The 121896-nt window shown below is 56.1% G+C and overlaps 2 protein-coding genes and 1 pseudogene across 8 annotated transcripts; 2 read left to right on the forward strand and 1 right to left on the reverse strand.

The window, feature by feature from the left end:
* Positions 1-8068: 8068 nt before the first annotated feature.
* Positions 8069-13064, forward strand: LOC118724905 (annotated as a pseudogene).
* A 2753-nt stretch (positions 13065-15817) lies between these two features.
* On the forward strand, positions 15818-92804 carry COL18A1 (collagen type XVIII alpha 1 chain). Of its 3 annotated transcripts, XM_036444084.2 has the most exons (42): positions 15818-15932; positions 16035-16129; positions 56071-56615; positions 63872-63961; positions 64813-64872; positions 66145-66274; positions 69675-69736; positions 70106-70225; positions 70573-70599; positions 71909-71971; positions 72061-72147; positions 72542-72595; positions 72731-72889; positions 73726-73788; positions 74732-74758; positions 75949-76080; positions 76615-76677; positions 77817-77843; positions 78953-78988; positions 79493-79564; positions 79918-79953; positions 80184-80276; positions 80770-80799; positions 80883-80909; positions 81176-81238; positions 81591-81665; positions 82583-82609; positions 82807-82860; positions 83234-83308; positions 84473-84550; positions 85113-85155; positions 85398-85460; positions 86500-86543; positions 86786-86908; positions 87565-87718; positions 87801-87874; positions 88432-88560; positions 89024-89056; positions 90265-90513; positions 90992-91189; positions 91521-91636; positions 92377-92804. In XM_036444084.2, exons 1-42 carry the CDS (start codon positions 15922-15924, stop codon positions 92585-92587), a joined length of 3918 nt encoding a protein of 1305 aa, XP_036299977.1. In that variant the 5' UTR covers positions 15818-15921; the 3' UTR covers positions 92588-92804. The 3 variants fall into 3 exon arrangements, with proteins under 3 accessions (XP_036299977.1, XP_036299974.1, XP_045441257.1); XM_036444081.2 differs by lacking the exons at positions 15818-15932; positions 16035-16129 and adding an exon at positions 47188-47878; XM_045585301.1 differs by lacking the exons at positions 15818-15932; positions 16035-16129; positions 71909-71971; ... (9 more) ...; positions 79493-79564; positions 79918-79953 and adding an exon at positions 47188-47878.
* A 3042-nt stretch (positions 92805-95846) lies between these two features.
* SLC19A1 (solute carrier family 19 member 1) lies at positions 95847-121532 on the reverse strand. 5 transcript variants are annotated; one of them, XM_045585303.1, is made up of 7 exons: positions 121458-121532; positions 105535-105781; positions 102928-103699; positions 102658-102850; positions 99556-99669; positions 99512-99515; positions 95847-96971 (listed from the first exon to the last, which is right to left on the reverse strand). In XM_045585303.1, exons 2-7 carry the CDS (start codon positions 105730-105732, stop codon positions 96696-96698), a joined length of 1557 nt encoding a protein of 518 aa, XP_045441259.1. In that variant the 5' UTR covers positions 105733-105781; positions 121458-121532; the 3' UTR covers positions 95847-96695. The 5 variants fall into 5 exon arrangements, with proteins under 5 accessions (XP_045441259.1, XP_045441258.1, XP_036299978.1 ...); XM_045585302.1 differs by having other exon boundaries at positions 99556-99697; XM_036444085.2 differs by lacking the exon at positions 99512-99515 and having other exon boundaries at positions 99556-99697.
* Positions 121533-121896: the final 364 nt, after the last annotated feature.

Genomic DNA, 121896 nt, shown 5'->3' on the forward strand with positions numbered 1-121896 from the left:
GAACCAGCCTTGCCTACACCTCATCTTGCACGTCCAGCCTCCAGACTGGGGGACTATAGATTGTTGTTTAAGCCACAGGACACTCACACCTGGGATGGCTGTCTCTCACCTGAGCTGATTTGTCTTCATTACCATGCGGGGTAGACCTTCTGTGGTCATGTGCTCCAGAGACAGCAGTAGGTGTGTGTCTACCTTTGTAAGAAACAATAAAGTGTTTTTCAAAGTGGCTGTGGCATTTTATATTGCATAATCAGTGGTGACAGTTCTGCTTCCTCTATTCCCTCACTAACACTTGGTATAGTTGGTCTTTGATTTTGGCCATTCTCATAGGTATGTGCGGCATCTCACTGGGGTCTTTGCTGTGTCTCCCTAAGGACTAGTGATGTGGAGCATCTTCTCAGGCTCAGACAGCAGTCACCAACTCTGTGTTGGCATGTGCCACCACTTGTCCCCTGGTGTCATTGGTCTTCTCCAGAGCCTGGCATGAAGAAACTCAGATACAAGCCCTAGCTGGTTTGGCTCAGTGGATAGCATGTCAGCTTGTGGACTGAAGAATCCCAGATTCGATTCCAGTCAAGGACACATGCCGAGGTTGTGGACTCAATCCCAGGTAGGGGGAATGCAGGAGGCAGCCAATCAATGATTCTCTCTCATCATTGATGTTTCTTTCTCTTCCTTTCCCTTTCTCTCTGAAATCAATATATATATATATATATATATATATATATATATATATATATATATACATATATATATATATATATATATATATATATATATATATATATATATATATATTTAATAAAAAGAAACTCAGGCACAGAGAGGTTAAGAGTGCCAGTGCCCCTGCAGCCTGACAGAACTCTCTGCAACAGAGGGGGTGCCGAGGTGGGGAGGGATGGGGCTCAGTTGCCCTGGACATCCTGCTGCTCACATTCACATCAGGGCTTTGCTCAGTTCTGCCAACAGGGAAGAGGAGTTGTGCTCGTTTTCGGTTAAATTCTTGAGGAGAAAAGCCCATGTGGTCCAGTGCACGTGGTGTTCAGACGCAAGAGCAAGTTGGACGAACGTGAGCCCCTCTTCTTGCTCATGTTGACTCCTTCCTCGCACACACTCCTCAGTTATTATTTGTTGCACAAAGCAATTAGCCAGAGGGCCAGGCCCTCAGTCCAGGGTGAGTCAGCGCCATTTCTCATGAATGCAGGCGGTGTCTTCCTCCCCACGCACGGTGACCCTGAGCCCAGACGGTGATCTAGCATGCATGGGTGTGGATGCCTCTGAACCAGATGCTGCCAAGCGGAGGATGCTCCCGGGAGAGGATGAAGTGAGAATCAGGCTGTGAACCGTTTGTCTGCACCATCTAAGAAGAAAGGATCATGGTGATGCCCATCTTTGCAATGAAACCCAACAAGGGGCCGTGCTTCCGGAACTCTCCAGGAGCCTCTGAACATTGGCACGTTGCAACACATTCACTGACGAGCAGACACACCAGCAAAGCAGATTGTAAACACACTGCACTCAACACACACCCAACACTATGCAGGTTGTCACTCAGACATAAGGCAACTGGCATATGTTGTCAAGTGTGAAAGAACTTTGGGGGGGGGGGGCGGGGGACATCCAGGAGGTTTTGTAGAACCTACGACTCAGGAATAAAATCCAGGTAACGAAAAGGTGCCCGAAGAGGCTGTAGAGAGAAGACAAGAATGACCTCCCAGACAGAAGGCAGACAAGAAAGGTCAGCACATGGGGGTGCTGGGGACAGAGAAGTCCATGCTCTAGTCAAGATGGGACTATGGTGTTATGAGGCAGACAGAGGGGGCTCCTGGGATGAGGCCTGAGGAGCCAGCATGGTAACCTCATGAAGAGAGACAGATGCACATCCTGGCTCAGGAAACAGCATGAGCAAAGTCTCAGAGAAGGAGGCAGCATGGCCAGAATTAGGGGTGGGAAGCAGGTGGGAGATGGATGGAAAGAGGTTCAAAATGAAGAGAGAGCAGGACCAGTAGCCATGGTCTGCAGCCCACGACACCAAGCTGTAAAAGTGACAGCCACCATCAGCCATTCAGCATCATTGAAGCTATCTTTCACTGGGGTGGGTTGGGGGGGGAGACAGATTGGATCAGGAGAGAGAGCATGGAGTGGCCTTGTGAGTCCCCTAGTTTAGACTAGAGTGATAATGGTGGATATGAAGCCATGGAGACAAAATCAAGAGAGCTGGGAGGGATGCAGTGGAGAGAGGAAGGTGGCACAGACTCCATATCTTCTCTGAAACTTGCTACTTAGCCAATTCTAGTGGGTGAGTAAAAGATTAATGTAACCCTTTACCACTCCATGGATGGGTTTGATATTGTTTAGTTTTTTAACTTTCTAACCACCAGAGGCTTTCCCTGAAGATAGTGATTGGCACCCCACCTTGGTCTGGCATCCCCATTCACCTGTTCCACCATCCCACTATGGCCGATGTCCACCATGTTACACAAGGGTCCCTAGTGGTCAGCACTAACATAGCAACTGGTTATTGGGTTGTTTGGTTGTTCCACCATTCGGTCTATTTGCATATTAGGGTTTTACATATATAAATTATAATTTGTTTTTGAATGTTAAGCCAATCTTGCATTCCTAGAATAAATCCTACGCATTTGTGATGTACTCTCCTTTTTATATATAACTAGAGGGAGTCTATCAGCCCAGCCTGACCTCTCTCACAGTTCAGGAGCCCTCAGGAGGTGACCCAACAATCAAGGGAAGATGATGCCCCATCACACCTCTGCTGCTGCCACTGCTGGCAGCATGAGCTTGAGCTAGCCCTGGTTACCTGAGCCTTAGGCGGCCCTGCGGGGCTGGGCAGCAGCCATCCAAGACTTGCCTGCACCTTGGGCCAGCCCTGGGCAGCTGGGGAAGTGAGGAGACTGGGGGACTCCGGAGGCAGGGCTGAGGCGACTGGGTGCTGCCCTCTTTGAGGGTGGAGCAATCAATTAGCATATTCCCTCCTTATTGGCTGTGGGCACTGCTATCTTTGCGATGGTGTGAGAGTCCATTAGCATATTCCCTCTTTATTAAATAGGACTGGATTTTATCTATAATAATATAAGCAGAGCCAAAACTGGTTTGGCTCAGTGGATAGAGCGTTGGTCTGCAGACTGAAAGGTCCCAGGTTCGATTCCTGTTAAGGGAATGTACCTTGGTTGTGGGCACATTCCTGGTGAGGGGTGTGCAGGAGGCAGCTGGCCAATGTTTCTCTCTCACTGATGTTTTAAACTCTCTATCCCTCTCTCTTCCTCTCTGTAAAAAATCAATAATATATATATATATATATATATATATATATATATATATATTTTTTTTTTTTTTAAGTATAATATGTTAATTAGACCATCTGGACAACCTTCTGGACAACCTTCATGATGAAGCCAGAGCTGCGAGGGAAGCCTGGATCCCGAGCACCTGCTGGCGGCCAGAGGGAAACCTGGATCCTGGGTGCCAGAGGGACTCTGGTGCCAGCAGTCGGGGGAAGAAGGCTTACTCTTTCACAAATTTTGTGCATCAGGCCTCTAGTTTGTTAATAATTTTGTTAAGGATTTTTGCACATACTAGAATATTCATGGAAAATATTGATTTATAGTTTTCTTGTAGTGTCTTTGTTGGATACCAGGGTAATACAGGCCTCATGAAGTGAATGGGGGAAGTGTTCCCTCTTCTATTTTCTGAAAGAGCCTATATGAGTTTGCAATTATTTCTTCAATAAGCACTTTATAGTATTCAGGATAAAGCTATTTGCTGGAGTTTTCTTTGTAAGAAGATTTTTAGTTATATATATATATATATATACATATATATATATATATATATTTCTCTGAGAGTCTGTTCTGACTTATGGCTTATTTAGAAATGTTTAAAATTTCTAAATAGTTTGGAACTTCAAAGATATCTAAATTTTAAAAAATATATTTTTGATGATTTCAGAGAGGAAGGAAGAGGGAGAGAGAAACATCAATGATGAGTTTGATCGGCTGCCTCTTGCACACCCCTCACTAGGGATGGAGCCCACAACCATGCCCTTGACCAGAATTGAACCCGAGACCCCTCAGTCCACAGGTCAACGTTCCATCCACTGAGCCAAGCTGGCTAGGGCGAAGATATCTAATTTTTAATTCTTGTTCTGTTATGTTCTAGAAGCATACTTCGTATGATTTTTGAAATTTGTTAAGGTGTATTTTATGGCTTGGAATATGGTCTATCTTAGCGAATGTCAATGTGACCTTGAGAAGAATATGTTCTTCTCAAGAAGTAACCTTGGGTGGAGTATCCTATAAATATCAATGAGGTCTAGATAATTGATAGCATTGTTCAAGTCTTCTATACCCTTATTGGTTTTTTTGTCTACTTGTCTTAGCAATTGCTTAGTATTGACATCTTCAATTATAAATTGGGATCTGTTTATTTCTCCTTCAATCTAATCAGTGTTTGCTTTATGTGTTTTGGGGAACTAACTCCTTCATCAGTAGTTATCTTGATATCAGGCAGATTTCATAAAAAGGAATATCATTTTTATGAAATATTCCTTTTTATGAAATCTGGTATCAAGATAACTACTTTGATTTTCTTTTGGCTAGTGATTGAATGGCATATCTTTTTTAACCCTTAAAATCTATATATGTCTTTATATTTAACATGAATTTCTTGTAGACATAATTTAGTTGTGTTATTGATATTTTTTAATCCAATCTGATCATCTCTACCTTTTAACTGGTGTATTTAGACCATTCACACTTAATGTGATTATTCATAATATTGGATTAAAATTATAATTTTGCTAGGTCTTTTTTATTTGATCCATCTGTTTCTTGTTTTTCTTTTACTCTTTTCTGCTTTCTCTTAACTGAGCAATTTTTATATTACTGTTGTATGTCGTCTTGAGTTATTACTATACCTCTTTAAAAAACTTTTTAGTGGTTGTCCTAGGGTTTAAAATAGAAATCTTAATGAGAATTTACATTTAGATAGTATCAGACCACTTCACATGTAGTGTAAGAACCTTACAATGATAAAATTCCAGCCTCCCATCCTTCCTATTAGCATACATTTTGTTTTTATGTGTTCTCTCAACGCACCACAATGCTACTATTTTTCTTTAGAAAAAAACTATCATATATAGCAATTAAAAATGAGGGGGGAAAGAATTTTATCTTATCTTCATTTCTCCCATTTCTAAGATTCTTCATTTCTTTGTGAAGATCCAGTTGGCAGCCTTGGTTCATTTTCTTCCTGATTGCTGGTAGTCGTTTATCACCCCTGGGGAGTAGGTATGCCAGCAATATATTCCCATAGTTCTTGTTTCTCCGAGACAGTCATTTTTTTAAAAAAATCCTTAATTTTAAAAGACATGTTCACTGGTATAGGATTCTGAATCGACACTTTTTCTTTCTTTCACGGTTATAGACACCCCTTCGCTGCCATCCAGTGCGCATGGCTTCTGAAGGGCATTCTGCTTTGATTCTTCCCTTTGCTTCTCTGCAGGGAATGTTATCTGTGTTTGTGCTCCGCTCGCCTTTGAGATTTAGAGATTATTCCCTCTTCCCCCCTTCAGTTTAAATGTGTTTCACAGATGGGCTTTGTGTTTGGTTTTGTTTGTTTGTTTTACCTTGTCCATGTAAGAAACATTCAACCCTGCAGAGGATGTTTTATGAGTTTATTTGAGCCAAACTGATAACAATTGCCAGGAAGCCAAATCTCAATGGATTGAGAAGGCTCCAGAGAATGGCAGTTTTGCACCTTGTTTTATATTCCAGAACAAAGGGGAAGGAGATATTGGTGAGGTCCTGAGCTGTAGAACTCCCCCCTCCACACACACACACACACACACACACACACACACACACACACACGTGCTTAGGAGCTCAGGAGCCCCCCTTAAATCTGGCTCCTCCCTGCCCTTTGGCCCTAGTACCAAGCGGCTCCTGAGAGGCAGATGGAGGTCTGGTACCTGGGCATTTGCATCCAGACCAAATGTAGCCTCTTTGCTTCTCTGTCTATGGTGTGGACCTGGCCTAGGCAGTGCCTAGAGCTTGTTATAACTCAGGCTCTGCTGCAGGTAAGGAGGGTACCTGGAATTCATTGGTGACAAATTAGGGAGGCAGAAGGAAGCAAATGGGGTGAGGGTGGGGGTGGGGGTATGTCTGAGCTTGGATAAAAGTAAAAGGAATAGACACTTCCTTTACATAGGTGGGTAAAGGATTTTAACAGTTAACAATTAACTTGATCATAACAATGAGGGGATTTGTGGTTTCCGCTCTGGTGGGTGGTTGTCCTTTGAGGGATGGGGTGGGGAAGGAAATTATGTTGATATTCCAAAGGTATGTTATCAATTTTGTTATCGTAGATTGGGGGGTGGGGGGGAGTGAGAGGGGAGAGCCGGGGCGGGAAGACAGCAGGCTCAGTTAAGGCAAAGGCAAAGGTTGACCTTTGTTAGAGAAAAACAGAAGCCTAGGACAGGACTACGCTCAGTTTTTAGTTACAAAGTTTTTGTTTTAGAACATAGTATGTGGTTGGTCTTTGAATTTGCCGCCACACAGGCCTCCCCTTAGCTTGTCAGGTTAGTTATGTGGCCCCTTTTTTGTCCACAACCTTTTGGGGCCGCGCATCTTGCTGTTCTTTGTGCTTCTTTGATCCATAGTTTGATGTCTGTCATTAATCTTGGGATTTTCAGCCTTTTTTCAAATATATCCTCTACCCCCACCCTCTCCTTCTCCTTCTGTGATTCCAGTGGTACGTGTCTTAGGCTATGAGATACTTAGGCTCTCTTGCGATGCACACCTCTGTTTTATTTCCATCCTTTTTTCTCTTTGTCTCCATTTGGATAATTTCTGTAGCACTGCTTTCAAATTCACTGAGTCTTTCCTTGGCTAAGGTGAGTTGCTAATGAGCCTATCCAAATCATTCTCTATCTCCTTTCCTCGGCTGCTCACCTTTAGCATTCCCATTTTGTACGCTCTCATGGTTTCCATCTCTTTTTTAAGGCAATCCATTATCCTAAGCAAAATACATTAAAAACAACCCAAGTCTTGCCCTAGTCAGTGTTGTTCAGTGGTTAGAGCATTCCCCCCTCGCCCCCCCAGACCAAAGGGTTTCGGGTTTGATCCCTGGTATAGGGCATGTACCTGGGTTGCATGCAGATTGATTCCAGATCCTGGTTGTAGCATGTGTGGGAGGCAACCAATCTATGTATCTCTCTCACATCTATATTTCTCTCTCTCTCTCTCTCTCTCTCTCTCTCTCTCTCTCTCTCTCTCTCTCTCTCTCTCTCTCTCCTTCTCCCTCTCCTTCTCCCTCTCCCTCTCCGTCTCTACAAATCAATGGGAAAAATATCCTTGGGTGAAGATTAACCAAAAAAATAAAAAGAAAAGTAAACAAGCCAAGTCTCATTATGGTGGGATCACTAGGCATGCTATTTCCCTGGCATGGAATATATGCGCAGCCATTTGGGTAAATGTATCTATAGAGACATGGAAAGAGCAACAACAGGTATTGTGTTAATAAAGCAAGTTTTGCCCTAGCCAGTTTGGCTCAGTGGATAGAGGGGCAGCCTGTGGCCTGAAGGGTCCCAGGGTTCGATTCTGGTCAAGGGCACGTCCCTCCTTGGTTCTAGGTTCGATCCCCAGCCCTGGTCAGGCCTTATGTGGGAGGCAACTAATGGATGTGTCTCTCTCACAAGGATGTTTCTCTCTGTGTGTTTCTTCCCCTCTCTTCCACTCTTTCTAAAAATCAATGGAAAAGTATCCTCGGTGAGAATTAACAACAAAAAGCAAGTTTTGAGGGGATACCTGTTATACTTTCAACAATAAATTTTTTTTAAAAAAGAGCAAGTTTTAGAACCATGAGCATGACCTCATGTGTCAATGTAAGAAGCATTCAACCATGTGAAGAATTTTTGTTGAGTTTATTGGGGCCAAACTGTTGACAATTGTCGGGAAGCCAGATTTTGCTCTAGAGAAAGGCAGTTGGTGATAAATTAGGGAAGTGGGAGAAAGCAAAGTGGGGAAACCTCTGAGATTGGATGAAAAGGTAAATGATAGACACCTACGCCTTTTACATAGACGGGGACAGGTAGCGAACAGTCAACAATTAACATGATAAAACAATGAGGGATTGATGGTCTCCGCCCTGGTGCACAGGTTGGGCCCAAGGGGTCTGGAAAAGGGGGAGTTGCCTGACCATTTTAAAGGAACGTAGATGCAAATGCCAATAGACTACTGGCTCAGTTAAGGTAAAGATTGACCTTTGTCTGGAAGATACCGGCCTAGGACAGGACTACCCACCCCGAACTGCTTTTAGTTAAAAGAGTTTTAATTTCAGACCCTCCTTTGTGGTTGCTCCGAGGTCTCTGAATTCGCAAGGCAGCCACGCTAGTCAGGTTTGGCACGTGACTCCTTTTCGTCCACACGTGTACACTTTTAACCTTTTTACAAACCAACTTTCTATGTTTCTGGAGTAACAGATACCTATAAAACGCATTTTATGAAAACCAGCGGAAGGATAATAACGGGACTCTGCTTGGCAGGAGCCTGGGATGCGGGGGCAGGACGAGTGGGAATTCAGCTTTATTGCTAACATTTGGACTTTTTTTTACACCGAGTTGTAATCATGTCAGTTGTAGATGTTTAAATGGCTCAGGCTTTGATTGGGGGTGAGGAAGAGTGGGGGAGGGGTGCACAAACTGCTGGAATATAAGGTGCCAGGCAGAGGGGGCTGGCGGTCATTACCCACAAATCTTCTGCCCTCAAGGGCTCATGCTGGGGAAGGGGCACTTTGATATACAGCCTGGCTCGGCTGTAGTATGCTTATCTCCTCCCTTCCTCCCTCCCTCCCTCCCTCCCTCCCTCCCTCCCTTCCTTCCTTCCTTCCTTCCTTCCTCCCTCCCTCCCTCCCTCCCTCCCTCCCTCCCTCCCTCCCTCCCTCCCTCCCTTCCTTTTGTTCACTGGTGAACAAAGCACAGAAGCAGCATGGAGGGGCCTGTGTAGGGGGAAGTGGGAAGCCCATAAGCAAATAAATGAGCAAATGAACAAATAAGGGAACAAGAATATTAAACAGCAGTGAGTGCTCTGCAGCAAAGTAAACTAGCTGGGTGGTAGCAAGTGCCGCGCTCCTGGTGAGACCGGGCCGTCGGAGCAAGCTCTGAGGACCACGGGCACTGCACACAGTGAGGGTGGGGGAACCGAGACCCAGGCCCACACTCCTCGTTGAGTGGGATCGGCACTGATGGGGTTGGAAATGTTTTAACACTGATCTGGAGTGTGAGCAGAGCCAGGCTGTGTGTGTGTTGGGTGTGTGTGTGAAGGGGGGGGGGTATTGGGGGTGTACATAGATGGGTGAGCAGGAATGGAGGGAGGCCCACTGATGAACTTGCCCACGGAAGGCTGTGACGTGGCCCCGATCAGGAAGGAAAGGGTCCCGGCCGTGCTGTTTGTGGAAAGCTGCCAGGCAGGCCGGAGGGGGTCCCCTGGACTTCCTGCCCCGGCCCACGGACGGCATAAACAGCCCGGTGTTTCCGTGGGTATTGACGCCGCTCGGTGTGGTCTCTGTGGGGACGAGGCCTTCCTGAGCAGTGGGGTGGCCCAGTCATTGGATGCCGCCTGGAGAATTCAGGGACGCCCCTCCTTCCTCCCCTCTGCCGCCGGTTGACTCACTGTGAGCATTTCCCTCAGCAGTGAAGGGAGGAAATGGCTCTGACATGAGCACAATGTTTGTTAGGAACCTTTGAAAATGTGGGAAGTGATGGGGGACAGACCAGAGCTCACCTGTGGTTCCGGCGCTCAGAGCAAACCACCTCTCCAGCCGGGCTCCGCCTTCCTCACAGGCATATCTCATCCCCTCACGTGCCTGCTGCTGGGCAAAGCTTTTCCACACAGATGTTTCTTATGCAATTAGATTTCTTCGTGGGCATCCAATATTCCATTCCGTGGACATCAAATCAGCCGCGTGCTGCTTCCGAACCCTGCTAGGACAAGTGCCTCCCTGCCCGGTGCGATTGCCTCGGCTGCTCAGAGGCTGGCATCCAGCTGAGCCACCAGCCAAGGGCAAGGCTGGGCAGGAAGGAGGGGTGGAGAGCCACAGACTCGTGCGGTCTCTCCCTCGGGATGTATTTTTGAGCGTCTACCAGAGGCAGGCATCACCCCAGGGGCTGCAGGTGCAAACACAGAACAGGTACAACACAGCTGGGTGGTGCTTGAGCACTTGGGAGGGAACCAGTGGTGCAGGCAGCGGGCAGGAAGGCCATCACGTTCATGAAGACCAGTACACACAAACTGTCCCTCCCATGTGGTAAATGTGCTGGGAAGAATAAACCAAGGCCCTGGAGTCAATGATGGGAGTGTGGGAGCCGTGTGTGTGTGGGGGGGGGGGGGGGGGGACAGGGAAGGGGGTGTCGACAGAGTCCAGCAGAGGCCAGAGTGTAGGCCATTGGATGGGACTCTGTCTCTTCATCCATGTGGCCAGGATATGATGAGGCCCAGTTGCACAGATTGGGGTGGACCAGGGGTCTTCAAACTATGGCCCGCGGGCCACATGCGGCCCGCAGAGGAGTCTGATCTGGCCCACCAGGTTTTTTGGGCAGTGAGCGCAGCCGAGGTGTTACAGTAGGAATTAGTAGTTCATATAGTCCGGCCCTCCAGCTCTCTGAGGGACCGTGATCTGGCCCCCACTTTAAAAAGTTTGAGGACGCCTGGGGTGGACCGTGTGACCAGTGGCTGAAGTATGGAATCAGATACACTTTTAAAAAATATATTTATATTTTACTGATTTTTTTACAGAGAGGAAGGGAGAGGGATAGAGAGTTAGAAACATTGATGAGAGGGAAACATTGACCAGCTGCCCCCTGCGCACCCCCCCTTCCCTTCCGGGGATGTGCCTGCAACCAAGGTACATGCCCTTGACTAGAATCAAACCGGGGACCTTTCAGTCTATAGATTGACTCTCTATCCACTGAGCCAAACCGGTTTCAGCCAGATACACTTTTGAATACACTGTGCTCCTCACAGCCAGCTCCATCCGCCATCGTGTCTTCCTCTCCTGGTGAGAAGTTACTTTTGTGGCCAGTGGCGAGTGCCCTGGTGCCGCAGGGAGAAGGGACAATCTGGGCAGAGGTCGCACGTCCTGTCCTTCCCATGCCCACGCTCATCTGGCCCTGAGACACCTTCCCGCCTGCCCCACCTCTCTCCCTTCACAAGTGCACAGCCCCCACCCAGGACCCACCGCCCATGGAGCAGGACTGCAGGGAATCCACTGTGGTTTGGGAAAACCCTACCGATTTAAAACAAAAGCAATTTTAAAACAAGCCCAGCATCGGGGGTGAGTGGACCGGGAGCCTCTGTTTCCAGCCACGGGGGCACCATCAGCCAAAGCTTTGGGCAGCACAAGTTGGTCACTGCTGAACCATGGTCTGTTTCACAGGCCAAGCTGGGGACAAGCCCCGCACCCTGTCATTTCTCCTGGGTAAAAGCATGTGAGACACGTAGTGTCAGAGGAAGCAGGAACTCAACAGAAGGAACGGATAAGACATGGGCTGGAGCCAGAATTCTGGCCCTTCTACCCCAGGACACCCCCCCCCCCCTCCCCGGGGCCTTTGCTCCTGACCCTCCCACCCTTGGCATCTGCACCTGCCTCCTCAGCCCAGTGGAGGCGCCCCCTGCTGCCCAGACTCGCTGTGGTCCCTTGGCACCCCTGGGACTTCTGAGCCCTTGGGATGAGTTGACAGTGTCCACCCTGCCCAAGGCAAAAGGGGGGCGGGGGGGTCTCTGTGGATGAGGGTGGCTCAGTGGATAGAGTGTCGGCCTGCGAACTGAAAGATCCCCGGTTCGACACACAGCAGGGTCAGCTGAAGGAGATGTGGGGTCTTCTGGTTCTACGTGCACACCTACATTTTCCACGTGATCCCTGTCCCTGTGGGCCACGGGGAGGAAGCAGCTGTCCTCTCCCATCCCGGGTTCCTCAGGCCCTCTAATAATCACACCCACATGAGACAGGCTATCGAGAGAAAACAACCAGCAGGCATATGTATGAGCCTATGGGGACCCCACATACAGGAGAGGTGCAGGGGCAGACAGGGGAAGTGAGGGGCATAGGACAGCCTGAGCTAAGGCACCTGGGGCTTCAGAGGGGAGGAGGGTCATTGTAGGATGATGATAAGAAGATCGGATATCCAGTCCTTCCTATGGATAAGATAGGCCCTCCCCTATAGATAGGCCCCAAAAGTTATTTCTGGTGATAACTCTTCTTATGGGTGAGGTCATCGACTTAAATTCTTCTAGATTGCTGGGATGGGGTTGTGGGGGTGCAGACATTTCTCTAGAGCCCAAAGGATCTGGGTTGTCTTTCACTCGTAATAATCCGCACACCACCACCCAGGCTCTTCTTGGGGGGACTCGTCCTGAACCCCTACAGTAAATCAAGGGAAAGATAGACTTCTCATAAGAACGAGATATGGGACAACGGCACGCACCCTCTTCCTCCTCCACCATTGCCTCCTCCTGCTGCTCCTGGGGCTGCTAGGTGGGCGCGGACCTCACTTCTCTTGTGAAGCACCAGCCGAGGAGACTCAAAGCCCAAGGAAGGAGTCAAGACCGAGAATAACGATCATATGAATTTGGAGATGGTGGGGCAGGGTGGTTCTAGGGTGCAATTTAAGATTCAGAGGCAGCCTGGCCGGTATGGCTCAGTGGTTGAGCATTGACCTATGATTCCGGTCAGGTACATGCTGGGTTGGGGGCTCGATCCCCAGTAGGGGGCGTGCAGGAGGCAGCCGATCAATGGTTCTCTTTCATCGTGGTCCTTTCTATCTCTCTCACTCTCTGAAGTCAATGCAAATCAATAAGAATATATTTTAAAAAATGAAGAGACATACTTCCTAGCAAACTAATGAAAGCCTATTGTGAACGACAGGGTTTGTCCACGAGGCAGATCAAATTCCGACTTTACGGGCAGCCAATCAACGAAACACTGTACAGTTGGACGTGGAGGGTGAAGGCACCAGTCACGTGTTCCAGCAGCAGGCAGGAGGGGTCAGCTAAGAAGGTAACCTGCTACCTGACCCCAGAACTCGGTTCCTACAGACCAAGAGGACATTCTCCGTGAGAACACCGCAATTTGGTTAAAACGCCATCTGACGGCTACAGTATAGCTTTCTCTATTCTCCTGTTTTCCCCTTCCCATTTCTTTATTGGAAATAGAGTAACTGATACGTGTGCACATGTGTTGATCGACATCAAACGGAGATGAGTGGGGAAAATCCTGGTTCTGTGGAAACCCCTTCTCTCTCCCTGCGTGGAAGCTCATTCATTCAGCTCTCATCTTTATACTCCAGTGCTTTAGTTTGCTCTCACTGTCTAACACAAGAACAACAACGTAAAAACCCTTGGACACCTTGTTTGCAGAATTTTAATGCTTTTCATTTATCATTGTAAAACCAAGAACAACTTTATAGCTTTTTGTACGTAGCTGTTACATGTAGGGCAATCTGTTTTGAAGAGAGAAATTACTCTAAAAAGAAATGAATCCTACACAGTTCTCCCTTCGAGTCAAGCGTCTTGTTTAAATAAACGTCTTCATGAGCGTTTCACAGTAAAAAGCCTTATTTTAGTACTTTTGTCGTGGATTGCACTTTTCATCACACGAGGGTCTTTGAAGCTAGCCTTCCCTGCAGTGCCCCTAAAGGTGGACTCACCTGCCCTGGGGCCTCCACCCCAGAGCCTGGAGTGGTGGTGATGAAGGGGGCGAGCTGGAGAGAGGTGATGACTCCGGGTCGAGGCGGGGAGGACAGGAGGGACACTGGGGAGGTACTGGATCCCAGGCCCCACGTGCCCTGCCCTCCCCCTGCCAGCCAGTCCCTCCCAGAGCTGCAGATCAGCCAGTCTCGCCTGCAGAGGCAAGTTTAAGGATGGGTGGGGTGGGGTGGCAGCAGGATGGGCCTGAGGCAGGCGAGAGGGAAGAGACCGAAGAGCTCCCGCCCATCAGATTTCTCCCCCGCAGCAGGGCTCAGGCCATGGACAGATGGACTGATGGTCAGGCAGGTGGGCAGGAACCACTCCAAGGAGTGCCAACCACACGCGTGAACACACCCCACACACGTGCATGTTACAAGAAACGTACCAAACACAGGCACAGACAAGCACCCACAGATTCACCCACCCCATCAGAAACAGATGCTCCCCCCCACACAGGGGCCCCCACGCTTCCCCTCCATCCATACAAAAAACAAAAGTTTTGCAAAAAAGTGTGCTCATCCTTGGCTCTATGAAATTCTCTTCAGTTTTTAAAAAACGAGGGTGACCTCCGAGTTAATTTCTCTGCCCACCCCATACCCTTGTCATGCAACCTAGAGAAAGAGCCCAGGTCCAGGACGGTGGTGGGGGTGTGGGGCAGGTGGGCAGGCTGGGCCTGGGTGGTGAAGGGGGACGATGGGCTGCAGGGAAGCCAGGCAGGCGTCTCGGTGGCAGTGTGGAGAGCAGGGGCGGGAGGAGGTGCTGAGGGCATATGTCAAGTGGTGGTGGAGGGGCAATGGGAAAGTCTGCCTCTCGAGGGCACATGGCTGGGGCCTTGCCAGGGACAAGGTCTCTAGGCTGGTTGAGAAATGAAGTCCGGGATTGTCCAGCAGGATGTGCTGGGGGTGGGGGCACAAGAGAGGTGCAGAGAGCCTCAGTGGGTGGGGGAGGCTGTTGGGGGGTCAGGGACAGAGGCTTTTGGGGGGTCCAGGCAGGAGATGACTGGGCCAGGAAGGGCAGTGGGGGCGGAGCAGAGCTTTTAGGAGTGACCTAGTGGGTTTCACAGAAAGTTATTAGCCAAGATGATGGTGCTGGGGCCTCTGTTTCCTGCAAGGCGTGGGACGAGGTCCAGGACAAGGCGAGGTGGTGTAAGAGGTCGGGTATGAGGGGCTCTCTGAGGAGAGGCCTTCTGGGTGGGTGTGAGGACAGGATCCCACGCACAGCTGCCCGGAAGACGGAGCAATGAAAACCAAGTGGACGTCACTGGGGGTGGGAGGCTGTGGTGAGGGGCAGCTGGACCATCGGGAGCGGGAGGGGCCCAGGCCCTGGGGGCAGGAGCGCATGGGTGGAGTGGGCTGGCCTTCTCAGCCACCCTCCGGGGTCCTGCCCTCTGTAACGCGGGGTGGGACCCAGCGGGAGTCGGGGCCGGTGCTGTGGGGACCGCCACCTGAAGCCTCGTGGAGCACAGGGGCATCGTGGGCGGCCGCAGCAGGTGGCGGGGGGCGCAGCGTGGGGGGCCTGCCCAGGCGGAGAGGCCGGAGCCACTACCTCGCGGCTAATGCGCTCAGAGGCTGGGCAGGGGCCCAGCTTCTTCCCCTCCATCCATTGTCCCCCCGCGATAAACGCTTTTGTTCCAATGCCCCGTCTTCCCGCTGCCCCGCCGGACCCAGGGCCCGAGGAAGACTCCTCTGGGGGCCGCGACAGACACCTTCCCGGAGAAAAACGGGGCCGGTGGCGTCCGTCCAGACCTCGCCCCGGGCCGGGAGCCCGGATCCCACGTGCGCCCCGCGCTGGGGCGGGACCGGCTCTCTCCGGGGGCGGGGGCGCGGGGGACCGCGCTCGCTGGGTGGGGCAGGGCGGTGGGGAGAAAGCACCCCAGGCTGCTGCGCCGGGTGCCAGGACCCGAGGGGGCGGCCGGTCACCTCTCCAAGCCAGGGGTCTGGCCAACCGCCCCTTCCCAGCCCCGGCTCAACCCAGCCCACCACCTCCGGGCTCAGCCCGAAGTCCCGGCCCAGCTTCCCCGCCTCCCCGCCCCGCCCCGCCCCGCCCCCGGCCGGGCCCGGCCCCGCCCCGCCCTGTCCGCCCCGGTGCGGCCGGAGCGAGGGCCTAGCGGGCGCACCGCCGCGGAGGGTGCAGGAGCCGCGGAGCAGACGGCCGGCCGCAGAGCATGGCGCCGAGGTGCGGGGCGCGGGGCCGCGCGGCGGGCGGGGGCGGGATTGCACGGCGGCCAGCGGGCGGGGGCCGCGGGCGGAGGACTAACCTGTGGCATGCCGCCCGCAGGTGGCCCGGGCTGGGGCCGCTCCGGCGATGCCTCCTGGACGCGCTCCCGCTTCTGGCCCTGCTGCTCCGGGCGCGCGCGGCCTCGGCGGAGCCAGGTAAGCCGGGCGGGGGGCGGAGCGGGGAAACCCCAGGCCTCCCGCGGCCCCGCGCTGGGTGCGGGTCTGCGGCGGGGCCGGCCTCCTCCCCGCCGGCCCGTCTCGGGTTTGGTCCCGGGAGGCGGCCCCGGCTCTGCCCACGCGCGCTGGTGGCCCGTGGGCGGCAGGCGGGGGAACGCGGGGTGGGGCCGCGGCGCTGGGTTCCGAGTGCCCCGCGCTGGCCATTCATTCTTTGGCTACAGGGGTTCGCGCCACCCCCGCCCCCAGGACCCAGGGAGTGTGGGCTGGGGTGGTGCGGGCCCCCTCCACGCCGTGAGTCCTGCGGCACCAAACTTGGTGACCGAACTTGGGCCACTCCGCCGGGAAGTTGGTGCCCTGGGCGGTCCGTTCTGCCGGCCGAGGCCACCGGGGGGCCGGGGCCGCGGGGACAGTTGTTCCACTCGCGGTGGCTCCGGAGGCGTCCGCGCATCCACCGCCCGGGGATGGGGGGGCCCGTGTCACCGTCCCGGGCTCCGGCCCCTTCCAGCTCCGGAGCGGCCTCCGTGGGTTGCGCCTCCGGGCTCCGGGGGTGACCGACCGCGCGCGCCCCGGGGCTGGCAGGTCTCCTGGGAAGACCGTGCGGTTTGGAGCGAAACCACTTCGTTTCCAACCTGTGGAGGCAACAACTGCCCGGGGTCCCCGGGTCGGCCTTTGTGCGTCGCAGGGGCCGCCCGGCTTGGGTCCCGCGGTGGCCGTGGTGTCGGGTTGCGAGCGGCCCCCTTTGATGCGGCGGAGCCTCCGGAGAACAATGCGCGGAGGCCCGTTGTTCGGCGGCGCTGCCGCCTTTCCCGCGTGCGCCGCGCGCCGTGCCCAGGGCGCTGCTCCGCTCCTGGCGCGGACGCTCCCGCGGCCACCAGCTCCTGGGACCCGGGTCCCGGCCACGTGGCTGCCGGGCCCTCTTCCCGACACGCCCAGCCACGGCCCGGGAGGCTGCGGTGCTGCGGGAGTGGAGGGATGCCGGACCCCAGGGGAGCCCCCGCCCCGGGGACTCCTGTGTGGCCACCGGTGGACTAGGATGCTGTGCGGAGACGGTCAGCCCTCTCCTCCTGGCTCCATGGAAAACTGCAGACTGTTAACTGGTCGCCGCCGAAGCAGCACACCTGCTTGCCAAAGCTTTTGAGGGAGGAGGCACCTGATTGGAGGAGGGAAGTCATTCTGGGGAGAGAAAAAAATAATATAATTTGTTAAGTTGTGTCCAACCGGTTTAGGTTCAGCAGCAGGGCAGACCTTTTTAAAGAGTATGTTGTAAACATCTTCCAAAAGCACCTGCTCGTGGGTAGCATGTAATTTATTGACTCCAGGAGGGAATTGGGGACGTTTGACCTTTCGTGATTGAGTTCCTACTGACCCTCAGGGCCACTTGGGGGAAGGGGAGGGGGTGATAGTCATGGCGTCAGGGGCCTTCCCGTCAGCTTACCAAGGACAAGGACACCCACAGGCCCAGACTCCTGCTGCTGGAGCAGGAATGTGTAAGCCTAAGCCCTCATGTAGAAGCAGGTAACAGGGAGAAAAGTGAAGACGCTGGAGGTTCGAAAATGGTGTGCGTCTGGCCTGTCCCAGCCCCAGGGCCGCAGTGGATTTACTGCAGAAAGGAGGGAGGAAGGCTGATGGATGCGGCTCTTTCTGAACCTGGAGGTTAAAGCCGGAAGCAGGCTGGGCAGGGGGCTGGGGGCTGCCCATCCCCCACCCGCCCCTTCTGGCAGGGAGGACACGGGTTCCATACCCAGCTGGGACTGAGTCCCCTGGAATTGGGATGGTAATTGCCTTCTGCGGGTGTCCTCAAAGAAGAACTAACCTGTGTGCCATCCTCACTTAGCAGGGGCTCAGTTTGTTCTAGAAACCCTTAAAAATCATCCTAGGCCCCGTTTTCAGATTTGCACTTTTTTTTTTTTTCTGACCAAAAAGGATGCACTTCTCCATGTTTCTGTCTTACACTTGACAAAAAAAAAAAAAAAAGTCTTGCTGTTTTGTGCAAGGATTGGTTCCGTGATTCTGATGCTCTGGAGGGGCATTTTGTGCATTTCCCCCACGAGGAAGCCTGGCAGAGCAGGGGCTGAGCAGCGTTGATGACTCTGGAGGTTCACTGTTGACACACACACACACACACACACACACACACACACACATATGCACACGCACACCTTTGCAGCTGGAAGTGTGTGGACTCACCGGTACTAAAATGGCCTTGGCCCCTGGGAGGTGTTCGTGAGTCAGAGTGAAGCCTGAGACAGAGGTCTCTCCCACGTGGGACCTCAGCATCAGGCTCTGCCAGCTCCCCCTCCTCTCCCCCACCCCCTATTACTTGGGGGAGCTTCGGAATTGGGCTCCTAAGACACAGCCAAGCTCTGATGGCCCCGTGTTGGTGGCATCGGTCATCGTGCACCGAGGCTGGTGGGAAAGAGGGTTAGTCCCAGGCTGGCGTGTTTCTAGGTAAAGCTGTCACCAGAGCTCACCGGCTGGGGAGTCTTCAGGGTTCAGGTGTGGGACCTCTAAGATAGTTTTGAATTTCAGCAGAACTTGTTTTTCCAGGTACTCCTGTTTTCCTTCAAAAGAAGGAGAGGGAGGAAAGTCCTGAGCAAGGAAACCTAGAAGGAGCAAAACCGACTCCATCTAGAAACTGACTCCAAACAGAGTGCACGTGGGACTCTGGGAGAGCCCTGCCCCACCTGCCTTCGCTTTGCTTTGCCTTAGAAAATACACATGTGCACGCACACAAATGTGCACGCACACGTGTGCACATGTGCACACGCAAGCGCACACACACAAGCCTTCACACAGAAATGTACACGCACACGTGTGTGCACACGCCTGGCTCTCTCTTCATGCAGACTGTTGAAAGGCGTGGCTTCTGGGCCCCTGGGAGAGCAGGAGGGGTGTCAGTCCCGCTCTGGTGTGCCCCAGAACAGCTCCAGGCTGCAGCCTATGAGCAGCACAGGGAGAGGAGTCCCTGTGATGCCCACGACTCAGCTGTCCGTCCAGAGTTGGGTGGCCCAGCTGCTTCTCAGGATGGCGCTGCCCACCCAGCACCAAAGGGCGCTCTGTCAGGCTCTCCATGCTGCTGAGGTCAGGGTGCACCGGGCCCTGCAAGTCTTGGCATTGGGGCATGTGTCAGAGACCCTCGTCCACCCTGATACTTTCTCCAGGGGGCAGTGAAGGAAATAAGGCAGTGAGCAATTCCATCCCGCATGGCATCGGGGCTAACAGGAAGCTGAGGGGTGGCATCCAGGATGGCAGCTCTGATGAAGGTATGGCTGGAGCAAGCTGGCCTCATGGCAGCCCTGACCGACGAGCAGCCCCCAGGCCAGGTCTGCCTCCGTGACCCCTCCCGCAAGGCCCACCTGCAGGAGTGACCCCCTCTCTCTGAGGAGGCTCCTGGTTAGCTGCTCGCTGTGGGGACCAGATGCTGCCCGGCGACAGCCCCTCCCACCAGCACACAGCTGGCTAAGCAGCAGCTGTCCGTGCTTCAGGCAGCAGCCTGGTTGAAAGTGGGCATCACAGGACCTGACACGTAAAACTCCTTGAAATTTGATGCTGCTTGTGGGGAGGGGGATACAATACTGAAAAAACTAAGACATGTTTGGCGTTTTTATAACATTATTAATTTTGACACGTTTGACAACGGTGGCCCAGATAGACAATGAGAACCAACAGGAGAGGTACCCGTGCTCGCCACAGAAGCTGCCTGGCCAGGTCACATGGCTCTCTGGACCCTAGGCCTGCTGTAGCAGATAGTTTAGGTCTGGGGCCAGCCTTCTGCCAGATGCCACAGGGCCCCGGCCCCTTCCTGCTCCGCTTCAGTTCAGGAAGGAGCCAGCATTTCAGCGCAGGTCTGGATCCCCCTGCGGCAGCCTGGGGCAACCTGTGCCTGACCCTGCTCCGACGCTATTTGGGGCTCCTTACCCCCACCCCACCTGCCCCCGTGAGCAGCACGCAGTCGCTTTATAAAGCCACACAGTGTGTCTAATATGGGGGCATTATATATTTTTTTCTTTTAAAAAAAATATATATATTTTATTGATTTTTTACTGAGAGGAAGAAAGAGGGATAGAGAGTTAGAAACATCGATGAGAGGGAAACATCGATTAGTTGCCTCTTGCACACCCCCTACTGGGGATGTGCCCGCAACCAAGGTACATGCCCTTGACTGGAATCGAACCTGGGACCTTTCAGTCCGCACACCAAAGCTCTATCCACTGAGCCAAACCGGTTTTGGCCATGTGCATTATATTTTACACCACACGTCGTGTCTCCATACACCAGGTGGTGTGTCTCAAAGCGCCGGGAAGCCCCCCGTGGGCAGGGTGCCTTTCTGTCCTCCCCAGCACTGCCCAGTGCTGGCAAAGGGAGGGAGAGGGATGCTGGCTGGCCGATGGCATACCTAATACTTTAGATTGGCGGTCCGAGCCGCTGCGGGACGGCTGTCAGAAGGAGCTTTTGATCACGGATGCGCTGAGTCAGATTCAATTTGGAGGCTGCAGGGCAGAGTGTCTGCTCCACCCGCTGCGCCTGCAGGAGCGTGTCCTGCCTGGCGGCTCCTCCGGCACAGGCAGGCCCGAGCACGGCCTTTCTGGCTGGCCCCAGTGAGAGCCCAGGAAGGAGAGCCTGTGAGCAGGCCCGCTCATCCTTCTGGAATTCCACGCTGGCTGCGAGGGTCACTCCTGGGCTGGTCTGTAATGAGGCTGGACAGGGCAGGGGCCCCCAGGGCTGGGCTGGAGTGACTGGTGGGGCTCTGGCCACCTTTGGTGTTGGGAAGACCAGGAGGCATGGTGGTGGGCATGAGCCATGTTAGGTCCAGTTGGCCCAGATCCTGGCTGTGGGTCACGGTGGACCTTTCTCGGGTGTTTCCTGGGGAGGGACGTCAGACCGGAGCCAAAGGCTGGGAACCAGGCTGGGGACCGGGCCTGTGTGACGAACACGCTCAGCGATGGGTCTCAGTGGCAGGGCCTGGGTCTGAGCTGCAGACACCCTGTGCTGTTGGTGGGTTGATTGACTGCTTTGGGTAGAGCCTGGACTGAAAGTCTGCCATTTATTTAAATTTTTATTCTTTCAGTGTTTCCTTTCTTTTGGTCTACAGTACTCACGTTTACATTTTGCACTGCTCCTTTGAGTAGATTCAGACACGGTTGAGACCACGCCAGGCACGGGCAGCGGAGTCTCCTGTCTGCAGAGGACCTGCTAGCATGGCCGTTCTCTGACGGTGAGAGGCGCCCCTCTGTTTTGGAGTGACGGGAGCTGGTGTGAGAGCAGTGCTGGGAGGGCACATCTCAGTCTCCGTTAACCGCGTCGGGGTGCCCGCCATCCGAAGTGAGCGCCTAGCCCATTTGGCTGAGTGGCTAGAGTAGGGGTGTCGAACTCAATCAGAGAAGGGACCAAAATCTAAAATCCAGCCTAAATCGCGGGCCGAATGGTTTACTGAACAGTCATAAACTGTCATTGTGATGGAAACGCAGCGGAGTGCAGTGATGACAGCGCGGTGCGGGCCACATTGCAAGGCCTGGCGGGACGGATTTGGCCCGCGGGCCTTGTGTTTGACACATGTGGGCTAGAGTGTTGATATGTAGACTCAAGGGTCCCGGGTTCGATCCCCAGTAGGGGACGTGCAGGAGGCAGCCAATCAGTGATTTTCTCTCAGCGTTGATGTTTCTCTCTCTCCCTCTGCCCTCCTCTCCCTTCCTTTCTGAAATCAATAAAATATATATTTAAAAAAGAAGAAGAAGATTGCTCCTGGGAGCAGCAGCTGGGAAGTGCAGCTGGTTCAGCTGCTTGGCGGCTGGAGGCAGAATGGCCTCTGCCAGGCCCGGAATCCATACGCCTCTCGGCCGCAGGGTGAAGGGAGAGCTTTCTCCACGCGAACATTTAGACACCAGGGCATTGCACGTTGGGAGAAATCAGGTGGTTCATGGGGATGCTGCTGCTTTGACCCTGTGCTGTGTGTGTATGTTCTGGGGGGGGGGGGGGGTCATGCAGGTATGAGACGATAGGGTGTGACACCCCAGGACCCTCAACAGACCAACCAGCCAGCGGAGACCCAGCCCCCCAGGGGGCCTGGTGCAAGGCGGGCTTAGGAGAGGAGGGAGACCATCTGAGGCTGTCTCCTCTGAGGTCCCTTTGCCTCTTAACCCCATGGAGGCAATGCCTGTGACCTCTTCCAAGCCAGGGCTGAAGCGGGCCGGTGTCGGGCCAGCATTACGGGAAGGCCTTCCCATCCGCTCCTGGCTGGTCCAGGGCTGGGACCTGAGGTGAGGCCTGGCTGGTTTCCCTGCTGGTCCCATAGGGTGAGTCCAGTCGTGTAACCGCTTTGTCTCTCTGGCCGTCGGCCTGTTGCCTGAGTGCATGATTGTGCAAGGTGCCCTGCCACCCCAAAGAACAGGAGGAGACCACCGAGTACCCCCGGGGGGGGGGGGGGCTCGCATGAGCGAGGGATGAGGAAGGCGGTGCAGATGGATTCCTGCCGGGCGGGCAAAGTATGTTCATGGTGGGGTCTGGGTTTCCTTGAGTGCTCTGAGTCCTCCTGTTCCTAACCTCGGGAGCCCCCGTAGCCAGCGTTGGGGCTGAGTGTGGGGGGCTGTGGATGGGGACTTCAGGGACACCCCTCTAGTTGGCCATGTTAATTTAAGCTTGGCTTTCCCTGATCTGGGCGCTATCACTCTGAACATCTTGCTGATTGGACAGGTGGAGAACACTCTTTAAAGTGTTTTATTTTGTGTTTTCACTCATTAGTGAGGGTGGTGTTCTAAGGCAGTGGTCGGCAAACTCATTAGTCCACAGAGCCAAATATCAACAGAACAATGATTGAAATTTCTTTTTCAAATTAAACTTCTAACACCACTTCTTCAAAATAGACTCGCCCAGGCCGTGGTATTTTGTGGAAGAGCCACATTCGAAGAGCCACAAAGAGCTGCATGTCGCTGTGAGCCACAGTTTGCCGACCACGGTTCCGATGTATTCACTGGTCATTGAGGTTCTCCCTGGCCCTCATGTCCACTCTGGGTCTTTCCTCGAGGATTTCCGTCTGCTCGTGGTGTCATCTCTGCAGGGGCAGGTTTTGCATATTTTTCGAGTTTGCGAGCAGCCTTCCACAGGGGATGTGGTACTTCCTAAAGCATTAGAATTGTTTTGTTTGTTTTTTTCTCTTTAACCTTTATGGCCTGCCTCTTTAGCGGGGACACACGGGTGATGAGCATGGCTCAGTGACCACGGCTGGGCTTGCTGAGTTGCAGGGATGTTGAGGGATGGTGAGGATTCTGTGAGCGAAGGTATGCAAGGCTGGTGAGCAGTGATTGGGGGGGAGAGGCACACACTATATGTCAGCTGTGATCTTTTTATTTTTTAAATGTGTTTTTATTGATTTTACTTTTTATTCTTTTTAAATATTTTTTATTGATTTTTTTAGAGAGAGGAAGGAGAGGAATAGAGAGCTAGAAACATTGATGAGAGAGTAACATCGACCAGCTGCCTCCTGCACACCCCACCAGGGATGTGCCCACAACCAAGGTACATGCCCTTGACCGGAATCAAACCTGGGACCCTTCAGTCCTCAGACAGACGCTCTATCCACTAAGCCAAACCGGTTTCGGCTGTTTTTATTGATTTTAAAAGGAGAGAAATGGAGAGGGAGAGATAGAAACATCGATGAGAGAGGAGCATCAGTGGCTGCCTCCTGCACACCCCCGCCTGGGGATTGAGCCCAAAACCCTGTCTCTGCTCTGTGGATGGGGAGGATGGTGGTTCCTCCCAGGCTTAACAGAGGGACCCCACACGGCATGTTGGCTTCCTGGGATGTGGCTTTCCGGGGTGCATCCTGCCACCCCTCACCGGGCTCTGCGGACACACGATGGGGAAGGCTCTCACCCAGCCATCAGGGCAGGGCCTGTGTGCGCTGTGAGCTGGAAATGGGTTCACGTGACCAGCACATGGCTGTGGGCTGTGCCCGCTGAGACCGTCGAATATGGGACGGAGCCCCCTGGCTCCGGTCACCGAGTCCTCCAGATGTTCTGGGCCACGCCCGCCCCACACACTGCCGGATCCAGGGAGCGCACACCTGCCCCTGCTTGTTGGGTCTGGTTACTGGGCTGCTGTGCTTTTACACATAAAATCTCCCGCTGAGATTCCACGAGGCTGTCAGGAGACACCTGAGAAGTCGGGCCTCTTGTCCTCCCTGACTGGGTAGGGAGCCGTCCGGCACACAGGTTTGTTCGTGGCCTGTGGTTTGTGAATCCGGACGGAGCCTGATGTGCCGGCAGGGACAGCTCAGAGGACAGCCTTCGGCGTCCTTCCTGTCACCTGCCCTATCGGCTTCCAACCAGAAAGAAGGGAAGGTGCCATTAATTCCTCCCTGCGGGGTCCTCGCCATCTCTCCCTGGGTGTCCACGCGGCTGCCTCTCCTCCACGGCCCCCAGGCTCCATCCCCAGGGGCCCCTGGCTCAGACACCTTTCTCCCCTCACGTGCATTCTCAGGGTTTTAAAAAGGCAGGTTTGTCTTGGCTGGTGCCGCTCAGTGGTTAGAGCACCGGATTGTGCCCTGAAGGGTTGAGTGTTTGATTCCTGGTTTCACAACCCCCCACACACCTGTGATTGGGGCATGTGTGGAGACAACCAATCAATGTGTCCCATTGATGTTTGTTTCTCTCTCTCTTCCCCCTCCCCCCTCCCCCCTCCCTTTTATTCTCTCTGAAAAGCATTGGAAAAAATATCCTCAGGTGAGGGTTAACAACAACAACAACAAACACAAAAAAGGCAGGTTCCCCAGAGCTCTCCTAGGACCGCCTGAAGGGGCTCTGGTCCAGGCAGGCAGGTGTCCAGTGGAGCCGACCCATCAGTGGAGCTGGGAGAGGCTTTTTCTAAAATGATAACTATTTCAGCTAAACAGCCTTTTGTCACCCCTAGCCGGGGCCACAGTGAGCTTGGAGGAGGGGGGAGGCTTGAACCAGGGAGGGAGGTGGTTGGACTGAGAGCGATGCGTGGACCCAGCCGGTGGAGATGACAGTGCTGACTGTCAATGAGGCCCCGGGTGTGGGGCTGTCCTGGGACTCGGGGCCTGCGGGCCTCCGTAGGGCGGCCTGAGTGTTATCCTCTGCAAGGTCAGACAGGGACCCGCCCTTCTGGTTTTGGAGAATTAGACAAATGGCACAAAAGCAGGTTCCCACAAAGTACCAAATGGCCGAGGCCCAGGAAGAGTTTATGAAGCAAAGCTGACCGGTGTGCAGGGCGTGAGGGGGTGGGTGCTGTGAGCCCTCGGCCAGTGGGTGCTGCGATGGCCTTCGGTTGTCTGCGTGGTGAGTGGGGACGGGGCGCCAGGCTGGCTTACTTAGGAAGATGGCTGTGCTCCTGAGGCTTTTTAAGTTACATCTGTCCTTTGCCTCCATAGATGGGACATTTTAACCTGCTTTGGGGGCTCGTGCCTTTAGCAGAAGCAGAGGGCATCCCGGCGAGGGGGCAGGAGCTCAGCTTGGTCCTGTGAGCAAAGATGGCAGCACAGTGCAGGGTCTGTGTGTGTGTGTGTGTGTGGGGGGGTGATGGGGAGACTGGCAGTTGCCCAGGGGCTTTCTGGGTACAGGTAGCTCTTATTCCTATCCCCCACTTCCTGGACCCGTCTTGGGTCAGCAGCACCAGGGCTGGCCCGGCAGGACAGGCCAGAGGACTGGGGCCATGGGGACCTGGGCCCTTTGTGAACTAGGCCTGAGGGGCCTGAAGGGCCTTGGGGAGGGCAGATGTGAAGCTCCCCCTCAGGGTCTTGGGGTGGGGGTGCCACAGGGTGGCACTTCTCTGCTTAGAAGCAGAAACCCAGGGCTGCAGGACAGGACAGGCCTGGCGATTCTGGGCCACGCAACGCCCTCCTACATCCCCTCCTTCGTAGTCTGGTCCCCCTGGCTGCCGAATGGCCCGGCCAGCTGGTTGACGTACCCATGACTTGGGCTGTTAGGTCTCACTGGTGAGCGGAGCAGCTGGACTGGCAGTGCTGCAGCCCACCCCGCCCTCTCAGGACAGCCACACCCTGTGCCACCAGCACCATCGTCACCAGAGCCTGAAGCCGTGCAGCACTTTAACCAGAGAGAAGGGGGGTCTGGGTGGAGGACACCCCCAAACCCCCTCACCGGGCTGGTGCTGGGCCCGTCGCACGTGGGAGAGGCTGGTCTCCAGCACAGGGCCGGCCCCTCCGAGCCTTTGCTGAGCCCCGTGCTGAGGGAGGGGATCTGCTCCACCGGGTTCTGTTGTGCTGTTTTCATGACTTTTAATTTTATTTTGTGAAATTACGCAAGTCACACAGGAAAGCTCACCGTATTTGAAACAACACAGGACGCACGGCCCCTCTGCCTCCCGAAGGTCACCCTCCAAATGCAGTTCACACCTCCAGACCTCAAACACTCCGCCAGGAGGCTGGGCCTACGGGGCTCTGAGAAGCTGTTTATTATTTTTTTGTTTTGTTTTTTGTTTATTTTATTGATTTTTTACAGAGAGGAAGAGAGAGGGATAGGGAGTTAGAAACATCGATGAGAGAATCATCGATCAGCTGCCTCTTGCACACTCCCTACTGGGGATGTGCCCGCAACCAAGGTACATGCCCTTGAATGGAATCGAACCTGGGACCTTTCAGTCCGCAGGCCGACGCTCTATCCACTGAGCCAGACCAGTTTCGGCTCTGAGAAGCTGTTTAGGTGTTTTTATGGGTGGGAAGAAAAAACGAAAGATCAGCTTCTGGAGAAAAAAAATGAAATTGGACATAAATAGCACAGCCCGGGGCTGGGCCGCATGTGGGGATAGGTTCCCATGTGTTTAGGCACCCACAGACCCTCGGGGTCCCCTGGACCCCCACACTGGCCCCTGGGCAGGAGGTGACGGAGGACACGGAGCACCTGGCCCCCCAGCCCGCAGGGAGCGTGGGCAGCACAGAGTTAACGGGCGCCTCCCCGCGGGCGGGCGTGAGGGGCACCGGGAGGCTGGGATCTGGGAGTTCTTTCATCGCCGATGGCGGATTGAAGACGGGTCGTCCCGGGGATGAAAGCCCCTTTGTGCCCGGCCCGGGCGCAGCGCGGAGCCCCGGGCCGGCTCTCACGCACCCCCAGAGCAGGTACTGGACGGCCCGCTCCGCTCGCTGCAGGAATGTCCCCGTGCGGCACCGCAGACAACCTCCTCCTTTATTTGCACTATCAGCTCGCGATGCCTGACGATTCGGGTCCCAATTATATCTCGAGAAGGAGGGGAAAGGTCGTGCTGTCTAGACACTAATCCAGCGCGATTCCGTTTCTTCCCGGGCTCGTCTCCTGGCAACGGGATTATGGCTGGCGGGGGGGGGGGGGGGGGGCTGGCATTCCCCAGGCCCTGTGAGAGTGGGGCCCCCACTCCTCCCGCTCTCCGGAACCTTCTGGGGCCAGCAGTGGGGTGTGGGCAGGGAAGGCTGCAATGGAGAAGGCCTTTGCTGCTCTTAGGCTGGTCGCCGAGGGACCCTGGGCTGGGCTGGGGTCAGAGGGGCCTTGCCATGAGGGGAGCCCCGGTGTTTGCTGGAAGCTGTGTGTGCTGAGCACCCTGCTCCCAGCCCAGTTCCACAGCCTGTCACAAGTGCCCGCCTTCTGCCCAGAAGGGCGCTTGGCTAATGCCCCGTCTGGGCTCCTTACCCTTCTCTCTCCCCCACCCCCCCAAGTTGGGAGATGCCAGCCCTTGCAGCCCCAGACAGGCTCCCACAGGGTCCCAGTTTCATCTACTCTGGTTCCTACTGTGTTAGGTCAGTTGCTGCCTGGGGTACCCGGCTTAGCACTCTGGGCTCCCGCTGGGCAGGCGGTGTCCTGGAAGCATTTGCAGCTTTTGCCAAAAATGTAATCCTGTGCAGAGAAATTACAGTTCCCTGCAGAGGGACCTGGGAGGCAGAGCGGCCCTCCAGCCGGGAGGAGCTGTAGAGGGTGATGGTCACAGGAGTTGTAGCAATTGGAGAGCTGGGGGGGGGGGGGGGGGGAGGTGTTCAGGGAGTGGAAGCTGGGGGTCAGTTAGTAACAGGGCTCCCCATCTCTCTCTGGCCTGCAGACAGCTCCAGGTGGCCGGCAGGGCCTTCTCTGCCCAGGCTGTTCTAGGGAGGCATCACTCAGGTCCCCGTATACTCCCTTGTGTTCTGGCTCTGTCACGTGCCCCATGCAGCCCTGGGGGAAGCCTGAGATTGGGGGTGCAGAATGTGGCTGGGCACATGGCCCCTCTCCCTCCTGAACGTAAGGGGGGGTGCCCCTCCCTGCTGTGGGGTTTGGGCTACCACTCTGCCTGCCTGCCAGACAGACCCTTCTGCCCTTAGAGATGGAATCAAACCAGAGGTGGGTTCTTCTCTCCTCGTATGTCCTGCTCTCCATCGGACGGGGAAACTCTGCCTTCCACAGACCTTCTCTGCCTCCCGCCTGCATGAGACATGAGGGCCAGCAGGTATACGAACTTGGGTCATTTCAAGGTCGGCCATACACTCGTGGTGCCTTCCTGATAGGGAAACCCTCACTCCTTCGAACTTCCAGGAATTGGGGTCGATGGGGGAGCTGAGAGGGGGTGGGGGCTTTTGGATTTTGACACCAAGGCCAGGGACCAGCTTTAGGGGAGACCAAGTGTACCGCATGAGTGTTTTCCGCCGGGTCCTCCTGGGGTGGCTGTGCCTTTGGGGTCTCCAAGCACTCGCACCGACTACATGTGCAGGAGCCCCTGACCTTCAACTTGGGGCCACTGCTCCCTTTATTCCCACAGTTTGGTGGTGGTCTCCTCACCCCCATTTGAATATGCTCACAGACACAGCCATGCTCACACATGCTGACATGCACATGCCCTCATAAACACACACACACACTTAACACAAGCCAACCTTGAAGCTTAACTGAGGTGGAACCTGCATTCCCTCTGTTCCCCTGCACGCTCTCCTCCCTCCTGAACTCAGCTTCCTCCCCTGCTCTTCAGCCCTCCATAACCCCCTCATTCCAGACGACCCCCCACTCCTACCCCTGCTCCTGGCCTCACCTGCCTGTCCTTGGAGGTGCTGTTGCAGCTGGAAGCCCAGGCAGGGGTTCCTTCGCTGGTCACTGGTCCCACGTAGAAGGAAAAGACTGCAGACATCCCCCCTCTGAGCTCTCCCCAAACTCCCTTTCCGCCTCTCTGCCGCCTGGGAGAGAGACTGTGGGTGGTGGTCCAAGGGGCACTGGGGGATCTATCCCTAAGGGAACCCCTACCGTTTAAAACTCTGATTTGAGATTGCACTGGCTTCAGGAACCGTTACGCTGCCTGGCAAACCCCCGGACCTGGCACCTGCACCCTCTGCTCCAGGTGCTGGCCTTTGCCTGCCTGCCTGGTGCCCTGGGCATCGTTGCCCTGGCTGAGTCTTCCCAACAGGACAGGGCCACCTTCCCAGGCAGAGCCTGCAGCCTCCTGGTACCCGGTGTGCCAGGCACACAGCAGGGGCTCAATAAATGCTTCCCAACGGATGGATGGAGGGACTTTTGAATGAGGGTTTTATGAAAAGCTCACGAATTAGGCCACAGGTGTCCCCGCTTCCCTGCTCTAAGTGAGTGTCTGAGGGGCGCAGGCCACGGCATCGGTGGCAGGTAGGTGGGATGCAGAGGGATTCCCGCACTTCCAGGTCACGAGGGTGTCCCGGTGGGTTCTGAATGTGGTTGCTATGGAGCTGAAGGAATACAAAGGGGATGTGGGAGGCCGGGCCGAGAGACCCCCTTCACCATTTGGCCTGGCCCCTCTCGACAGCTGCCTGGTGGATGCTAGTCACCAGCTGGTCTTGATGGTCATGAGGCTAGAGGCCAGGTGGGGGCAGGAAGGGCTGACACACGTCTCACCGGCCACGCGAGAGCCAGCGTTGTCCTTCCTGGGGGACGGCTGGCCTGTGGGGAGCTCCTCCGCCCTGGGGACAGCCCCTAGAAGGCCCCCGAGGTTGGATAATAGGTGTCCTTGCTTGTGACCGGCCGTCGTTGCCGCCTTCCCTTCTCTGCAGGAGCTGGAGTTGGGTAGCCCCGTCTCTAAGCTCGGGATTGAGAGTGATGTCACCCAGGTTCTGGAAACTTGGTTAGTCACGCCTCCTAGTGTGTGTGCTTGGGGAGTTTGTCACCTCCCTTTTTCCTCCCAGGATGAGGTCAGGTGACTTGGCGGGAGGAAGATGTGGGAGCCGCCGCCCGCTGGGAGCTTCCCAGGTGGGCACAGGACCACGGGAGGTCAAGTCCGAGTGCACAGCCCAGCCTGGGTGACGAGGGTGCGTGTGCTCACTTGACTCCATTCAGGACCGTGGGTCAGCCTCATGCTCCGAGATCTTGTCTCCGCCGGGTCAGCCCAGGCCAGACTTTCTCCCGGTTCCCGCTGCGGGCCTGGCCCGTGAGTCACCAGGTTGATGCTGAGGTAGTTCGCTCAGACTTGATCAAACATTAAGTGGCCAGATCTCTCTCTCTCTCTCTCTCTCTCACACACACACACACACACACACACACCCCAGTTTCTTGGAAGAATGACTTCGTTTTCACCCCAATAATTGTCAGCAGCCACCTGTGTCTGTCCTCCTGCGGTGTTAGGGGGTCCCAGGGCGGCTGGGGCCGTGGGAAGACCCCAGGCCTCAGGAGTTGCTGAGATTCACTCGGGGTCCCCGTGGTGGAAGGGGCTTCAGTGGCAGGGCCTCCCTCCACTCGCTGGCAGCCCCAAGAGGCACCCCATCCCCTCCTCCCACCCGCAGGCGCTGGCCGCCATGCTGCCTGGTGAGGGTGTGGGTCGGACGCCACCGCCTCCTCCCGGGCAGGCCCCCTCCTGCCCCTGGCCCACCAGTCTGACCTCACTGCCTGCGTGTCAGGGCACCGCCGTCCTCCCGGGTGGGAGGCGCTGGGCGGCGGCCAGGGCTGCGGGGCCTGTGCGCTGGGGTTGGGCTCCGTTATTGGCGGGTGGACGACATTGGCCCAGGTCCTCTGGACCCGCGGTTTGGTGCCTCAGCTCCTCTGCTGGGCACTGGGGTCCCAGGGGCCCTGAGTAGCCGGTGCTGTTAGCTGCCCTGAGTCCTACCGGCTCCGGGTTCTGACTCCTGTGCTCAGTAGACGGTTGGCTCTGACTTCTTGGCAGTCAGCTCCGGGAGCGCTGGGCCTGCTGCTGCTGCTGCTGCTTCGGGGCTGACGGAGCAAGGTGAGGCCTGGGGACTGGGCCCAGGAATTTGGACCGGCACCTGAGCATGAGCTCAGGTCTGACTAACAGCTCTGACTCAGGAGGAGCGGAGCGGCTGTGACTCACAGCCCTGGGGCTCTAAGGGCTCCAGCTCCTGCACGGCGAAGGGTGCTTCCCAGCTGCTTCCTGGCAGCGTCTCCGAGTCCTGCAGGGTGGCTGTGCTCCTGTCCCCTCCCCTGTGCAGCCCTTCCTGCCCCTCTGGGAGCACCCCTGGTCGTGCTGCATGGGATCAGGGCCCAGGTGTCCCCGGGGCGTGAGCAGTGAGTGGGTGAGGGAGGCTGTTCACCTCCAATGGGGCTGGGTGCAGGTGGGGACTGGTTGGGTGTGGCCAGGGCTGGGGACTGGAGGTCAGGAGACTCCAGGATACGAGAGGGTCGTTTTCATATGCATACGGTGCTCCCTCTCCTCAGGTGGGGAGCAATCGGATTCCTTTTCATTGGAGGGAAATTCACAGAGCAAAACATTAACCATTAAAGTGAACCATACGGTGACCTTTAGGACAATCACGACGTTATCTACCCATCCCTATCTCCAGTTGCAGAACTCTCTCAGCTCAGAAACACTGCCTGTTATCAGTCAGCCCCTCCCTGCCCTCCCCCAGCACCCAGCAGCCACTGACCTGCTTCTGCCCGTGGATTTGCCCCCATGGGACCCTCCACTGTGTGTCCTTCTGGATCTGGCTTCTGTCACTGAACATCATGTGTCCATCCATACTACAGCCTGTCAATGCTCCACTCTTTTTCCTGGCTGAGTAATACTCCACTGGAAATCCTTTGACTTTTGCCCTCGCTGGTGTGGCTCAGTGGATAGAGCGTAGGCCTGAGGGTTGAAGGGGCCTGGTCAAGGGCACGTACCTCCGTTGCAGGCTTCTCCCCAGCCCAGGCCCTGGTCAGGGCGCGTGTAGGTGGCAACCAATTGATGTGTTTCTGTCTTTCCCTCTCTCTCCCACTCTCTCTAAACATCAGTGGGAAAATATCCTCAAGGGAGGATGAAAAAATAATAATAAAATAAAATCTTTAACTTTTAAAACAACTTTTTAAAAATACGTTTTTCCAATTGATTTTTTTGGAGACAGGGAGGGAGGGAGATAGAAACATCAGTGAGAGAGAAACATCCTGCACGCAGGGCAGGCTGGCAGCCTGGGCCTGTGCCCTGACCGGGAATTGAACCTCTTGGTCCTGGGTTGATGCTCAGCCGCCGAGCTGCACCAGCCGGGCTGAAACCACTTTTCTGTAAAGGGAACATCTCTGGGCTGGGGCTAGGGCTTTTGAGCAGGTGACCCAGGCAGGACCCCGGGCAGGCGGAGGGAAAGCAGGTGCTCCCTGGGCTGCAGGCCATTCTCCCAGGGCGGCTTACTCAGTGGCTGCCTAATTGGGGTTCTGTGCAGACACAGTGCTGCTGGGTCCGTCTACCCATCTCTGCTGCTGCTTCGGCATCCTTTGTGAGCTGGCCACGCTGCCATGTGACCCTCAGCTGCGGGCCCCCGCGGTCCGCTCCTGCCTGCCTTGCTCCTCCTCCTACGCCGGTGCGGGATCGGAATGCGTGTCCGAGGCGTGGGGGCTGGGCCCTGGGGGTCTTGGTGGTGTCCCTGCTTGTGCTGCAGCGCTGTGGTGGGCCCCTTAGCCCCCCGGCAGGGCAGGCTGCTTGAAAGGATTAACGTGGCAGGAAGGGGGGCCTCCCGACACCCCGAGGCCCTCAGCCACCTGCCTGGTTGCCGGGGGGCGGGGGCGGGGAGGGGGGCTCCAGGTGGGCCGCCCCAGCCTCTCCCCAGAGGAGGGGCTGGGCCCACCCAGGGCAGGCTCGGGGTCACTCTTGGTGACCCTGGGTCCAGTTACAAAGGCGGGCAGAGAACGTGGGTGGCTGCCTAAGCCGATGGAAACCCAAGAATGTGGAGGGGGCTGACCTGGGCTCAGGTCTTGTGGGCCTCGGGTGATGGCTTTCATTTGAAGGCAGACCCCCCACACACACTGCCCCCCAGGAGGCTCTCTGTGGCTGGACAGACTTCTGGCAGAAGCCCCGGCCCCAGCCTTTCAGCAGCAGGCCCTCAGCAGGGACAGGCCAGCCCAGGAAGCGGGGTCGCGAGGCCCCTCCAGGACCGTCCCTCCACGGTCACCTCACACCCGTGGCAGGTCTGCGGGTGGCGCAGGCCCAGGCCCGAGGCAGGGGATCGGGGGGAACCAGCAGGACCGTGGGGGGAATGGGCCCGCCCGCAGCCCGCTGTCCAGCAGGCGCCTGGTCATTTGTCTTGCAGGTGATTTATTGGCAGGGCTGGGGGCTGACATCCCCGGAGGTCACATTCCAATCATAACAGCTTATCTGGGCTGTCAGGCTGGCCCGGGAGGGGGTCTGAGACAGAACAGAGCTCTGCTGGGCTCTCCCGGCTCCATGCCCTCCCGTGGGGTCGAAGGGCAGCAGGGAGGTGTTTACAGAGACCTCCCGTAAGCACCTTCTGTGTGTGCAAGGACAGTGCTGGGCCCTGGGTCCCCCCACCTCCCGTTGCTCACAGCAGGGGAGGGAGGGTGCGGTGGGCAGGACCCTCCCCACACACAGCCATAGGGTGCGGGGAGGCCACCCTGATGGCCTGGGGGAGGGGGACTCATTCCAGTGGAGGCTTTCGATGCCCCAGACGAGGGTGACATTCTCAGGGACCCCCCGCTGCTCTCTGTGGCTTTCCATATTGGTACTTGGGGCAGTTTCAGACACGGACCCAGGACTAGTGCAGGTGCAGCGAGGGCTGGGCCGGCTGGGGCAGCCATGGCGGGCGGGAGGCATGCACAGATGGCATTCGGGACTCCATGTCTTCTGCTGACTTGGCCCAATCAAGTTGGGGTCAGGTGTGAACTGGTCAAAGACTCCCCTGCGCCAAGGGCCACAATCTCGAGCTGGGAGGACAGATTGGCGGAGGGTCAGCCCACAGGATGGGCGGACACGGGACCTGTGACTGGGACCTGCTCCAGGTGCCTGCTGGGAGGGGGCAGCCCAGACCCCTCTGGCCGGAGCCCCCTCCCCGCTTCACTCGTCAGAAGGACCCCACTGTCCGCCCCCCAGAGCACCCTCGTTGCCCCCTTTCCCCGTGACGACCGAGAAAGCTCCCAGTAGGCTGCAGAGGGAAACGGCGGTCGCACAGATGTTAATCCTCTCCAAGACGACTCGATCTTTTAGCCAAAGAAAATAATGACATCGGTTTCGCTTTGAAAGGGGTCGCGGGCTCTCTTTAATGTTTAATTTCTTCTGACCTCCAAGTGTCATAGGAGAATGAGGAGAAAGAAGCCGCCGTTTGTCCAGATGGCAGGAGGAAGTTTGGATGATGGGATGGGACATTTCGTCCAGTCTTAAAAGTAAAGAAAAAAGTCTTTATTTTTATAGGTACAACCTGCCAAGCCTTCCAAATAAACCCTAGGTCCTTGCTACGGGCCGCATGTGCGGATGGGACCATCCGGGCCCCGTTTGGGGGCTGATGGTGCTGAGCTGGGCTGGGCGAGGGACTGGGGCTGAGAAGGTCTGTGAACTGGGCAGGCGGGTCTCCAGCAGACCCTTCGTCAGACCCTGCTGGCCTTCGTCAAGCTTGACCTTCCCAAAGTGCCACCTGTAAGAACAGGCTGGAGACAGGGGGGAGGGGAGCCACAGCAAGATGCATGCCTGAGTCCTGGCTCCCCGGGCACCTCAACATCTGCTTCCTTTGGGCCTCTGGCCAGCTGTGTCCTTCCAGGGGGTCCCGTGTCTTCTCTTTGACACCAGCCCAGGAGCAGGGCACAGAGTGACTCCTGGGACAGCTGCAGGGCCCGGAAACCTCTGCTCTCCACTCGGAAGCCTGGCGTGTGGATGAACAGGAGTTTGGTCCTTCTGTTCAGCCCTGTAAACAGGACTCTGGGTGGTTCCAACTACATTTATCATCAACGTGGAGAAGAAACCCAGAGCAGGGGAGAGACTGGATTTGCAGCTCGGGCCTTCTGCCAGCACCCTCCTTGTTACCACGTGACTGTTAGCCGGGTGGTTTTGGGTGAGTGAGAGGGCACAGGCTGGCGGCTGGGGCAGGGGAGGGGGGGGCGCCGCCTCATCCTGGTCAGGTCCTGGCGGGGGTGAGCTTGCACGCTGGAGCCCGAGAAGAGGGGCTGAGGGATCAGGTCTGGCCTGGGCTGGGGCCTTTTGGGGCCCTTGTAGACAGGGACGTCTCTGAGAAAGAATAAGGGGTCCCTCTAAAATCTCACCTTGCCCAGCCGGAGTGTCCCAGCCGTTGAGTGTCAACCTATGAACCAGGAACTCACGGTTTGATGGTTTGATTCCTGGTCAGGACATGTGCCTGGGTTGCAGGCTCAATCCCCAATGTGGGGCCTGCAGGAGGCAGCGGATCAGTGATTCTCTCTTGCCATTGATGTTTCTATCTCTGTCTCCCTGCCTCTCTGAAATTAATACCAATTATTATTTTTTTTTAAATCCTGCCTTCACTGTCCTCTCACTCCCTCTCCCTTCAGTGAAATGCGCCCCCCCCCCCCCCAGGTGGCACGGATTTTAACAGTCAGTTCTGTCGTCCCTGAGGGGACCTCGTTTAGGAGAGACCCCGGCCCCCTGGGAGATGGAGCGCGTGCCCACCGCGCCTCCTCCTCCTCTGGGACGTGGCTGGGAAGTCCCACCTCCGTCGGGACCCGGACCAGCCGTGTTGAGGGGAAACGGCCCCGTGAGCTGGGTGGGCATGGAGAGGGACTGTGCCCGGAGCCCCGTAAAACCAGCCTGTCTTCAGATGAACCAATGCTCGTTCCTGTAACTTCCTGTGGACCACGTCTCTTGGGATTGAAAAGCTTGATGGGATACCCATTTCCGGCTTGTATCTGGAGCAAGATGGGTTTTTAATGAGGTGAAAAGGTTCACTGTTGGACGCTGGCCGGGCTGAGGCCGAGGACGGAGCTGCCCAGGCTGCAGACAGGAAGGGGCCGTGAGGACCCAGGGACCGTCCCCCGAGTGTCCTGTCCCCGTGGCGCCTGTCAGTGCATCTCACTGCCCCCTCTGAGGTTTGTGCTGGCTCGAGTGCCCGAGTTCTGAAGGTGGGTATGTCGCCCACTCGCACACTCACTCCCTTTCACACTCATCCATAACACACGCACACTCAGCCTCACACGGTCAGGTGTAACACACTCCCCTCCCCAGGTGCGCTCCCCGAGCCGTCGCTGGCTGGTGAGTAGAGGTGGGCGCACCTTCCTTTGCCTGCTCCTCCCCAAGCTCTCGTGCCAACCGGTCCTTCCTCCCTGCCAGCCTCGCCAGGCAGCCCCCGGCCTGGTCCAGGGCTGGGGCCTGTCTGTGGGGCTGGTTTGCAGGGCAGCTTTTCCCCAGGGAAAGGTGGGGACCTCAGGGTTCGAGCCTGCCCGAGGCCCTGTTTGCGCTGGACCCTCCGATGGCCGCTCGATGACTGGCCACGCTGGACGGCGGGCGCCTGGCCCACCCAGCTGCCGGGAGTGTGCGTTACCTGGGGTTCCGGAATGTCCTTCACACGCTGAGCCCCCCGCCGTGACGGGAGTAACGGTGAATTCCAGCCGCTGACCCCTGCTCAGAGCGGTGGGGGCCGGTGTGCTCACAGCCGTGGTCCCGCCTGTGCTGAGGTGGGCACGGAGTGGCAGTACCTGATTAGCGGTGTTTATAACCATTCAGCATTGCCATAGCATTTGTATCATGTTTTACAAAAGCGTTTGCCACCACGGTTTGGGGGTGATGATGGCTGGTCCTTGCCCGCAGTTTGAGAGGCAACAGCCTGAAGGTCCAGATGTTCAAAGGAAGTGGAGCACATTAGGCTGTTGTTTAGGAATTGCTCGGTGGCTTTGAGGGGACAGGACAGGACCCCCAGCGCATGGTGAGGGACCGAGGGATTGAAAATGTATCTGTGTTGGGAAAACAAGGGCGGACCAGAAGTTAGTGTGTGCTCGGAAAACAGGGCACCTCCACAGAGCTGCCCGAGGAGCCCCTGGAGCATTGGGGTGACGCGGAAGCAGGGGCCCTTGAATGAGGAGCCACGGGTGCCGGCAGTCAAGGGTGAAGGTCCACCGAGAAAAGGCAGGGGTGCAAGGTGGACCATGCCCCGGGGCCGCTGTAACAGATGACCCCAAAGTCAGGGTCTCAGAACAGCACAGACTTGTCCGTAGGAGTGGAGGTCGGACAGAAGACTGAAGGGAGCCTTGGGCTGAAGTCTGGGTCAGCAGGGCTGGGTTTCCTGGAGGCTCCCGGGAGAGTGTTTCCTGGTCTGTCTCTGCTTCTGGAGGCGCCCCTGCCCTTGGCTTGTGGCCCCGCCTCCATCTTCACAGTCAGCAGTGACCAGTTCAGCCTTAGTTCTGGTTCTTCTGCGCCCCTCTTCCCCTTGTGAGGATAGTGGGCCCATCCGGATAATCCAGAACAATCTCTTTATTTAATGTCAGTTGGTTGGCAGCAGCCTTCATCCACCTGCACCCTTCACCCCCCTTTGCCAGGAAACATACCCACTCACAGCCCCAGGGAGTAGGGTGTGGGGGGTAGGGATGCGGGGGGACATTGTTCTGACCTCTGGCCCCGAAGATCCATGTCCCTTCCACATGCAACACATCCATCCCATGCCAGTATCCACACGGAGAAAATGAAAATCCCCTAAACAGCACTTCCTCCCCCCGCGGGCAGTGCGGACGGAGGGCTGCTTTTGTGCACTGGGACCCATGCTCAGGCCTCCTTGCGGGAGGGGACTCCGCCCTCTCTGTTACCTACATCCTGGGATTTCATCCCCTTGACCTGGTGACCCCATTTGGGGAATCTGTGCTCCAGGAATGAAGCGCCCACCTGTCTGGACACCCGCTCAGCATCCCTTAGAGCACATGTGTCAAACACAAGGCCCGCGGGCCAAATCCGTCCCGCCAGGCCTTGCAATGTGGCCCGCACCGCGCTGTCATCACTGCACTCCGCTGCGTTTCCATCACAATGACAATTTATGACTGTTCAGTAAACCATTCGGCCCGCGATTTAGGCTGGATTTTAGATTTTGGCCCCTTCTCTGATTGAGTTCGACACCCCTACAGAGTGACCCAGGCAGACAAAGACCAGGGAGGAAACTCACCTGCTCTGCCAGGACCTGGCACAGGGCAGGGCTGGGTCCTGCTTACCCCCATTGGGCAGCCCTCCCTGGCCTGGGGACTCCTGAGTGACAGAGGCTCAGAGTATGCAGAGGTCACTGGGCTAGGGGAGTTATTCACCTTACTTACTAGGTCTTTATGTATTACATCTTGTACATTGATTTAATTTAAAAAAAAAATCTAAGTGAAGAACAAATGTGAACTTTGGGTTCATTTCTTCTACCAGAGCCTCGGTTAGAAACCCTGGGTGTGTGGCTCCCCCTGGTGGTCATTTGTCAACATGACAGCCTGTCGCATCCGGAGGGGCCCAGGGTGGAACCTCAGTGTAGCTAGATAGCATCAGCATTTGCAAACCTGTTCAGAATCGGCACGGTCACCTCCGGTCACTGGCACTTGGGGCACGCTGGGATGCGTGAAGCGGATGTGGTTTGGGACTTGAAGGGACTGCACTGAGCCTGGCGTTTGAAGGACCCTCCCCGCAGGAACAGCCCAGACCCTGGGTCCGAGCCTGGGAAGTGAATCGTGGCCTCCGGTCCTGTGTTCAGCCAGAAGTGAAAACTGGACGAGTGTGGGTCTGGGTGACTTCCTGTGAGAGCAAACCGAGAAGCCCGGGGCCAGCAGGGAGCTCGCGTCCCCGTTCTTTCTGCCTCTTCCACGTTGCCACGGACAGGGAGCCTGGGTGGTGCTGGTGGGTGGCCGTTCGGTTTTCTCCGGGAAGTTTTCACAGGGGAGAGAAAACAGAACTCATCATCCTTGTCTGCGGCCGTCGAGGCCCTGGAGCCCCAGGGTGTCGGGGCACACGCTTCCCTCCGCTTCCTGAGCCCAGAGCAGGGCCGGACCAGGGGACAGGCCAGAGAAAGGTGAAGGGGGCGTTGCACTGACCCCATTGCACAGATTATGTATACGAGGCCACCTTCGTATGAGACGTGTCAGCAGCGATGGGGGGCCACTGTGACACTGGGACTCCGTCCAGGGGCCTGGGTGGCCTCTAAGGGGCGGCTGTGACCAGACCGATTCCGATTCTCCCGCCCCACGTGGCACAGGTGGCTGTTCCCCGGGTCCTCCTCCGGAGGGCATTTCCCGCTCCATGCTGCCTCCCCTCTCCATGCTGCCTCCCCTCTCCATGCTGCCTCCCCTCTCCATGCTGCCTCCCCTCTCCATGCTGCCTCCCCTCTCCATGCTGCCTCCCCGCTCCATGCTGCCTCCCCTCTCCATGCTGCCTCCCCTCTCCATGCTGCCTCCCCTCTCCATGCTGCCTTCCCGCTCCATGCTGCCTCCCCTCTCCATGCTGCCTCCCCTCTCCATGCTGCCTCCCCTCTCCATGCTGCCTCCCCGCTCCATGCTGCCTCCCCTCTCCATGCTGCCTCCCCGCTCCATGCTGCCTCCCCTCTCCATGCTGCCTCCCCTCTCCATGCTGCCTCCCCCCCGCTCCATGCTGCCTCCCCTCTCCATGCTGCCTCCCCTCGTGCAGACGCTCATGTCCCCAGGAGGCCCGGGGCCGGAGGAGGGCTCCTCCCACTGCAGAGAGGACCCAGCACTGCCAGGGCTTGGGGCTCGGGGTCCACACCCCGCCGGTTCAGGAAAGCCCTGACTCCGGGTAGGCTCTGCTGCTCTCTCCTCCTGCTCCCTGACCTGCTCCCGCCTGCCCTGAGCACCCCTTACGTTACCCCCTACCGCCCCCTGCGTCCCAATGAGCACACCTGGGGGCCTAAAACCAGGAATTGATTCTCGTTCAGGAGGCCAGACTCCGAGGTCCAGGTGTCACGGGCCGGACTCCCTCCAGGGTCTCTGGGGAGGGTCCTTCCTGCCTTGTCCAGCCTCCCTGACGCCAGGCACCCCTGGCTTTTGGCCTCCGCAGTCCAGGCTTTGCCTCCATCACATGTGACTTCTCTTTGGAGAGTCTTTCCCTCTCTGTTATGAGGACGCTTGCCATGGGATTCAGGGCCACTCAGGATGATCTCAGGATCCTTAACTAGTTGCACCTGCTAAGACCCTTTATCCCGCTAAGGCCATGTTCGCAGGTGCCATGGGTTTCAGGGCCAACACTCAGCCTGCTGCTTTCTGAGCCCCTCCAGACCCTGGTGGCATGACATGGACATGCATGTGATAATCCTTGGGGTGTTGGCACATGGGAGGCGCCTGACCCGTGACCCCAACCAGACTGGAGCACGGTTACCACAGGTGGGGGCTGAGCAGGTCAGCTGCTCCCCACCCCCTCCCCGTGGGAACCTGGCGCGTGAGCTGGCCCTGTAGCCTCCAGTGAAATCCGGTTAATGAGCAACCTGCCAGGCTCCTAAAGCCTAACTGAGCCGTCCACTCGCTAATGTCTTGGCGGGTCCCCGTCTCCGCCGCTGGTCGCCCCGCAGCCCCCGCCCTCAGAAGCCCAGCTCGGCAGTGCAGCTGAGTTTGGGTGGTGGTGGTGTCCCTGTGTGGGGCTGGGACCCCCCCTGACCCACCCCTGGCCAAGGCCTGCCATCCTCCCCACATGCTCTCGTGAGTTCTAGAAGGTCACGGGGGCAGGCTGCGCCCGTATTTGGAGGTCGTGGGGATGAGTCCACATTCAGAGCTCACTTGTCCTCTGGAGGATGCTCTGTGGTGCCCGGAGTCCGGGAGGCTCTGGTGAAAACACCGGCTAAATATTAACCTCCCGGGTCAAGGACCTCTGTTTGAAAGAAACGCTGTCGCCTGCGTGCCCGTCGTGTGGCCTTGTTCGCGGGCAGGACACCTGGACTCTGCACCTGGTAATAACCTGCCAGGCAGGTCTCATGGGGACACCGGGGTGACACTGGTCCTGGAAAGGGGGCCGTCTCTTCGGCCGGCCCGCAGAGCTCTGTCCCCCTCCCGCGGGCCACGCAGGCCACCGGCCCTCCTGAGGGAAGGGCCACGTCACCACACGGGAATGTGGTGCCCATTGGTGGGGAACCGGCCTCCTGGGGGGATGGGAGGACACATTGCTGCTGCTGTCCATCTTCCGAGAGGCTCAGGCCCTGGTCCCACATCCTGTCTGGGGCTGTCATCCCATGCGTCCTCGGCTCTCGCCTGCCTGCTTTATCTCCTTCATCCCACTTTGTGGAGGCTCTTCCTACATTGTAGCTGATGCAGAGTAGGGCTGGGCACACAGTAGGAACTCACTACGTATTTGTTGAATGAAGGCAGGAAAGAAAGTATGTTCCTGAAAGGTGAGTCATTAACGCACAGGGACAGGGTTTAGTGTGGGGTCTGAGCCGGGGGCCCCTCGCTGACCCATTCCCGCTGCAGGACCAGCCACCGCCTGCCCGAACTCCCACCTTCCTGAGGGATGATGGCAGGCGTGAGGTTCAAGTTCTCCGGGCGGCTGAGGAGTGGGGTTCCCACCACGTGCCTGGTACACAGGAAGTGCCCAGTAATGTCAGCAGCGATGGATCGCAGCAGCCCTGGTGTGCACACTCTGAGCGGGAAGGAGGCCAGTGAGGAGCTTGAAAAACTCTGTTAGCAGCAAAGGTGGCCAGGGGTGCAAATCCCCATTCATTTTTTAAAAAACGGCAAGAAAATGAATAAAGGTGAACAGGAATTTAAAAAGGAAAGACATGCTCGCATCAAGTATATTGTATTTTAAAACATCAATCATCCTAACAATCAAATAAATGCAAACAGAGCCTCACTTAGGGTTGTGTAGTTTGAAATCTGACACGGTCTCCCTTGAGATACAATCCACATGTCGTGCAGTTCACTAACTCACAGTCTGTGGGTGAGCGGTTCTGTGTTTTCAGAGACACAGGCAGCCACCGTCACAGACCATTTGGAATGTCGTCTTCACTTCAGAAAGGAACCTTTTTGTCACCCCAGCCGGGACCTGCCACCCACCTCCTGTCTGTGGCTTTCTCTATTCTACGCGTGGCTTGTAAATGGCACCGTACCGTATGAGGCCTTTAGTGTCTGGCTTCTTACACTGAGCACAGCATCTTCAAGGTTCATCCATGTTGTCGTGTGTCCGTGTGTCACTCCTTTTCATGGTTGAATAATTCTCCGTGGCATGGGTGGGCCACATTCTATCCATTCAGCAGTTGGTGGGCACTTGTATGTTTCCACCTTTTGGCTAACGTGAATAATGCTGCCATGAACCTTTGAGCATAATTTTTGTGTGTGTGTGTGGGCATGTTTTCACTTCTCTTAGGTATATATACCTAGGGTGGAATTTCTGAGACATAGGATAACTCTATGTTTAACAGTTTGAGGAATGGCCAGACTATTTTCTTTTTTAAAAAAAATAAATTTTATTAACTTTTTTTACAGAGGAAGGGAGAGGGATAGAGAGTTAGAAACATTGATGAGAGAGAAACATTGATCAGCTGCCTCCTGCACACCTGTATGCAACCAAGGTACATACCCCTGACTGGAATCGAACCCGGGACCCTTCAGTCTGCAGGTCGACGCTCTATCCACTGAGCCAAATTGGACAGGGCCAGACTATTTTCTTAAGTGGCTGCCTGTTTTACATTCTCGCCAGCAAGGTGTGAGGGTTCTGACTTCACATCCTCCCCATCACTTGTTATTATCTGGCTTTTTGATTCCAGCCCATACGAGTGGCTGTGAGAGGTGTCTCATTGTGGTTTTCATGTGCTTTTCCTTAATGGCTAGTGATGTGGAGCATCTTTTCATGGGTTTGAAGCCATGGGTATGTCTTCCTTGGAGAAATGTCTGTTCAGGTTCTCTGCCTGCTTTTTAGTTACATTGTTTTTATTGTTCACTTGTCGTTCTCTGTATGTTATAGATAAAAGTCCTTTATGAGGTATGTGATTTGCAAATATAGTCTCCCAACTGTGGGTTGCCTTTTCACTTTGTTGATGTCCTTTGAAGCACAAAACTTAAATTTTACTGAAGTCCAATTTATCTCTTTTTCTCTTTTGTTGCTTAGGCATTTGCTGTCAAATGTAACAACCCTTTGCCAAATACAAGGTCATGAAGATTTATTCCTATGTTTTCTTATAAGGATTTTATAGTTTTAGCTCTTATGTAGGCCCTTGATCCCTTTTAATTTAACTTCTGTGTGTGGTGTGAGTTAAAAGAGTATTAACTCCATTATTTTGTCTGTAGCAATCTTACTGTTCCAGCAACCATGTCGAAATACTGTTCTTTCTCCACTAAATGGTTTTGGCACTCTTGTTGAAAATTAGTTGGCCATAGAGGTATGAGTTTATTTCAGAACTCTCAACTCTATTCCACTGATCAGTGTGTGTCTATCCTTGTGCCAGAACCACACTGCCGTGGCTACTTAGATTGGGAAATGTGAAGTCTTCAGCTTTGTTCTAACTCCAAAAAGTGTCCCAACCGAGTACTATGAGCAATTGTGTCAACAAAGTAGGATAACTGCGTAGGAATTGGCAAATTCCTACAAAGTTGTAAACTACTGCCCTACTGGTGTGGCTCAGTGGTTGATGTCAACCTATGAACCAGGAGGTCCTGGTTGGATTCCTGGTCAGAGCACATCTGGGTTGCAGGCTTGGTCCCCAGTAGAGGGCATGTAGGAGACAGCCAATCCATGATTCTCTTTCATCATTGATGTTTCTATCTCTTTCTCCCTCTCCCTTCTTCTCTGAAATCAACAACAACAACAAAAAAATAATAATTTTTTAAAAAAGATATAAGCTACTGAAACTCATTAAGAAATAGATAATTTGAATAGATCCTAAGTGAAGAAATTTACTTAATCCAAAAACTATGTGCATAGTGACAAACATACGTAGACACAAATGCATGTGCACAGAGACACAGACACATCCACACATAGATGCTCCCATTGGAGAGTCCTGGGGGTGGATTACTGTGTGGAGGGGTCGATGGATGGAGGCCACCAGCTGGGTGTCATGGACAGAGGAGACAAGGGCGTTCCAGACAGGACCGGAGGGAAAGTGAAGGCAAAGAAAGGTGCTTTGCTGGGAGTCGACGGCCCCCACTAGACACAGCCACTGTGTGATTGGTTTGCCCCAAGGATGTCCTGAGAACCCCGTAAAGGCGGCAGCCACCGCAGGACTCAGTGCTGTTCACCTGTCTGCATGCGGGCCCAGGACGCCCCTCCCTGTCTGGGGACACCCAGGGCCTGCAGGCCGATGCCGCGTTCCTCCAGCTGCATGTGACAGTCACCAGGCGCTCTGCAGGCATGTGATGTTCGGCCGGGGCTCGGGGCCGGGCGCAGGCCCCGCGGTGGGCAGGGGGGCGAGGTCTGGAGGGTCAGGACGGAGGGGTGCCCTGCTGCGTCGCAGGGTTGGCTCAGCCTGGTGGGGCCGCTGCTGCTGCCCTCCTGTAGAGCCTGCCCCTCACCCGGGCAGCAGCTGCCATCTCTCTCTGCAGCCACGGTTCCTTGGTTCCTCGCTCCTGGCTCTGCCTGGAAACAATGAATTAAGCAAGTGGTCCAGCGAGTAATGAGTGCCCAGAACATTGGACTGACAAGGGGCAGCCCCCCAACAGGGCGTCGGACTCAGAGTTCCCTCTCCCATCCGGGCAGGAGAAGAAGAATTTCTGTCCTGAGATTTTCCAGGAACACGTTAGGCATAAAATCACCTTAGTGGCAGTGACTTCCCAAGACTACTGTCTGAGCATTTCTAAGACTTCTGAGCGTAGAGGGGATTATGTTGGTAACTGGGCCTCCCTGAGACACAGATGTTTGCATGTGGATCCCCCACCTTTCGAGAGGGGGCTCGGTGCTCAGCTGTCCTAACGCATGCTGATGTGCTGATTCCTTCCGATGTTCCCAGCTCTGGGGCCGGACTTGACTTCAGGGCTGTTCGAACAGAGCGGCTCTCGCTGCTCAAGGCAGTCCAGGGGAAGGTGGGCTGGAACCCCCAGCACAGCCCAGAGAAGATGGGGTGACGAGGGGACCAGGCAAAGGGATGGACAGCTGGTGTGCAGAGCACACGCGGGATCTCGTGCGGAGTGGAGGCTAAAGCAGTGCCGACTGTGGATGTGCGTGTGGTTATGTGAACAGGTGAAGGTGCGTGTGCAGTCCCATTCTGGCTCTCCTCTTTTGGGCTCTATAGTCCAGAGCCAGCCCTCAGGTCTCTGTGCCTCCGTTTCTTTATTCGTAGGCTGGCTGATGGGCACAGGCTCCCAGATGAAGGTGGGCACTTGGCCCCGTGCCTGGTCAGCTGGGCATCTCTGTGCTCCCAGCAGCCCTACTGGGAGGTGCCGGATGGGACAGAGCTGGGAGCAGTTTCTGTCCAACCTTATGTGGGTGGGTACATCCCCCATCTGCACACCTCCGGCTGCTGGCCACGGCTGGGACCCCCCACTCTGGCGGGCAGCTCAGAGGGTGCTGGGCCGTGGGGTCTGTCTGGCTGCAAAGGGAGGGTGGCAGCCATAATCAGAGCAGACACCGGCACACGTGGTAAATTCGAGCAGCCCAAAGCTGGCACGGGCAGAGCTTACGGCCACACGGTAGCATCCTGGACGAAGGAAGTGTTAGCTGAGGCTGGTACAGGGAAGGAGCGGGGGCACATGGGAGGTTCCTTCCAGAAGCTGCAGGCTGCCTGGCTCATGCCCTCTGGGGCAGTGGCAGTGCCCAGATCCTGTCCTTTCCTGGGACACAGCCCAGAAGAGGTGCCCGGTGAAGGCAGGGCTGGAGGAGGCAGGGTGGGGCCCCGGGGAGGGCTGGCACCCAGGCTGTGGGCCGGACTCCCTCACCCGCCCCATCTCGTGGCCTTGGGGTGACCTGGCTGTCCCCGCTCTCCGCACAGAGAGTGAGATCTGGGGGACGGTGGTGGCGGGGGAGGACATCTGTCCCTGTGGAACCTGCTGGCAGCAGCGGCGGCATCTCAGTATGTCCCATGACCCCCCTTTCCCTCCGTGTCATACCCCTGCTGCGTGTCCTGTCCCTTCCAAGGAGTTCTCAGGGTTTAACCAGAAACCCCGCAGGACTGAGACTTCTGATAAACATGGCACAAGCAGGGTCAGCCCCGAGAGAGCCTTTCCGATTGGTGAGAAAGGGGTTAGGTTACAGAGGCCACAAGTCACCGGCGTTTGAGCCCAGATCACGGTCTCTGGTGAGATGGGGTGAGAACAGCCAGTGTCTGCGCGAGGGGGCGGAATGGGGGCAGGGGGTGGGCAGGCTGAGGAGCTGCACCTCCTAGCAGGTGGGAGCCCAGCTCCCTCCCGGCTCCTCCTTGGATGTTGAATGTCTCAGAAGCCACAGTTGCAGCTGAGGAGTTGGTCACGCACCAGGTTTCAGTTTTCACGTGGGCCGTGCAGTCCCCTGCTGCTCAGGCAGGGATCCCCACTGGCTCTGCGCCCAGAACTGGGGGCCGCCCTGGTGTCCTATGGCCCCAGCCCTGTCCCGAGCAACCACCCCCAGGAGGCTGTGCCAGGCACCTTCTCTTGGAGCTGGGCTCTGTGTAGGGTGTGCAGGCTGTAAGAGGCCGCGAGAGGTTCCTTCCAGAAGCTGCCCTGGGGGTCAGGGTGCTGGCCTGGAGACCCCCTTTGCGCACACAGCAGCACGGGGATCGGCGGTAGTCCGGCGAGGAGCAGCAGTGAGCCCCGCAGCTCACAGCTCAGCGAGTTAGGAATCCCAGTGAACGTGCTTGAACGTCCCCTGGGCCCCTTGGGGTCTGTGACTGTGTTAAGGAGCTGTGAGACCCCCTCCATGTCGCTCTGATGTCGAAGTTTCCGTCTTTTTTTCTTCCGTGAGAGTGAAGAGAAAGAGCCGCCGGGGAACATGAATGGGGTGGCTGACCGTGGGCGGGGCGGGTGGGCCGGAGCGGGAGCTGGCTGGCCCCACCTCCCCGGGGCAGACGCCCGCCCGCCCTCCTCCGCGGAGCACACAGCCCGATGGCTCCCGACCCCAGCGGCCGCCTGGGCCTGCCCCTGCTGCTGCTGCTGCTGCCGCTGCCGCTGCCCTGCTGCCACGCCGCCGGCCCGGTGGAGCTGCTGGAATGGCTGTGGTCCACCGACACCAGCCAGCCCATCACCGCCCCCGTCTCCGTGGCCCCGGGCAGCCCACCTGTGCCGCCCACGGAGGAGACCACCACCCAGGTAGCCCCTCAGGATGGCCCCAGCGAGCAGGGGACGGCGCCTGCCAGCCCCGAGCTGCCCCTGGACAGCCTGGAGGCTGGCCAGGATGGGGCCTCCACCACCCGCCCTCCCTCCCTGGCGAGCCCGGACACGAAGGGGGAGAATATCACTGGCGTCGGAGCCATGATCCTGAACGTGGCGATGGGTATCCGCAGCTTCATCCAGCTGTGGGAAAATATCACCGCCGCCGAGAACGCCACCGGGATGGAGATGCCAACGCTGGCGGCCCCCACAGGCCCCCTCGCCTTCCCGGAGCCCTCCAGTGCCCCCCAGGAGAATGGGACCACTCCCTGGCTGGCCACTGGGGTCCTGAGCTCGCCGGACGCGAAGAGGACTGAGGCTGGCAGCCTGCCGGTGCCCACCCAGCCGCTGCCCTCCCCGGACAGGCCCCGGGCACAGCTCCGGGAGCCCTCGGTGCCACAGAAGTCCCCAGGTAGAGCCGTCTCCTCCGTGCAGGGCGGGCCCCTCCCTGGGGAAGCCGTGTGGATCCGGACGGCAAAGGACTCGCGCCCGGCACCCTGGAGCGCACGCCGCTTCTGCTTCTTCCCCTGGTGATGTGCTCCCTGGCATGCACGCTGCCCCCTCGGCTGCCGCCTCCGACCCCCCTGCCAGTCTGTCTCAGACCTCACTCTCCGCTTCCACCGGGGACTGTGGTGCTTGGGTTCCTCACGAGGCTGATTCTGCGGGGCCTGAGCTTGCCGATCCCTTTGCGCTGCTCGGGTCCCCCCGGCCGAGCCCCCCGGTGCAGCCTGCCTGCCACGCCGTAAACGGCCGCTGCCTGCCCCTGCCGCCCTCCCTGCCGGTCTGCGAAGCCTGGGCATCAGGCGCTCCTGGCTGCCCAACCACCTCCACCACGCGAGTGGCGAGGAGGTCCTGGCGGCCGCCCGGGCCTGGGGCGGCCTCCTCCGGACGCATAGCCACCGCTTCCTCCCCCGGTTCTTCTGCCTGCTACTGGCCCCGCGCCCTCCCCGCCACCCTGCCGCCAGCTCTGCCAGGCCCTGGAGGACGCGTGCTGGACGGGGGCAGGCTGCCCGTCGCGTGTGCCTCGTTCCCGGCCGGGAGGATGGGCACTGTGTGTTCATTGGGCCGGCGGCAGGTAACGGCTGGCCCGCCCACCCAGCTGCCCCACCCTTCCCATTTTGCTCTTTCCTGCAGCCTGGCCAGGGCTGGTGTGGACCTGGCAGTCCCCTTTGCCCCCGTGCTGGCCTTTGTGGACCCTCGGGAGGCAGGATGGCACACCCCTTCGCTGGGGGGAGGCTGGGGTCGGGAGAGAACGGCACGCGGCCCTGGGTTCTGTGTGCCAGATGGCAGTGCGTGGGGAGCAGCCCCTGCCCAAGCATTTTCGCTCCTGGGTGCTCTGAGGCACCCCGGCCCGGAAGGGAGGCTGAGGGAGCCGGGATTCCCACCTGCTTCCGGCTGCTGCTCCAGTCTGATTGGGGGCAGGGGGCTGGGGGTGGGTGCCACAGGGAGGGGCAAGCCATGCCAGCAGGTGGTGAGGCTGGCGCTCCTGTGAGGCCACCCCAGCCTGGGGCCACGCGCTCCAGAGCACACTTCTGCTCCTCTGGTGGGAGAGGGTGGGCAGCCGAGGCCTTCCCAGCCCCCAGCTCCACGCCGGGGCCCGAGGCCCCCCCACATCCCCACCCCCTGAGCAGAGCCTGCTCCCTGGTTGCTCATAGAGGCCCCATCCGTGTCCCCTCCCCTTCCTCTCTGTGGGGAGCAGCCTTGACCACTCATCCGTCCCTGCGGGCACTGGGCTTTGGAGCTGGGCAGTGGAGGTGGGGTGGCTGCACTGGATCTCAAGGGGGTGTCCCCATACAGGGCCCCTGAAGGTTGTGTGGGTGACTCCTTGGCACCCTGTGCCAGGCCTGGGGTGAAGTGAAGGGGGCTGCTAGCACCCAGGCCCCAGCCAGGGTAGGAGCAAGTGCCAATGACAGGTGGTGCCCAGCCCCAAGGAAGGGGCACACCAGCGGCTGCAGGCACTGGGTGGGAGGGAGGACGGCTGCTGCGGACAGCATGGGGGGCCTGGGCCCTGCTGCCAACAGGAGTGGCCGGAGTGTGTCCGGCAGAGGAACAGCCCATCAAGGCCTGTGCTGGGAGGCCTGGTCAGTGCATGGTTGGGGGCCACAGTGAGCGGCACCTTCCCACGCCCCATACACATGCGGTGCCTGGAACACGCGAATATTGGGCTGGCCGGGCCTGCTCCTCACCTGTCCCCTCCGAGAGTGTGTGGCAGGGCCGCCCCCCAGGGAGTGGCTTGCCGGGGGCCCAGGTTCCATGTAGAGGAGCCTGGCTACTCCCCACTTCGCCTCCGGCGCCAGGGGCTGGGGCAGGGCCTGCTGGGCCTCGGGCCAGGCCCGGGTCTCCTGTGGGGGTGGGGGTGGGGGTGGGGGGGCGGGGAATCTGACCGCAGCTGGCCTGGTCAGCCGTGTGGCCTAAGAGGACTCCTCGCTGGACACCTGCACCGCTGGCAGGATCCCCGCGTGGGGGGAAGGCCGTGCTCCCATCCCAGCAGGGTCCGGGGGAATCTGCCGTCAGCGCTCACTGCTCGCTCCCGCCCCCTCGGGCTGGTGGTGGGTTTCAGCTCGTCTCACCGGGGACCCTCCGGGTGTGGCCTGGCTGCAGAGGCCCCCCCGGGTGTTTCCCCTCTCCTCTGGCATTTTAGTGAGAGGTCAGGAAGGAGGAAGGAGGAGAAGGAAAGCCAGGTGGGGAGCGGAGGGACCAGGGAGGCCCCAGCCCCCCTCCTGTATTGGTGAATGTCCCCCTCCCCACCCCGGGACAGGGTGGGGGGCTGGTGAGTGGGGGTGCTGGGATGCAACAACCATCACTGGCCTCGTGAGGTCCTTGGGTGTGTGTGTGTGTGAGGCGGGAGGGGGGATAGGGGGCTCTCTGTGGGGGAGAGGGAGACCTGAGCCCGGGCCTGTCCAGCACTGCCCATCGGGTCTCAGCTGACCCACCACCTTTCCCATCCTGCCTCCTGAGGGCGGCCCCGCAGGGTGGCTGCAGGCCCTGGCGGACCTGACCTCACGCCCCTCGTGCTCACCCGCACACCTGCCTGAGGCCACAGCTCGGTCCACCCTCCGGAAGGGCCGCCCCATGCCTGCTCCTCTCTGCCCCCTAAGGAGAGCGGGTGGGGAGGAGCTGGGCGGTCCGGCCAGTAGCTGGCGCGGGGAGGTGGTTGGCAGGGAGAAGGCACTGGGAGCCCGGTGCGGGAGCTGCCCGTGGCCCGTGGCCCCTTTTCAAAGCCAGCAAGGCCAGCCGGGCTGCCATCCCGGATCTTCTCCCCTCCTCACAGGCTGCTCTGCCTCAGGGAGAGGTTCTCTCTTTTAAGGGTGCATGCGGTTATAGATTTGGACAAACTCCCATCTTAAAGAGCCATCACCATCATCGCGTTTGCACAGTTGTGTTGGCCACATGGAGTAATAGTCACAGCTTACAGCTGAGGATGTCTTTGGGGCCATCGTCCAGCCAGATCATCAGAAATCGTTCACGGAGGCCTCTGTGGGGGCATTGATGGGAAGTCAGATTTGGACTTTAGAATCGTGTCACGTGTCCGTGGTGTCCCCACCCAGTGACATGGGTGCCTGCAGGTGCCCATCATACTGATGAGTCTTCCAGGCAGGTGTGGAGCGGTAGGTGTCCCTGAGGGTTTGTCCTCTTTGGTATTGAGATGAGGCTCTTCACCCGCCCCAGACGCTTGCCTGTGGAATTGCTGCTGCAGGTGATGAAGGGACAGGTGTGGCCTGCTCTCCACTCTGAGGTTCTGGGAGTGTCTCTGAGTGTGCCCCGTTCTAACAGGAGAGGGGGGCAGGCAGCTGAGAGAGAACTTCCCAGCCCCCACGCCGTGTGTATTGGGGGCCGGGTGCACGTGGGTGGTACCAGGCCCATTACATGTCAGTGCATGGAAAGGATCACTCACCCCCTTGTCCCACTTCATGGCTTCAACTTGACTTCTGTTTTATCTGATCGTCATGTTGCAATGTTTGCTTACTTTCTGCTGTCGTTTGCCTGTTCGGTGTCTTTTAAAAAGACCTTTTTTTTTTTTTTTAAAGAGCAGTTTCAGGTTCATAGCAAAATTGAGGGGAAGGTACAGAGATTTTGAGAACCGCTAGCAGGGTCGCCCAAGACGATCAGAAAACACAGATATTTACATTACGATTCATAACGGTAGCAAGATCATAGTTATGAAGTAGCAATGGAAATCATTTTATGGTTGGGGGTCACCACAACATGAGGTACTGTATTAAAGGGTTGCGGCATTAAAAAGGTTGAGAACCACTGATCTAAAAGGTCATGGCCATACCCAAGGTCATCAAGAGTTTTCCCTGTTATCTTGTAGCAGTTTTATGGTTTTGCACATTCCTTTTAGGCCTGTGATGTACGGTGAGTTAATTTCTGTAAGAGGTATGAGGTCTGTGATTTAATTTAAACATTGGTGTTCAGCAGTTCCAGCACCATTTGTTGAAAACATCATCTTTACTCCATTCTGTTGCCTTTAGTCCTTTGCCAAAGATCTGTTGACTATATTTATGTGGCTCTATTCCTGAGTTCGCTATTCTGTTCCATGGATCACTTTTTTGTTTCAAGAATACCACTCTGTCTTGATCACTGTAGGTTTAGAAAGCTTTGTTTTTCTCCTTTAGAATTGCATTGGCTATTCTGGGTCTTTGTCTCTCCATATATACTTTAGAATCTGTCGATGTTCACAAAATAACTATCTGGGACTTTGAGATTTCTTTGAATCTATAGATTAAGTTGGGAAGAACTGACATCTTGACAATATTGATTCTTTTTAAGGAATATATCTACATTTCTTTAGCTCTATGATTTCTTTCTTCAGAGTTTTATAGTTTTCCTCATATAGATCTTGTATATATTTTGTTTGATTTATGTCTAAGTATTTAATTTTGGTATTCTGTAAATAGCATTCTGTTTTTAATTCCACTTATTCATTGCCTGATATGTAGAAAACAGTTGACTTTTGTATATTAACCTTGTATCCCATATATTAATCTTGCTATAATCATTTAGCTCCAGGAGGTGTGTGTGTGTGTGGGGGGGGGTGGTTATTTGTTTGTTAATTCTTTTGAATTTTCTACATGGATGATTATATCATCTGCAAACATATAGTATTATTTCTTTCTTCCCAATTTGTGTACTTTATTTCCAATTCTTGTCTTATTTCATTAACTAGGACTTCCAGTATGATGTTGAAAAGAAGTAGAGAAGGGACTTTCCTGCCTTGTATCTGATTCTAGTGGGAGAGGTTCAAGTTTCTCACCGTTAAGTATGTGTTTTGTAGATTTTTTTTTTCTTGTAGATATTCTTTATCAGGTGGAGGGAATTCTGCTGTACTCCTAGTTTACGGACAGTTTTTATCATGAATGGGTATTGGGTTTTGTCAAGTGCTTTTTTGCAAATTTGACAGGATATTGTGATTTTTCTTCATTAGCCGTGATGTAATGGAGTATGTTAATTAATTAAAAAAAACAGCCTTCCATACCTGGGATAAATCTACTTGGTCATGGCTGGCCTGCTTACTGAAAGGAAAACCGTGTCTTCAACAATGCTAGCCCCCTGATTCCTTGATCTGAGGGGAGTGTGGGCTACAGGATGGGCCCCAGCTTGCCAAGGGTGTCACCCACTGCGTTCCAGGACGTGGCATTCTGGGAAGGCATTCCTCTGAGCTCTCAGAGAGCGGCATGGCTCGATTTTTAGAGGGATGCTGATTTCCCACCCAGGACAGCGGGGCCAGGGCCGTGGGCCTTGGCCCCAGCACAGCAGCTGCCAAAGCTCCGCAGGGAGGTGACCGCACCCTCCACTCACGCTCTCGGTGCCTGGAACTGGCGAGCTGGTCGGTGATCTCAGGGCCTCGGCGTTCGGAGGCTTCCTTCCAACGGGTACCTGGGGTGCCACGGAGAGGAAGTGGGAGCACTTTGAGAAGGAGCTGCTCATCCATCTCTGGGCTCCCGAGGCTGCCCGGGTACCATGCTGCTGTCCTCCAGCCCAGGAGTCCACAGCTGCTGCATCTTGTGTTCTTTCATTATTTTTAAAATCCTCACCTGAGGATTCTTTTCCCATTAGCGTTTTTCTTTTTTTCTTTTTTGTTTTTTGAGATTGGAAAGGAGGGAGGAGGAGAAGGAGGGGTGGGGAGCGAAAGAGAGAGAGAAACATTAATGTGAGAGAGGCACATTGATTGGTTGCCTCCTGCATGCGCCCCGACGGGGGTGAGAGGGGTGGAGGGGGACAGAGAGTGAACTTACAACCGAGGTATGTGCCCTTGACCGGGAATTGAATCCATGACGCTTCAGTCTGCAGACCGATGCTCTAACCACGGAACAAACTGGTCAGGGCTGCATCACGCCTTCTTAATTAATTTGGAAAATTTCCTAGCCCTGAATGGGGAAGGGTTGTGGTGGAGCATACCTGTGTTTAACTTTGGGGACAGCTGAGTCAGGACCCCATGGCTTCTGACACCCAAACTGGTGACAGTCCTGTTCCCAATCTTAAACATCCCTCTGATGGACATTCAGGCCCCAGGTCCTTCTGATACAAGGCACTGTCATGGCAACCGCCATCCTGGTGGACAGCAGCCTGTCTTTGAGCAGGAAGTGACCACTCACCTCCACAGGCAGGGTCTTCCTCTCAGGCCCCCGTTCTCAGGAGGGGCCCTTCGCCCTCAGCAGAGGCCAGGCTGCCATCCGCTGCTCCTGGCTGTCCCCCACTTCCCGTCTGTATGAGGGTCTTACCCTCGGGGAGGCTGAGATCATGGGAGCCCTGGATAGATGGCAGTGCTGCCACATGGGCCGTCAGGGCCATGCAGTGCCACACCGCTGACCCTGAGGAAATAACCCTCGCAAGTACCCACAGTGCATGCCCCCCGCGGTAACCCTTTCTCCTGTTTTTATTTGTGTGTTTTTTTCTCAGGGACTCTTATAAGACAACTTGTCTTAGGAAGTTGGGGTCAGCATTTCTTTCCTCTGCCTGCCCCAGAAGGTCCCAGGTCAGCCTGGCCCTGCTGGTGCGCCAGACCCAGATGCCCATCTCACACAAGCAGTCAGATAGATACACGCACTAGACATATATGCGTGAGCGCACGCGCATACACGTACACACACATTCACACTTTCACTTGCCAAGGGGTCAGGGCTCTTGGCCAACTTTGGCCGCAGAGTCAGGCTCCGCCGGGCAAACTGGATGTGAGGGAAGTCATGCATGCACTCAAGTCTCTCCTTGAGCTGGTGCCTGCCCTCTCCTGTGTCCAGCAGTGACCACACTCACTGCGTGGGGACGTAGCTGGGCCTAATGCTCAGCACTCCTGGCCCCTAGGACATGGGAGCCTGACACTAGTGGCCCCCACATGCTCCGCATTGCATGCCAGGGCTTGGGCAGGTCCAGGCACACAGTCAGGTCAGGCCCTACACCAGCCCAGGATCCGAATCATGAACAGCAGGGCCTCTGGTCCCTCCTGCTGGACAAGAAATGAGGAGAGAGAACCCAGCACCCTGGCTGTGTCCCCGCCTGGGCTCCTGCCACCTAGGGGCCTCCAAATGCTGGAATGTCAGTCAGAACTCGTGCTCGGCAACACTGATGGCCCAGGAGGAGGACACATGAGCGGCTCTGACTGTTGGCTCCTGAGGGCCGTGAATGTAAGGGATGTATGAGCCTCTGGGTGTTTAGAAGGCAGGTGGGCATCTGCCTTCTACTGTAGCTTGAGTTGCACTAGCTTGAGCATCTGTGGGTTGAGAAAGCAGACCTTCCGCGGGAGGTTCCCCCTCCTACGGCTGCTCTCCAGGTCACCCCGGTGTGGAGACACCAGGAGGGGAGGGGATGGAGACGTCCCCCCACACTTGGAACCTGAAGCTGGAACCCCCGCCTCCTGGAGACACTGTGTGGCACCCTTGGTCCGAGCTGACTTGGTTCCCAGAAGCCCGTGCAGCAGCCTCAGCCGAGCTGTCGCATCTCCTGAGCCCCAGCCAGCCTGGGGGGGTGGGTGTGAGTTGCTGCATTGAGGGTCAGCACAGACATGGAAACCACAGGACCGATCCAGCTAAGCCAAGTCCTCCAGGAGGCACAGCCCCTCTCGTTTCCTGCCGTCCTGGGAGTGTGTTTCCGGGCTGGTTCTGATGAGGGTAAAGCTGCAGGGACAGCCGGAGCACAGCTTTCTTTTCGTGTTTGTGAGGGAGTGAGGGGTGCTCTTGCCCATGCCCTGCACTGTTCCTGTAGATCCCGGCGTGGGGTCGAGTGTGAGGATGCTGAGTGATGGGGGCGAGGACAGGTTCTAAGCATGGGATGAGGACGGAGTTCGGGGCAAGGTTGCAGGTGGGCTCAGAACCCCTAACCCCTTCACAGCAGGCTCCTGGCCCCTCCTCCTGCCACGCTGGTTTGGGATGGTCCCTGCTGCGTCCTGCCCCTCCCCCACCCCGGCCAGTAAGCTTGTCGAGGGGATGGTTCAGTGGTTTATGGCCACCGTGTTCTGGCCCAGCGTGTGTCTGGATAAGATGGGGTATCCGTCCACCTCCCCGGCCAGCAGAGCCCAGAGGAGCGGAGCAGGTGCCAGGTGCGTGCCTCGGTCTCCCCTCTGTGCTCTGCACGCAGCCTCACACGGTGTCTTTTTCCTCTTCGCAGAGCGAGTGGTCACAGAAGTGGGGCTCCTCCAGCTGCTCGGGGACCCCCCGCCCCAGCAGGTCACCCGGATTGATGACCCCGATGTGGGACCGGCCTACGTCTTCGGTCCAGACGCCAACAGCGGCCAGGTGGCCCGGTACCACTTCCCCAGCCCGTTCTTCCGCGACTTCTCGCTGTTCTTCCACGTGCAGCCGGCCACCGAGGCGCCGGGGGTGCTGTTCGCCATCACGGACGCCGCCCAGGCCGTGGTCTCCGTGGGCGTGAAGCTGTCGGGCGTGAGTGACGGCCAGCAGCACATCCAGCTCCTGTACACCGAGCCGGGCGTGGCCCGGACGCGCACGGCCGCCAGCTTCGCCCTGCCCGCCTTCACCGGCCAGTGGACGCGCTTCGCGCTCAGCGTGGACGGGGACGCCGTGACGCTCTTTGTGGACTGCGAGAAGATCCAGGGGGTGTCCTTGGCGCGGTCCCCTCGCGGCCTGGAGCTGGAGCCCGGCTCCGGCTCCTTCGTGGCTCAGGCTGGAGAAGCGGACCCCGACAAGTTCCAGGTAACTGGCTGCTGCTTGAGGACGGGACCGGCCCTGGGGGAGTGGCCATCGGTCCCTACCTGGCTTCAGGCCCCAGGGTCTGCCTGGCGCCAACATGCTGATTCCCTGGTGCTCTGGCCTCTTGGGGTCTCTCTGAGGCCCCCTTAGGACCTCCTTTCTTCCTTCCTTCCTTTCTTTCTTTCTTTCTTTCTTTCTTTAAATATATCTTATTGATTTTTTACAGAGAGGAAGAGAGAGGGCTAGAGAGTTAGAAACATCGATGAGAGAGAATCATCAATAAGCTGCTTCCTGCACACCCCCTACTGGGGATGTGCCCGCAACCAAGGTACATGCCCTTGACCGGAATCGAACCTGAGACCTTTTGGTCCACAGGCCGATGCTCTATCCACTGAGCCAAACCGGTCTCAGGAACATCTTTCTAACTGCCACCATCTGCATGAGATAAGCGAAGGGCCCCGTAGTCCCTAATTAAGAATTTTAAGATGGCAGCAGCAGAGGGTAGGACAGGCATGGGCCCTTCTGGGGATAAGCTGTACCCCATGCACACAGCACACCCTCTGGGCCGGGCCAGGCCCCCCCGGGGCTTCATGCCCAGTGCCAGCATCAATTGTGCTGTTGTTACTATTTTACCAAACTGCTCAGCGGCCCACTCAGAGCGCTGTAGGCAGGACTTTTCCAGCAGAGCTGTCTCCGCTGTGTCCCCAGGAGGTCCCCACTCCCTGGGCTGGACCCCGGTCCTCATCTGGCGGGAGGCAAACCCCAGAAGTTGGGTGGGCTCTTTGTCCCGAGCCCTTGGCTCCCACACTTGGAACCTTTAGCTGGAACCCGGCCTCCTGGAAAGACGGCATGGGCACCCTTGGTTCGAGCCGACTCAGTTCTAACGTTACAGCCAGTCTGCAGCTGGCACGCCCCGCACAGGGGTCCCTGTGTGTGCTGGCGGGGGACGTGCTCCCGAGCATAGACGGTTAATTATTACCCAGACAAAAGCTGCTTGATGAAAGTTGTTCTAAGTCCTGGCCTCTCGGGTTCTGAGCGCTGGCCTTTCCCCTTTGGCAGGAACTTTCACCCGTGGGGTCTGGGGGCCGGCAGGACTTTGATACCAAACTGGGCCTCTTTGTGTTTTCATTTTGATCCTCAAACATGATTAACTGGAAGGCGTCCCAGAGGGACGTCTCACCCGGGGAGGGGCTGTGTCCGCTGGCAGTTAGTTGTGTGACCCCCCGAGCATTTCCAGACGGAAAAGTATGCCATTGTTCCACGTGTGTTTGCAGGTTTTACAGAAAGCTGAGCGTGTGCTGCGGAGGTGGGGGCTGCCTCGGGCTCGGGGAGCTCAGGGAGGGGCTTCCCCCCAGGCCTGCGTCATTTGTGCAAAAGCATGGCTGCCAGTTGGATGCGTAAGCAAGCTGCACCTGGGGGTTTTAGTGGGCGTTTTTTATTGTGAGTGAAGACAGTCTTGGATTTTTTTCACGTGTCTATTGCCTATTTTTGTTTGTTGTTGTTTTTTTTTAAAATATATTTTATTGATTTTTTACAGAGAGGAAGAGAGAGGGATAGAGAGTTAGAAACATCGATGAGAGAAAATCATCGATCAGCTGCCTCTTGCACACCCCCTACTGGGGATGTGCCCGAAACCAAGGTACATGCCCTTGACTGGAATCGAACCCGGGACCTTTCAGTCCGCAGGCTGACGCTCTATCCACTGAGCCAAACCGGTTTCGGCTATTGCCTATTTGTATTTCTTTCTTTGTGACTGGCCTGTTCATGTTCTTTGCATTTCTGTTTTGATGGGTTCACGCCATTTCCTGTTGGCTTTTACAAACTCTTTACATATGGAAGAAACCTATCCTTCGTTTAGTGTGCTGCAAATATTACTTCCCAGTTTGTCATTTGTCTTTTTTATATGTATGTATATATGTATACACACACACACACACACACACACACACACACGGAGGCCCTGGCAGGAAGATTCCTGCAATAGGGCTTCCTGCTGCAATCTTCACTGCCCCACCTGCTTCCCTGCCTTCTCTGCCGCCCCACTTGCTTGCTTCTCCACAGCTTCACTCCCTTCTGCAGCGCTTGGCTATTTTCTACGCTGTCTTCAGTCTTCACTCTGGCCTGGATATGCAAATTAACCGCCATCTTGATTGGGTTAATTTGCATACTTGCCCTGATTTGGCTGGTGGCCATGGCTTGTGGGTGTAGCGAAGGTACAGTCAATTTGCTTGTTTCTCTTTAATATGATTGATTTCAGAGAGGGGAGGGAGCAGCAGAGAGTTAGAAACATCAATGATGAGAGAGAATCATTGATCGGATGCCTCCTGCACATGCCCTACTGGGGATTGAATCCACAACCTGGGCATGTTCCCTTGATGGGAATTGAACCTGGGACCCTTAAGTCTGCAGGCCAATGCTCTATCCACCGAGCCAAGCCAGCTTGGTCTGGCATTTGCCTTTTTAACCTTGCATTTTTTTTTAACCATTTGTATGCCATAATAAGCATCTATAGATGCAAGTGGCCGGCCTTTTCTAATTAAACTCAAAATATCATGGCAGCTGCAGGTTAAAGACCATTGGGATATTTAAAGTGTTTGTCTGGCCCGGGGAAGACTCCTATGACTTTGCACCCTAGCCGGGTCTCTGAGGTCAGACAGACAGAAGTGGGGAGTAGTTTAAGGCTTCTGTTTGGCTCTGGCGGTGGCCCTGCTTCCTGTCCGCTGTGCCACATTCACTCCAGGCCAGGTCTGGCTCCTCTGTCTGCGCAGACGAGAAGCTCCAGGCGTGTTCTGTGTGGGTTTCTGGTCAGATTCCAGCTCGGTGAGAGGAGCAGCCCGTTGTCTGACGAGATTGATTAGTACAAGGAAAGAATCACTCCAGTCGAGTGATTTATATGATTTGGCAGAAATGAAAGCTCAAAGGCGTCCTCCCAACGGGTCCCCGTGGCTCCTTACAGAACCTTTATTCTTTTCTCCTGACAGAAAATTCTGGAACCTCATCGGTCTTTTCAGGTCTATCCTTCTTGTCAGATTTGGCTATAAATATCCCTTGGACCCGGTTTGTTCCACACAGTCATTACAGTGTTTTGCTTGTTAACATGCTACGTCCGACTCTTGTTCGGTGGCTGTGCACTTCTCCCTTTTTTACCGGTTCAGGTGCTCTGCTCACATTTTCTTCACGTCCCTGCTCTTTGGGAAAAGTGTCCCATTTGCTCATTCCTTGTTTGCTTCTTGGTGAAGCCAAAGGTGTTTCCTTTATGGTTCTGTCGGCCTCAGGGTCTGTGGTCAGACAAACTGCCCTCGAATCCCTTGGACCCTTGTCCGCAGCCTCCAGGCGGGCAGGACAGGCCTGACCTGTCCCTGGCACATCCCACGGTCACTCCGTGCATCCAGTGAGAAGCGCGGACATTGTCACCGTTGCTCACCTGCGGCTTTGTTGGCTGGATTACATACACCAGCCTTGGCCTACGGGCGCCAAGAGCTTGCCTACCGGCCACCCGGGCTTGGGCCACCGGGACAGGCTCGACGCCGAGGATGGTGCAGAGCAACAGGGAGGGTGTGAGCGTCTCCAGCCCCCACAGTCCTCCCTTCACCATGGCCACACTCCTGACCAAGGGGGTGCTGGGGCCCCCAGGTCATGGTGACCAAACGCTTGGAACCCTGTCACCCATGGGAAGTGGCGTACATGGATGTAACACAGACACAGCGCTGCAGCCACTGTGCGATGTCCTGACTCCGTGGAATGGAGGGCAGGAAAGGGGTTTGTGATGGAGGAACAAGTCCCTGTGTGACCCCATGGGGAGGAACCTCGAGGCAGCCAGATAGATGCTGGTGTAGATAGGGAGTCTGGCAGGATCTCAAGAGAGATGGTCTGGAGTACAAGGAAAAGGGGGGGTGGGGGCGGCCGCAGCTGTAGGTGACAGGTGACAAGGGAACAGGCCAGCAGAGGAGAGAAGGCTGGGAAGTGGGGGTGAGATAGGCCTGGGAGTTCTGCGTCTCTTCCCCCTCCATACAGGCTTATCTGGTCCCACTGCCTGGCAGTATACTCCCTACAGGCAGGGGCAGAAAGGGTGGGTCAGAAGCCATCCCCAGAGAATACTCAGGGTCCCAGGGAGGCAGCCCCAACACCAGCAACCTCAGTGACACGCTCTCACAGTGTAGGGTTTTGATCGTCACACGCCTCTGTGAGACATATAGCCCGTGGGGAAGCAGAGGCAGGACGTGGTTTAAATGGTCTTTATAAACGACACCTCTGGATTTCCCAATGGGGTCTAAGTCTGTTCAATATTTGCAATGGTTCTTGTGACCTTTGTGCCAGTGATGTCTTCCCCAACTAACTCTGACCTTGGGAAGTTGCCAGCCTCAGCCGCGGCTGGGGTCTGCGCTTTTCTGCCCTCGTCATTCAGGCCCTTATGGGTCTGGTCTGTCGGAGGCTCAGAGCCTCGCAGGCAGGATCAGTGAGTGGAGGATCATGGGGACATACAGCACCCTGACCCTCTACCTGCCAAAAGCACCCCTGCCCAACCCTCACACACAAAGTGCCACCCAGGGGCATTCCAGAATTTTAACATCTGGCCCCTCCTGCCGTCCCTTTGAGTTCTCAATCTGGATGACTGTCACCTGGGGTTCTCCCTGCCCCTCCCTCAGCAGGGCTTGTGAGCCAACAGTTTGCATCTCAAATGTGATGCTGCTGCTGACCCCAGAGGCTGACACCTGCAATTTTAAGTCCAAACTGGCCTTCAGTTCTTTTGGGTGATGGTACCCTTAGAGCCTGGGTGGTGGTGGACACTTGGGTGGTGGTGGTGTGTGCCTCCCCTACACCCGTGTCCACATGCATGCACTTATCCACATAATACACATGCACATACGTGTACACACACAAACACACAGGTACACTCTCCCACAGGCCTCATCGTCAGCAGTGGAGGTGGGAGGGGGAACATGTCAAGCAGAACTGGCCTCCAGAGAGGCTAACTGGCCTGGGGAGGGAGTCCAGGGATACTTCCTGGAGGAGGCAGCCTGAGTGGAGCCTCAAAAGATGAGTGTAGCTGCAGCTGAGGGCTCATCTGGATGTTTGGTGGTTTATGGTCACATGTCCCTCGTTGGTGCAGGACAGGAAGGTCATGAGCTCCAGGGTGAGCTGATAAAGGGAGTCCGAAGGGCATTTGGAGGAATAAACAGAATGACCAGGCGGGAGCCTGCACTGGCCCTCGGACAGGTCCAGCCTGCCACCCGTGTTCATACAGCCTAAAGCTAGCCAGCCTTCCATGCTTACATGGTTAGGGAAAAAAAGGAGACTATTTTGTGACACGTGAAAGTCTTACGATGTAAAACGTTGGTGTCCCAAAAGTTTGGTTGGACAACCACGCCCCATCTTTTACATACCGTCCTGGTCGATTTCCTGCTACAACACAGTCCTGGTGACAAAGGCCTGAACATACTGACCAACTGGCCCTTTCCAGAGAATGTCCGCTGACCTCTGACCCAGGCCTTCTATTGAAGGGTGGTTAAAAGGTGCTTCCTAGAACTGAACAGCTGCCTTCTGTTTGCTCCGGGCCCGCCGTGTGGCAGTGCGCTGATAAGCCTCTGGCCATTTCCCAGGACAGGGACCCGGGAACAGGATGGCACATGGAAAGGAAGGAACATGCTTCTTTATGGTTCTCAGTTTAGGAAAAAATGAGAGAAGGAACATGCTTCGTTATGGTCTCTAGGAAAAATTGCACTGAAGTGAATCCCAGTGGGTCAAGATGTTAAATAGAAAACTGTCCTGACCAGTTTGGCTCAGTGGATAGAGCATCGGCCTGCGGACTGAAGGGTCCCAGGTTCAATTCTGGTCAAGGGCATGTACCTTGGTTGCGGGCATATCCCCAGTGGGGGGTGTACAGGAGGCAGCTGATCGATGTTTCTCTCTCATCAATGTTCCCAACTCTATTCCTCTCCCTTCCTCTCTGTAAAAAATCAATAAAATATATATTTTAAAAGATGTTAAGTAGAAAACAGAAAATGCTAGAGGAAGCTCTGAGAACACTCCACATTTCCAGGTAGGAGGACCTTTTAGGGAGTGGCATCAGAGGCAGAACTCGCAGTGCACAGCAGAGCCTGCTTGTGCTGTGTCCCAACACATCACATGTTGCAGGCACAGGATCCTCCTGGGTGTGTAGGTTAAGGTGACCAGATGTCCCACTTTTGGCAGGACAGTCCCAATTTTTAACAATTTGTCCTGTGTCCCTCGTCGTTTTAAAAAAGTCCCGATTTTTTCCAAAAATCGGGATTTTTTAAAAACGCCTCGGGACAAATTGTTCAAAATCGGAACTGTCCCACCAAATGTGGGACATCTGGTCACCTTAGTGCAGGTGCCCCTTTGGCTCTGGAGGCCCCTGGGGCCCAACTTTACCTACTTGGCTCCTCGAAATCCACTGAGAACCAGACACGGGACTTGATGCCCCCCCCCCCCTCCTCTACCCTTTGGAGACCAGAGAAGGCCCCGGTGCAGCCAGGGGTGAGGTCTTTGTCATCTGTGCTGTCCCCAACCGGCTTCCAGCCTCATGCTCCGGGCCTCCTCCTGAGTAGGTGCCCCATGTCCTCTCCTCAGGGTGGACCCTTTGTACTTCCCGTTCAGGACATTGCCCCACCTGTGTCTGCTGCCCTCCCGGCCTTCCCCCACCCAGTGCCACCTGCCTCGTGTCCCTCAGGGGCACCCCGTTCAGGGACACACCTCATCTTTTCCTTACCTGGGCACGACTGCCTCTGAGGTCCACACTAAGCCTTAAGGTGGCAGGGCCCTGTTCACCGCCGTGTCCTGGTGCTCTGGAGGGCTGAGAGCGTGTGAGGGAGCCTGTGTGGGAAGGGATGGAGAGGGTGAGTGAGTGAGTGAGTGAATAAATGAATGAGTGAGTAAATGAGTGAGAGAGTGAACGGGAGAAACTAACCCGGCTGAGTGCCCCATGTGCACAGAGAACCAGGAGCTCACTCCCGTCGCTGTGGGCTGTTTTGTCCTCTCTTCTCACTTGTTTTATGAAAAGGTGACGTTGCAAAGAGAGTTAAGACCTGGATTCCAACCAGTTAGTTCAACTCTGTTTCCTGCTGCGCCTGAGGTTTGCCCAGGAGCAGCACGGGCCTGACCCAGGACAGGGCACCTCTCACGCTGGTTTGTCACCTGAAATTTTGACCTCGCGATGCCATGCTCTGTGAGTCAGTCTCTCTGTGCCCCTGCCGCCTGCCGCGGCCCCACCCGTGACCCCTCTCTCCCTCCGCGTGCAGGGGATGATCGCGGAGCTGAGGGTGCGCAGTGACCCCCAGGTGAGCCCCACGCACTGCCTGGAGGACGAGGACGACGATGATGATGACGGGGTGAGTCTCCCTCCTCCACCCCCACCCTCACCCTGTAGGAGGAGAGCCCCCCAGCCAGCAGGGGCCAACCTTCACCCCAGGAACCCCAAAGTGGTGGGACTAGAATGGTCTCTCTGAAAGATGCTGTTTCAAGGTACCAGGAACCTGGTACATTTTCAGCTGCTCTATAGCCTTGCCTTCCCTGGAACTCTCCACTCAAAACACATGTGGAACACAAAGTGAATCTGGGTGGACACTGGCCCAGGACAGCCAGGGCATGCTAGTTGGTAGTCAGCGCTGCGAACATGTGTCAGTGTGTGGGTGTGCGTGCACACAATCAGGTGGACCTGAGGAGGCACATCCCCTGTTCTTGGGTGTGCACAGAGGAAAGCCGTGTCCTGGGGGAGGGTCCAGGCCACAAACCTGCCCCTGTAGACACAGCTGTGAACAGGGTGAGGTCGTCCGGGACAAATTATTAAAAATCGTGTGCTGCCTTCTGTTCTGCTCCGTGTCCACTGTATGGCCTGTGTACTGATAAGCCTGTGGGCAGGTTCCCAGGACAGTGACCCGGGAACAGGATGGCACATGGGAAGAAAGGAACATGCTTCTTTATGGTTCTCTGTGTGTCTGGCGGATTTCCAATGGGCCGTTCTAATGGTTCTGACCGGGCATGCCTCACTGATGACCGGCTGACACCTCAGAGGGCCAGCCCCCTCCTGGTGTCCACAAACCACCCCCCTCCTGCCCCCTCCTCCCGGTCTCCGCTCTCCCTCCCGCTCTCCCAGGACCCAGGCCTGGAATGGGTCTGGGACAGGCGGGACCTGCCTGGTTTGCTCTAGTCACCAGCTTCTCCCTTTTCTGTAAACCCGCAGGCGTCAGGGGACTTCGGAAGTGGGCTGGCAGAGAACCCGGAGATTCTCAAGAAGGACGAGGTGAGTGCCAGCAGGGTCTCCGCCCAGGGCCCCATCCCAGCCTGGGCCATGCTCCCCCCTTTTTTTTTTTTTTTTAATTTACTTTAGAGAGGAAGAGAGAGATAGAAACATCAATGGTGAGAGGAAATCATTGATTGGCTGCCTCCTGCACATTGGACCAAGCCCACAACCCAGGCATGTACCCTTGACCGGAATCAAACCTGGAACCTCCCAGTCCGTAGGCGGACGCTCTATCCACTAAGCCAAACTGGCTAGGGTGCCATGCCTCTCGTTAGAAAATCAGCAGTGGCCAACCTTTTGGACTTCATTGACCTATTGGCGACTGCCGGCTTGGAGGGTCAGAGACCAAAAAGGGGTCCCTGAGCCCACAGCCTGTCCCTGGTTTGCCCACTAGCAGGCCACGATGGGCGAGGCTGCTGACCACCAGAGGGACTGGGCAGAAGCCTCTAGAGTGGGCGGGCCTGATCCAGGTGGAGGTCCCGGCCACAGGAAAGGCCTGGTGTCCTGGTTCTGGCTGCTGCTTGCCTGCCTGATGGGAGAGCGGGGGGTGGGCTCAGACAAGACTCCCAGGGTGACCGTCACCCACACACAGGGTCCCCAGGGAGTTCGTGCCAAATGGGGGGTGGCCAGCTGCAGGAAGTGTCTCGCCTGCGTATTTAAAAATCCACTTGCACCACATCCTCGACTCCATGGTGCCTCTGGGAACAGGGAAGACCGGTTTTCAGAGCAGAGTGGCCTCAGGCCCTCCGGGCGGGGTGGGAGGCAGTCACCCAGCCATGGAGTGCCAGGTGGGGCTCTCGCCAAGGACACGCCACAGCCACGCCAGCGTGTGCAGTGAACTACCGGACTCCCCGAGGGCATCGGTGACAGTGCTGACCACGGCTCTTCTCTGTGGGGCCCACGGGAAGGAGTGGGCCCTGGAGTGTCCCCGAGGTGAAGCCCTGAGTCCTGAGCCCCGGGAGTGGGCGCTGGTTCCCCCCCCCCCCCCCCCCCCCGCATGGGGAAGTTGGGCCTGGGAGTTCAGCAACTTCCGGGTGGAGCTGCCCGGCGAGGGGACCCCACCCCATGGGCTGTTTAGAAGCAAATAGCTCTGGTGGGCCCTGGGCCTCCTCCTGCCTGAGATGAAGTCCTGATGGCTTCTTACCTTTCTGGGCATCTAGAAAGATGTCATTTTGCAGACAACATACACCTACACCTGGCACTTGCCAGCACACACATTCACAGGACGTCCACGTTCGCTGACTAACAGAGCCGTCTTCCCACTCTCTCCAGGGAGCTCCCCTCAAACCCAGCCCCCCCGAGGCTCCCCCGGTCACTCCTCCTCCCTTGGCTGGAGGCAGCCACTCAGAAGATTCCAGAACAGAAGAAATCGAGGAACAAACCACGGTGTCTCTGTTGGGAGGTAAAGCTCTTGTGGGGGTGTGTGCGTGTTCGTGCTGTGCGTGTTCGTGGTGTGCGTGTTTATGGTATATGTGCGTGTTAGTGCTATACACACGTGTGTGTGGTGGGTGAGGGTCTCCTGTCCATCGCAGACATAGCCGCCAGACTGGGGAGTGGTCAGCTCGTGCGGGGCCACCTGTGGAAAGGAGCTGTCCCAGGAGAAATCGGGCAGAGCGGCTGCTGGGACACGTCCTTCTCTTTGCCGGGGTTTGTTTCTTGCGTCTTATTTCTGGGGTGTTTGTGGCACTGTCTGGAGGGTGCTACCGGAGTGCCATGCCACTGCTCAGCCTGGGGGCAGGGGGTTGCTAGGGGACTTGCGAGTAGGCTGTGAGGGCAGGGAAATCTGCCCAGAGCCTCTGTGAGATGGGTCCACCCTGGGACCAGCATGGGGAGCCGGGACGTCCCCTGGCGGCCTGGGAGGTGCGCTGGCCGGGGGAGTCCGCAAGCACAGGCCTGTGGAGCAGGGGCAGGGTGCCCGGAATGCATGGGAAACAGGAGTGTGTCATAGTTCATTGCTGAGTTCATTGCTGCGTCGCAACAACAAACTGCCGCAGATTCCGTCTTGCCTCGGGGCTCTGCAGGGAGGAGTCCTGCTCGGATCCCAGATCCCCGGCTGAAAGCGGTGGGTAGGGCTGCTTCCCTGCAGGAGGCCCGGGGAGGTCTGCTCGCTGCCGTGGCAGGATGGAGAGTCAGGCACTTTACTGCTGGGACCATTCTCGGGTTCCAGAGGTCGCTCACATTCCTCAGCTCCTCCTCGGGGCCCGCCTGCCTCACCTCTCCTGCCTTCCTCTTCTGTTTTGGGTCCTTGGGTAATGATCCGGCCATATTCCAAAATTCCAGAATAACCTCCCTATGTTCAAGTCCGCTAATTAGTCACCTGCCAATCACATCTCACAGCGGCGCCTGGGTGCGTGTCAGGCTGAATTACCAGGGAATGGGAATCTCAAGGGGACTCTGTCCAGTTCTGTCTGCACATTTATGTCGAGGTTTTAGAAAAGTATATAGACCCTTTTCACTTAGAACAACAGCACTGATTGCTTTTAAGTCAATAAAATGATACGTGGCCAGCACAGCCAAATTAGAAACAGAAAAGAATGGATGAGTGAGAACCGTCGCAGGATCTTCCCTCAGAGGCCGAGGACGTGGCGCGTGTGGCGTCTGTCGGGGACGTGCTCCCCCAGACACAGGCAGGATGGGCAAGGTGGGTGAAGCGCCTGGCCCCTCCAGAGTTCTGAGCGAGGGGCGCATGCCCCTGGGCCACGGGGCAGCCCAGCCCCTGCCTCACTGTCCTGTGTGTCCAGGGGCCGTCTGGGCATAAAGCGTGGATCTCAGTTCTTTTTTTTTTTTTGCTTACACAGTTTTTCTAGCTCCATTTATCAAAAAGCATGTCCTTTCGCCCCCCGCGCTGCCTTGGGGCCTTTGCCGAGCGCCAGCTGCCGTCTGTCTGTGTGGGCCTGTCCCTGGACTCCCCTGTGTCCGTGGGTCTGTCTGTCCTGACAGTGGGACACACTGCCAGTGTGTATGGGGCCTTGTGCGGAGGCCCGAGATCAGGTCCTTATTGTTTATTGTTTCCCAGATCTGCCATCCTTTACACAACTGCTTTGCTGATCTCTGTCCTGTGCCTTTTCTTGTGGATTTTAGAATCAGTTTGTCAGTGTGTGTTTTTAAGAACAGCCTGCTGGGGTTTGGGTTGGAATGCTGTTGAATCCATAAATCGGTATTGGGGGAGGGGCCAGGACAGCTCAAGAATACTGAGTCTAAAGAAGAATACAGAGTCTCCTGACCCAGAAACGCAGTCTCTCTCCCCGTACGGAGGTCTTCCTTTCCTCTTCTCTTCGTGATGGTTTTTCCATTTTAAATTGGCCTTGAATCACACTAATTCTTAGTATGCATCCTGGGAGGTGTCCACCCCACACCCTCGGGGAAGGGGCTGGGCAGCCCTCCTGGCTGACGGGGGACTCAGTGGGTCCTGCGGGCGGGTGGGGCGTCAGGGCTGCATGGGCGGCATCCACCTGGGCCTGGAGGCAGGGCTCTGAGCAGAGGGGTGATGGGAGTGCCCACACATGGGTGCAGCTTCGGTTTCTGCTGGAAACAGGACAGCAGTCCCAGAGCTCTGCACGCGGGTGATGCTGTGCAGCCATGGCAGTGAGAGCCAGCCCCCTCGGGAGCCGTCGGGTGCACAGTGGGATGAGGACCTCACATCCACCCAGCCCCCCAGCTCTGCTGCTAGGCTGTCCCTGGGCCGATCAAACCCCAGGAGGATCGGACACGCCTCTGAACTTCCCTCAGAAGACGGGGCCTCTGCAGGTCACGAAGTGCCTGGGACACTTCAGCCCAGCACGAGCCCTGTGTTTGCTAATTGACTCTGTGATGCTGGAACGATTGGGTGAAAGGTTTTGCGGAACAGGCTCAAAGTTCACCCACAAATTACGTGTCAAGCACAGAGGGTAAGGCGCCCGCCCTGCAGCTAGTGAGGACATTGACAAATGGGAGAAGCAAAGAGCAGGGGCAATAGGGAACGGGGACACACACACACACACGCACGCACACACACACACACACACACGCACACGTGCACGGCGCTGGCCTGGGCACTCCTCTCTGCGGGGTGGTGCGTGCACAGCTCTGGGACATGCGCACCTCAGGCAGGGCTGATTGCGCCAGAGTTGGCCTCTGGGCAGGATCCTTGGTGGGACCTAGTTTTCCCACTGTCACCACTTCCCAAAAAGAAGTCACACAGGACACCATGGGCAGTGGGAAGCCTCAGTCCGGCTGCCTTAGGTCACTGTATGTGACAGCGCTGTTTCCCAAATGAGACCATCAGGTTGTTCGAGAACCTACTCGTTCTTGGGAGACGTGGCATTCAGGGGGAAGGGTCATGATTATGAAGGGGATTCTCTAGGAGCTTGGTGAGAGAAGGGGAGTGTGTGTGTGTGTGTGTGTGTAACAGTGTGTAACTGAGTGTGAGAGAAGTGGAGTGTGTGTGTGTGTGTGTGTGTGAGTGTGAGAGAAGTGGAGTGTGTGTGTGTGTGAGTGTGAGAGAAGTGGAGTGTGTGTGTGTGTGTGTGTGTGTGTGTGTGTGAGTGTGAGAGAAGTGGAGTATGTAACAGTAGTGTGAGAGAGAAGTAGAGTGTGTGTGTATGTGTAACAATGAGTGTGTAACAGTGAGTGAGAGAGAAGTGGTGTGTGTAACTGAGTGTGAGGGAGAGAAGTGGAGTGTGTGTGTGAGTGTGAACAGTGAGTGTGAGGGAGAGAGAACTGGAGTGTGTGCTTAGGGGTGACGGGCGGCCCTGGAGGGGAGCATGAGCTGAGGGCAGAGGCTGGGCCACATACAAGACCTGACCTCTGCCTCCCACCCCCAGCTCAGACCCTTCCTGGCTCAAGTACAGTCATCACCTGGGACCGCAGAGATGTCCTGGAAGAGGTGAGGCTGCATCCCTGGCCCAGAACCATGGGGGCCCCAGAGTAGTCGGTCCCTCTGGTCCCCTCACTGATGTCCCGGCCGGATTCTGAGCCCATATCCTTCCTCTGTGTCCCTATGCCTGGCACCGGTGGGCACGGCTGGGGGCCCTGGCCAGAGCACGAGGAGCATGTGGGAAGGGATAGGGGACAACTGGGCAGGCCCCTGTCCGTGCCACCAGCCCGAACCCTGTGCATGTCCACTCTTGTTTGTGTCCCCTGTGTGTGTCCTCCTGTGTCTGTGTGGCATTGACTCAGCCCAGGACATGGGAGTGTGGTGGAGTAGGCAGTAAGCGTGGGTGTGGCCCCCAGCCTTGCCCTCTCCTCCTCCCAGGATCTCGCAGGCTCAGTGGTGCAGAGCCCCCCTGCACGGGCTCTCCCTGGGCCGCAGGGGCCCCCTGGACCCGCGGGGCCCCCCGGGAAGGATGGCGCCCCTGGAAGGGACGGTGAGCCAGTGAGTACACATTTCTCCTTGGCCCCACGGGGGTGGGGGCTCAGGCAGGAGGGGGAGAGGGTGCAGCTGATCGGGCAGAGCAGTGGACCCTGGGGAACCTGGAGACCCCAGGATGGTAGGCACTGTGTGGGCCGCTGCCCTCCCTGTGGGAGAGCGGGAGGTGTCGGGGAGGCTGCGGGCAGAGCCACCGAGGACGAAGGTGGTCCGACGCTGGGTGGGAGGTGCTTGATGCTCTGCCATGGGCGTCAGGTCTGTGGAGGTGTGCAGCCCGGGTCCGATTCCACGCCAGGTGGGGTGGGGCCAGAGCCCGAGAGCCCATCACTAACCTCTTCTCTCTCCTGTTCCAGGGCGACCCTGGGGAGGACGGAAGACCCGTAAGTGTGCTTTTCTCTCTGAGCCGCCTATTGCCTGTGACGTTCGTGTCAGATCCTCGGCACTCTTTATCCTGTGATGCTCCTCAGGCTCAATCCGGTGAAGGGATTTCAAAATGAAGCCATTTAGAAAGTGCAACTTTGTTAAGAAAATACAAGTTAAAAAAAAAACAAAAAAAACCACCACAAGAATAACGCTTGGTAGAAAAGTATAAAGTTACTGGAGGCTCGATGCACAAAATTTGTGCAAGGGGGTAAGCCCTCGCAGCCCCAGCATCATCTGGAAGGTCGTCTGGAAGGACATCTGGTCTAATTAGCATATTATGCTTTTATTAGTATAGATGCCCTGGCCGGTTTGGCTCAGTGGATAGAGCATCAGCCTCCAGACTGAAGGGTCCCAGTTTTTATTCCGGTCAAGGGCACATGCCTCAGTTGGCAGGCTCTGTCCCTGGCCCTGGTTGGGGCATGTGCAGAAGGCAACGAATCAATGTGTCTCTTTCACATTAATGTTTCTCTCTCTCTCTCTGTCTCTCTCCCTCCCTTCCACTCTCCCTAAAAATCAATGGGGAGATATCCTCCGGTGAGAATTAAAAAATAATAATAATGAAGTTACGTGTATGTATTGAGATGGTTAGGCTAATTGCCAGAATTAAAAAGGGGGGAAATGCTATAGCTTCCAGATCCTTAAAGGGAAAAGTGCATAACAGAGAAACGAAAGGCTGCCCACGATCTGAGGCAGCACACACGGAGCAGGAGACGGTTATTTGCAGGTGTCAGTTACAGATGCCGTCTCAACCCATGTAGTTTTTATCTTAAAATTCTTCGTTTGGTTTTTAAAAAAACCAACAACTCCTCGTCCCAAAAAAACACAATAAAATGACACGGGAGAATCATCACCGAGAAAGATTTGGGAAGCAACAGACCGGCAAAGGGCAGCAGGCGGGAGGGAGGGAGTGGCGCATGGCCAACCCGGACAGGAACGGTACCCACGTGGCACAGCCCCGCACAAGGGGCGGGGCGCCCACGCTCCGGTGGGGATGGCCAGCATGCTGCAGGCAGCTCTGCGGTTCCCCCAGGTGCTGTCTGTGAGGCGAGGTCACGTGCAGAGCCTTGGGAACCCCCAGGGTCAGAAGTGCCCACCTGTGGTCCCAGCTCAGGCTCAGCTCTGCTCCTCCTTGCTGCTCGGTGCTCCGTGCTCTGAGCGGGAGCAGACACCCAGGCCTCACAGCCACAAAGCTGCCTGCCTGTGGCTTAGACGTGATGGGACAGAGAGGCCTCCTCCCTGCCTAAGCTGCCGGCCTGTGTCTTCCAGGGAGACATCGGCCCGCAGGGCTTCCCGGGAACCCCAGGAGACGTGGGCCCCAAGGGGGAGAAGGTGAGTCCAGCCTGGCTGGGGCTGTGGGTGGACCCCTGATCCAAGCAGGGCTGTGCTCCCAGGTGTAACCGGGCATCTTCTGTTCCCAGGGGGATCCTGGGGTTGGGCCAAGAGGTCCCCCAGGACCCCAAGGGCCTCCAGGGCCACCAGGACCCTCCTTCCGACACGACAAGCTGGTGAGTCCTGCACGGGCCTCCTCCGCCACGGGGTCCACCCGCTGCCCCAGAGGAGGGACCCTCTCATCCCCTACTTGGCCTCGGATCTGGAGCCAGCCTTCCTAGGGGTGTCTGGTGCCCAGGGGAGTCAGGTGTCCGGGCCTATGGTGCCCAGGGAGTGGGGCGGGGGCCCTCCGGTTGGTTCTGGGCCTCAGAGAAGCCTCCTTCAAGCTTCTTTCACTCAGTGGAGAGGGCGGGGTGCTCACTCTCTCTCTGCTTCCCGTCTTTCCCTGGTGGTGAGACGGGAAGTGCTAGGGGACAGATAGTGTGTGTGTGTGGGGGGGGGGGCTCCCCCGATTGCAGGCCGGGGGACAGGTCAGGGCCCTGGGTGATGGGCGTCTGTTCTTTCCCTCAGACCTTCATCGACATGGAGGGGTCCGGGTTCAGCGGTGACCCGGAGAGCCTTCGGGTGCGTGTCCCGTGGACTGGGGGAGGAGCAGGGGGGTAGGGAGGCGATATCGGAGGTCAGGGGGGACGATGGGGGGAGGGGCGCTGTCCTTTGGTGGATGCCCTGCATATAACTGTTCTGTTTTTCTGTGTCCAGGGTCCGAGAGGTTTCCCTGGCCCCCCTGGGCCCCCCGGCGTCCCAGGCCTTCCCGGAGAGCCAGGCCGATTCGGGGTGAACAGCTCCGTCATCCCAGGACCCGCAGGCCTTCCTGGTGTGCCTGGGCGGGATGGACGCCCTGGGACCCCCGGCCCCCCAGTAAGACCTGCCTCCCCTCGGCTGCCCTTGTCCCCATCAGGGTCGGCTGGGAATGTGGGGGAATGCTAAGTATGGGGGCCTCTTCCTGTCTGGGCAGGAGCTCCCCTCACCGCCTCTATTTCTCTGTCCTCACCACTGAGTCCTCCAGGAGGGAGACTCCCCACGCTCTGTGGGGAGGAACCTGATGGTTCTGGGCCTTGACCCACCAGGTGACCACATGCAATGCCAGTCATCTATCTCTCTGTCCCTCAGTGGGCAGCCAACTTCACAGAAGTGATTCTCATGGGATCAGGGTGGGCCCCACTGCCTAAGGACCGGGAGCTGTGAGGGTTCCACGTTTGGCCAACTCACCATTCACAGGGGTCTCAGAGCCCGGCTACTCCCCCGCTCCTGGCACCGGGAACGGTACACAGTGGCCTGGTGATGCCCACAGATGCCACTGTTGCAATCAGGCCTCAGAAACCAGTGCGTCACTTGATAACGTGCTCTGGATGTGTAATTCACCAGGGGTGGGGTCATCCTACTGACAGCACCCCCTCCCACTTCAGTGAGAGTCTGCCCCAGCATCGTGGGTGAGGCAAGCCTCTCACCAGGGGTCCAGAGGTTCCTCAATTTGACCAGCAATTAAAAAAAAAAAAAAAAGGAAAGAAATTTAAAATCTGAGTGGAGCCGCATGAGCTTCCTGACCCGTGTTACTGTGGGGTTACTGTGAGCCATGGGGTTTGGGTGTGTCCTGGATCCTCGGGAAATCTGTGGACACCCAGATCACCTGCTAACCCGCCTCTTTCTCAGCTGCTGAGTTCCCCCGGCCCCACACTCTGCTCTCTCTCCCTTAGGGACCTCCGGGAACCCCAGGAAAAGACGGGCGGCCAGGAGAGGCCGGCCAGAAAGGCAGCCTGGTAAGTCACTTCTCCGGGTGTCCAGTGGAGGTGTCCGACAGCCATGGTGTGGCCAGGGGGTGACCGAACCCTGGGCGTGAGTCTGGCTCTGGTGACTTCACGAGGAGAAATGCCATAAGGTGGCAGCACCCAAGGTTGTGGGTGGCTTTACTCCAACAGGCAGCCTCCCCCACCACTGTCATCCGGGTGCAACAACGGGGGCCTCGGGCTCCCCAAGTTCGCTCAGAGCCGCGGCTCGCTGGGGCTCGCGTGAGCATTCAGGGCCTCGTGACCACTTTCTCTGGCAATTGGACTCATGTATTTTGAAGGCTATTAACACTTCCTCTGATTTGGAGATTTCAGTTCGAGTTTCAATTGTGGTTGCATCAGTAATGGAGAAGTGTTCAAGGCTGCACAAATCTCTAATTGGGGTTGTGGTTTCCGTCTGGTTTTCTGCGCATGAAGGCGGGGCTGGGGGGAGTGCCAACCTGCAGCCATTGGAAGACACTTCCATGTGGCACCGTCTGTGAGCTCATGGCTTCTCTGGGCTCAGCCGAGGGGGTGCAGGTTAGGTGGACCCCTCTGCTCCGAGCGCCTCGCTTTGGCCACCTGAGCTAGTAGGGCTCTCCTGGGCATTTGCTACTTGGCTCACAGCTGTGGGGCGGACTCTCAGCAGTGGTTCAGTACTGGCCCCCACGTCCGAGCCTCCCCCGGGGCCTCTGTCCCCACCTGAAACAGACAGAGAGGTACACCAGGGCCAAGAGGGGCACTTGGAGTCCTAGAAACAAGTCTTGTAGGAGCAGCAGCTGGGCATCCAAGCTCCCAGGTCCAGAAGAGAGGAAAATCACAGAAATGGGAAAACAGTGGCTTGTGGGCCGGGATAAACGAATGAAAACCCTGCGTGCTTTTCTGTTGCTGGCTGCTCACTGGTCTGTTTGTATAGTAATTACTCTCTTTCCTGCAGGGCAAAGTGGGGACCCCAGGACCTAAGGTAAGATGGACTTCCAGATCGGGATTGGCCGCTGGGTGGAAGTAGCCCCTGCCCCCCACGAGGGCATGGAGTGGGCAGGCAGGCTCAAAGGCCAGGGAGCTGTCCTTGGTGCTGATCATGGGCTCTGCCCATCCTGCTGTGGTCAGGACTGCCTGAGCCAGAAAAAGGTGCCCTCCTGCCAGTAGGCAGAGGTGCTGCCAGCATAGGGCAGTGGTCACACTTGTGCTCTTATAGTGTATCTGTGGGCTTGGAGTGTCCTTCACAGCTGGTTCCAAATCTGGTCATCTCCATTTACTAGTACAGATGAGGAAACTGAGCTCAGGATCAGGTGGCCACAAGGGGGCGGCACTGTGTCCAGCTTTGGACTCAGCACGAGGGCCTCCCTGTCTTGTGACCCAGTGTCCTTTTTTTTCCTTTTTTTTAAATATACAATATTTTATTGATTTTCTTTACAGAAAGGAAGGGAGAAAGAGGGATAGAGTTAGAAACATCGATAAGAGAGAAACATCAACCAGCTGCCTCTTGCACACCCCCTACTGGGGATATGCCCTCAACTAATGTATATGCCCTTGACCAGAATCGAACCTGGGACCTTTCCACTGAACCAAACCGGTTTCCACAGTGTCTTTCTTGCACTGGGCTCCTGCCTGACCCTTGGGGTCCTCAAGCTCTGAGCAGTAGGTCTGTGTCTGAGACTGGAACCCCACATTGTACCTGCGTTCTGGCCCTGTTCCTCCCTTAGGCTGTGCCTCATGTCCCTTCCCACCCATACCCACCCAAACTCTGCAGTGGTAATGGGGTACCAGGCCTTCCAGATTCACTCCAAGCCCCCCTCCCCAGGCTCCGTCCAGCAGCACCCTTCCCCCTCACCTGCCACAGCACCCCCTGGCTCTCTGTCTCCATCCTCACAACTCCAGCTGTGCAGCATGCTCTGTGCACGGTGCACCCCTGAAACGAACATCTCAGTTATTTCATTTTTAAGTGGATGAAATCCTCTCGTAAACTCAGAAGAGAGGTGCAGTAGGGTTTGCTTGCTTCATGGAACATTATCTGTATCGAAGGCTTTGCAGGTTTGTAAAAAGCTTTGTAAGGAAACGCAGGTTTGCTGGGGACACAGTGACTGCCTCAGGGATCAGCCGACACCCACCCTGATGGCCCAGAGTGATGATGTTCTCTCCCCACCTTTGCAGGGAAGCAAGGGAGACTCCGGACCCATGGGTGCTCCCGGAAAGGACGGCTTGGCAGGAGCCCCCGGACCAGCAGGACCCCCAGGACCCCCAGGACCCCCCGGGCCTCCAGGACCAGGACTTCCCCCAGGGTTTGTGAGTACCAGCTGCTCTTGGCCCCAGAAAGCCTCGATCTGTGGGTTTGTGAGTACCAGCTGCCCACGGCCCCCTCCCAGCATCCCACACCGACTGCCCGTAGTGGAGTCCCCACAGAATGGGCTGGCTGGCCGTGAGTGTGGGTGTGTCTCCTGAGTCCCATCACTGCCTGGACAGCGCCCCATGGTGGAACCATGGCCTCTGCTCGGGGACCGTGTCCCACAAGTGATGCTGAAGGGAGATAAAAGCAGAAAGTGAGTGCCATCACACAGCCAGGTCCCTGGCACACGCACGGAGCAAGAATGAATGGCCTAAACGTACGAGGCTCTGTGAGCGGGCTCCCATCCAGCAGGTCCCTGCCCCCAGCCAGACCCTTCTTATTTGAGGACAAGGATGGCTGCTACCAGGCAACCAGGCCCTTGGTGTCCACCCTGCTTAGCTATGGCCGGATCTCCTCCTCGGGCCAGTGGCTGGCCTCGGAGAGGGTCTCTTTCTTTAAGAAGAGACACTGACTTGAGTCGCTGTGTTTTCCAGGATGACATGGAAGGCTCCGGGGGACCCTTCTGGTTGTCAGCCCGAGGTGCTGATGGGCTGCAGGTACTGCCTGTGGACAGCTCTGGGGTGCAGGGGCACCTGGGGCGGGGGCGTCCCTGGGACAGGCCTGCGGGGGACCCAGAGCAGCACTGCAGAGCCAGTGAGACCAGCTGTGTCTGGGGTACCGTCCATCCTGGAGGCTCCCCCACATGGAAACACGCCCTGGTGGTCCTGATGAATGGAATGAGCCCCGAACGATGCTCCTTCCTGCGAAATCTCAGTCACTGAGTTCTCCTGCTTGGCGCCTCGGCCATCTCAGCTAGAGGGAGCGGCTGGACAGACACCACGTCCATAGTCAGCTGGGACGGCTGTCCCATCGGCTCAGCGCCTTGCTGTCTATGTATTAGATTCTTGCTGTCTATGTATTAACAGTGTTTCCCAAACTTTTGACATATGTGTACCCCTCCTATAATTTTCATAACGCTGAGTACCCCTCGTACTCATGAGAACGTAGAATTAGGCGCAGCTAAGCACGGTGCAGTGCATATCCCCACCAAACTCAGGTGCAACCCGTACCCCCACCCAACTCTTCCCGTACCCCTGGGGGTACGCGTACCACACTTTGGGAAACACTGTATTAGAACATCTCAGTCCTTGTCAGTAGCAATTCGCTGCCCTGGCTCAGGTGGGGTGTGAGCCAGGCGGTGAGAATCGTTGCTGTGACACAGAGGTGGGGAGGATCCCGTGGGCAGAGGCAGCGAGGTCTGGGGGCACGGGTCCCCCCTGTCAGGCTCCAGGCCCAAGCACGCAGCTCCAAGACCCCTGGACCTCTAAGAGGGTTCTGTTTCAGACCTCCGAGGTGAGAGGATGGGGACCCTCAGTGGTCACAGCCCTTATTTTTAAGTCATGCGCTTATTCTTAGTTAAGTAAAGTGCAAATTTATTTGTGTGCGCGTGTTCTGAGCTGATGTTCCTGGGGGGCTGGCACGGGTCCTGGCACACCCACTGCAACTCGAGGACAAACCACCCTCTTGGTGGGACTTTAAGGGGGGGCTCTGGCTGCTCTTGACAAACGTGATTTTTTTTTTTTTTTTCTGTTTTGTTGGGAGCGGGCAGCTCTGGGGAGGGCTTGTTTCCTTGTGGGAGGGAGACACTCCCAGGAGCACCAGGCTCTGAGGGCCTCTTCCCTCTCTGCCCTCACAGGGAGCGCCCGGCCAGCCTGGAGCCAAGGTAAGCACGAGATGAGGGAGCGCTGCTCCCGCTGCCGCACTCCGCCAACCCAGGAGTTAGTGACCACTTCTCGCCCCGGGTCATCATGGGAAATGTGGGGACAATGGCCACTTACTCCAGCCCAGAGCCTACGTGGTGGAGTGTGGTGAGGGGTCTGATCCCTCTTTCTAAAGCTGCGTGACCTGAGATCCCTGGCCTCACACATTGGAAGTGTGTGCTGACTTGGGGAGAAGAAGGGCGTCGGGGGAGGGGAACCCCTACAGCCTCCAGGGCAGCAGATGGTGCCCCGGAGACCTGGGGGCTTCTCTTGGGCCTCCCCCAACCTTGTCTTTCCTCCTCCTGCTCTCTCTCTGCTCTCCAGCCTATCCCTGAAGGACACCTGCCCCTCTGAGGTGGTTGCCCCCCCTCCCCAGGGGTGATGAGGGCTAGAGGGGCTGCTCTGTGCTCCTGCTCACTCCTCGAAGGCCTGCCTCTAAGGCACATGTGTCAAACACAAGGCCCACGGGCCAAATCCGTCTTGCCAGGCCTTGCAATGTAGCCCGCACCGCGCTGTCATCACTGCACTCCGCTGCGTTTCCATCACAATGACAGTTTATGACTGTTCAGTAAACCATTCGGCCCGCGATTTAGGCTGGATTTTTTATTTTGTCCCCTTCTCTGATTGAGTTCGACACCCCTACGTCTAAGGCGTGCGGGGCCCACTGTGGGATCAGCCCTGCTATTCCACCTCTCACTTCCGAATGTTTTGCTTTGATTTGCAAAACTTGGGGACATTTCAGAAGTTGAGTTTTTAGAAGTACCTATTACAGTAGATTAAGTTATAAAAAATGAAGCCATCTCATAGAAAGACATGATGGCCTGGCCTCCAGGATAGCCCCAGCCATGTGCCTTTAGCGTGTGGCCACCCCCCAGCCGTGCCGGCCGCAAAGCCTGTGCACACGGTGCTCAGTGTCGCCTGGACACTCAGCTCTGAGCTGGGGGAGGGGAGCCGTGTGAGACGCTACCTGAATCACTAACCCTTTCTTACGTTTCTCCGGGGCCGGGTGGATGTTGCCACGGGGTTGGGCCCGCCCAACACTGCCCTCACAGAACCTCTTCCCCCACTTTAGGGGGATCCTGGGATAGCTGGCCCACCAGGGTCCAAGGTAAGCACCTTCCCTTGGTCCTGGGAATTGGCAGTCTCTATTGGCCCTGGTCTGGGGGCGGGGGGGGGGGGGGTTTCTTGGCCTGCGCCCCTTGGATCCTTTGGCCTCATCGGCCCAGGCCCCTCACAGCCTCAGTAAAAGGCTCCCCTCTAGGCTGGCCCAGCATCATAGTGTTCTCCCATTCCCCCCCCCCCCCCCCCCAGTTCATCCCTGACTTTATTCGGCCCTGACTTTATTCCTCCGAAATTAAGTCCTATTTGTTTCAAGGGTGCTCACCTCCACCTCACCCCCGCTCCCCTAGGCTTGCCTATGGCTTACTGGCTCTGCTGCAGACATCATAGGCACCACACGTGTCCTCTGTCCCTCCTCCAACCCCTGGCCCCCAGCCCCCTCCTGCCCTCCTGCCCCCTAAGCGTTTCCAGGAGGCTGCGCCCCAGCCTGTCAGCCCCCCACCAGCCCACTGGGCTGTGTCTGACACACGGTCCGCTCCTCGTGTCCTTTCAGGGAGAAGTCGGTGCCGACGGCCCCCCTGGCTTTCCTGGCCTCCCCGGCAAGGAGGGCGTGGCTGGAGCCCAGGTAGGCGCCCACCCAGGGCTGCCAGGGGGGTGATACCCCGAAAGTGAGAGCTGGCACTCCAGTGTGTCTCTCAGGCGGTCCCCCAACTGAGTTCTCTGTATGCCACGGGGCCTGGAGACTCCACTCCCCGGGATGAGTGGGGAGTCCAGGCTGCCTGAGGGGTTTCCTGTGGTTGTCTGGGTCATCTACAATACCTCCCTGCTCCCTCCCGCTACCTCCCCGGGGCAGTTGGTCAGTGAAAGAACTCTCCATACCTCATTCAGAGCGGGTCCCAGCCATCCGGGGTGTCCCGGCGTGGGGGAGTGTGCCTCGGGGTCTGTTTATGATGAAACATTTCCTTCCTGTCTCTGCAGGGACCAAAAGGAGAAAAAGGAACCCAGGGAGAGAAAGTGAGTGTGTGTGTGTGTGGGGGGGGGGGGAGATTGGGTGCACAGGTGGGGTGGTAGGTGCATGTAGGGTGCCCTCTGCCCCACCAGTTCTTAGAGACTTGGGGTGAAGACCCACAAATCTGATGGCTCTCCTCACACCCTATCAGCTCTGGGGTCCCAGCCAGGGCCCCTGAAACACAATTCTTCCCCTACAAGCAACCCAGGCACTGGACACAGGCTTCTCCTTCCAGGGTGACCCAGGCAAGGACGGCGTGGGGCAGCCAGGGCCCCCCGGGCCCCCCGGACTCCCGGGGCCCGTGGTCTACGTGTCGGAGGAGCAGGACGTAAGGATGCTGCATGGGTGGGCACATGCTCTGCCTGGACCCCCAGGGCAGGGTTGACCCCCAACTGCCAGGGCCACGCTCTGGTTCCAACGTGGGAGAATGTTGGTCAGAGCCAGCAGCCCTCCCCCCACAGGATGACCCCAAAAGACACTGGGGTTTCCAGTCTTGGTTCTGCGGGGTTTTTCGTTGTCAAAACCAGGCCTTCCAGCATCCCCTTTGGCTGAGCTGTACCCACTCCGGCCCGCATTGCACAGCTGGAGAAATGGGGGCACTGGTCCCAGAGGACTGGCTGGTTCTCCAGGCCAGGAGGCGGCTCCCAGAAGTGGCTTCACTCCTCCTCTGAGGGACGGAGAGGCACAAGCCAAGCCGACTCTGTCCCATGGTTGATCTCTAGAGTTGCTCTGTTTGTCTTACGGCCGCGATGAGAGCGGGATTTTAATTGTAAGCGTGGTTTTCTTTTCATGGCTCTGTGTTCCTGCCGCCTTGGTGACAGAGAGCGGTGTCCGTGACCCATGGAGTCAAGGTACGTGCCGCCCTGCCTGGAACGCGGCCAGGCTGCCCGGCGCCGGCCGGCATCTCCGGTGACACTGTCGCTTTATCCCACAGGGCCAGCCGGGGTACGCAGGCCTCCCCGTAAGTAGCCTCAGCCCCGCCCCCGCCTGGCAGGGAGCAGGGTTTCCATGTTGTGAGGAACCCCGATGCAGGCTGGGCGCCCGCTAGGCTAAGGAACCTTCTGGCTCCTTAGCAGGCGCCCCGGGGTCTAGCATGGGGTCTGGGGCCTGTAACTGGTCAGGACCACGGGGCAGGTGCCTCCCGGGCAGCCATGCTGGGAGAGAGCATGAGTGGCCAGCACGGGGATGGTGCTGGGCTCCCTTTCATTCCCGCCTGTCTCCCTGCAGGGACCAGCTGGGCCGAAGGGAGAAATGGGCTTCAGAGGCCAGCAGGGCCCCCCGGGACCCAAGGTGAGGAGTTGGGTGTCATCTGCTCAGGGACGGCGCCCTCTGTGAACCCTGAGGGGCAGTCCTGGGCACCCCAGGGATCGCTGTCTGGAAAGGCAGGGAGGGCCCTGGGTGCTCGCACAGCCTATCTGACGTCTGGGAGAGTATCTGACCCGAGTTCTCCTCTTGGTCACTTCAGTGTGACCCATGGGGGACCCGCCAAGACTCCCAGCCACAGAGCCCAGAGGGCAGGCAGGCCTGCTCCCATGCCCCCATTGTGGGTGTTCGCGGGGACCCAGAGTTGGGGCTCTGCTGCGGGGGTTGGAGGGCCCTCCCCCTGGAGCTGGCCTCCCTGACTGCGCTGCTCGGGTTCTAGGGTGAGAAGGGTGAGCCCGGCATGGTCTTCAGTGCCGACGGCAGAGTGCTGCCCCCTGCCCAGAAAGGAGCCAAGGTGAGCCCCCGGGCCTTGTTTCTCTCCTGTACCAGCTGGCAAGCGGGATTTCCAGGGACCAGAGACCCAGCATGGATGGGGGAGAGCAGGGGAGAGGGAGGAGTGGCTTCCTGAGAGGACCTAACCCCTGTCCATGCATGGGTTCTGGAACCTTCCATAGCCTGGGCCCCTTGCCCTTCCCTGTCTGTTCCTCTTTCACAACCACATTGGGAAGGTTCTGCAGCTCAGATGCACTGCAGCCCAGCTGGCCCTGGTCACTCCCAGCCACGGCTCTGGGCTCACACCCTGGCCTGGCCTCACCTGCAGGGGATGGAGCCCCAGCTTTGCCCAGTGGGAGCTGCCCATCCTGCTGTGTCTGCTGCCCCTCAGCCTCGGGACGGCTGCTGGGGTCCTGGCCCTCCTTCCTCAGGAGGCAGCAGGGCCTGGCTGGGGTCAGGCGTGGGCTCCTTGAGGGGCCCGTGCCCTGCGTCCTCTGCCCCCAGCAGTTATCTCTTCAGACGGGCCCTTGGGTGGGTCCTGGGAGTAACTGGACCCCGATCGGGTGGCTGTAGGTGCAGGCCTGCAGGGGCCTGGAAGCCCTCAGAATTGTGGGGATGGCCACGGAACCTTGGGTCCCAGGCCCAGAGAATACTCTGCCAGCCCCACCTGCCATTGTACCTGAGGTCAGGACCAGGGTGACTCTAACCAGGACACCGCAGGGCAGCCTCCCAAGCTGCAGGCCTCTCAGGGTGTGCCCGTTCATCCCCCCGGGACAGGACACCATCCAGTTTCTTCTCTGCTGTTGTTTCCTTCCCTCCCCGGTGATCAGTGCCTCAGTGCTGCCCGGAGGGCATCCAGATGGGCACAGGGACCCCGCGGGGTTGTCTGGGGGGCATGACCTGTGCGGTCACCTAACAGTGCTTCTGGTTTCTGTTCAGGGGGAGCCCGGCTTCCGAGGACCTCCGGTGAGTAGGCCCGGCCTCCCCGACATGCACACGCGTGTGCTGTGCTCTGAAAAGCACCTGTCCCCGCCTGGCTACTGCAGAGCATGAGTGACCGAAGCTTACATCCCAGCTTCACGGTCAAAGCGCAGGACGGGTGTTGGCGGGAGACCACAGCAGGGCCTCCCTCTGCTCTCCTGAAATGTGGCTGCTCTCTGCAGGGTCCGTACGGACGGCCTGGGCACAAAGGAGAGATCGGCTTCCCGGGGCGACCGGTAAGGATTGACGGTCTTGCTGGTAGAGGTGCTGGGGGAACAGGTCAAGTGTGGGCCAGGCCCTGGGGGCAGTGGGCTCTGAGGGGGGTGGATTGCCATCCTTCCCACTGCCTTGCACCTGAGGTGGCCCCTGCCTGAGCCTGGCTCTCTTTGGGACACGGGTGAGGAGGCCCTGCTCATGGACAGCTCAGACCCAGGAGGGGCTGACACCCCCAGGAGGCAGGGGTGGGGACAGGAGCATGTGGGCCCAGCTCCCTGGGGCCTGAGGGCTGGGGTGGTGTGAGGCTGGAGGTGGGCTGGGTCTGTCCTGGTGGGGACTGAGATGGTAGCTGAGGTCTTGGCCAGCACCCACCGGTTCCTACACTCTCCACAGGGTCGTCCTGGGATGAATGGATTCAAAGGAGAGAAAGGGGAGCCAGGAGACACCAGTGTCGGATTTGGTGCACAGGTGAGTGTCCTGCCAGGGCAGACAGGCTCGACTTGGGCCCCCAGCATCCAGAATGGCTGGGGGGAACAGCCTGCTTCTGAGGGGCCCTGTGGTGTGACTACGCTGTGCTTGTCCTCTCACTCACATGCACATACATGCACACATGCACACACACAGCTCTAGCACACCGGGCACAGACACCCTTTCTCAGAAGGGCATCCAGGTTAGCGTGGGCTCTGAGCTCCAGGGTTGTCTTCACTCAACACCACGTTATTACTCACAGTAACTGCCATTGTTTGAGCCAAGGGTTTTATTTTAGCAAGGTTAGCAGGGTAGGGCATGTAGCCATTTCGTCCTGAGAGTTGGGGCTTGCTTCTGACACTCCGGGCACCCAGGACCCCTCCTGCCACACTCATGCATTCTCTCTGGGAAGCCCAGCCCCACCCCACGTCTCAGCCTGGGGCCCCTCCCGCCCTTCCTGGTCCCTGTCCCGAGCTCCCACAGCTCAACCGGACAGGATGGTGGTCCTGAGCTGAGTTCCAGGCAGTCGCTCTTCCAGTTTTTTATTTGTTGCTGGTTCTTCCTGGGAGCTTCCTTCTCTCTTGTTGATGAAGACTGGGCCGTTGGAAACAATTAAGACTAGAAATCAACACTCTTCAGCTTTTGAATGATAGGTCACATTTGTGAATAAGGAAGAGAGGCTCTTGAATTCTGTTTACACCATTGAGTTTTATTTTATTTTTTTATATATACATTTTTTATTTATTTCAGAGACAGGAAGGGAGAGGGAGAGAGATAGAATCATCAGTGATGAGAGAGAATCATTGATTGGCTGCCTTCTGCACATCCCTCACTGGGGATCGAGCCCGCAACCCAGACATGTGCCCTGACCGGGAATCGAACCATGACCTCCTGGTTCATAGGTTGATGTTCAGCCACTGAGCCACGCTGGCCAGGCAGCTGTTGAGTTTTAAAGGCGGCTATGAAATGGCTGTGCATGTGCCCCTGGTTGGGGGCATCCCACCTCTGGTTCTGCTTCTGTCTGTTCCTCCTCAGCCACACTTGGACAGTGGCTAAGGGAGGACCATGTGACTTTCAGAAATGCTCCTGCCCACATCTGCCGCCCCGGCCAGGGTCTGACCTGGCTGTGGCCGTGACTGACCCGAGCTTTCTGTTCCCTCCCAGGGCCCACCCGGCCTCCCAGGGCCTCCGGGGCCTCCTGGGCCGCCAGGCCTTCCCGGGACCCCTGTCTACGACAGCAACGTAAGTGGCCTGGCACCTCTTGCTCACCCCTCCCCAGTCCTTAGACAGAGTCCTCGGTTGCTGCCACCTTCCTACCATCAACCCCCATGGACCCCGGGGAGAGGTAGCCCAAGCTCCTGGAGGGTTCCTCCCTGAGTAGGGGAGATGGGGTCCTTCTGGGAGGGAGCCCCGTGGTGGACACCGGGCTGCCTGCCTCGGGGGCCACAGTGAATTAGAAGATAAGCCCCCAGGAAAGTACAGGCTGGGGGGGGGGTGAGCTCTCTGATCTGGGTACCTGAGCCCCAAGACCCATTGTCCCTGGGAAGGTGGACATGACATTTCACGAGGCTCAGAGACGTGAAGTGCACTCATGAGGGGCTCCTGCCATGACCAGGTCTCCTGATTCCAAATCCCGTGTCCTCTCCTCCTCCTCCCTGCTCCCCAATCTCGGGGTGCGGGTGGAGGGTGCTTCTGTGCCCTTGAAGAGGGTGCCGGGGCTTCTGGGCTCAGAGACCCCTGGGTGGGTGGTGACCTCAGTTCCCAGTGTCCCGCTCAACAGCTACCTCTGGCCCACTCTTTGCAGGCATTTGTGGAGTCTGGCCCCGTGGGACCTCCCGGTTTGCCAGGTGAGGGCTCGGGCCACCCTGGAAGAGCTGCGGGCAGGCGGCCCTTACCGGGTGCTGGGTGCTCCAGGACTGGGCACCCCTGCTCACCGGCTCTGAGGCCACATGAACTCCCTGGCAGCCTAACGTCGGGTGGGAGTAGACACAGTGACCACTCACTTGCTGCCCACAATTCAGATCGGGCTCCAGAGGGCATGGTCTTCTCACACATTCAGTAATGGGCACTGGGGTCTCCGTCCCTCCAGGGCACCAGGGGCCTTCTGGACCGAAGGGGGACAAAGGAGACGTGGGCCCGCCCGGACCACCAGGTGAGAGTGCTGGGCGGCCCTGGGCTGAGGGGCTGCGCTTGGGGTGGCTTGTCCTGCCCTCCGGGAGGAAGGAAGCCCCTTTGGGCTCGGGGGGCCCTCACAGGCCCTGTAGGGCGTGGACTGGGCTCAAGGACACCGGGTGGGGTGGCCCATCACCACCACAGGGCCCAGGGCGGCAAAGACAGTGGCCGGGCAGCACGTCCTATCACCCACCTGCTGAGAATCAGGGCTGGACCCAGGTGTGTCTCCCAGAGACGACCTAGCCCTCCAGTGGGTAAGCTGAGGGGCCTTGTGGGGAGGGGGGGAGAGGTGCAGCATCGTGCTGGGAAAAGGGCTCCCCCGCAGCTGGCGGAGTGTCCATGGGAACGGACACCCATGCGGCTCCGGAGTCGGGGTCCAGGTGGAATGTCTGTGATCCTTGCTGCGGGCGCACAACACGTTTTTGATCAAGAACTCAAAAGGAATCACAGATAAATTGTTAGACGTAATAAGGAAGTTAATCAAGGTCACGAGGGCAATTTACAAAATCCATGACCAGTCATAAACAAAATGGAAATATTTAAAAGTTACCGTTTAGAAAGAGGTTGGTCATTGTCGGAGGTGAGGGGTGCGGGGAGGGAGAATTGGACGAAGAGAGTCAAAGGGTACAAACTTCCTAAACTTTTTCCTTTTTGCACCCGTATGAGATGATGGATGTTAGTAAACTTACCGATCACTTCGCAGCGTATGTTAGTCTAGTCATCCTGCTGTACGCCTTACACTCCAAAAGTGCTTTCTGGCGGTTATAGCCATGAAAATGACAGGAATAAAAAGGCACCATTAATAAACACATCCCCCCCCAAAAAACAAAAAAAAACAAAAAAACTGGCAATAGGTTGTAAGAAAATAGGCAAAGAATCTCTACAGAAAATACGAAACTTCTATAGAGAGAGATAGAAGAAGATGCGGATGGGTGTGTGTGTCTGGGCGGGGTGGGGGGGTAATAAATGAAAGAGGCCGTACCGTGTCTCATTGAGGCCCCATTCGAAACCTCCTGTAGGGCAGTTCCCGTTCGACCTCCTCAATCTAGAAGCTGAACTGAAGGTGGGTGACCCCTTATCCCTGCGCTGAGCCCTCCTCCGCCCACTGGTCCACCCAGCACTCCCCTCTGCCCACCGCACATGGGGCACGGGCCATCCCTGGCTTGGTTTGGTGGTGCCAGGCCTGGGCTCAGACGCTCCCCGCTGCCTCACCCTGCCCCCTCCAGGCTGGCAGGGGTCAGCACCACCCCTCCCCACACCAGCAACGAGAGCTGGCCTGTCTGAAACACGCATTTCCGTCCACAGGGAGACAAGGGTGACCGAGGGGACACCGGGCAGAAAGGAGAAAGGGGTGAGCCCGGGGGTGGCGGATTCTTCGGCTCCGGTGTGCCTGGACCCCCTGGCCCGCCTGGCTACCCTGGCATTCCGGTAAGTCTGGGCTTCAGGCCGCCCTGTAGGTGCCCGCACACAGACCCAGGCCTGTGCGAGTTCCCAGAGGCCCCTGGGGCCAGGAGCTGAGCACTGAACACCCGATGAGGCCCACAGGCTGCGCCCTACAAACAGCCCCGAACACTGCCACCCTGGTTCTGCCCTATGGAGGGGGCATGTGGCAAGCCCAGTGGGTGCACAGTCACTGGCCCCACCAGGGTGGGCACACTGAGTGTCTCCAGAGGGAAGTGGGGGACAGGGTGGAACCCCCACCCAGCTTTCCTGCCTGATCTTCTGCAGGCGCTGTTCCTCCTAATCGGGGACCCCCCCCAAGTCCCCTCAGGGGGACCCTTTGCCCTAAAAGATTCCAGGGAACAGTGGCCCAGCTTCTGCCTGGGGGGTGGAGGGAGATTAGGGGCCCTTGGGGGCCACACCTGTGTTCAGGGGCTGCTCTGGTGCACGAGCTGGGGTCAAACCCCGGCAACAAGGATGCGGGGTGTCCTCCCAGGCCCTGGGACATGGGCAGGGAGGTGCCACGGTTCAGAGGCCGTGCTTCCTGCAGAGGTTCCTGGCGATGCCTCCCGGCCCCTCAGACTTCAGTGCGCTTGGCCTCGGGCCCTCGCTGACATCAGCATGTGTCCTGTTGTCCGTCCTAGGGTCCTAAAGGAGAGAGCGTCAGGGGCCAGCCTGGCCCACCTGGACCTCAGGGACCCCCTGGCATTGGCTATGAAGGGCGCCAGGGGCCTCCGGGACCCCCTGGTCCTCCAGGGCCCCCGGGGCCGCCTTCCTTTCCCGGCCCCTACAGGCAGAGTAAGTTGGGTGGGGAGGGGTCTGGGCTCCAGCCTCGTACCACTGGGGCTGGCGTGTGCCCACTCTGGCTTCTCTCTTGTAGCTATCAGCGTTCCTGGCCCCCCCGGCCCCCCTGGACCCCCAGGCCCCCCTGGATCCCTGGGCACCTCCTCAGGGGTAAGCATTCCCCTGCCCCCGCCCCTCCCTGCCTGGTTGCCTGCTTTGGAGGCCTGTGGGTGGAGCTGTTTGATGAGTCCTGGGTAGACCCCACAGGGACCCTGCTTTGCCCTGAAATGTGGTTTCTGAAGCTGAAGTGGGGTGCCTGGGGGCGGTGACTGAGATGGACAGGGGGGAGGGGACAGCCACGGCGGAGGTTCCCGTGGGCAGGACCACGCGCAGAGGCCTAGGGACTCATGGACTCGTGGGTACCCGAGAGACTATGTGGAGTGCCCTCTCCCCCTTCCCGAGGGCACCTCACCCACCCCGCCTTCATGGGATGTCCCGAGGGCCAGCCTGACAAGAAGGTGCCCAGTTAAGTCTTAAGGACTGTCCTCTGTCCGGGGAGTCCATGTCCTCACCCCATCACCTGGAAATGTCCAATGTCCCTGAACACCACACCTGTCGAGATCATCTGCCATCTCTGTCCCCACCCCCCCTCACCACCACCCTGCCCCTGGTGAGCCCAGGGCCGCCTCTGAACACAGTGGGGCCCCACTGGGCCGGCCTCCCAACAGGTGAGGATCTGGCCCACGTACCAGACCATGCTGGACAAGGTGCCCGAGGTGCCCGAGGGCTGGCTCATCTTCGTGGCTGACAGGGAGGAGCTGTACGTCCGCGTCCGAAATGGGTTCCGGAAGGTCCTGGTGAGTTCTCTGGGTGGCCTGTTCCTGCACCTCCTGTCCTCACTTGTGGGGGTCGGACATGGGAGAAAGTGGGGAGCGCTGCATGGAGGAGGAAGGCCCCAGGCCCATGGGCAGGGGCACAGGGATCCAGGCCACTGCCCGCACCCACAGCAAGCCCCCTCCGCCACGGTCAGGACCCTCAGGACCATCCCATTAGGGCGACACCCCTCAGGGAAGAGTGACAGCCAGCACTCCTCATGCTATTTTTTTATTATTATTATTTAGTAGAATTTCTTGAGGAATTCTAGGCTTACAGAGAAGTAGCCCTCACCCTTTTGAACACGTGTGGTGTGCCAGGCCCCGGGCAGGCCCCAGATGCCGCCATGCTGGCTTCCACAGGGAGGGAGGCCCGGGCTGGGAGGGAGGCCCGGGCTGTGGGTGCTGGGAATCAGGTCATTGACGTGACCCCCGTGTTTTCTTCCAGCTGGAGGCCCGGACGCCCCTCCCACGTGGGACGGTAAGGAGCCCTGTTCTTTCCCAGCTGTCGGTCTTGGGCTGCAAACCTTTGAGCCTGGTGGATGCCAGGGCGTGTGGGGCATGCAGTGGTGGCTGCTCACTGCCTCCCATTTCTGGAACAACACTTACTGGTAGTGCTTGAACCTCCTGGGGCCTCCCCAGATGGGGAGATGGGCGCCCATTGTCCTCCCCAGGCTCCTGGGGCCAGAATCCAGAGTCTTGCTGTTCTTCATCCAGAGAGCAGGGCACACGGGTGGACTGAGGGTGGACGGAGGGGGAACAGGGGAGACGGAGCTGGGGGATGAATGTGCTGAAGTGAGTACTTGAGTTTACGTCTCACAACTGTAGGCTCCTTTGAAAAAGCATGACTTCTCCTATGGCCCAGCCCGATGAATGGAGTCCATTCTCTCATTCATTCATTCATTCATTCAGCACATAGTCCTGGGTCCCTCCCATACGCTGGGCACTGTTCTAGGCATGAGGTACAGCTGGGCAGGAAAGGGGTAAAGCCACTGCCCCTTGCAGCTGACATTATATGGGGGAGACGGGCAGTAAAGAGAATAGGTTTGTCAACAGGTGAAGCATGACATGAAGTACAGTTATACAAATACAAATCTTCTATGTAAACACTAGTATATGTTAATTATATGAACTATAAACTATCCACGGGTACTAAGTACCTAGTAATAGGCATATGGGTAACCGTAATACGTTAGAAGGTGTGTGCTAAGGCTTTCGGCGCTGTGGGAGTAAGTAATTGGGAAGTGGGTGGGGGCGCAGGAGTTGGGGTTTGAAGATGGAGGTCACCTTGTCTCTGCGGTGGGAGTGGAGCAAAGGCTTGAGGAAGTGAGATGGGGCCCCCTATCTCATAACCGGGGATCTGAGCTGCAGCGAGGAGGTGGCCTCGAGGTCGGGGGACGTGGTCGCCTGAGGCCCCCCCAGGCCACAGCAAGGAGGTGGCTGGGTGTGCAGGAGCCAGGGGTGTGTGAGCAGAGGCCATCCACTTGACGTAGGCATGAATAGGAGGGCTGGACACCCCCACCAAGAGCACCAGCTGGGGTGAAGAGGAACAGGGGTGCTCTGGGGCGGGGAGCAGGAACCTAGGCCCCGGCAGGAGAGTGGAGCCTGAGGGGCACCAGGGGGCCTGCCTGTGGTGCCGGGAGGTGTCGGAGCCCCCGTCCCACATACCGTCCACCCCTCGATCTGCAGGACAACGAAGTGGCCGCCTTGCAGCCCCCCCTGGTGCAGCTGCACGAGGGGAACCCGCACCCCCGGTGGGAACTGCCCCCCTCCACCGCACGACCCTGGCGGGCAGATGACATCCTGGTCAGGCCTCCACGCCTGCTGGACCCCCAGCCCTACCCGGGAGTGCCGCATCACGGCTCCTACGTGCACTCCCGGCCAGCCCACCACCCCACTGGCGCTCCCGCCCACACCCACCACGACTTCCAACCGGTGGTGAGTGACCCCAGGGGCACACGCCCACCAACCCGAGCTCCCAGGGAGGGTTCCGGGGCCGGGACTGCCCTCTGGCACCTGCCTCCGAGGCCAGTCTGTGCCCAGGTCCCAGAGAGGCTGGGCTGGCGCCTGTGCCGGCCCTGGGGGCGGGCCCCGCAGAGCCTTTGTCACAGAGGTGGCTGCCGAGGCCTGAGGGCAGGGACTTGCTTAGGAGGTAGATGGAGGAGTGGCCGCTTCAAGCTGACCACCGCCCTCTCCCAGGCTGGGCGTTGCTTTTGGGGCGCCCGCACCTCTGCTGCCCTGGGCTGAAGGGCCCCAGTGGGGCTGCACTCAGCTCTCCTGAGCCCTGTCTGTGCTGAGACTCAACCCTACTGTGCATGCAGGGCCGGGGCGGAGGGAGGGCAGGCGGGGAGGGGGCCCAGAACCGTTACCCGATGTCACCGGCGGCTGCCTGCCGCTGAGTGCCACTCTCCCGCAGCTGCACCTGGTCGCCCTCAACGGGCCACAGCCTGGCGGCCTGCGTGGCATCCGTGGCGCCGACTTCCAGTGCTTCCAGCAGGCGCGCGCGGCGGGGCTGGCGGGCACCTTCCGGGCCTTCCTGTCGTCGCGCCTACAGGACCTCTACAGCATTGTGCGTCGCGCCGACAGGGCCACCATGCCCATCGTCAACCTCAGGGTGGGTGCGCTACCCTGTGAGTGTGTGTGGCGGGGGAGCTCCCAGAACTGGGACGAGGGACCTGGGAGTCGGGGGAGGGCACTGGGCTGCTCACACCCCTGAGAACCCAGCAAGGCCCTTCCCATGGCTTTATCTCATGGCTCACCACCGTGTGCTTGCCAGCTGCCCCTGATGTTTCAGGGCCACAGGTGGTGGGCCCGTCCCAGACCTGGGGTCCAGGCTGGGGGAGGTGCCTGCTCTGCTAAGGCGCCCAGCCAATGGCCCTCTGTCGGGGCGGGGTGGGGGTGGGGGGTGACCAGAGATGGGTAAACCGCCCCTCTTCCCTCTGCAGGACGAGGAGCTGTTCCCCAACTGGGAGGCCTTGTTCTCGGGCTCCCAGGGCCAGCTGAAGCCGGGGGCCCGCATCCTCTCCTTTGACGGCAGGGACGTGCTGCAGCACCCCGCCTGGTAGGTGCCCCCGCGTGAGTGCAGTAGCTGGGGAGACGGCGGGAAGAGCTCTGGATCTTACTGGCCCAGTGCAGGCCCCTGACGCTGCACCTCCCTGTCTCGCCTGACCCTCTACCCGATGCGAGCTCGCTGTTTAAAACTCCCAAGATCCAGAAGAGCATTAATGACACAGAGCGTTCTTTGTGTGTTGTATGAACACACTCACCAGCCTGCTCCCTGGGCAGGGACCCCCTCCCTCCCGACTGCTGTCCGGGAGACTGGCCAATGGTGGGTGCCCAGGGGGCTCTCGCTGTCTGTCACGTGGACATCACGGGGAGCGATTGCTCCCGTAAATTCCCCCAAACGGAATTTCCCAGTTGGAGGATGTCTGTCCTTCAAACAGTGGTGGAAGCTGTCGGGTCGCCCTCACACCCTCGGACCCTCTGCCGGCATGGTGTGAGGGTGCCTGTCCCCCTAGTGCATGCTCTTCCAAGGTGGCTCATGGCTCAGACAAGTAGGTGCCCTCACGGAGAAGCACCCAGCCCCAAGGGACCAGTCATCAGGGTCCCAGAGGCTGCTCCCCATACTGCGCCCCCCGAAGCAGTGGCAGCACGGGGTGCACTGTCCCCGGTGCCTAGGGATGGCCCGAGTCCCCCCTAGCACCTCCATATCCAGCTGCAGCCTCCGCCCTCTTCTGCCTGAGGGTGGCCTCCGCGCCAGGAGGAGAGGGCCCGGGGAGACTGACAGCCCGTGTCCTGCAGGCCACAGAAGAGTGTGTGGCACGGCTCGGACCCCAGCGGGCGCCGGCTGACGGAGAGCTACTGCGAGACGTGGCGGACTGAGGCCACAACAGCCACGGGCCAGGCCTCCTCGCTGCTGACGGGCAGGCTGCTGGAACAGAAAGCCATGAGCTGCCACCACGCCTTCATCGTCCTCTGCATCGAGAACAGCTTCATGACCTCCTCCAAGTAGGGCTTCTGCCAGCTCACGTGACGTACGGCCCGAGGGCCCGAGAGGAGGCCGAGCGGCAGGGCGAGTGGAGAGGCCCCCAGTGCCGGCCGGACAGGGAGCGGCAGCCAGCACTCCAGACCGGGGACCTGGCTGGGACACATTCCTGTGTGGTTCACATTTCATGTAATCCTCCAGAAATAAAAGAAAGCCAAAGAGTGTATTTTTTAAAAAGTTTAAAGCAGAAAGCTTGGTGCCAGCTCTTTTCTCCTGCCCTGCCTGTTTCCAAGCCCCAGCTGGCCTGGCCTGGCCATGCAGGTCCTCAGATTAGACACCAGGGGGCGCACCCAGTCCTGTTCCTCCCTCCCTCCTTCCCTCCCTCTTCTCTTGTGGCCTTTAGCCCTCACTCCCCTGGGCAGGATGTGCACCCCAGGCCTCCAGAGGGTTCTTCAGTTCTTCAGGCAGGGGCTGACTCAGTTTTCTGCCTGAAACCCCTTCTCTGCACAAAACGCAGACTCGCTTGCAGACTAGCCACGGCCTCCCTCCTCCCTTCTCTATCTGGGCCAGGGGCTGTGCCAGCAGTAAAGCGGGCCCCCCCTCCCCAGGCGGTCAGCAGTCCAGACGACTCAGGCCTTGGCTCTGAGGGGGACCAGCTCTCCTCTGTCTCTTGCAGCGATCCCCCCTTCCACTGGGGCAGTTTTCAAGCTCCGTGCCCAGCTCCACACCCCACTGCTGAGCCTGGCTCCAGTCAGGGGATGGGGGAGAGCATTACCTCCCCGCCCCCCATGCTGTGCTAGTGGCCTGTGCATCCCCTTTCTCCCAGAGTCAGCCTTGACCCGTGGGGTCTCTGTCCCATGCTGGCTCCCCAGTTGATCTGTGAGGTTGAAAACAGTGCAGAGCTAGCCCCAGCCATAGCTGTATTGTGTGTTTTTAGGGTTCACAAACCAGACATGGTAGCATCCTGTTCCTGGCCCCAACTCCACCTCCAGTAACCCTTTAAAATCCATATATCTCCTCCTAAATAATAAAAGCCCAGCGACCAAACGGCGGAATGAACCGTCAACCAGTTGCTGTGACACACACTGACCACCAGGGGGCAGGTGCTCAGTGCAGGTGCAGCCACTGGACAGCCGCTGACTGGCATGAGCAGCGCTCCCACAGTAATCTGATCCCCGTGGTCCACAGTCCCCCACCAGTGCATGAATCCCCACCGTGTCTCCAGTATCTATATAAAAGCCTAAGCAACCAGGTGGCTGACTGGTAGCTATGATGCAAACTGACCATCGGGGCAGACGCTCAACACACAGGCATGGAAACATGGGATAGACTGATGAATCTCTGGGGCAGGGACAGAGATTAACCAAAGATCTTATATGCATACTAGAGGCCCGGTGCACGGATTTGTCAAAACCGCAGTCCAACATCCCCCAAGGGGTCCAGATTGCAAGAGGGAGCAGGCCAGGCCGAGGGACCCACTGCACAAATCCGTGCACTGGGCCTGTGTGCGTGTGTCTGGGGTGTGTGTGTGTGTGCGCGCGTGTACTTTGATTTCAGAGTGGAAGGGAGATGGAGACAGAGATAGACACATCAATGATGACAATCATTGATTAGCTGCCTCCTGCGGACCCCACACTGGGCGTCAAGCCCGTAACCTGAACATGTGCCCTGACTGGAAATCAAAATGTGACCTCCCGGTTCACAGGTCGGTGCTCAACAGGTGAGCCACACTGGCCAGGCCCAGTCCCCATTTTCCAGGCCAGAGTTCCCAACACCCATGAAGGCCAAGCTCTGCCCGGAGCACCTGCTAGGGCTCCTCGCGTCCCTGACCAGACTGCCTCCTGCTGAGCCCTGCATGGAGGCCGCCTGGAGGGGCTGCAGCAGGGGGAGGACAGGACTGGACCATGTCCACAAACTAGCTCCAGGCGCATGAGGGAATGAGGCCATGTGTTTTGCCTTGTTCACCACCATCCACAACAGCGCATCTCAAAACCCACATCATTGTCCTTGTTGGAGAACTTCGGGAGACATTCTGAGGTGCGTGTGTGTCTCTGGGAGAGCTGGTAGGTGTCCCCACTGGTAGCCACGCTGGGAGGGATGGCGGGCCAGAGCGAGTCCTGGTGACTGTGAGATGTGGTTCCAAGTAAACACATCTATGTACATGGACACTGGTTTGCAGGTGGCCTGCATTGTCCTGAGATCAGTTCTCTGGGGCCTAAGTCCCCACACACCCAAGTGGGCGGGCCCTGAGGGAGCCCAGGTGTGCAATATGCAGATACACACGGCTGTGCATGGACATCCCCAGGTGTACACAGATGTACCGGGTGTCCATGGAGGACCTTGCTCCTCTCAGGTCTCCCTGGGGCAGCAGGCTTCCCAGGCCCGTGCCGGTGGCCTGCCCTGGGCTCACACTCAGCACCACCATGCTCTCCCCACAGGTGCTGCAGCCGGCCAGGCTCTGGGAGGTGTCTGACCCCAAGGGGCTGTGCACACTGCACGGAGAAGGCCTCACTGTGCCCTGGGAACAGATGCCACCCCTGCCCTGGTGGCCAAGGGGCTTGGGAGCAGCAGAGAGAGGCGGTTCTGGGAGCCTGGAGGCAGTTCTGGGTTTGAGCAGCACAGTGCACATGGAGGGTCTCAGAGGGAGCAGTTGGGCCAGCTGCTGAGGGTGTTCTTGCTGTGGAGGGTGAAGGGGTGCGCAGGGGTATCCCAGTCCAAAGGCACAGAGCCCTGATTGTGGGGTCAGTGACCAGAGGAGATTCCCCCCAACCCTCCAACCAATCCATGAAGTCTTGCTCGATCTCTAAGCACAATTGGGAAATGGTGCTGGGCCCTGGGCTCAGTGCTGCCTTCCCAGCAGGGTGAGAAGGGCAGCAGTGGCCTGTGTGGACACTCTGAGGACCAACCCATCAGTCTGGCCCACACCATTGGCCGTGACTTGAGCCAACCCTGTGTACACTCTCCACGGCTCCATGGTGCCCAAGATGCCCTGTTCAGCCAGCTCCAGCAGCCCCTCCTGGGCCAGGAGTGTTCCTGACCCTCCATGCCAAGCTGGCTCCAAGCTGCGGCCTTTCCACCGGACCCGCCTGTTAGGCTGCTGCTCAGCTGCCCCACTTGGCATGAGGACAGAGGGTCATGGGAGAAGCAGCAAGGGCATGGTGGTCCAGGTTATGTCCCTTTCTGAGCCTGGGACAGGCTGGTCCCCTTTCTTGGCCTCCGAATAGACCCCAGCAACCCCCCCCCTCCCACACACACACACCACCAGTTTGGAATCAGGAGCCCCTCACAGGTCATGTGGTTTATTTAATATTTCTGGTCTTACATTTTCACATGACTGGTTTTGAGAGCCCCAGGTGGCATGTCCTCCGGGCTGGTGTGTGAGCAGCCCAGGTGCCCTCCATCACCAGCAAGGCAGACTGGGGTTAACCCACCTCAGGAAGCGGAAGGACGACAGGGCCCAGGGCCCAGGGCCCAGAGGAGCCAGCTCCGAAAGACCTCAGCACCCCGGCTCCATCCAGCGGGGAAATGCCTGCCTGCCCCAGGACCAGCTTCTCCCACAGAAACAGGCTCAATAAGCATTTTCATACACGATAGTTAAAAAATAAAATAAAATAAAAGGAACACAGCATTGTTTAAAACGTGAGCACCAGGGCAAACTAGAAATGTCAGGGTAGCCACGAGCCAGGGGAACCCAGGCCCCCACCACCACCCGACAGGGCTCACGACACCCTGCAGGGGCTGGTGTCACTTGGGCTAAGCACAGGGGGCCACCTCCCCAGTCCCCAGAGACCAATGGGAGGCGCAGGGCAAGCTAAGACACCCCTGGCCGAGGCAGTGGCCCTCGAGGTGTGTGTCATAGGAGCCCCATTGGTCATTGGTACCGTAGCGTGAACAGCGGAATTCAAACAATGCCAAAACCCCAGCTTCCTGGTTCTGAGGACTGGCACCTGTCAGGGATGTACCATTCTGAGATGTCATGGTTTCAGGCTCACAGGGACCAGCAGCCTGGCAGAGATGTACCGTTCTGAGATGTGATGGTTTCAGGCTCACAGGGACCAGCACCCTGGCAGAGATGTACCGTTCTGAGATGTCAGGACTCAGGCTCAGTGAGGATGGAGGATGCAGAGAGAGCAGGTTAGGCCTTGGCTTCGCTCTGGTCCCTCGGGACTGGTGCTGCGGCCCACGCGCTGTCCTCCGGGGCCAGAGTTGTGGCTTCGGGCTGCAGGCTGCTGAGGGCCCCATCCTGTAGGCTCAGTACCTGAGTAGCTTTCTCCTCTGAGGGGCTCCTTAGCTCCTGGCCCAGGGGCAGCGGCCGGTGGTGGCTCCCCAGGAAGTGCCACAGGGTCCCCAGAACAGCTCCCAGGAAGTAGGCGACGGACAGCACCACAAAGTACCCGAAGTAGACGAGGAACTAGAACAGAGAAAGGTGCGAGTGGGGGTGGGGAACAGGGGCAGCCTGGGAGAGGGGGGGGGGGGCTTTGGAAAGGGAAGGGGAGGCAGACGAGTGGGTGGGGGACAGGAGAGGGACAGTCGAGAGGCTGCCCACATGGATGTGTATCCTCCCTCTCTTTCCCTCCTGCTCAGAGGCCACGGGAACACTGCAAGAGTGGGGTGGGCACTAGGGGTCAGAGGCCAGCCCCCAGCAGGTCCCACGGGGCACAAGGCCTGCCCATCCACACTCCTGCCGCCACACGGCACAGCCCCTGGGGGGGGGGGGGGGCTCCCACCACTTTCTCTCAGAACCCGGCACTTTTGCTGTCTCTGTGTGGCCTCTGTGATCTACCCCCCAGTGCTTTGCTTATCTTGTGTGACCACAAGTGTGCACTTCGCACCATGGGCAGAGTTCCCACTCTGCCGTGGACTCATGGACATCCGTGCATGCATGCGGTGGAGCCGGTCAAGGACAGGCAGCCCCACACACGGAGCCAGTGGCCGCCCTGGTGACGGGCAAAACGGGCCAGTAGTGACACGAAGAGATGCGCTCCCGGCCCACAAAAAAAGTCCCTCCTGATTCTCATGAGCACCCGGGGAACTGGAGGCCCGGATGTGGCGACTGTGGGCCAGACCAGGCTCAAGTTCCTCCCTGAGCCCTCGTGACACAGGCACCCTCAGCCCTTCTAGGAAACCTGCTCATTTAGAAAGCAGAGCAGCAAGGGAACCAGGGACCCGCGGAGGACTTTGCTCCAGGAAGATGGAGTCACATGGTTCCCGTATACGTACTTCCCCAGTATGACTGAAGCCCTGGAAGCCACACAGAGCAACATCAGAAAGAGACTAGGGCAGCTGAAACTGGTTTAGCTCAGTGGATAGAGCGTTGGCCTGAGGACTGGAAGGTCCCAGGTTCGATTCTGGTCAAGGGCATGTACCTTGGTTGTGGGCACATCCCCGGTAGGGGGTGTGCAGGAGGCAGCTGGTTGATGTTTCTCTCTCATCGATGTTTCTAGCTCTCTATTCCTCTCCCTTCCTCTCTGTGAAAAATCAATAAAATATATTTAAAAAAGAAAGAAAGAAAAGAAAAGAAAGAAAGTGACTAGGAATGGGGGGAGTGGGGGGAGTAAGCCCAGCTGGGACTCCAGAGCCCGAGGCACAGCATGGTGACGTATGATGAGTCTCGGGCTTTATTTCCTTTTTTTGCTGCAGGTATTTTGAAACTAAAGATGCCAGCAACTGAGAAACAGCAACATGTGTAGAGAAAAAGCCCCAACAAAGCTGCTCTCTCTACCAGAGGACCAGGAGAGGGACACCCAGAGGACAGGAGCTGACAGACGGAACAGCCTTGCTCCGGCTACAACCACCCTCGGCACCCAGGCTGTAAGGAGGCCCCTGCCCCGTGGCGGAGGGTGGAGCTCAAGGCCTCGTGGGGAGCTCACAGGGAAAGTCTGGATGTTCACTCCCACCCACGGGTGGTGCCGGCACCCAACTCCACCCCGGAGGACTCAGGACTTTCACCCCCTGCTCCCACCCGTCCACAGGGGCAGGGACACCCCGCCCCACAGTCAACCTTCTGAAAGTGAAAGACAAAAGAAAAGAATCTTGAATGCAGCCACTTAAAAAAATGGCACCTTAGGGGCAGAACAATTACAATGGCAGAATTTTTCATCATCAACTACGAAGGCCGCAAGGAAGGGGCACAGATTTCCCCGCTGGAAGGACCCTGTCAGCCCAGGAGCCTTCAGGAGTAAAAGGAATGGCCGAAGGAGATGCTCTGGGCCAGAAGGGGATGATTGAGACGGAACTTGGCACAACAGGAAGGAACAAGAACGCACAGTTAGCAAAACCACGGGTACAGATGTGGCCGCGCGGTTGGGGAAGAGGGAAGAACCCGGGGGTATGGACATGGAAGAGCAGCCTCAGCAACCAGAGGGGAGGGAAGCTTCTGTTCTTTGACCCTAATGGTCAGTGATCTGGTAGCGATATTGCAACAAAGACCTCAACCTGCCCATCCCTGGACACAGGGCTCATGCCCTCCAGACAGGCCCTCCCACCACTCACTGCTGGCACACCTCCGCCCTTCCCATGAGGAGCCCCTCAGCCATCCTGGGGGATGCCCAGGGCCAGGAAGACCTCCAGAAATGACCTGCATCCAGACTCAATGAAGAGGCCTCATGTTCCAAGTGGAGTCGGGTGACGTTACAGCTTCACCCTGAGCCCCAGGAGGCAAGACAGGCCGGCACAGCAGATGCCAGATCGTGGCTCCCTGGTGCCAGTCCTCTGATCCTTCCCTCCTTGCCTGGGTTCTCTCACTTCATACTCCTGCTCCGACTCAGTAAGTCTAGTGTACCCAGCTGGAGATGCCCGGCCCGCCCTGTGCATGCCCCCTGACCTCAGTAGATCTGTGGTCTGGGGCCCATGGAGGGGACCATGCTGCTGGCTGGATAAACACCAGGAGACCCTGGCCCAGACACCTCCCCCTCCCCACACGCCACTCCCTGCCCCCCTCTCCCCTCCCACCTGCCTTCCTCTCCCTGAGGAAGCGAACCCAATGCAGGGCTGACCTGGGAATGGACCTTGAGGCCCAGGCCCCGCTTGTCAGAAACGATGAGGGTGATGATGGTCTTGAGAACAGTGGCAAGGAACGTGTTGATTCCGAAGACCAGGGCACAGAGCTCCTTAGAAAGAGAAGACGCGATCTGAAAACTTAAAGGGAAAGCAGGTCAAGATCAGCCTCGGCTGGGAGGGACAAGAAGTGTCACAAATACAAAGGTGACACTGGCTGCCAGAAACAGCTCTGTGGTCTGATGACTGGCCATGCCTGCTAAGGCCACTGGAGACCAGCAAGCCCAGCCCAGCACCCAGGCCACCCACTGCATCCTCCTCTCAGCGACTCACAAAGTGAATGCAAAATAGTGCCAAATGCAAACTCGGGAAGACATTTAACCCTGGCACAGAGTAACTCATTCACTGCAGCATTCTCAGAAAATCATCCTCAGGAGAACAGGCAGAGCATCATGAGGAAAGTTCTAGAATTAAAGTCCTTAATGATAGTAGAGTCTTTAATGATTATAAAGTCATTAAGTGATTCAATAAGTTAGAGAAAGAGCAGTTAAACAAATAAGGAGAGAAGAAGGAATTAATATTCTCAGAGCTCCCTATCCTCTGCAAAGAAATTAACATTTGAACGTACTTCCAATTAAAATTCCCAAAGTGCCTTTAAAAATAAGGACTAAATAAGAAATAGTCTGAAGTTCTCACCCAGCCAGCATGGCTCAGTGGTTGAGTGTCCAGCTATAACCAGGAAGTCATGACTCTATTCCAGTCAAGAGCACATAGCCGTATTATGGGCGTAATTGCTAATGGGGGGTTTGCAGGAGGCAGCTGATCAATGATTCTCTGTCATCACTGATGTTTCTATCTCTCTCCCTTTCACTTCCTCTCTAAAGTCAATTTTAAAAAAAGAAATATTCTAGCCCAAACTGGTTTGGCTCAGTGGATAGAGCATCGGCCTGCAGACTGAAAGATCCTAGATTCGATTCCAGTCAAGGACATGTACCTTGGTTGCGGGCACATCCCTGGTAGGGGGTGTGCAGGAGGCAGCTGATTGATGTTTCTCTCTCATCGATGTTTCTAACTCTCTCTCCCTCTCCCTTCCTCTCTGTAAAAAAATCAATAAAATATATTTTAAAAATTATTTCTTAAAAAATAAAACAAAGAAATAAAGTTTTGAAGAATAAACAAATAAAATTACCCAACAAGCTTTTAAAGAGAATGACCAAAGCCAAGAGCTGTACTGAGGTCCAAGGATTAAGAAATACATGAAATGCCAGCATGACCAATCACATGACAAAGACTGCATACAAACTGAGACAAGGCCTTGTCAATCAAAGGTCTGAGAGGACAGATTAATTCTTAGGACAACGGAGCGAGGTGAGGTTCCACCAGCACAGCCAATGTCACGCCACCCACACGCCACACCCTCGGCATGAGTGTTTCACCTGGCACACCTACTCTGTAAGGAGGATGAAAGGCAAAGCGTAACATACCTACCACAAACGGTAGATGTAAGTGCGCTACAGACAAAGAGGGAACACAAGAAAACCCGGCAGAAAGAGAGCCCATGGGGTGAAGAGTCCACTGACACCAGGGAGGAGCCAGCCCTGCCGCTCGGAGAAAAGGCAAGCTGCCCGCTTGGCATCTGCCTTATTCTACCAAAGCACATGCCCTTTGACCTGGCCAGTTCCTTTCTAGGAACATCTGAGACCATCATCAGAATTGGGGGGGGGGGAAATGCAGGTCGAGAGGCTAGTGATCTCAGTGTGGCCCGTCATAGCAAAATACTGAAGGCGTCATCCCTGTCAGTTGGGGATTAGCCATGTGGCATGTCACCTGTCACCAAGGGGACCAATTCCACCTGCATTTTGACCAGGTAAATGGAAAGGTGTCTTCTGCCAGGTGTGCGGTCAGGGTGTCTGGCAACTTAGCCCTCAGGAGGACAGGAAGGACGCTAGGTCTGGCCCAGGCTCTGAGCCCAGGGCAGGGGCAGGCCGAAAGTGGGCAGGGCAGTGTGTGCTGGGCGCTTCTGGGAGATGGCACAGGGGAGTCAGGCCACCACTCCATGGAGTGGGAACTGCAGTGGATCAAGAGACAGAGGATACCATCCGAGCTGAAGACGAGGAGGGCAAAGATCTTCTAACATGGGTGTGAGTAGGAGGAGGACAGAAGGTGCCCCACTTTGGGGGTTGCAGGGGGACTATGGTGACAGACACACCCACCAGGTGCAGGAGGCACAGGGAGGCAGGCTTCTGTGTACCTGTGTGGCATGAGCACGTGTAGTGTGTGCCTGTGTGTTGTGAGCATGTGTGTTGTAAGCATGTGTGGAATGAGCAACATGAGGTATGTGCCTTTGGGGTATTAGTATATGTGGTGTGAGCACATGTGGTATGAGAGCACGTGTGGTGTGCCTGTATGGTGTGAGCATGTGTAGTGTGGGCATGTGTGGAATAAGCATGTGTAGTGTGAGCACACGTGGTGTGAGCATGTGTGGTGTATGCCTTTGTGGTGTGAGTACATATGGTGTGAGCACTATGGTGTGAATAAGCGGCTTGTGAAAGGTCAGTTCAAAGGAACACAGTGGGTCATAGGAGCAAGCAGAGTATGAGCACGGGAAGGTTCTGGAAGTACAGGGGAGCTTGTGGGCAGGTCTCAGGATGTCCCTGGGCAGATGCAGGAGGGTCCCTAGGGTTGTGAGGAACATGAGGCCATCAAGAGAGTCCTGGACAGAGGTAAGCTGAGACACCAGGTCACTCCTTGGCCAGGAGCTGCTGTTCCCCACAGCGGGAACAGAGAGGGTGAGGAACCCAAGATGGGACCGCAGCAGCTCCTGGGACTTAGGAAACGAGGCGGGAGGCTGGGAGGAAACACTTCACGAGGACCAGTCCCTGCGGACACCAAGTAGCCTTGATGGGAGGAGCAGAGAATACGCCACATGGGAGGGCTCCTTGCTAAGTCTCAGGGCCATGGCAGGCAGCTGGGGTGTGCGTGCTGTGGACAAGGGTACACTGCACCCCTGGCTAACGGTGTCCAGGGTTCACCGCTCCTCCCACCACCGAATTTGCTTTACGCTGCTCAGCCTCTCGTTCACCCCACACAGCCCAACTCACATGGCGATGGGCACCAGGAACTGGTAGAAGCCACGGAAGAGCACGTAGGACACGTAGCACACCCAGATGCTGCTCGTGCTGTACATGAGGAAGATCAGCGCGGCCTGCACCGCCGTCACGCCTCCGATGATCAGCTTCGCCCACAGGGCCCACCGGATCTTCACAAAGCCCGCCGTAAAGGAGGTGATGGCGCCTGGGGAGACAGGACAGTCACGGCCTGCCATCCTCCTAGGGCAGGCGGGGCGGGCGGGCAGAGCTGGCTGGGCGTACCGAGCAGAGTGGAGGCGGCGTCCACGCCACCGTTGTAGACCTTGGTGGTGTCTTTGGTGGGGTCGACCACGTTCCACAGGATGTGCACGTAGAAGACGATTAGGTAGTAGCCGGACGAGTTGAAGACCCACCAGAGGGACCAGAGGCGCAGCTGTGGCAGCCGCAGGCTGGCGCCTAACTCACGGAGCATGCGCACGAGGACCCAGTCCCTCCAGCCCGCCAGCAGAGTCCGGGGGAGCTTCCTGCCCATGGGCTGGCCAGGGCCAGGGCGCATCTTGTCCAGTTCCGAGGGCGAGGCCTCGCCGTGGGCAGGCTCACTGCGGTTGAAAAACATGCTGCGCTTGGGGCGCTTCAGGAACATGGCGAGGATCAGGCTGAAGGTGAGGAAGGCCAGCGAGATGTAGTTGAGCGTCTGGAAGGTCACCTCGCCCGCGGTGACGAGCAGCTGGCCCAGCACGGAGCTGGTGAAGACGCCCAGGAGCACGGAGGACCTCGAGTAGCCGGCCATGCGCTGGTACTGGGCGGGGCGCACGAGGGAGAAGATGTAGGAGGAGTAGGCTATGCGGGCAGCCATGGTGAGGCTGTAGAAGAACTCCATGAACTGCATGTGCAGCACGGAGTGGCCAAACAGCAGCAGCAGCCACACCGAGATGTAGCTCAGGCCCTGCAGGAGAAGCACCGGCTTGTAGCGCAGGTAGTCCGTCAGCAGGAAGGTGGGCACCAGCACTGCCAGGTAGGAGTAGGACAGCACCGGCGTGATCTCGTTGGTGACCTGTGGGACAGCAGGCGGGTGACCCCATGCAGCTCGTTACCATAGCCACCAATGCCCTTTGGTAGTCCCCTCACCAGAACCACACCATGAGCGGGACTGTCTGCTGAGACCAGCACAGGTAGCCCTCAGCCCCAAGAGGCCGGCAGGCTCCAAGGCCTCACTGGACAGAGGGAAACCAAGGGCCAGAGCAGAGCCCCGGTCAGCATGCAGGGCCCACTGCGAGGCTGGTTGCACCCTCTTGCTCCAGCTGGTTCACTCACAGCCCTGGCATGGGAACAGCCAGGAAACATGCCAAGGCAGAAATCGAGGAAACACTCGTCTAATAGCTATCAGATGGGCAGAAGGTCCACAGGGGCAAGAGGGAAACTGGACGCTGTGGCCTCGGGCAGAGGGAGCAGGTGTCGGTGTCCGGGATACGGCATCATGGTCCCTCGGGGTGACCCATTGAGAGCAGACACGCCGGGTTGAATCCCCTAGGGTGCGCCCTTGGTAAGACAGTCTCTGGCCCACGTGGGTAACTCTGCCCAGCCAGGCCCGGCAGGCAGGCTCACACGCACTTCCCAGACACAAGCCTGCCGTCTCTCTGATGACACCCAAGCTCGGGGGAATGGCTTCATTTCTGGAATCTTCTATATAATCAGCTAATGTGCAACCAGAGAGGGCAGGTGAACGGGACTTGTAAATTTTTGCTATAGGGATTTTTCCTGTTATCTTACTAGAGCTTTGTGTACATGATGATTCCTGTGATCGCAGCAGACGATGGCCCCTCTTTAAGATCGGACCGGTGTTCTAAGGAAGGAGAGAGCCCTCGGCTGCCCAGTAAGTGAGGGACGTGAGGGATGGTTACTCAGAGGAGTCCCTGCGGTTCTGGGGGGCACAGGAGACAACCCATAGGCCCCAGCCCCCCACCCAGCCTCACCTGGGAAGTGACCAGCTCCAGCAGTCAGCACTGGCCCTGGAATCAGACACAGTGACAGACTCTGAGTTTGTGTGGGCCAGTACGTGGCCATTTCCTTATCTCCAAGATGGCTCCTTGGAGGGGACAGGCCTCACTCGCACAGACACTTCACTGGACTTAAACAATTTGAGGGTATGCAAGGGGTTGGGGCCACACTCCATGCCAGGGAAAGGCAGGGACTTCCTGAAGAAATCAAAGGTCAGCAGGACCCAGGGAGATCCGGCTATGGTGACAGGGGGTGGGGGAGGCTGGTGGCCACATGGGAAGGGCAGAGGAGGCTGCGGGAATGGAGGTGAACAGCCCGGAACCAGTGCTGATCAGGACCAGCTCTGACCGGGACCAGCTCTGGGGCAGGTGCCAGGGTCCTCGGGTGGAGAGCAGGGTGGTGAGCAGAGCTTGGATGGGTACCCAGACCGTGTGCCTCATCAACCAACAGCCTCTGAGTTTCTTTGTTTTATTTTATGGAGAAGGAAAGCACTAGGGCTAGAGCCTGCCCTGCCCCCTCCTCCTCCCACCACCACTCCCCGCTGGGATAAGCTTACTTAGTCGGCTTTCAACAAGGTCCTTTGTCCGCCTGGCGACTGAAGGAAATTCCTTCAATAATCTCCTTAGGCAAATAGCTGCCGAGTCTCTCTGCTGGGAGCAGGTGCCAGGCAGGTGGGCCCACTCTCCCCACCTTGCACTCCTCCCTCAGACATCCGTGGCTGCCTCGGACCCCCTCTGCAGCCACTGTCACTCTTTAACTGGCCTGGTTCATAAGTGAGAGTCAGGCCCGTCCGTGCCCCCTAAGGGACTGGGAATGGCTGCCTAACCTCACAGCCCCCACTGCTTCCCCATCCAGGGGGCACCCCTGCCCACTATCCCCACGTCCACTTGCCTGCTCCTTCGTGAAGTTCTTAGGGCCCAGGAGGTAAGGGGTAATGAAGCTCTCTCCGGGACGCATCTGGGCCATGAAGCCGTAGAAGCAGAGGTAGAATACCAGCCACCGGCAGGACTGAAGCTCGCGGCCCGACCCAGGCTCCGGCTGGGGTTCCAGGGTCCCTGGCTTCTCCACCCTCTGGCTGGAGGATGCCATGCTGCCCAGGCTCCACACGGCCCTGGAGGGACTGAAGGTGATGCTGCCCCTGGAGGGAAGAGCAGAGAGTCAGGGCATCTCAGCAGCCCGCACACAACTCCCCTCCTCCCCAGAACTTGGCTGAAGGGCCGTCTCCCCTCTCTCGCTCAGTCAGGATCCCACATTTACACGGAGTTGGGGAGAGGGGCCCACAGGCCCCAGTCCCATGCTCTCAACCTAGATGGGGCTCTCAACAATCTAGATGCCACACCCACCCAGACCAGGCTACCACCACCTCCAGGGAGTCTCCAGGGCTTCCTGGTCCCATGTAGTATGAGAATAAACAAGTCATCTTTTCTGTCAAAGAACAGTTAAGACAGCCATTTTGAACCATGTGACTTGGCAGCCTCCATGTTGGCCACATGGCTTGCAGCTCCGGTGGGGGCTGCCATCTTGAAACAGCAAAGGCCAACCCCTCCCTTTGAATTAGCCAATAGCAGAAGACTGTGCGCCTGAGCTCCAATCAAGAGCAAAGGATGTGTGTAAGGAATTATAAATCTGAGCAGACTGCCTGCTTCGTGTGCACGCGCTTCCAGACCATGTGTGTGCGGCCTTCTACATAGAAGTAAATATGTTTGCCTTACTGCCTGGCTCCCCAGTGTTTTGTATTCTACCAGAACCCCTGACTTGGGGGACTCGCCTTATTTCTAACAGAGGTAACCACCAGCCTTATGGAGATATCTGAGGGCACACATCCTCCCCAGGAGGGGTATGTCTGGGGCATCCTGCTCTCTGGGGCATTACTGGCCTCTGGGGGACTCCATGCACAAGACTGGGCAGGTGGGGTTTGGAGGTAGAGCTTAGAGTAGGTGGGGAGGCAGAGGGAGAAGCAGGCAGTGAGGAGTGTACCAGGGGAAGGGAAGGGGCCACAGGGGACAGATGGAGCTCCAGACCACCATGAGCTGAGGGAGGGTGGCCTGGCTCAGAGGCGCTTTGGGTAGAGCCTCCGTTTGGTGCCAGGGTGATGGCACTGCACCAATGCCCACCACTGGCCCCTTATAGCGCAGATGGGCAGATGATCACGTCTAGGTATCCGAATACGAAGTTATCTGCTGTTCTGTTTTGTTTTCTGATGCCTTTGCTGTATGTTATGCGCTTTTCATTTTCCATTAACACCGATACAAACATCGCTGTTCAGTGAGAGTCAAACAGGGAGCTGCCAGGAAAACTGTGTCAGGGACAAAGGGTGCCCACGCCGAGCAGACACAGTAAGAATAAGGCAAGGCCCACCAGTTCCATGGCTCAGGAGGGGCAGGGACACCCTGGGTGCAGGGGTGTGGAGGGGGAGGAGAGGCTGAGAGATCTGGGGACAGCTCTGTGTCCCTTACTACACAACCTGTTCTGGGAGGGTGACTGCAGAAGGTCTGTCTTTGGTGAGAAATCTCCTCTGATCCCCCAGCAGTAGATGCAAAAAGTTTCCAAAATACAGGACCCGGTTCTCTGGAGAAGCCACCAGATTCTGGGCACTTCCGCCCTGCGCCTTGGCCAGCATGCTGCTCAGAGACCACCCAAGCACAAATTGTTCCTACATTCCTCCCTGGATGAGGCCCAGGAAAGCCAGGTGACAGCAGACACACACACACACACACACACACACACACACACACCCGAGGCCACCGAGGGCAGAGAGAGACCGCTCACCAGACCTCTGATTCCTCTGCACGGGATGAGAGCCTCAGCAAAGGGAGCGAGCGGCGGTCCCCTGAGTGAGCGGCCTTTGCCTTCTAAACCGCAGCGCTTGTGTCGGTAACTCAGGGGAAATGAGGTGGCGGGAGGGCAGTGGAACCCCTCAGGCTGGGCCTGGTGGGTTTATGGGGCCAAAAGGAAGGGCAGGGCATGGGCAAGGGGCAGCTTCCGGAATGACAGAGAATTTCTAAGGGAGGGGACGGTAGGGGCAACAGTGGCCTGGATGTTACAGGATCCTGGGATAGCCCCCACCATTTCAAGGGTCCAAATGAAACCATCAGCCAGGCCAAAACCAGTTTGGCTCAGTGGATAGAGCGTCGGCCTATGGACTCAAGAGTCTCGGGTCCGATTCCGGCCAAGGGTATGTACCTTGGTTGTGGGCATGTCCCCAGTAGGGGACGTGCAAGAGGCAGCTGATCGATGACTCTCTGTCATTGATGTTTCTAACTCTCTATCTCTCTCCTTTCCTCTCTGTAAAAAAATCAATAAAATATATTTTAAAAAAGAAAAAGAAAAGAAACCCTCAGCCAGGCAGGAAAGGGCAAACTTGGTCCCCTCTTCCAGCACCCAGAATGAGCACACAGGCCAAACAGGCCCCGGCTGCTCTCCCAGTCCAACAGCTGGGAGGGCCTTGGCCCGTTCAACAGAGGAGGCGGCCCCAGGCCAGAGGGGTTTCACTTCCTTCCCTCCACTGCATTTCCCCAGAGTTACAGGAATAAGCACTGCGGTTTAGAAGACAAAGGACTCTCACTCATCCGACCACCACTCTCACTTCCCTTTGCTGAGCAGTGTACTGCAGCCAGAGCGGCCCACCTCAGGGTACACGTACCACCAGGGACCCCATTCCACCCCTCAGTTCACTTTCCCACGCTTAGTGCACTGCTCCCTGGAGACCAGAACAACCATACACTCACCCACCTGAGCAGCAGGCATGGGGCAAACAGCCAAGAATTTAAACAGCCCTGCACGTGGCCCTCCTGTCATCTCCAGAAGCGATGGGGACTTCCCCACGTCCTGGGGCAATGGCACAGGCCCCAGACACCAGTTCCAACAACACTTGCTTTCATTTCTATAGCTTCAGAAACCGCAGACGGTGCTTCTTAAAACTACAGGAAGTGCTTGTCAGAAATGAGCTCGGCTCTGAACCCCGATCCAGGTGGCCACCTGAAGGTCTGGGCTGGCCAGGGCTGTGCACCTTAACATGCCTCACAGGCATGCCCGCGGGTGACCAAGTTAGCAAGCCCAAGAGACACTGCTTCAGACCTCCTGGCTGGTATGGACAAAAAACCACCCCCGGACAGCCAATATCCAGGCTTCAGGGTAAACACCGGGTCCTCCAGGCTCACAACACAGGTGAACCAGCCCCCAGGAGCCACCCCAGGTGATGGCCAGGGAGCCCTCAACCGGTGGACCTCACAGAGCAGCGGGAGGGGGTGTCTGCAGACACCCATGGTGTCTGCAGGAGGGCAGGAGGGATGGCGATCACAAGGGCCTCTCGTGGTAACAACCCAAACTACCTCCTCAGAGTCCTACAAATCCTGCCCCTTCCCTCCCAGCCCACCCCACCCTCAGGGCTGACCCATCAAGCCTTCCAGTTCCACCTCTGCAGTCTGGGGACACTGCCCAGGGCAGGGCTCAGCCTGCTGGGTCACATAATTACCACAAGCCCCCACCTTCCTGCAGAGAGTTACATAACAGGCCAGGCAAGAACAACTAAAGGTACCTACACCCCGGGGACACCCTGGGGCAGTTCGTGATTAGCTGTCTTTGAACTAAAGGATAGCCCGGGGACTGAGGTTTCCACCCCTGTGGAATGTGCCCCTCTCTCCTATGCATTCCCCACACCGTGTCCACACTGTTGTACACACTCTTGCCAAGTCTGGTGGAAAAGGTGGAGACGGGATGGCCGGGGAACCGCAGAGTGAGCCCCGGGCAGAACGGGGTCATGCTGAGGAGCTTGGCCTCATCCCAGGAGCGGTGGCCAAAAAAATCCAGGGTCTTATTTGAAGTCCGTTTTTAACGATGAAAGAAATGCAGAGCACCGCAGGGCCTCCATGGAAAAAATGTGGAGCACCGCGGGGCCAACGCATGCTAACAGAGCGGGTTTCCAGGCCAGGACACAGTGGGTGGCTTAGCTGTTCCTGGCGTCTCCGAGAGGAGAGGCCACCTGTGTGGGGACGGATGTTCAAAGGAAAGAACAGGCCCTGCTGGTGTGGCTCAGCAGTTGAGCGTCAACCTATGAACCAGGAGGTCAGGGTTTGATTCCCGGTCAGGGCACATGCCCAGGTTGCAAGCTCCATCCCCAGTGGGAGGCGAGCAGGAAGCAGCTGATCAATGATTCTCTCTAATCATTGATGTTTCTATCTCTCTCTCCATCTCTGAAATCAATAAACATATATATATATATATTTTTTTAAAGAAAAAAGCATGCCCTAGCCAGTATGGCTCAGTGGATAGAGCATCGGTCTATGGACTGAAGGGTACCGAGTTCAATTCCAGTCAATGGCATGTACCTTGGTTGCGGGCACATCCCCAGTAGGGGGGTTGTGCAGGAGGCAGCTGATCGACGTTTTCTCTCATTGATGTTCCTAACTCTCTATCCCTCTCCCTTCCTCTCTGTAAAAAAAAAAAAAAAATCAATAAAATATGTTAAAAAGAAAGAAAAGAAAAGAGTAGACTCAAAAGCCAGGCCCGAAGTCACCAAGGCTGGGCCCTGCTGTCCAGAGTGGGGCTCACCTGCCTGAGGTCTTATTCTGTCGGTTTACTAAGTCACGTGAGTGGAATCACCAACACCAGCAGGGATCCGCGTCCCTGGATAAAACTCAAAGTCCTCGGCCTAAAAAGCCCAGACTGCTCTCTTCCACACAGGCCGGGCCCAGCCTTGGGCTCCAGGAAGATGAGGGGAAGGGACACAGCACAGAAATGGGCACAGAAAGCAAGTGAGGTGCCCAAGCTCAGAGCCAGTGAGCCAGGCCTGGACCCCACGTGTCCTGACCCCACCCCAGCCCATTGCCATTTGAGGCCTCTTCAGGGGCAGCCAGAGAGGATCATGGGGCGGCCTCCCCAAGGACCTGTTATGTCTGACCTCAGAACACTTTGGACCCCTTTTGGACTCTTTCTGCACCTGCCCAGTGGCTCCCTCTGGCTTTGTCCTCCCAGCACCTAGAAAGGTGGGAAACCCAAACGCAAAACAAAAGCCAACACCACTGTAGAGGGCCAAATGGGAAGACGCCTGGACATTCTTTAGGTTGTGGCTGACTGGGCCTGGGATGGTGACAGTCATGTCAGTTGCACTCCGGCCCTGAGAGTGCGGAAATGTTCTTAGTTCCTGGCTGGTGTTTGTCCGGGAGGAAGGAGTGGGTGGGACCTGGGCTCCCCCAGTCTCCTTGTTTTCCTGTGAAACCCCCTTGTTGGATGGGAGTATAAACAGATGTACAGCTGGCTCAGGAAGTCTGCCTCTCCAGCACAGGAGGTCGGCGGCCCTCCCAGCTCCCAGCTTAAAAAATCTGTCTCTGTCTCTTCTCTCTCTGTTTCTATTATTTCTCAATCCCTGGCCACCTCCACTTAGAGCCGCTTCGTTCATCTCTCTTTCCGTGCGGGACACGGAAAAGGGAGATCCCCGCTACATCAGGCCCCCGCATTCTGGCGCCCGACGTGGGCCGAAAGGCAACAAGAGGTAAGGCAAGGGGTCGCTCCCGAGAATTGCGCGCGCCACAGATTTAAGGAACTGTAAGGTAGAGGGAGTGTATTGTTGTGAAATCGAATTAGCTGGGTGTAAAACATGGGTAATCCTTCTAAATGCTTTAAACTACACTCATAGCTCAAAGATGTGTTAAGTGTAGTCAGATTCTTGATTTCTTTCTTAAGGTTTGTTGATGAAACCTGGGAAAAGGTTAGAAAGCAGTTGCGTGACTAATACTCAGCAGACAGTGCCGAGAAAATTCCTATTTTAATTGGTGATGGTCTTGATTCAGCACAGGAGAGTTTAAGAATGTTTAAGTGGGGTGCAGCCATGGCCTTACAGCCTGGAGTGGAAGCGTGCGAATCTTTAAGAATACCATCTGCACCTCCTCCCCCTCCACGTGTAAACCACTGGTAACCAAGTAAAAAAAATTAAAGGAATTTCCTAGCAACTGCCAATAATTCTTTATCTTACAATCTTTCTCTTTCCTTAAAAATAAATAAAAATTGGAAAAGTAATAAAATAAAAAAAACGATACATGACGCCATTCCCCAAAAAAGCCACTTTAAGAGGCCTCATATTCGCCATCTCCTTTTTCTTTTTTCCCAGCTAATGACTTAAAGCTTTTACAAATTCACAAATGCATCAGGGATTTCTGTGCTCAAGTAAAGGGGAAAGGCCAGTTTACAAAACAAGTGCGCATAGTTTTTGAGCTGGGCTCAACTCTTTGCTGAGTAGAGAAAACCCCACTGTTTTTAGCCTTATAGGTGTCGGAGATGAATACAGGCTAGTTTCCCAAGGCATTTAAAGCAGCACTTGAGATTTCTGCCCAGAGGCAAATAAACACCAGAAAGTAGTTAGCAAGTTTACACATAAATGGGTGAGAGTTTATCTCTTCACTTCCCCAGCAGGAAAATTGTGACAGTTTTGAAATTTAGAGAATGGGCCAGGCCTATGGCTGAAATGTATCGAATTGTTATACGTATGCCTTGCACGAAGTCTAGAGAATTGAAGTTAGTCTATTAATTAAATATGCCTTATATTTTATTTGAAATGTCTTTAAAAATGTAAATGTGCCGAAGCAGGTTTGGCTCAGTGGATCGAGTTCGATTCCGGTCAGGGGCATGTACCTTGGTTGCTGGCACATCTCCAGTAGGGGGTGTGCAAGAGGCAGCTGATCGATGACTCTCTCTCATCGATGTTTCTAGCTCTCTATCTCTCTCCCTTCCTCTCTGTACAAAATCAATAAAATATATTTTAAAAAATGTAAACATATTATTGATTTAAGAAATGCTAAGTATTTGATTTGCTACCTGAAAAATTTAAAGATCTGAAAGTTTAAAGTTAAGTAAAGTTTAAATTTGCCTAGGTTATAAATATAAAGTAAATTTTATTATAGAATTTTGGTTTGTATGCTTAGAGAATGTGGTTTCTTGTTCAAATTAAAATCTTAGTTTATATTTGGAATTTAAAATATATAATAAAGAATGAGACTCCACTGCTGAAAGCGCCTCTGGTGTGGAGAAATTCAAAGGTGGCAGGAAAAGGCAAGGCTGTCTGCTCTCCTGCAAAGAGATTACTTAAAGTTTTCTTTAAAAATTATAAAAGAACTCGCAGGGAAATGCTGATCTTGGCCAAATTGGGTGCTAGTTATTACTTCACAAAGCAAAAAAGAAAGAAAAAATTTGAGATCTGTCTTTATTTATTTATTTATTTATTTATTATTTTTATTTTTTTAATATATATTTTATTGATTTTTATACAGAGAGGAAGGGAGAGAGTTAGAGAGTTAGAAACATTGATGAGAGAGAGTCATTGATCAGCTGCCTCCTGCACACCCCCTACTGGGGATATGTCCGCAACCAAGGTACATGCCCTTGACCGGAATCGAACCCGGGACCCTTCAGTCCCCAAGCTGACGCTCTATCCATTGAGCCAAACTGGTCTCGGCTGTCTTTATTTATTAAGCATGAAAAAAATGTGTGGCCAGATCTGTTGCAGAAACTTCCCCTGAAGTAAGCAAGAGACACATGGCAATCCAATAGGAAGACCACTCGCTCAGTAAGCTAAGGAATGTGGTAATTCATATCTGAATGGCTACAAACTTCTTCCAAACTCCTGTGGCAAAAAAAAAAAAAAAAGATTTTATTTTTGGAAGTTTGCTTATTTATATAAATAAAAAAGTAAAGTTTAAATTTGCCTCAAAAAATCTAGAGGACAGAATTGAAGCTCTTAATTATGTCTTGTACTTTTCTTAGAAATGTAAAGTGTTATTAATCTAGGACATGCAAAATATATTTGACTTGCCAGCTTTAAAAGTTCAAAGTGCAAATTAAATGGGGAGAAATTATATAGTTAAAATGTGTTTTCTCTTTAATTAGGAATTCTACTTTAATTAGGAATTCAAAATATGTTACTTGTTTGGTCTGATTTAAAAGAAAGAGGATTAATTCATTGATCCAAATTAAATGTAATTGATATTCTCTAAGATAATTTAGGTATATAATCTTTAAATCATATATATAAATATATTACATATTATATATTTGATCTTTCCAAGAGCATTTCAAGGTTTTTTGAGAGTAACTTTTGCATGTCTCACGGGCCCCGAAATGTTCAAAAGTCTGTTCTCTCTTAAAATAAATATTTTTTTAATTAAACAAATTGATACTTGAAATCACATGGAAAGCTTTATCAAATAAAAATTATATACTATATCTTAAATGTTAGGAAAGTTTTAGCCCGTAAGAAAAGCAAAAACAATATATTTCTTAAATATAGCCAAAATTTTCAACAGCAGTAGAATTTCAAGACAGACAAAAAGGCCTCATGCAGCCTGCATTTTTTAATTAGCTGTAGGTGGGATACTTTATGCTTTTGGATCAGACCAATAAAGTATCAAACCTATAAGTTTTACTGAATAAGTTTCTTTGCCTTTTTTTAAAATTAAAAATATCTACTTAAGTTACTTTATAAATTAGCTTTTACAATATAATCAATGTCATATAAATTAAGTTACATGAGAAGCCAATGTTTTATAAATAATTGAATCCTAACTTTATGTGGCTGTCTGCATTTTTAATTAAGCTAGAGGCAGGGCAACATTTGTGGCTTGTGAATTCAGAAGTAAATTTGCTTTATTTTTAAAATGAAGATACCTACTTTAATTACTTAAATAAATTAGATTATCAAATTATAATCAAGGTTTTCAGCTAAATGAAAAGCCAATAATTTTATAAACAATTCTAATAAAGACCAGAAACAGCTAGTGATTGCTTTATCAAATAAAAATTAATATATGTTACATATATACATATATTATAAATTTTATGAAGGGCAAAACGAAGTAACTAAATATTTCTTCCAGTTTGAAATTGAATTATGGATTAAAGCAAAGAATATCCTTACATGATATTATTCTACAATGTCATTATAGTTTTTGATATTTTATAACAGCATATTGTACATTTATCCCACACAAACTTACAAACTAATTTTTTGAATGTTTGGAAGCAATTTAAAAAGCACATGAAAGGATTTAATCCCTTCCACTGTGTTGAAGGCCCCTTGGGAAGGCACTTGAGCATTCTATATTGGCTCTTCTTGCTCTTTTTGCCAAAGAGGGACCCACTTCTCACAATCCAGTTACCCACAGCTGTTGCCTGAGCTCTCTGTTTATGCTGAGGTTGAAGCCTCATGGTGGCTGGTACCATGGATCTGTCTCTTGTACAATGGCGTGAGCTGGGCCCTCCCTGGAGAAGAAACCTGGGTTCTCCAAGATATGTGATCAATGCCGGGGCCCCGCCAGCAGGTGAGGGGATCCCAAGGCAGGTACTGGGCATGGAGGCCATAGGGGCATAAACTACCAAGGAGACAGAACTAAACTTCACATCACCCTGCTTGGCCCCAGAGGATGGCTGGGTAGCCAAAGACGGGTAAGATTCCTCAGGGGAGGAACAACCTAAGACAGGCACAGTTGCAAAGGGGCCATCAGGAGAGAACTTGGGGGTCAACAGAGGTGGGGCACAGATCCTCACCCCCCCCAACATTGCAGGGGCTTGAACCTTCGCCACTTCTGAGGGAGGTCTCCTGCCCCATGGCTGCTTCGTGCTCCCCATGCCCAGCTCAGATCGGGGCCCAGGCATTAGAAACGTGGCTGATATATTTAAGTCCAGTCTAATACCAGGAATGCTTAGAACTTTCTCAAGGATGCAAATAATCCTTTCCATTAATATTTACAGGGTAAACTTAAGATCATTGTTAGAGTATTAAATTTGACAGTAAAATAGTCAAGTTTTCAGATTAATTTAAATTGGCTAAATGAAATAAGTGAATATTCAAGAAAAACTAATTGTACAAAAAGCTGTTCCTAATGTATTAACCAAAATTTCTATTGGTAGTTCATTTCATGGTAAAATTGCTTAACATGTAATGAAACTAAAAGCAGTCATATTTTTGTGCAAAAAATTAAAAATTTGAAAACTGCATTATAAAAAAATTTCCAAAAGCCTCCTAATAATTAAATAAGAAAGGGGGGGGGGGTAATTGGAAAAATATTATGTAAGGAAACATATCCAGAAAATGTTTTCTTTAAAAACTAATTTTCATTTGTAATGCTAACAGCAGGACGAAAAACACACATGATGTCAGCATAAGCCAAAGGAAAATCGTTTGGGCAAAAATCAAAAGGATCCCAAGTCTAATTTATAGAAAAGATTTCTTTATTAACCTTTGGTTGAGAATATGTTTATATTTCCAGAAAAACTCCAAGACTGTATGGATTCCTACAACAACGGATCCCGGAGAGGACCTGATAGGGCTGTTCCAGCCACAGAATAAGTAGGAGCTCACAAGAATAGAGGAGAAATAGTCCAGAAATATAGTGAAGATGCCTTGCCATGATAGCAGTCAGCACCTGTGCATTGCTGCAGGTTGCTCAGGACCAAGGGCAAAGAAGGTCGGTGTGCACACCTGCTACATAGAAGTCAATATTTGATGTTTTGTGTTCTACCGTGTTTCCCCGAAAATAAGACATCCTCCGAAAATAAGACCTACTTACAGGCTTCCTTCTGAGTGAAATATAAGTCATCCCCCTGAAAATAAGGCCCCCTAGGCTAAACATGAAAGATTTGGTCCACTGATTCTGAAAGAAATGGAGTCACAAGAAATTCACCAGGAAATTCAGGAATTGGATTGTTATGATGATGTTCCAGAAGATGATGACATGACTGTCATTGAATAAATGAGTAAATTCTTGATACTGTACAATTCACAGTTTGTCTGGTTTGTGTTGACAACTACCGTACTGTATACAGGTAATAAATTTTCTTTATTTTCATTTAACAATTAATGTGTACCGTATTCTTCTTCATGGAAAAATTCCCTGAAAATAAGACCTAGCACATCTTTGGGAGCAAAGATTACGAAACAGGGTACCAGGACCCCTGACTTAAGGGGCTTACCTTATTTCCAGCACAGGGTATTAACTGCCACATTAAAAGAGATGCTATAGCTCAGGCATTAACCATTTCTACAGATGGATCCAGTTCTAGAAAGGCTGGATCTACTGCAGGAAGAGTCAAAGGTCCTTCAAACCTCTTATATTTCAGTAGAAATACAAGCTCTTATTTATACCTTAACAGATTTTACTACAGAGCCCATCAACCTACAGTAACAGTGCTTTTGTGGTAAGTATAAGCAAAAATTATTGAAACAGCAACTATAGGGCACTATATAAAAACTCAGAGGATATTTTCATATAATTTTCAGCCTTTAAAATGTTAGAGAAGGACACATTCCCTCTAAGAACAGGAACAAGACAGGGATGCCCACTTTCGCCACTCCTGTTTGACATAGTACTGGAAGTACTAGCCATTGCAATTAGACAAGAGGAGGAAATAAAAGGCATCCAAATTGGAAAAGAAGAAGTAAAGTTATCCTTATTTGCAGATGACATGATATTGTACATAAAGAACCCAAAAGACTCCATTAAGAAACTGATTGACTTAATAAATGAATTTGGCAATGTAGCAGGATACAAAATTAACGCCAAGAAATCCATGGCATTTCTATACACCAACAGTGAAACTACAGAAACAGAGACTAAAAAAGCAATTCCATTTACCATCGCACCAAAAAAATTAAGATACCTAGGAATAAATTTAACTAAGGAAGTAAAGGATCTATATGCAGAAAATTACACGACATTGAAAACAGAGATAGAGGATGATGTAAGGAGATGGAAGAACATACCATGTTCATGGATTGGTAGAATCAACATCATCAAAATGTCCATACTTCCTAAAGCAATCTATAGGTTCAATGCACTCCCCATTAAAATACCAAGGGCATATTTCACTGACCTAGAAAGAACTCTCCAACAGTTCATTTGGAACAATAAAAGACCCCGAATAGCCACAGCAATCCTGAGAAAGAAGGGTAAAGTAGGAGGGATCTCAATACCGGACTTCAAACTGTATTAAAATGTTAGAGAAGGACAATGTCCATGTTTTATTGGGAGCAATGTCCTCAGTGTGTTATCCACCTCTCTGTGCCAACTTTAGGGGTAAATCCCCAAGGACTTAAGCCTAATCAAATCTGGTAAAATGTATGTCACTCAATGGTGGAAAGAGCCAATCATACTCTTAAAATAATTTACTTTTTTATTATTTTTTTAAAAATATATTTTATTGATATTTTTTACAGAGAGGAGGGAGAGAGATAGAGAGCTAGAAACGTCTATGAGACGTTTGAGAGAGAAACATCAACCAGTTGCCTCTTGCACACCCCCCACCAGAGATGTGCCCAAAACCAATGTACATGGCCTTGACTGGAATTTAACCTGGGACCTTTCAGTGCGCAGTCCGACACTCTACCACTGAGCCAAACTGGTTTTGGCGTAAAATAATTTATTTAAAAAGGGGGGGGGGGGGAGGAGAGACAGATGTTATGTCACCTCAAGAGAGGCTCTGTCATGCTTTTTATACCTTAAGATTTGAAATTTTATGCAGAGGATCGTACAGCAGGCGAAAGGCATCAGGCCTCCTGTACAGTAGCCTCCACCGAGTCACTAGGTGGAAGGAAGCATAAGCCAGACAAGAGTTTTATCAGCTTCAGTGATAAGGTGGGGAAGAGGTTGTATTTTATATCGTTCCAGAAGGAGCAATGCAGCCAATTCGGGTGCTGGAGCATTACGTCCGTCGCCTCAATGGACTCAGAGAAGTTCCTGTGTCCCTTCACCCAAAAGGACTGAGATTTGCCCGTTGACAGCAAAGCGGAAGGAGAAGAAAACTGAAAGCTACACAAGGGACTGTGGTGCCAACATGGAGTCATGTGAAGAAGGTAAAGACTAAAGTGGAAGCTACTTCTTCAACCATGTTCCTGCTCATGCTAGCATCTGTTAGCTTCCAGTCTTCTGCAAAGTCTTGCGCACCCAAGTCCAAGGACTCTGAGTAAATATACACCAGCAGCAAAAGAGACTTTCTTTCATTTGGTAGCTAAAAATCTTAATATGTCCATAGTTCTGATTTCTCATATTGTTGTTTTGCATTGGCATTGTTTGCAACTGTTTTAATTTAGAGTTTTATTCTTAATGTTTAAATTTTAAAAAAGAAAGGGTGAGATGTAGAGGGCCAAATGGGAAGACACCTGGACATTCTTTGGATTGTTGTTGACTGGGCCCGGGATAGTGGTGGAGTCACGTCAGTTGTACTCCCGCTGCAACGGAAGGTCACAGGTTTGATGCCAAGTTGGGGCATGTACCAGAGGCAACCAATCAATGTCCCAGTCTCTCCTCCCCACTCCCTCCCTCTCTAGAAAATCAATAAAAAATAAAAGAGTAAACCAGCTACTACTCTCCCAGGTTACCCAGGGAGGTTTCTTACATTTTAAAATACCTGCTGATAAAAGAAGAAGAAAAAAGAAAAGAAAGAAAATCTTTGCAACCTCCCAGGTTACATGACAAAGTTCTGTGTCCCAAGGAATAAAATTAAATCCACTATCACCCAACTCACAAGTTTAAAACACCCTGGAGGTGTTGGTCACCTTTGACCAGCACAGATAACTAATACTTGGGGTTATTAAATCCACCCAGGCACCCTCTGAAAAAGAGCAATTTTACCAGTGCCAAGCCAAGAGGACAAATGGCGGAGGGATGCAGTCCAGCTGAGGCAGCTGGGGCCTGGGTACAGGGCTCCCAGTCCTCCAGCGGGAGGCAGTTCTGCTGGGCCAGAGGTTCCTGGTGCTGCAGATTCAGTCTGGGCTGCCAGGGGCCCTCCATCGCCTTCGGGGGCAAGGGGCGCCTGGTCACCTCGTGGCAGAGTGCTCAGATCTCAGCTCTATGAACTTTATTCCTCCTGCACTTTGGGCAGCGTGGAAATGAGCCTCGTCTGGATGCATTCCGGGTTTCTGAGCTGGCTCAGATTCTAACCTGTGCCCTGAATGGAGCTCACTTGCCTTAAGTCTTATTCAACTTGGGCGTCCTACTATATGACCACACAGTCATACAGTAGGCCTCTCTGCTGGTTCTCCAGTGCGCTAGTTAAGTATACAATTTACCTATATGTTCCCAAAAATTCTGGTTTAGCACTTCTTAGTTGGGATTCAGGAATCTGTAGTTTAACAACTCCACCAGGTGATTCCCATCATGAGAGAAGTTTGGGAAACACTGCTCCAGGGGAAGTAAACAGGACCCTTGGGGACAGTCTCTGGTTCAGGGGTTGGGCGGGCCCCTCGGGAGAGGGCTGCAGGCACGCCGCGCAGGCTCTGGGTGGAGCTCCAGCGCGCGCCCAGAGGGCTCCGCAGCCACAGCGCGGGCGGCGAGGTGCCAGCGCGCGCCATGTCCCCGTGACCCTCCGCCAGTGCCAGGGAGGCACCCTGAGGCCGCGGGGCCAGGGGAGGAAGGTCAGGGCAGCGCTCACAGCACCGACAAGCCGGACCCGGTGGGGAGCCGATCTGAGGTCAGCCCGCCGCATGGCAGAGCGCGCCCGCCGGGACCACGGAACAGAAACGCTGCGTTGGCAGCGGCGGGGGATGGGCTAACACGTGGACAGTGGCAGAGGTGGGTGCTGCGCGTGGAGCCCAGCCTCAGCTGGCGGGAACGGGCCTGAATCCCTGCGCGCCTAGCTGCCTGCACGCGGGACCCGGCCTGCGCCCCCTGCATGCACCCCTGAGATGCCGCCTGCCCCTCCCGCCTGCCGCCTCCCGCCACATGCATTTACTTCCAGGCTCCCCGGGCAGCCGCAGCCCGGCCTGCATGCACCCCCGAGAACCAGAGCCGGTGCTCCTGCTGGTACCCTGCGCCCCAGGCCCGCGCACCCCTCTGCATTCATCCCTAAGGCTCGGAACCCGCGCCCCGCTGCATGCACGTGGAGACCGGAACCCGCGCCCCCGGCCAGTCCCCGGCTCGCATCCCTCCATCCCCGGCCCTGCAGGTGGATTACCTGAGAGGTGCGCCCGCTCCCAGGCAGGTACCGGCTGCTGCACGCCACCATCAGCGCCCAAAACTCCCCACGGCCGTGAGCGCGGGCGCTGCCGGGAAGAAGCGTGGCCCCTTGGCCCCGCCCTAGCCCAGGAGGGTGTCCTTCTGCAGCTCCGGAGGTGAATACACACACACACACACACACACACACACACGTGCGCGCGGTTCCGTCTCGGGTCTTAGTTCCCCCCGCCACCTCTCCAGGCTCCGGGAGGTGAATCCAGGCCACACACACACACACACGCGTGCGGTTCGGTCTCGGGTCTTAGTCCTGTGTGTCTTCTGCCCCCCCCCCCCCCCCCGTCACCTCCCCCGTTCGCGCATTTCCCTGGCGGAGCAGGTCTGGGCGCTGAATGCGGAGCGCCCGCCCAGCCCTGGGCGCCCTTCGGGGACCCCGGCTGCAGCCCCCTGCCCGCTGACACCACCACCCCCAGAGTCTGCTGGGTCACCCGCACCACTCCCCCCACCCCGGCTGCAGCCCCCTCCCCGCTGACACTCCCTCCCCCACCCCCCACCCCCGGAGTCTGCTGGGTCACCCGCACCACTCCCCCCACCCCGGCTGCAGCCCCCTCCAGAGTTCCTACAGGACCCCCCTCCCCCCACCTCGCCCGCACCCCCTCCAGCCGCAGCCCTGACCGCACCATCCCTCCCGGAGTCCCCTCCCCGCTGACCACCTCACCCTGAGACCACTCCCCCCACCCCGGCTGCAGCCCCCTCCAGAGTTCCTACAGGACCCCCCTCCCCCCACCTCGCCCGCACCCCCTCCAGCCGCAGCCCTGACCGCACCACCCCTCCCGGAGTCCCCTCCCGGAGTCCCCTCCCGAGCCCCCTCGCGCCTACCCACACAGCGCCCGGGTCCCGAGTGGAAGACGTCCCGGTCCGAAGCTGCCTCCTACCCACGGGGAGGGAGGCCGCCCAGCGCCCAGACCTCACCCCAGCTGCGACCGCCCCTTGGATGAGTGCCGGCCCCCGCCTGCCATCCTAAGCAAGTTCATGTCCTCTTTTCTTTTTGGCTCATTTTTAAAACGTCCCCTTCCTGACTTAACCCCCCAAACTAAAGCCAGAGACACGGGTCATCGGGCCAGGCAGGACAGGACTGTTGGGGGTGTGACGATTTCTCTCTCCTCCCCCAGAGGCAGCCTGTGCCGGTCACAAGCACAGCCTGACCCACATTTGGCCTGGTGGCTGCCTCAGGACTTCAGCCAGGCACAGATACCTGCTCTGGGGGTCACAGACAGCAACACCCCCCAACCCCCCAACTCAACTGGTGCCTCCCAGA

Source organism: Pipistrellus kuhlii, unplaced genomic scaffold (genome assembly GCF_014108245.1).
Source record: "Pipistrellus kuhlii isolate mPipKuh1 unplaced genomic scaffold, mPipKuh1.p scaffold_m20_p_2, whole genome shotgun sequence".
NCBI lineage: Eukaryota > Metazoa > Chordata > Mammalia > Chiroptera > Vespertilionidae > Pipistrellus > Pipistrellus kuhlii.

Excerpts from the sequence above, each read along its gene's own strand:
- COL18A1 (XM_036444081.2), top strand. The coding sequence starts at position 47,203 with ATGGCTCCCGACCCCAGCGGCCGCCTGGGCCTGCCCCTGCTGCTGCTG. Across the intron at positions 79,954-80,183 it reads AAGGAACCCAGGGAGAGAAA|GGTGACCCAGGCAAGGACGG; the intron begins GTGAGTGTGTGT and ends TTCTCCTTCCAG. Across the intron at positions 91,190-91,520 it reads TGCCCATCGTCAACCTCAGG|GACGAGGAGCTGTTCCCCAA; the intron begins GTGGGTGCGCTA and ends TTCCCTCTGCAG.
- SLC19A1 (XM_045585302.1), bottom strand. The coding sequence starts at position 105,732 with ATGGCATCCTCCAGCCAGAGGGTGGAGAAGCCAGGGACCCTGGAACCC. Across the intron at positions 103,700-105,534 it reads AGAACTTCACGAAGGAGCAG|GTCACCAACGAGATCACGCC; the intron begins GCAAGTGGACGT and ends GCTGTCCCACAG. Across the intron at positions 102,851-102,927 it reads CGCCGCCTCCACTCTGCTCG|GCGCCATCACCTCCTTTACG; the intron begins GTACGCCCAGCC and ends CTGTCTCCCCAG.